Source organism: Thunnus albacares, chromosome 9 (assembly GCF_914725855.1).
Source record: "Thunnus albacares chromosome 9, fThuAlb1.1, whole genome shotgun sequence".
Taxonomy (NCBI): Eukaryota; Metazoa; Chordata; class Actinopteri; order Scombriformes; family Scombridae; genus Thunnus; species Thunnus albacares.
Window position 1 is genome coordinate 15,237,557 of NC_058114.1, and position 144,179 is coordinate 15,381,735.

A 144,179-nucleotide genomic window follows, 5' to 3' on the forward strand; every position below is an offset into this window, starting at 1 on the left:
CTGTATTCCCACCCACTGCTCTTCCATGTCACCCTGCCAAAACCTCTTGCCTACCTGTTGCCATCCCATGTACAATAGTCTAGATCCGCCACTGGTGCTTTAAGTATCAAGCTAAAATTCATTATAAACAAAGCATCTGTCAGTGTCTTTTTATTATTTCCTCCTTATTCATGCACTATGATCAACATTTTAATGGTGTAGGCCTACTACATTATACTGCTGGGTATTCAATCTAACAATGTACCATATTTTATACAATGATCAAATCTTAATCTGCAAAGTAACACACATTTTTTACTCTTAGATGCAGTGGAGCGTAAGTATGAACCTGCATAAAATTAAAATACTCCAGTACCTAAAAAATGCGAAACTACAGTCGCGTGCCACCACTGCTCACAGCTGGTAGCGCAGTGCATGGTACATGAGGGTGATGGTTGACGGCAACTGGTTCAAACCACGTGGTCCATAAACAGCTGCATGAGACTTAAAGAAGCTTTGTGCTGACTGACCACATAATGAATACAATCTAAATTCCGTACAGTTTTCATCCGTCTTTCATCATGTTTAGTTATATCATTACCATATGAAAATAATTGGATGGTCCCTTAATTTCAGCATGGAGCCGGTAAAAACGTCCTCAGTTGCAATAAATACATATTTCGTAGCAGCTTTGACAATAACATATTACCATGTGGTTATTCATGTCGTGTATTTATTCATGAGCAGAGTTAACAAATAAAGGTTTATTTGTAGGGTAATAAATTCCATGTCTCTCGTATGTGTAGGCGAGGCACGGGCACGATGCAAATGTTCTCACTTTTGATTGGAGGACACGGTCATGTGGGAGGGCCGGCGTGAACGCGCAAAGCAAGAGAGTAAGGAGCGCGTCTTCATCTTCTCTGTCTTTCCTTCCTGCCCAATGCCCCGCCGAGCAGGCTGAGCCACGTGCATGCGTTGACGATTTGCTTACTTGTTCCTAAACGTCCAGTTCCTTGTGTTTCATTGAAACACACGACAGCACCATGGTGAAGTTAGCAAAGGTAAGACTAAACGACGTCTATTTTACTATTTAAAATGTGTGCGGTATTTAAAATATGAGGTTGTGTTTACGCATGAGGCCTTTACGGAGAAGTTGCTGCGTTTTTAAGAGAAAGGAAACCGACATCGTGGGGAAATGTCTGCTCATGTCCCACAGCGAATGCATCGTGTTCATTAATTAGACACTTTCTGTCTAGGTGTGCTTGGTCGAAAAGGCCTGGGTGAATTGTACTCAAAACCAACGTTTCTCTTTGGTCGACATCAGCCATGTTTGTGCCTTGCTGTAGATTTTGTAGCCTGGCCTGCTAACGCTGTCCTGCTAGCGACTCAAGATGGCATTCATGCGCGTTCTCGATGTAAGCACGATACATAGAAGATTAATTAAAAGCAATGTCGCACAAGCTTGCCGACTAATGCCAACATAAGTAATTAGAATATTTGAATTTCAATGCTATATGCTTGAAAATGGTTAGTTGGCTAACTGATTAGCATTAGCACGTTGGTGAACAGTCCAAATGCAGCAGAGCTACAGTTGTTTTTTCCTTCCGAGGTGTTCGCATAAAAATCAATATTTCCTGTAATTCATTTTTGAAATGCTGTTAAGTTTTGTACGGTATCTCATTGCATTTCTTCCTCACAACCGTTTAATTGGTAGCCGTTCAACAAGCGTTTCATGGCTTGTCTGTAAACTGTAATATTAGCCACTATGCTAATAGCCCGACCTCCTGCCTCCTGAGCTCCACGTGGGTTTTGCGCCTCCTCCTTAGTGACACACGAGGCGAAAACCCCCAAACCCGAGAAAAGAGCATGTCGTCCAGATAGCTGTCGCCAAACGTGGCTCATGTCGTAACCCACGTTAAATATTTGGTTTAAAGATTTAATCACTAGTTTTGGGGAAGGTGGGGGTCCTGATGTTTGAACTTTGTAGTACCACATGGTGTTACTTAGACACCCCCCCAATGCGAATAAACACGATGAGACGTCTTAAGAGCACTCTACAGCTGTTATTTTGGATGATTGTATTCTGTAGTTGAACCCGTGCTCTGACCACTGCAAGCAGAGTTCATTTTTAAGGATTTTTTTTTTTACTTTTGTTGTATTTCTCTTCTTGTAGGCAGCAAATAAACAAGCAACTCAGAAGAAAAAAGCCCCTCCGCCCCCAAAAGAAGTGGAGGAGGAATCGAGTGAAGAGGACAGCAGTGATGAGGAGGAAGAGGTACAGTATATTTGAGTTTGTCAGTATTTTTTGGGGTAGTTTTAGACATATTAAGTAATTTAAAAAGCAGACTAATTAAGTCATTTCTTTAAATTTGCAGACTCCTCCACCTAAAGTGGTGAAGAAAGCCACACCAGCTAAAGCAGCGGTTGTTAAAAATGGCACTGCTGCCAAAAAAGCAGAAAGTGAAGACGATGACGACGATGATGATTCTGGTAAGTAATTGCATTTAATCAAATCTAAGTAAGTTGGATTCAAAGTTAGGGGGGAAAAACTGTCAAATGGTCTGAAGATTCAGTAACATCAGTAGGGATCGGTGTGTAAAGGTGCACAATTCATGGTTCGGTATGTACCTCGGTTTTGGGGTCACGGTTCGGTACAGCAGCAAAAAAGAGGAAGAAAATAATCCGTTGACAAACTGTAAACATCCAGCAATGGCTCATTGGCCATAACTATTACTGAAACACGTAAGTTGTGCTAGTGGAAACCATTACTGAAACAGTTTAGTTGTGCTGCAGTGGAAACGAAAAAATACACCTTCTGTTTCCTGCAAGGGGTCACGACACCTGCCGACAGCTGTTTTATGTAGATTTACAGTCACTCAGAACTTATTCTTACGACATGCTGTCCAACCACATCGGAAATCAAATGTTATTCAGAACAGCTTCACTCAAAGGCTGACTGTCACAGAGAGGGGAGGGGGACTGGGGAGATGCAATATTGTTTACAGAGATAACGGTGCAGAGACACATGGTTAACCAGGGTAACTTGGCTAAGCCAGCGAGCATACATCCACGAGTGTGCTACAACTAAGTGGTGCACTGCCAGAACGTTATGGGCGGAACTCAAGTGCAAGAATTATTGTTCCGCACGTCAGAGTAAGTGGATTATTAAACTATTTGGACAGTTATTTTATGGGTCAGGGAGCATACCGAACCAAAGAAAGTCACGTACCACACAACCTGTACTAAATAGTTTGGGACGAATACATGAACTGTTACACCCCTAGTGGAGGTTTTGTCATGTGACCCTTCAATGAGTTTCACATTGTGTAATTTAACCTCAGTACTATCATGTGCTGATGGGAAGTTCCGCCTTCTGACACTAGAGTCAACTGAAAGATAGCACTGCATTGAAAGTCGAATTCTGATAATGAAAACAATTTTCAGTTTTAAGAACTGGCATTTCATCAAACATGTAAAAGAATGCAATAAAAACAACAAAACGATGTTTCAGCATGAGAGAATATTTATTTGGGTGGTTTGCACAAATATGAAAATGATCCGCTTGCAGTGCTGTTCTTTATCACCTTATTATAAAATCGTCACAATGCAATTTTATAAACCCCCAGGAAAAAGTTAAATTTGGACAAGTCTAACATTAATATTGGTATTTTAAAATGTCCCTGTGACAGATGTGTAGTTTCGTCATCTAATCCTACACTCGGACAAAATTATCCTGTTAGTTTCACACAACAAAAAATACAGGATTTAAATTGAAAAGGAGACGGTACTATGTAAATTTGCAAATAGTATAGTTTTTACACTTGAAATTCTGAATGGATTTCTTTGCTAACCACATGAAAAGCTAGCAAGTGAATTTTTTTTATTTATTTTTTTTAAGTTGCTCTAAAAATACATGTTCACCCTCCCATATTGAAGCTGAGCAACCTCAAGCCCACATTAAACAAGGTTTGCAAAACCGGGTCGAATAACATAACATGTTGACTTATTTAGGTTCACCACAGATCTGTATTCCTTTTTGAATACTGTGGGTTTGAGTGGGGTATAATATGTTTTGTCCATCAACCTACAGAGGAGGAATCCGAAGAGGAGGCTCCCCCACCAAAGAAGACCCCAGCAAAAGCACCTGCTAAACCCGCAGCAGCCAAGGCAGCCCCTGCAAAGGCTGAAGAGTCTGACGACGACGACGATGACGATGATGATGGTAGGTTCCTTAGTGTTGATTTCACAAGAAAAAAGATCTCTTGTGAACAATTACTACACACCCTCTATTTCTTGGCATGCATGTGGTTGTTCAGTACCCATGTGTGTAATGTACGGAGGAAAAGTAAATGCAGTGCTATGTCTTCGGTACCGGTGTGTTTTTATCGTCTGCCGGTTCTATCCTCAATCGCTGTGACATCATTACCCTTAATGGCTTTTGGTAAAGTCAAAGGAAGTTTTTTGTTTTGCAGAGTTTCATTCATTTCAAATTGCCATGTATGCCCTGTACTTTTTGTTGAAATTCATAATTTTCATGTGTATATTGTCTCTAGATGAGTCTGAAGAAGAGGCCCCACCACCCAAGAAAGCAGCTAAACCTGCTGCCAAGGCCCCAGTGAAGGCCCAACCTGCAAAAGAGTCCTCTGATGATGACGACGATGATGATGGTAGGTCCCGCAGTATTGATTACAGAAGAAAAAAGATCTTTTGTGATGATTACTACACACCCTCTATTTCTTGGCATGCATGTGGTTGTTTAGTACCCATGTGTGTAATGTACGGAGGAAAAGTAAATGCAGTGCTATGTCTTCGGTACCGGTGTGTTTCTATCGTCTGCCGGTTCTATCCTCAATCGCTGTGACATCATTACCCTTAATGGCTTTTGGTGAAGTCAAATGGAGTTTTTTGTTTTTATAGATTTTTACAAATTGAAATATCCGTGTACACACTTTTTTTTTTCTTGAAATTCATGATTTTCATGTGTATATTGTCTCTAGATGAGTCTGAAGAAGAGGCCCCACCACCCAAGAAAGCGGCTAAACCTGCCGCTAAGCCTGCAGCAAAGGCCCAGCCAGCTAAAGAGGAGTCATCTGACGATGATGACGACGAAGATGGTGAGACAATTGTTTTTTTGTTTTTTGAGGAGGTGCATGTTTATCTTGGTGAGTTAGTCGGTGTGGAGTTGCTGACTTGGAAACCACAGACCTAACTATATGATGATCAACAAGGGACTTAATACTGATTATGTATGATGTCACCTTTTTAATGAATCTGATGCCAGTTAATGGCAGGTTTTAGTGGTTTGAATTTGGTCATGACTCTGACTTAATGCTCAATGTTTGTGGCTTTCAGACTCTGAGGAGGAAATGGACACCACTCCTGCTCCAGCAGCCGCCAAAGCAAAGAAAGCAGGCATGGTCAAGGCCAAGGAAGAGTCTGAGGATGAGGAGGATGACGATGATGATGAGGATGACGACGACGATGATGAGGAAGAGGGTGAGTTTTGGTGATGGGGAAAATTTGCCGTTTAGGTACTTTTCACAGAAACATGTCAACCTTCAGTGTTTTTTCAAGAAAGCCCCCCAAAACTACCTTTTTAGAAGTAATTAAGTTTAGCACATTCATTTAAATTTTGTGTTCGTAGTTTTGACGGAAGCCTTTAGTGCCACGTTGTTTGACATCTGCTTCCAGATTTTCTCCCTATCTTGGCTGAGTGGTTGGCTGTGAATTAAAAAGTATGCATCTTTTTTTCTTTTCTCAGCAGATGCCCCAGTCACCCCTGCAAAGAGGAAGGCAGAGGGCAAGAAGGACACACCGCCTGCCAAGAAAGCAAAGTCAGACGGTGAAGGTAAAAATAAATGCACAGACACATTAATCCATTCTCAACATTTTCTCGTGATGATCAACAAGGGACTTAATACTGATGTGTGATGTCACCTTTTATTATTCTGAACCTGTCTGGCATAATTGTTAATACCGTTTTACACAAAAATGGAACTGAAAAGTAAATGTACTCTCCTGTCTGTCAGGGTTCTGTCTATTTGTTGGAAACTTGAACTCCAGTAAGGACTTTGATGAAATCAAAACATCTCTGAGGAAATTCTTCTCCAAGAACAGCCTTGAGATTGTCGATGTCCGGTTAGGCGGATCAAAGTAAGTAATGAGTTTTAAAAATTTGATAAGTATACTAGTTTGTGATGCAGAGGTGTGTGTTTGAGGGAATGAGATGGAGGGTAATGTCATGGAAAAGTATAAGGAATAAACAATCCTTTTTCCTTCTCGTATCAATTTCAAATACCTAAACTCAGATTTTAGCTGATATGAGTGCCGATCCACTGCCAGTGCTACATCTCTACATTATTAAATGAGTGACGTACGAAGCAATATTTAATGTGTATTTGTCACTTCTGATTAATTAGATCAGTATGTGCATTGGTAACAACCCTGTCACCTGAAGTCATTTAAGTTAGATTCAGATCTATTTGATTTTTTTAAAAGATTAATCTGTTAGAATATTACTACTTGTAAGTTAATTGTCATTCAAAAAAACACAACAAATTGGCTCATCACAGATTCTTGTCATGAGCTGATGGTACATTTAATGCTCTTGTGTAGGGTTTTTTTTTTGGGGGGGGGGGGGGGGGGGGTGACATTTTTAAAACCTGTGAAATTGATCTGTATATGCAGCCCAAGTCATTATTTTTGAAATCTGGCTTTTTTTGTGGAAGCAGGAATGTCTAATGTCTCTTGAATGACTTGCTTCAACAGGAAATTTGGCTATGTGGACTTTGCATCTGAGGACGACATGCAGAAGGCACTGGAGCTCAACGGCAAGAAGGTCATGGGTCAGGAGGTGAAATTGGACAGGGCCCGAAGCAAGGACAGCTCCCAGGAGGGCAAGAAAGGTAAAAGATGTTTTCATCAGGGTTCCCGTGTTCATCTTTTAAAGTTAAAAGTACGACTGGTGCATTTCCAGGCCACCAGCTTTGGCAGTCCAAAAAAAATTCACAGAATACTGGAGAGAAGTTTGTTCCAATGCTCATTCTGACATTGACATTTGTCCTACAGAGAGGGATGCACGGACACTGTTTGTAAAAAACCTCCCCTTCTCTGCAACGACTGATGATCTGAGGGAAGTCTTCGAAGATGCTGTTGATGTAAGGTTACCACCAGGCCAGAACGGTTCAAACAGAGGGTAAGAACAAACCTGTACTTTATAGTGAATATACAAGGTACATAAGAAAAGCTCTGTTAATCCTACAAGCCAACCTAGAATCCAAGACAATTTAGGAAACTGAATTACCTTTAGGATTATAGTTGTAGGAAATGGGTTTTCATCTGTTCCCTTGTACACAAACCTGTCACCAATCTTGTATAGTTGGCCAGCATTAAAGCTAGCAATATTCTTGCACTATTGTAGTTTAACTTTCCCTTCTCCTTTGACAGCATTGCCTACATTGAGTTCAAATCAGAGGCAGAAGCAGAGAAGATGTTGGAGGAGGCACAGGGTGCCGATGTACAGGGGAGGTCCATCATGGTCGACTTCGTGGGAGAAAAGAGCCAGAAAGGGGCCAAAGTAGGAGGTAAAGTCCATCATGTATCTGTGAATTTCTCTGCACTACTTAGTGACAATGCAGCTTTTCATTATAAAGTTGGTTTATAAAACAGTGTAACAAACTGGACACCTATTTACAGCCATGGGGTTTCTGAATAATTTCTTAAAGAATTTAAAAGGGCATAAATGAAGCCTCACATGATGCTAGAATTTCTACATTTATATTTAAGATTGATCCTGGACAAGGTCAGCAACTGTCTGAGATCAAAGAAAATGTTTCTCAGTCTTCTTGGTCTCAACAGTCTCATTTCTTCCTTCACCTCCTGTAGGGGCAGCATCAGCCAGTAAAACACTGGTGGTGAACAATCTTGCCTTCAGTGCCACAGAAGAAGTCCTGCAATCCGCATTTGAAAAGGCTGTCTCCATTCGTATTCCACAGAAAGATGGCAGAGCTAAAGGGTAAGTATCTGAGGCATGGACCGGTATAGCATTCTCTACTTTAATGTGCAACATGGATTTCCCATGTTTGATAGATTTCTCACTATATGTCAACAGTCAGCCATTAAACTTAAACTGCTACACCTTCTCATGAGCTCCTCTTAATCTTACCCATGATTCTGCATGGATTCGCACGAGAAGCAGAGCAAATGCACAGTTAGAACAGGCTCACGCTACTTGCATGTGGGTGTTGCCTATGTCTGCTGTGAAACAAGATGAGATTCATTCATTTAAAATAGAATAGTCAGTGAATGACATTGCATTGGCATGTATTTGAAGAAAAAAGGCATATTGGAACACCTAATTCGGTAAACCACTAGGATTTTAAAAAAAACCTGTAGCTCCACCACTTTTGTGGTTGAGTGGACAATGTTATCAAGGGCTTTTTAATGTGCACATTCAGCCTTCCTTAAGTGTTTTTCCTTTTTTCCCAGTTTTGCTTTTGTAGAGTTCGAGAGCACAGAAGATGCCAAGGAAGCCCTGGATAACCTGAACAACACAGAAATTGAAGGCCGGTCCATCCGACTGGAGTACAGCCAGAACAGTGGTGGCAGAGATGGAGGCAGAGGAAACTCGGGTAGGTCTTGAAACTGGACAGTGATATCATTCCAAATTGACATAAGGATGCAGGTGAGCGGGTTGTGCTCAGTAGTTCAGCTTGGCCAGATGTGATGAAGACAACTCCTCCTGAAACTCTGTGTTGATTTCAAGGATAGTCAAGTCCTGATCTGGCCTTAAGCATTTATTTGTTCAGATAATGATCATTGTGGTGGATATAATCTACATGAGCCATAAACGTCATAGTTTAACCGCTTTTCTTTGCTACCAGGTCCAACAAAAACCCTCTTCGTCAAGGGTCTCTCAGAGGACACAACAGATCAAACCCTTAAGGACTCTTTTGAGGGCGCCGTAGCAGCCAGGATAGTCACAGACAGAGACACAGGGTCATCAAAAGGGTAAGTTTGGAGAGTTGTAAATATGTAAATATTCTTCTCGTGAGCACCGCTCTGTCCAGCAGTGACAGTGCACGGATTCGCATGAGAAGTAGAGCAAAGTCACAGTTAAACAGGCACCTACCTTCGTGGGAGTTGCCCATGTCTGATGTGAAACAATCATGTAAAATATGGTTCAGTGTACTGAAAAGGATTCTTTTTCTTAGGTTAAATAATATTTGAGTTATAGATATTAGTTAAACTATCACTTTAATGTATAAAATTTTATCTCTAGGACACAACAGTGTAAGAAGGCATTCATAGTTTCAGTAACTGAAATCAATTTAGAAAAAGTTTAGACTTTAATTGTAGTGAACTATGTCAAAGTGACCCCTTCCTTCCTTTCTCCTCAGCTTTGGCTTTGTGGACTTTGACAATGAGGATGACTGCAAGGCAGCCAAGGAGTCCATGGAGGACGGTGAGATAGATGGCAGCAAGGTGACCCTGGACTACGCCAAGCCCAAGGGTGAAGGCGGCTTCCGTGGAGGCCGAGGGGGTGGAGGCTTTGGCGGTTTCGGCGGCCGTGGGGGTGGCGGCAGAGGAGGTCGTGGTGGTTTCGGCGGCGGTTTTGGAGGCCGTGGCGGCGGCGGCAGAGGTGGAAGGGGAGGCCCACGTGGAGGTGGACGAGGACGTGGTGGCTTTGGAGGTAACGGATTTTAAAGTTGTTTGCTTGAAAGGGAAATATACATAGAAGTAGCTGAATGTTAACCTCAATCCTCAGCTTTAAGCAATAAGTTTTCTTAATGGTTCTCTTTTTAAAAAGGTCTAATGTGAGCACATATCAACACGTCAGATGTTAAGGAGCTAAAGTCAACTGTATTGTATATTCATGGTGTTGCGTTTTGTGCTTGGACTCAATCATGCTTTTTGCCTGAAATGTGGACTCGTTTAGGAGAGCTGAGCTTGGTGCTGCTGGCTGGTAAACTATGATTCCTTTGTTCTCATTTCAGGTGGAAGAGGTGGCGGTGGATTTGGAGTCAAACCCCAGGGGAAGAAAATCAAGTTTGATGACTAAATCTTAGTCTATTTTACTTTTTGAATGGACTCTGGTTTCATGAATTTTCAGAGCTTTTGGACATTCCAGAAAGCGTCATTGATATATATTTAACTGTTAATGGGCATTTTAGCCCTTTATTTAGACTCCTAAAACCTTTCCCACCCTTCTGTGCCAGAATGGTACTGTTGACCTCCTCAGCTCAAGTGCTACATGTGAGTACTGAATGTCCTGAATGCAAACCTGCACCTCTCACCCTCATTATCTTACTTGCTTTTCCGGAGGAGTAAAATGGAATGGGTCTGGCGAACAAGTTTGCTGTGAAAAACTCGCTCGTCTTTGTCAGAAACATTGTGTAAATTTAAACAGTTTGTATGATTTTCATTTTACCTTTTGTAAAAAAAATAATACACCTGTATCCATATATTTTTGTTTTTATTGTTTGTCATTTAGTTTGCTTTAGGTGCCAAGTTTTACTGTAATGTGCAAAGCATATTTTGATAGGTTTGAGTCAGTGCTCAGAGAAGAGTTTGGGTGTTTAATATGGCAAAGATGTTCCATTTTGTTTGGTGGGGCACAGTCAGTGTCTCTTTCACAGAGGATGAAAGACCTCTAATCTATGTAACATAAAAGATATTTGTAGTGCATTGACTAATTTTTCCCATCTGAGAATCTGAAGATTTTCATGTGATTGAATAAAACCTTGTAGGTGGTGATTTTTAAATGGCTGTCCTCATTGCACTCTAGTCAGTCTGAACCAGTGACTTAAGTGTTATAAACAGGGATCACAGACTTGAAATATTCTTGAATGTGGCATTATGTCGGTCATTGTTGAGTTGCAAATTCTTACTGCATAAAATCCAATCCAAAGCCATTGCCCTGCAATAAATTCTATCTTTTGTGAAGCTTATATCAAATTGTTTTTGTCAAGATTGTCAACAGCTCAATTTTACTTAGTTTAACTTATTTTAGGTTGTAACAGAAGGTTCTCACAAATCATGATGAAACATCTTGAAAGGTGTTCAAAATATCTGCCCAAACCGACATAACGGGCCAATTTGAAGGACATTATGAATAAACTCGAGTCTAAATGCATTATAAAAGACCCAAAAACCGATGCAAATAATTGGTCAACAAGGCAAAGTAAAGTGATGACTGAAAACAACCTGATGCAGCCTTTGTTATAAAAATGCTGCATCACCATTAGGGGAACTGAAAACATTTAATAGCTGATAGATGTCAGAAAAGGTCTTTCCACCAGGTGGCAGTCTGCAACAGATGCCAGAGATGTAATGACACCTCTAGACAGTAGCCAGAGCCTGTAGGCAAGTGACTTGTAATTGGACATTGGCAGGCATAAAGATTAACATAGAGGGCCTTGGCAGCGACAGTCTTGCATGTCATTCTGTGTACAAAGCAAAGTCTGACTCTGGCAATTCACCAAACACATTGAAAGATTGATGACATCACAAAAGGAGATTTGTTCATCTAACTTTCCACTCAAATCCTATAAATAGCAGGGAAGCTCTACATGAAGGAAATCACGTAAGCTGAGACTCTGCCGTCATGAAGTGTACCACTCCAAAATCAGCGAGGAACAATTTAATTTTATTGTCAATGCTTTTGGTGTTGAGTGGTTGAAAGTGCAAAAGTGAAGGTGCCTGAAGCTGTAGGGAATGTGTATTTGAACCTCCTGCATACACATTAAATGGGAATTCATAGCCTTAAAAAACTACCAATTTTACCAGGTTTTTAAATTGTTCCTCACTTTTTCCTCATACTCTTAATTAATTAAACTGGTTAGCATAATGGTTTTGTACACACCAATGCAAATTAAGTATCCAGGATTTGCTCCCAGTACTTCAGTGATGCCTGCAAGACTTGGCTGAAGATGAGAAGCTGAGAGAAGGCTATGAAAGTAGCAAGTCCTTGTTCCGAAATAGTACAGGTGCGAAAGAGGGTTGAAAGGCAAGTCTCGCCACGTGTTGGCCAAGTATGTTGAGGTGTACAAGGAATTAACTCATGTTGCTGTTGGCTGTCAGTATACTTGCACACAGTGCCAAGAATAAATGTACAAGAAGATGCACATAGACTACCAGCTGCAACAAGGTTAACAAAGGTAAACCAACATAAACACAGCAATTATTACAGGCAAGCAGGTAAAAAAAAATAAATTACAGTGTCTATATACAGATGAAGCTATTTGACACTTAGAAAACAAACTGTCAGTGTGTTCTGATGTCTCACTGTCAAGAAATGGCAGTGAGGACTCGGTGCCACTTGATTTACAGTGACCCTGAGCTGCTGGGCAGGTCTCTCTTGTCAGTGACACTAGCAGACAGGGGACAGTGGTACGCTGTCATCCGTGGCTCCCGTGGCTCTGGTAGCTGAACAGGATCTTTGTTCCTGAAGGTGCCTGGGCGGGAAGCACTGATGATGGGACCACTGAATACCTCCATTTAGAGATTTGTTGCCCCCCGCCTTGAACAGTGACAGAGGTCATGCTAGCTTTTCTCTGTGGCGTTATGTCAGCTGTCTCAAATGATCTGTGTTCTTTATCTTTTATTTGAGTTCACCTTTGGGTCCTTTTTTTCAGTACAGCTAGCTGTCTAGTAATATTTAAGAGAGAAGTCCTATGAAAAGTTTTCAGTGATAGAAGAAGCTATGGGTAAGAATATGATTCTGAGAGTGAGTGTGCTGAGATTTTATCCTTTGATTTTAGATTTTTCACTGATAATTGTCAAACCGTGCATGAAAGCATTAACTGCTTTAACACAGCTTGACACTGAGTCAATAGGGCATTGTTAAGAGCAGAGAGGACAGAGACTGATACTTTATCTCATTTGCGCAGTGGCTGATCTAAATAGGGTCCTCTTTAAATGGGAGTAAACTGCTCAGAGAGTCCTCTTCACAATGGATCTTTGTCAAGTACATGGTGTCCTATGGCACAGATGTACTATGAAGTTGCATCGCCTTGGCCTCTTTTCCAATGTGATATGGGGAGTCAGGGAATACACTGTCCATGTAGCTGAGAAGGAATAAGACTCTATCTTCTTCACATTTCCTTGATGTATGTCAGAAGATTATGAAATGACAAAAAGGAAGAAAACTTACTGTAACTGCTTATATCAGTAGCCCAGAAGATAAGAGATAAGCTCTTTATTGCTGCTGTTACAGTACAGATTGGATCATTGCCAGTGTCATAAAGTGGACAAGAACCTCAAACATGGATTGTAATGAGCATTTCGTTTGGAGTGCCTAGAATTTACTGTAGTTGAGTCATATGGACTCCAATGTTGACAGTAATGTTCATATTTGTATTTGCATGATGTTAACATACGATTCCTTTGTCAACTGAACAGTTTTGTTGTTTGAAGAGTCATGTCACTGTTACATGCCTTTAGGTGTGGACACTAAACCACAATTACATCATGACAATGCTGAATTTCTTCCTAAAGGGTCAGTCTCACAAAATAATATCCTTTTTTCACTTACCCCTTGTGCTATTTACTGGTACTTTGTGACAAGAGCAATTTTTTGTCACCCTCAGGCATGGCTCTTTGAGGAACAATTCGACATTTTGGGGACTGTGCTTATTCACTTTCTTGCCAATAATTAGATGAGAAGATTGATAGCGCTCAGTGAATAAAAGACTGAAACAGGTAGCCTGGTTCTATATAAAGGCAATAAAATCTGCCAAATAAAAAACCTTTAAACTTTTATCTCAATTTCTTTTTTTTACTTGCCAGGACAAGAAATAGTCACACCATCTGAGTTAATTATTGAGCTTTATGATGCTGGTAGGTAGATTTTGTTTCCTTCTGTTTCTAGTCTTTATCCTGCGCTATCTTAGCCGCCTCCTCTAGCTCCATAGTTAGTGTACAATTAATAGTCATTAATGCTTTAACTGCAGCAGAGAATGGCATATTTTTCATTCTCATCCACTGGTGTTTATGGTGATTATTTACTTCCTCAGTTCAGGCTTTTTTCAAAAGGACCATACACATGTTTTTGCATGCTTTCTTTTTAGAATCTGTTTTCCAATCTTCCAGGCAGCCGTTGGTTTCCATTTATTTCAGTATAAAGACTTGCAGAGACTTGCATAATCCATTAAAAATAAATCAATTTACTAGTGGAGGTAAGACACGTGGTGATCTAAGACACAGTAATGTAAACTAGAGTAGGCTATACAGAATTTGTAATAACTCTACTGTACTGTACTGTTACACTGTATGAGATATTCTGTGATGCCTGAGTTGATAGAAAGGCTAGTTGGCCGCCTGTAGGTTGAGGAATGTTCTTTTTAATTTTAGCCCAAGCAACAACATTCCCATCTTTAGCCATGCCAATGATGGTGTTCCAGAGGCCTTTGGAAAAAAAAAATAGAGGGATAGTGTGAAAGCTTGCAGCCCCTTCCAGCCAACCCCAATGACCATGCTGACATCAAAAGCTTCCTCCAATTAGTGTCAACAAATACACAGCTCCTGGTCTGCAGACAGGTTGGAAAGCTGGGTGTGTACCCACACTGAGTCAAATATCATCACTGAAGTGGGAAATTTACACTAGATGACAGTAAATTTTGGCTGGTGGTTGATAAGTCTGTTCTCCCTGCCACAAAGCTAGCAGGGTTTTTTTTTAACCTATGGACACCAAACTTACATTTTGGCTGAGAAAACTTCAGAATGAGTTCACCTGTCACCTAAAGGCAGAGAAAAAGTGTCTCAGGACATTCAATGAGACTACTTTAAAGAACAGGTTCACAACTTTTCAAGTCTTTCTTATAACAATAGTCAGGTGCCCAAATGAATGTTGAAATAAGCTCTGTCTGTTGGTTTTATATTGCTTTCTTCTATCGGGTTTGTCAGCCAGAGCTTGGAGGAAGTGACACTGACATGAATTACACACTTGACTATTAAAACTGTGACTTCCTGCTATAAAACTTATTGCATCCTAACGTACTTATACAGGAACTGCTTAAAGTACAGCATGTGACAAATATGTAACAGCCAGATATAGTGACCGCTATGACATTAACTAATTTTTGTGTTCAGTTGTGTTCAGTCAATTGATTTTATTTAGTTTAGTTTAGTTTAGAAATGTTAATTGTGTGCTGGTTCAACTGTATGGATGTTATCTTTATTAAGCTATGCTTCTGTGTTGGCGAGTGCACCCCTCATGAAACACAATATAGAGAAGATTCAGTTTCTGTGTGGCTAGATAGTCTTTGTCCTGACAGTGATTGTAAAGAACAACAGGAAGGTATTCCTTTTGTTTTGTGATGCCCTCTTTGTCTTTTTGGGCCAACTTAAAGCTCCGAACAATTTCTTCACTGTTGTCTGGTAATAAAAGTCTCAGCGGTTTTGCTAAGTGAAAAGACACACTATTTTACAGGGGAAACATAAACAGTGTGAAATGTCACACCAGTCAGAAGCATGTGCACTTGCTTTCTGGAAACTAATACAAAATATGCATTGAAAAAAAAAGGATTCCCATACCAAATAACAAAAGGTTATCAGAGAAAGTTGTTTCATATTTCTTTTGGCTCAATATGAATGTTCTTTAAAAGTTATAACGCAGCTGTCTTTTCTATTCAAACAGTGTATAATTTACACAAGTGACAGTTCTTTGATATCACAGGCAGACACTAGAGAAAACAGAACAGACACTTGGGTTAAGTTGCTGAACACTGATAATATGAACTCTTACATGTTGTTTGGAGTACACCGTTGTTACCTGCATGGTTGTTTGAGGATTTATGTTTTCTTTAGTTGCGTAACTGATACCCACATGTCAACACTGGACACTATTGTTGGGTGACCTGTTATGGATTTTCACATTGATGTTGGATGCTGATAAGTCCAAACACAAAAACAGCCAATCTAGGACAGATTTGAAAAGACAAGTGTTATGACCAAAGCTTATTTTAGACGTTTATTTACAAATGACATTTTATGTACATTTTAATGTTAACATACAGTATATTTACATTACCTAGACATAATCATCACCCACTATACCCACAATGTTCCGCTTAATAATAATTGAACATTCCGTTAATATGCTCATCTGATGCTTTAAATTAAATAAAAGAACCCCACATTTGCCCCCATTTTGTTAAATTAACATGTCATACACTCGTACCAGCAATAGTTTTAGTTCGTAATGTCATTGTAAACCTTCTACCAAATTCATGTCAAGTATATCAGCACATTCAAATCCATTGACAGCATACATATCACAAGTTTAGACTTTTTTTTTTTTTTTTTTTAAAGTTTCCAGTAGTATAGGAGTAGTAGACGTCCAGATCAAGTCAGTCACATTCCAAAAAAAATGAGTGCAAGGACCTCTACAATAAAAAAGTGATTAAAATCTTACTTTAGGAATATGTATATGCAGACAATGGTTTCCTGTAGGAAAGGTGATTTCTGATGACATTGAAAGTTTTGGACCGAATCACTGAGGTAGTGAGATTCTTTCTCTTGCTTGAAAACATTTTAATCCACTGCAGCTTGCTCTGCTGGTCCAAGTGGAAGTACTGTGAAAGACTTTGTACAAACCCAAAATGCTAGCATATCTAACAGCTGTGCAGTATGTGCGATGGCTTTCAGACCCAGGCCTCTAGGGGACCAATAATACTAACCCTTTTCTTCCTTTAGATAAAACTAAATCGTGCATTATTTCCCTTTGAACAATCCAAAAACACATTATGCTACAGCAGATAAAACATATTCATCATTTGTTTACCACTTGTCCTCATCATCAATATTACCCAAATATTTGATGTGTATTCACATTAAGGGGTGTGTTATAATTGGTGATTCCGTGTCAGCTCACTGCCACAAGATTCTCAGGTTCTTGGCTGATAAAAAAACAGAATAATAGGTGTTTACTGGGGGTGGGGTGGGAGGGGGTCTGATGGTGCAACAGTGTAAGAAGCCTGTTACTGAAGGGCAAGTCACTTTGGTTATTGTCTCTAAATCTGTGTGCCGACAGTGTGAGACCTTCAAAATGCCAATATAAATACACAATTCTAATTTCAACTTATAAAACTCTGTATAATTTACTTAACTTTTAAGGAAGCTCCTCCAAAAATCACATTACTGCACAGAAACAGTGAATGCAAATACCGTCCTGGTCCCTCTCCACAGAAAGGAGAGTTAACAGAGCTGTTAACATTTACTTTTGACTTTACTTTCATACTAGCATCCACCGAGGTTCAGCTCAGCTTGTCAGCGCTGTCCTTACTCAGTGCTTTTGTCAAGCTATAGGATCTCCACTTTCTGCGAGCAGACCAGGTCACTGTTGACCAGATTCCACATGTGCATGAGGTCCGAAGGGAGCAGCTTGTGCACGACAATCATGCTCTTAAAGAAACAAGGTTCTTTGTTCAACTTACTGTTCTTATTTCTCACCAGGCCAAACGTCTTAAAGGCATTGTGTTTTATAGGAGTGACCTGAAGCACCTCCAGACACATGCCCAAGAAGACATCATCAATGGGGTAGAGCTCCAGGGTGTCTGCGACCCAGTGAAGCCTCCTCGCCAGGGTGCCATCCATCAGAAAACCCCCTCCGCCTGCATATGGAGGGTAGTGTGTCTTACTATACAAAGCCTGGGGGATGTAGTATTTGTTCTCTTTCTTACGAATGGGCCTAGCCTTGAAAATCACATCCCCGACAAACAGGTTCTTTGCATGGTTGCTGCTTTCTAAGAACTCAACAATGTTCTCTACGCTGACAAAGACATCATCGTCCCCCTTGAAGACATAGCGCACTCTTGGGCAGTAAGTGTGGAACCACTTGAGGAAGTGGGTCTCCTTGAGCGTGAGGTTGAAGAAGCTATCCAAGAAGTCCCATTGGAGGATGTCCCTGTAGATGTAGTCCTCATACTCCACAAGCTTCTGATGATTTGCTCTCTCCGCCTCATTGGAAGGTTTACCAAGAAGGAAGAGGGTCTTTATCCTCTTGCCGTCCACCACCTGCTCTTTACCCCAGGTTTTTCGAATGACTTCCCTGCGGTCGTGCTGGGTGGCCACCGATTTAATTACCATGAGTAAATATATCTCACCTGAGCACTTATCTGGGTGGTTGAGGAGCATGGGGAAGTAACGACAGTGTCGATAAAGCATGAACTGCTTGAAATTGTTCTCCAGGCCCCTGAACCAATCCTGGCCAGAGAGATTGAGGTTGGCGCTGCAGTTGGAGCTGGCTACATCCCAGGTTCTGGGGCTGTTGTCCTCAGTGACGCTGGGTTTCTGTGTGGTGGCCCGAGATCGAGGCAGTGGTTGGTGTTTGCTAACCTTCCAGAAGCTTTTCATCCCCAGGTAGGATTCTGTCCTCTTTTGCAGGGCAGCACCAGACTCCACTTCCTCAGAGGCATCCATGCGAGCCTGCCTCTCGAGTTCAAACGAAGCCCCCATATTGATGCTCCCTCTCTGGACGACAGTAAGAGCCACCACTGCCAGGAAAAACATGACACTCACCCTCTTGTACACCTTCCAGCGATCTCTGTTGTTCATCCTAGGTGAAGACAAAGATCACAGTTGTCGGTCACAGATACGGCAAAATTATGAAACTCATATACCTTTTGATAGAGGAAAAGGTAAATATTGAATTATACAAATGTCATGATACATCATATGATACACTAAGAAGCCCTACATATTACTGAGTGTATTATACAATGAGTTTAAAAGTTAGCTGAGATTTTTTGTTTTTTGTCTTGTTTTTATTTTAAAATGTGGAAATTAATCTTTTAATAGTCTTATTTCTATTTTATTTAACTGTTATAGGTCTAATAGTAAGAATCACATACCAAATGATTGAAATTAGTTATTCATTGATACCATGGACATACATTAGGTCTAAAATAAAATTTAAAAAAAACAAAAAACGATGAAAATATAGATGAAAATGCACAAAAGTAATAAATGATCCTTTGAATCATGTTTACTATACCTAAAGAGGAATGTTTGTTGTTTTATGTGTAGCCGGTAAAGCAAAGAACAGCATATTGAGAGAATAAAATTTCAATATGATGACAATGAGCTTTCTCTGTAATTCATATTTGCATACACACCATAAAATATGATATATATACATATATATATATATATAAAAGGTAACTGTTTCCATCATAGCCTAGGTTTTACAGTAATCTAACCTATGCCCAACAATAAAAGACAAGCAGCAGGGTAATATAATTTTCAACACGCTAACAGTCAGACTGACTCACATAAGGTGTCACTTTTTATTGAACCATTGTCACCTCTGAAAGAACATGTGGAATGTACTTGGAGAGTGAAGTAAGTACTGCACGTCAAATTCTCACGTTTCCATCATGTCATGCCAGGGCTCGTTACACTCACACGACCCCAGAGACACTCCCATGTGGGCCCCCCTGGTTTCTACCTTTGACGGAGAGTTTTCCTTTAATAACTACAAACAGTGTGAATTCTATATAGCCAACTCTGGAACCAGGTCCATGCAATCAAAAAAAGGTCATTTTAACGAAATCCAGCCTTTAAATTAGAGCCATCTACACTTGTTGTCAATGACAATTCACTTCAGAGTTTTTTGGAGATACATCTTCAAACGAAGGCAGAATCGATCGGGACACTTCAGACAATCTCAAGAAAGTCTATATTGTCGAATTCTTTCCATATTTTAACCCCCTTCTATACTATTACAGATCCACGGTATCACCTTGAAAATTTGCCTGAAAATCAGAGCTTCATGCTTTAAAAGCTCATCCTTGTCCTTTTTTGTTGCTCTTGTTTTTCCCAAAAATTGTTCTTTGATTGGAGCGACATATTGTTCACCTAATTGCAAGAAGTATTCCGTAAAAGTAATAAGTTAAAATCTTGATGAATTAGTCTACTTCAAGGCAGTTTTAACATTTTGCGTTGTCCGACACCTTTGGAAGGATGGTTCTGTGTCTAATATGCAGAGAGGATAAAATAGATAACGAGCGTTAAAAAAAAAGTTAAATAGCTTACTATTAAAAGAAATGTTTAAAAAGGCACTTACATTTTCTCTAATGATTTATCCGATCTGTGAGGGTTTCTTCGAGGAAATAAACCAATAAAATGCTGATTGTTGAGCACAGAAAAGTCGAATGGCTTTGAGTTTATGTCGCTCTGGCTTTGGGGCAAAATGATAAGATAATCCTTTAGATCCGATACAGTCTTATTGCAAACTGAGTTGTGATAAGGGAGCAGAGAAGCTGCAGATGTGCGCTGTGTAATGAGCGCTGCTCAGGACTGCTCTCACCCCCTCGCCGAGATCCCCTTTTAAAGACTCGGCCCCCGTTACGTGGATCACGCACACGCGCGCGCGCGCGCACACGCACACTCACAGGACGCGGATGGATGAATGGAAGGAAGGCAAGAGTCCGTGAGTGTACACACAGGACTTTCACCACAAGCAAGATCCATCATAGTTGACAATAACCTCTAAGACAAAGAAAAATAGCCTCTTGGATTTCTTTTGTTACCTTCACCTGTGAGAGCGAAATGTACCAAACAAGTATTATTTGTTTTATTGGAGGTTCTGGATGTGATAAGGGGAACTGGCATGTAATGCAATCATGTCGTGCATATCATTTCTCACGTGTGAAACTGTGTTTCACTTCCCTGTAACGGCTCTGACACGAGGTTTAACCAACCACCAAAATGACTGTAAAATTTAGTTTTTCAGCATTTTCTACACCACTTTAAGTGATAAACTGCATTTTCTGCAAATTTGATCTCCCTACATTATTGTTTAAAAAGTGTGTCACAGACCCACACTTGCAGGAATAATATATAAATTTCAAGAAATATGAAATCCCTTTATTTTAATATATACATTTAGCCCAAAACAGTCAAATTTAAGAATTCTGATTATAAAAATATCATACTTTTAGAATGGAGAACTCCTTTTCAGGTTTAAAAACCTGAAAAAATCCTCAAACAATGCTGAGGACTATGTGTACTCAATAGTTGTTACAGCCCTGTGATTTATATTTTGAATCCAAACGTATCTTGAAGTTCCAAAGCTCCATAGTTGACACAGTCATGCGTTGATTTTTTTTCCTGCTTCTATCTGCATTTTCCTGTAACAAATAGTTATCCTGGTCTCCTCATATTTTTGAACTAAAATCATATCTTAAGTAGCAATATCAGAGAATGGAAATACTAAAGTAAGTAACGACACATTTACACAAGTATACTTTACTTGAGTAAATGTATCCTTACTTTCCACCACTGTGACAACTTACCTCGCTGCTCCAGGCGTGTTCACTTATCAGAATCAATGAATAATTTCCCACTAAAATGACGACATAGAAGGAACTTATTTTTATTGCACACAATGTGCCAGCACTGAAGAAATCAATTTTACAGAACCAAAATCCAATCCCCATTTATACTTAAGTAACATCTTTGAAAAGCCCATCATCTCTTCAACTCAACACACTAAGGTACCAGTGTACACTGAACAATGGCTATTTACATCTTATATTAATACTTATGCCATATATCTTATCACTGTATAACATTAACTGACACCAGTAGTTTCGTTTCTACTATTACTGCTATTTGCAGCTAGATGCTACTGTATGACACTTTCACAAGAAACAGATAATAAAAAACAAATTTATTTGCCTAATAACTATACACTGTTACAGCTCAATGCACGTAACTATTCAAACCATCTAATTATACCCTAAACACACCTCTGCCTAACACATCCCTGTTGCTATGTAGGTCAGCTTTTTTAGTGTCATAACCTTTGCACATTTACTGTGCACTTGGGTCTGAGGTACAACCATATACTTACATCCATCAGATGGTGAGAAACTGCAATTGAATGCGAATGCTGCTCCATGTCTCTTTCATGTGTAAATGGGTGTTTTCTAACACATTCGCGACAACAACTTTACAAGCTGGTGATACAGTGATGACTATGCAATTGTCAGCTGGTTTTGTTGGCTTTCAGCCCTCTAGTGGCCAGAAATTCATAAATGCAACTTTATGTGAAGCTAAATATATAAAGTGACCAAACCACTTCAAATCAAAATGTCTACCATGAGGTGACAATGGAAACTTGTAAATTGTGAATTTCTTCGGTTTATATAAACTGTTTGCTTGTGATATTGACCTTGAGGGAGCAGCCTCAATAACTACCTGCGCCATAATAATTTGCTAAACTCTTAGTGGTATTATTCTGTACTGTTTGGTATGTCACTGACGTCAGCAAGAGGTCCTGGTGTTAATGCAATGTCACAGAGCAAACTCCACTGGTTTTTATCAGCTTGCCAGCCTTTCACAGCCATTGTGTAGTGACATATCAACTTTTATAGGCCTACCAAAAGAAGGTCATCACTTCTGATGAGTGCATATCTGCAACAGGACTCACACATCTTGCCTACAGTTACTGGATATCAAAAAAAAAACTCAGGATTTTGGTTTCTGTCAGGTGTTATAATCTAAGAAATCACAAAGATACTGTATTTCATTCTCAGTCTTAAGGTCTCTCAGCCATGAAAACAAAATAAGGACTGGTGATGGCACCACAACTACACTTAACCCTTGCTGTGGCAAACTGTGCTCTTCCGCCTCTTTATGGTCTGGGGAAAGAACAACAAAATGTCTCTCTGTGCTTCAAAACAGGAATTTTTCAATCCGAACACAGCTGTGATCCAAAATCCCTACTTCCTCTCCTTCTCTCTCCATTTCCTGGATCCAACCAGCCATCCTTCTCCCTAGCCATGTGCATCCTGTTGCCTGCCGGCAGTGTTTTTTCCCGTTAAGATTTTTTTTCCTCTCTGTGGATTCAGACTCTGCAACTGCTGAAGTGGAGTGGTGATGGACACCTCAGCCCCTCATCGTTCCCGTGGCTGGCAAGGCGACATTTGTCACTGATGTTTAACGGAGTCATCGGCCATTAAGGAAAGCTGAGCTCTGTGAGCACAACGATTCATTATGTGTTATTGATGTGATGATATGACCTTGTACTGGCATTTTAAAAAACATTGATAATGTTTAACTTATAATGATTCTTCTACAAATTGCAAAACGATTCTTGAGCTTCCTGAAAACTATATTTTTGGTTTTCATATGAAAACAGCTACATTAAAGCTGCACTAATCTATATTTTTATATTAACAACGGATTCAATGACAATGGCTTGCACTGACAAACCCACAGATAATTTTCACCCTATTCTGCAGTTAGCTCACCTCTATGGACCATTTTAGCATCTCTCAGCTCATTGTTTTAGTTTTACAGCCCACAACTTTACTGGTTTGGTTCACCCTCACTGCTCTCATCAATCTTGTTCCCAGCTGCACCAGGCAGCTGTTTTCAGTGAAAAAGCTTTGATGTGCCCACTGTGTGCTTTCTGCCCAGCACCAAACGGCAGACAAAAGAAGTTGCTGACGAACATAGTGAAGCTTTCACTAAAGAGACAGATATTTCCCCTTAAGAGTTGGTGAAGATCAAAACAGCTAAAAGGAGAATGAATATTGACTTGGCTTATTGACTTACATTCATCAAGTGGCCAGAAACACAACTACAGATGAAAGTTAATGTTGCTCAGTGTCTTCTGAATGTATAGAAAACATGTTTGCTTAAAGGATAAGACTGGTGATTTTTTAAATATTTTTCTCATTGTAAACAAATCTCATGTGCAGAGGCTATCCAACAATTAATTGATCCTACTTACAAGTATTGTGTGTGTATCCAAAGTCTGATATATTGTATTCCTCTGTGCCGTAGACCTCTGTGGTTGTCCAAAAACTATTAAAAAGATATCAATGAGCCAAATTGTTGCACTGGGTGACATGTGGGCCACTACGGATGACTGTGGTTCCATTTACAGTGCTTCATCTACAGTGGTGTGGCTCACTGATGTGTTTTTAATACTTTTTGAATAACAATGGAGGTCTATGGCACAGAGGAATAAGATATATCAGGCTTTGGATACACACACAATACTTGTATGTAGGATGAGTTCATTGTTGGTTTGGCTCTGCACATTCGATTTCTTGACAATAAAAAGAAATATAGAAAATTGCCAGACATGTTCTTTTAACAACTTTATAGGGCAATAATGTCAATGTTGTATTTACAGCTTGTTATGCTGCCTCCAACAGGTTAAAAACATCTATAAATTCTATTTTAACTTACTTTAGTATGGTGTAATCTATGGCTTTAAATGACTTCTGTGGACCAGTAGGTATTGCAATAAAATGATAGTCCTTATCTCCACATACACAAGTAGGCATAGGCACTACGTAGGCACTTGTGTGACCACATGATCATGTTCTCATAAATGGACAAACTAAAACAATATTACAGTAGAGATCATTAGACTTCCTGATCCAGCTGAAACAAGAAAAAAGATGGTCTAAAATACAACGTTATATTTATTATTATATTATATTATATATTATGTTATATATATTATGTTTTATCCCTCATGCTAAAATGTGCATAGCACTTTCCTATATCCCTGAGTGGTTGAAAATATGCACTTTCAGGGAATACTGATAGGGTGCGTAAGGAAGAGGGCTCTTAATCACAGAAATCTCAAAATAAGTATTTTTTCCATGGATGGAACATAGGTCCAAGGTCACAATCGAGATACTGGGGTTAATACTTAAAGAAATCTTGTGTCCCTGTCTGATGAAACCTTTCAGTGATGAAATGATTTAATTTGACCCACCCTCATTTTACACAACTCCCTCCCACCACCACTCCATCAGCGATAACTTTCTACTCAACTGCTCCTTTTCACCTTTTGTTGTAGTTTACGCAAGAATGAGGAATTCAAGGTGAGCCGGGGACAGGGGGCTGGGCTGGTAAGAAAAATAGACTGTTAATAAGAAATGGAAAACCTTGCTGATACTTTTGGCCCAGAGGAAGTCCGTGCTAATCCTTTGTTGGGTTTAGCACACCTGGGAGACTTGGGAGAGGATTACCTTTGGTCTGTCCGACTCTTGTCAGCTATCTGCCTAGAATGAACAAGCCTCAGAAAATTCATGTGTCCCTCCTCTTTTAGATAAGTGAGGGGCCCTGGCTGCTAGCTCCTCAGTCACCATGAAAGAATTTACTGCTGAGGAAGAAAAAGTGGCTTGAGGGGATCTTTCTCTCCCTCCTCTTTTTACTTTTCACCTTCCCCTCCCTCTTTTCCACTCAGCCATCAACTGAGGATGTTCTTCTCTGAAAAGGCTGATAGAACAAAGGAGATGTGATCAGAATGTGTTATGAATGCCCCTGTCCGTTGTGGCTCAAGGTAAACACCTGCCTCCTTTCTAACCAGCCAGAGGCCCATATAGGTCTAGTTAGCACTCTAACAAGGTCACCAGCTACAAAGCATAATCTGAAATACTCATTCATGCTCTGATGACTTCTTCTGGCAAATATTTCTGGTAAGGTTTTGGTAGTGCTGACATACATTGCTGTTTGTTACAAATTCATCACTGATTTAGGCTTAAGTGTGCCTCAGGCAGAGAGTGACAAGTCACAAGAATTATGTTAATGATTTACACAACGCTGTTTTGGGAAACCTGGTGTGTTCATTGTGTGATCAGCATTTTGCACCATCAAAACAATCAGAGAAATTTACTCACTGTCTCAACTCAATGTCAACTTGCTCGCTTTTTCCGGAGCACAAACATGCGACTATTGGATGTTGACCTGAGGTAGTTTTGTCTATCAACTATCTAACTGTCTGAACTATCAAGCCTGACCTTTGGGTGCTCAGATAACATGTACATGTACATGAACATCTACCATTCCGCAACAACTGAGTAAATTCTATCTGAAGACCAGGTGATACGGTTGAAAGTTCCAGAACAAGCAAATAAGTGGACCTTGAATTGAGATTGTTTTGTCAACTGCTGTTTGTAATGTCAATAATCTACTATCAAGCCCAAAGTCCTAAAAGTGCTCAGAGTAATGGAAAGTTTGAACATCTACTGTTCCATTCTAGCAAATTCCATCTGCTGATGAAGACCAAGTGATACTGTCAAAATCCCCAGAACAAGCACATATGTGGACCTAGGTGGAACTGAGTCAACTGCTGTTGTTGATGTCAAGTATCAATTGTCAAGCTCAAATCCACAAATGTCGCTGTCATCAAGAGATAAGTCACCCATGGTGCATACAGACCCACAGGAAGGCAACTAGCCCGGCTTGCTGTTAAATCGATGCAGCTGTCATTTGCAACAGTGATTTGTCTTTTATCTCTTTCCTGTTCAAGAATCAACAGCCTTAGACCGACACCGTCCAACAAAACATGCTAACCCGCAGCTGGGATTTGCAATTGTGTACACACAGAGAAAGTGCATCCACGTTAAAGGTTAATGGATAGTTTTGTGAGGACATTCCTGAGAAGGTCAGAAATTTAAAAGGTGAATTCCAAATAAGCTCCAGTCTTTATTCTGTTTGATGAGTGGCCTCTTGGATCTTCAACATTATCGTGTTTTTGAACATATTCAAAGCTCTGTCAAGAACGCCGCCCTCTGTCAATATGAAAGTTAAACAGTGTTTTGTTTTCCTCGCTCTTTAGTTCGCTACACTTACCAAAACTACCAAACATGGCCTGAAAGGAAAGACACACAGCTTCAAGTATCTGTGACAAAGGGGCAGTTGTGGGGGTCACTTCAATCAGTCTGTTCAAAAGGATTGGTCAGGAGGAAACAGGAGGTTCGGGAGACAGAGACACTGAAATGCTCTCTCTAGTTGGTTGGCGTCACCTTTTATCAGTAGAGCACATTGGTGTCTACTGATAAACATATCTGAGAGGGATGCCAGTAATCCTGATAATGCTCCACAAAAACATGCCCCTAAGCAAGCCAAGCAACCTGTTTCCCTCTGTTTCCGATCTTTGTGCTAAGCTAAACTAACCAGCTGCTGGCTGTAGATTTATATTCCACAAGCAAATGTAAGAGTGGTATCAGTTGTCTCATCTGACTCTCTACAAGAGACAGAATGACCCAAAATGTGGAACACAAGCTGTTTCCCGGTTCAGCTTTGCCCCACTGTACTTACTATATGAATACAGATGCAAATCCACTTTTCTCTACTTTCAAATATAAAAAAGGTAACTTGGAATTTGTTTACAATCTGTCTGCTGGCGATGATGTGTGACACCTGCTCTGTGGACGCTGTCTTGTGCCAAGTTGCTTCCTTAGATCTCAACAACAAAACTGGTGAGTACACTGACAAATGACAAGGTGTAAGTGACAGGTGTGGCAGCGAAAACTACAGAGGATCCAGGTGATCAGAATTATCACAATAAAGACATGAAAATGTCGTCATTTTGTTGAGCAATAATCATATCTTGATTAAACCTTGTAAATCCTCCTTCCTCCATCTCTCTGTACAGTAATTACAGTATGTCTATGCTAGAATAATACCTGGTCCAAGATTAGATAAGAAGCACATAGTGGACCTCAAGATTATGCAATAAAATGACTTTAAAGGACAGGCTCACCAGTTTCCAAGTCTGTCTTAAAGCAACAGTCAGGTGCCCCTATGAACACTGAAAGAGGTTTTCCTGTAATCATCCCTTCTGTTCATACTGGCTATTAAAAGACCCCCTTCAAATGCATTTTCAATCTAAGTGATGGGGGCTGAAATCCAGTGTGTCCACGGAGTCATTTTGTGCAAAAATGCATTCAAAAATTCATCTGAAGCTTATATGAGGCTTCAGCAGTCTGTGTTAGTCATACCAAGTGGATATCTGCCACATGTACAGTCTTTTTAGCATAAAATTTCCCCTTTCTGTTTCCTCGGACAGTGTTTCTCCGTTGAGCTGCAATGGAAACAAAAGGAGGGACTTTTACACTAGAAAGACTACAATGCTGAAAGATACTGAATTGATAAAGCTTCAGATAAACTTTTAATTATATTTTTGCACAGGAGGAGGACTGTGGATTTTGTCCATTCCTTCCATTGTAAGTGCATAATGAAGGGGTCCTCTAATGGCCAGTATGAACAGGAGGAATGATGATGGCAAGAAAAATCTGTTTCAATGTTCATTTGGGCACCTGACTATTGTTTTAAGACAGACTTGAAAATTGTGAACCCATCCTTTAAGGCCCTCATCATGTCAACTTTTAACTAAATTAGAAAAAAAGAACACATATTAAACCTGGAGTTTTCATTACTTGGAGTTCTGGGGCTTCAGGGCAGCTGCTCGCTTTGCTTGAGTGATAATCCAGCCTTTGGGGTTTGTCTTGATACAACCTTTTAAAATTTAAATGGCAAGTCTGATAAATCCTACAGATGAAATGTCGCTTTCGGCACATGGTGAGTCATGGAGCAAGTCTGAATCCCTGTAGTGCAATAAAAGCCAAAGTTACTGATAAGTTTTCCATATCTGTAAGCCTTATCCCCTATTCCTTACTCACACTTTTGTTTTGATAGAAAGCAGCAGCTTCCTCCCTGTCGCTGCTACAGCTGGACAGTACCAGCGTGGCTCAAGCTCAGGGTTACACGGCCACCTGGCTGCAAGTGCGTCAGTCTGTCATGTGCGGCCTGTTTCCTCGCATTGTGCTGCTGCTCACTGGCAGCGTCTGCAATGTTAATAGCTGAACACGTCACCCCTGGGAAGACCAAATGTGAAAGTTAGTAAGAATTACAGAGCCAAAACTAGCTGTGTAATTCCTGTAGCCTTTATATATCAGGGGGAAGTTGACTGACCATGTGACTGTAATTGTTTTCAGCAATGTCTTGCTGAGGTGTTAAAGAGTACTGAGCATCTTGGTCAAAGGAACTTAAGTTGTAGTTACTCAAGAGATAAGGTTTTATGTTTGGTAGATTAAGGCGTGTGTAAAAAGTATAGTAAACTAAGGTGTAGGCCTTTTTTATTGAAGACATTTTGACTTGTCATATTTGAGCATGTAACTTGAACATGGATGTAGAATTGGTGATACTGTGAAGCAGTAACATAAATCCTGCATTTCGGCTGATTTCCATTTTCAAATTACACACTTTTCTCATTCCATCATTTCCATTTTAAGAGTTCCATCAGTGATGATCAGTATAATACACCCTGAACATGGTGAGGAAAAGTTGCTGCCAGCAATGTCATGTCATCTTAGTGCTTAAAAATTATTCTGCACAACTGTAAAAAAAAAAATCACATTATGCCGCATACATTACATTTGCATCTGTGTGCTGAGAATGAACTGCAGTTTGATTATATGCTATACACAAGTATTATATTCCGAAACTCTAAATAGATCAAATTCATTCAGTTCACCTGCTAGGGAAAGGCAAATTAAACCTGCTGTGAATGTCCACTTGCTGTCAAAGCAGCCATTCAATTGAGTAATATAGTACAGGATTAAATAGACTGTGATTATCATGTAGAAATGAGGAACAAGTAAAAATATAGGATATCTTAAATGTCTCAAGAGGACTTTGATAAAGACTTAAACCTGACTTTTTTAAGGGCGCAGCTGTCAGATGAGTTGGCCAGGGTGAATCTCAGTTCACAAGTTTTTTCTTTGCACATTGTAGCACATGGGTGAGGACACGGCATGATAACTACTCAGAGGCAGTAATTACTGCATGTAAGAGGAGGTGATTTATGATTCAGCACTGAGCTGCAGATCTTGGCAGCAGCCTACTGGGATGTAGCGAAGAAGCCTTCATCAAAATTTGTAAAAATAAATATTTTTACTTCAAAGGGAAAAGATATATTCTTAAAACCAGAACACAGGTGAAATTTCACACATTTATTTAAAATCACTTAAAAAATATCGAAATCAGTTACTATCAAAATACATTACAACAAAAATGTAGCAGCTAACAATTATACATCACAGCAACTGGACACTGTGCAAATGTACAATAGAAACAATGATGGATTTAAGACATTCATGCAAATTCAAGTTTTTTTTCTCAGATGTTGTATATATGGTGGTGTACATCAATAGAAATAAGCAGTTCTTAAAGTATTTAAAACCATGCACTAGCCTGACAAGTCATGTCAGGACCTGTGTCATTCTTGTAAACATCTCTGAAATTAAACAAGAGCAGCTACTCTGATACGAGCTAATGTTTTTATATTTGATGTAAAGCTGGTACAATCATTTATTCATGTGGACGGATATTTCCCACTGTGGTCAAAAATCGATATATACAGTACATAGTGAAATTCAGAGGATTATTGATTTATGAATCAAGATGAGAACTTTGCAAAGGAGCTTGTTACTTCTTTTCAAATCATATGTACAAAAAACATCCTCGGTGCGACTCATATTAAATTAATTAAAGTTTGTGATAATCATGAAAATAATTAAATATCTTACCTCATCATATCAGGTTTCCTAAACTCTAAAACGGGTAAAACCGTACTGTGCTTAAGTCTAAATAGGGTTCATTCCCTGAAGAAGTTTTCTATGGGACTGCTGATGTAATGAAAGGAATGTGCTTAAGTCAGAAAACTGATAAGTCAGTAGGCAGATGGAAAAAAAGGTGATCACCAACTCAGAGTTACACTTTCGAGTCAGAACACCAGCATCTTGTTACACAACAATTCTGTCATAGCTGCAGGATGTTGCCCATATTTAGTTGTACCCACTATAACCTTGATGAGAGAGTGGAGAAATTCAGGGCCAAATGAGGCTAAAAGGTGCACAGGGCTGGCTGGCTGGGGGCTGTGATTATTGTCTGACCTCATATTATGTTACAGAAGTCTGTGCTGAAGCCAAAGAGGGAAAAAAAATGCAGGGCCACAATCCTTCACATTGTACCAGCCCCTCTTCCTCCTCCTCCTGCTGCTGATCCTCAACCATCTTTGTTGCCCTGACCCTGATCACAACCTGGGGGGATGATGTTACAGGAAGCCCGATGCTCCGGGGGAGATAGAGCTATTCCATGGTGACAGCTCCCTCTTCACCTCCGCTTTGACTGGCTGCCTGAAGGAGGAGAGAGGAGGTGGGGGGAGGAGGGGAGGGAGGCATGTGGCGTGGGTGGGTGGGGCGATAATGGGGGTTAGTGGAGAAGAGACGGTAGAGGACAGCCAGATTTCAATTTATATATAAAATGAAAAAAGAAAAATGATACTAGCCACTGTTACATACCACATGTTGGGACAGTTGAACATATTGGAAAAGTGTGGATCTAACACCAGGGTGCTTCTTCAGTTTTACTCAACACAAATAAAGCTTAAATTTTATTATATCCTTTGTTCAGCTTGGTATAACTTCAAAGTACCTACTTCTAAAATAGTAAGGACTCTGGTTCTGTTTATTTTTCCCTTCCTATCTGAGAAAGAAAACAGATTTCCTCATCACATTTATCATTGAGTGATTGTCCTAAGAGACACTGCTGCACTTCCACCACCTTCTCCCGTTGCATGGCAACATAAGGGGGATCTGTCATCGTGTCAAGTCAGTGTTGTCGACATGACTTGGGTAGAATAATGCAGTTTTTCCATCCTCTCAACATGGCGGAGCAGCAGCAGCGGCAGCTCCCCTACTTGTTTTCGCCAGCTGAGTGGGTGGCCCAGTCAGCTACACAAACGCCTCCTCTATCTTTACTCAGCCAAAGGAGCGTCTCTGTCAGTCACAGCGGATGTGTTTACCAAAAGTAGGCCTAAAGCGGATCTTGCCTCAGCGTGTGGCTGGTGTTCTCTCCTCTGTAGCAGGACTCCACCAAGCAGCAAATGTTAGGGATAATTACACTTGACAGTTAGCAGAAGCTGCACTCAAGTGAAAATAAATTGGAGAGATAGTTAAAAAAAAAAGACAAAACTACAAGAAAAAGCTAGCAGGGACATACCAATAAAAGCTAGAAGCTCACAGTAAAACTGTGCTAATTTTGTTTGCTATGACGTTTGTGTCTGCCTATTTCCCTTTAAGCTGAGCTACGATTAAGTAAAGTCCTTATGAGTACATAGATGCCTGACATATGCCAGACCTCAAGAGTACAACACACACACACAGGAGGATGCAGTGGCTTTGACTTACTATTAGGCCCTATTACAGGCTTTATGGTATGGGCACCCGGCATAAAAGCCGGAGGTAATCGCTCATCAAATGCAATTAAGATGCATGAGAGCACGGAGTGATGTTATCACCCAGCTAAGAGCACCAGAACAACTGATCAAGCCATCAACCCTGCAGTGACTCAAGTTCTATGTTTAAGATCTTAAATTGACAGCAGATAAATATGGGACCATGGTAGGGTTGGACTGATTGACTATGTCATTGCTGATCAACAAAAACAATTTGTTTTTTCCATTTTTTATATAAATATAAATGTGTCAGTGATAAGTAATGGCCATTTTGTATCAAATGCAGATAATGCCATATGTCTCTTGAGCTGACTAAAAAATGAATATCCCTCTTTTACTTGTTTTAACAGCCATATAGGAATGCTTTAAAGGGTAACTAAAGGACACCTGTAAGTGAATGAAAAAAATAAAAGTGTGAATGAATATCGGAGTATGTCCCGGTTCATTAGGAGTTCTAACATTGGCGGGACACCGACAACACACAGTTATGGAAAAGCTTTGAATTAAAATGGCAGATTTTATTACAGACTTCCAGTTAAAATTGAAAACCTTGTGTGTAACTTTAGATATGAGCCAAAGGGAAATAGGAGAACGATTTGTCATCTTACAGTAAATTCCGCTTTTGTCTTGCTGCTATGTTATGTTAAGTCATCTTTTGTTTTCAGGACTAAACAGGTCAAATCTGGTGAAACCTGTTTGGTTAGTCAAGCCCAGTCTTACCAACACCTACTGACGGTGGACGAGTTAAAAATGCATGCTAGGAAACGAGATAAAGACTGACAGAAAGATACAAAAATGTTAAATTTACCTACTAGGCTGCTACTGCTACTATTGAATGTTTTTAAGCCAACTTGTCTCTTGAGCTGACTAAAAAATGAATATCCCTCTTTTACTTGTTTTAACAGCCATATAGGAACTGTCTATCTGTGTGCTTGTGAGAAACAGTAAACAAGCAGAAACAGTATGTCCCTGGTCTAACTTTATGGCTCTTTTGCTCTCAATAAAAATAAACCCAATCCAGTTATACTCCGCTGATTCATGGTGATCCTTTTTTGTAAGATTGCTAGAGGGAAAGTCAAAAAGACAAGGAGTGCTGTACAGATTGAAAAGGCAATGTTCAAGTCCAGCAGAAAAGTCTAAAATTTCAGCTTCAAATGCTTTAAAGGGTAACTATAAAGGACACCTGTAAGTGAATGAAAAAATAAAAGTGTGAATGAATATCGGAGTATGTCCTGGTTCATTAGGAGTTCTAACATTGGCGGGACACCGACAACACACAGTTATGGAAAAGCTTTGAATTAAAATGGCAGATTTTATTACAGACTTCCAGTTAAAACTGAAAACCTTGTGTGTAACTTTAGATATGAGCCAAAAGGAAATAGGAGAACGATTTGTCATCTTACAGTAAATTCCGTTTTTGTCTTGCTGCTATGTTATGGTAAGTCATCTTTTGTTTTCAGGACTAGACAGGTCAAATCTGGTAAAAATCTGTTTGGTTAGTCAAGCCCAGTCTTACCAACACCTACTGACGGTGGACAAGTTAAAAATGCATGCTAGGAAACGAGATAAAGACTGACAGAAAGATACAAAAATGTTAAATTTATCTACTAGGCTGCTACTGCTACTATTGAATGTTTTTAAGCCAACTTGATTTTTTTCAAAAGTGGTGGACCTCCAAATCATGACTGAATATCTGCCAAAATGGCAATAAGAATAGACCAGGTAATCAGCTGAAGCCAAAATTTGCCAACACTGTCTGGCGGCTGGTGTTGATTTTGCACCCATATAACATATGCTTACTTCCACTTTGTCGTGCCCCTCCTTCTGCGGAGCTGGCAGAGCCTGGCCGGCTGCTCTGCTGTGGCTCCGACTGGGAAAACTGGGGCGCCAGAGCCAGGCCTCGACCTCGGTGAGTGCTGCTCTGGCTGGCTGCTGCGTCAGGTGTCCGGGGAATCTTGGGCTGGCTTTCAAATGCAGGGATATAATCACCGCTGATGGCAGTCAATAGAAGGGGAGGAAGAAAAAGAAATAACCAATGAGCTTTGCTCTGTAACTGAAATCATTTGGTACATTAAAACACTAATATATACTATATACACAATACACAAAAGACACTGGCTTGAAAATCAACAGGACAAGAAAACACTTCAATTAAGAAAAGTAGATCTACATCTACATAATCTATATTAGGGCTACATATGCCCAGTCATCCTTTTGAGATACAAAAAATGCCGTTTATCGATTACTTGTTTCAAGGAAAGTTTTTAATAGAACTACTCTTCATTTCTCACTTGGTTATGGTTAGAAGGATCCTTCAGAGAAAGCTCATCTTTGTATCTGATGAGCTGCTCAGTAGCCTTGAGACACTACAACCATGAACAGATCTCATTTCACACATTTCACACACAGAAGAAATCATGGATGTCCCGTGTACAACTTCAACCTTGCACAAGACTCTTGCCCTTGACACTTGATAGCAACCATTTAACTTGTGTTAGCTGATTCGCCTCCATTTCTGGTGATAGTGTGGCAAGCTATTTCATTGATACTTCCGAGATACCCAGTAGGGACAGCTATCAGCAGGGTAGCAGGGTCATCCATATCATATAGATTTTAAAAGACTACTTCATATGTATTGCATTTGTATAATGTTGCCATTTTATGTTTTTTGTGATTTCTAGTTATTTTTGTAGCTTGCTGATAGTATGAAACACAATAAATATCATGAATAAGATGTTTAAAAGGAGCATCAGTGTGTCTTCACAATTTTAAGGTTTGGGCTACATATTTCTGAATAATCAAAACAGGTATTAGAGACATGCTTGTACAGTCTGCTGGCAAGTAAAGAAAAATATGTTCTTCAGCCTTTAACTACCTAATTATATTGAATGAGATGCACTTGAATGCTGTTTGTACTTCATTTTACTGTAACATTGTTTAAACCAAGCTTAAGTTTTTCCTTCAAACTTCAAAATTCAGAGAGTACCTGAACTTAGATTTGACCTGAGCAGGAGTTTGTTGCCACTATCTTTTCCACCCATACAATGTTCAGTGCAGTTTTACCTGTCTGTCATACTGTATAATATTACATAACATTAATAGGATAAAGACATTGAGGTAAAACTTTACACTGGGTCTATTCAAGTAGAGTCAAGTGCTTTTGTATTATGCACACTAATGTAATACTAGTATGTATTTCTACTTCATAGTGGGAAGACTTTCACTGGGTGATTACACAGTAATTTGTGACTAATTTACATGAGCAAATCAAATAGCATTGGAAAAAAGACATCGTATTATGTTACTGAAATCACAAAGAGGGCAATCTGTAGTCATGTCTCTGTGAGTCTGAGAAACCGAATGTGACTTTGTTAATGGCCTTATCAGGCAGGAGCCAAATGACCTACACCCTGTGAAGCAATCCTATATCATAATAGATGGCAGATTTCAGTCAAACTCATTCTTCTCACAGTAGTCACACTGGCTCCAACATCCCTCATATCATCAGGTATAATTTAATGTGTAAATGAGTTATACCACTAGTTCTTTAAACACAGTTAGAGGAATATAACAGGTTCTACAGGCTTTTATACTCACAAACCTGTGGAACAGCACATTGAAATTTACCTACACAGGTTTTGCCCCCTGTTTTCACTGATTTGACTGGAGGCAGACATTTGCCATATCATGACACCAACACAACACAGGGCCATGACTTTGGGTCACATAACAATGTACGTGCTCCAGCACTGTTATCAGTAGTAAGCGAGGCCACATTGACAGAACCTGGTTAACCTCAAACAGTACTACAAACTCTAATGTCCTCCATTTGATGGTGGGAATGGAGCCTAGTAATCATCCGGCTCAAACCATGCGCCATGTTAACAGCGTCCAGAAGAGACATAATCCTGGGAATGACAGGAATTGCCAATTAATCATTTGGTCATGTAGAGGCATATAACTGCTTTCTTGGCCATGGTATGTGTGAGCACATGTGAGTAGGGTATCCAATACCCAAGTTTCACATGGTAACTTTCAATGGCCGGGCAGAACGGACTGCTCTCTGCTTATTGATGCAGGTTACCAATGTCCTGTTGTTCGACATCACAAACACATCATTGTTTCTCAGTTGTAACCTGAAGGACAGGCAGCAATAAATCCATCACCATGCAAAGTGATATGGCAGCAATGATCCGGCAGTGGGGTCAGGGCACCAGGGTTTCTCTAATTGTTCAGTAGTCAGGTGGTGGTGTTTGTGACAATACCCAAGCCCAACCAATGAACAACCAATGAAGCTTCCTCATGTGCAAGGGCCCCAGTGGATCACTGGGAGAATGACAGCATACTGACCTGATAGGCGCATGATTGACAATCTTAATACCAGAAGTATGCTTAGAAAAAAGAGCTGTTATCTTAGAGATGGGCAAAACAGGATGAAAGTTACAAATGGAAATAATGGAACACACTTTTGGAGAGTATCTTCCTAAAGGTATGTGCAAATGAAAACCTGACCTGATTGAGAACGTCGACCTAGTTTTGTGGTAAACAAGTGGTAAACAAGTTATATTAAACAGCTGTTTAAAAGTACATACTTGTTCCCTATTTAATGTCCAGATTTTGTATCTAGGTGATTAATTCACATGTTTCATTTCTCCACTCTGGTTTTTAACTTTGATGTCTGAATAGAGAACAGCCTGTCTGATCCCCCAGGTATTACCTGGTGTAACTGAATGAGTTTGAAGCAGAGCCTTGTAAAAACAAGACTAGGTCAAAACCTAGTATATGGCTGGACCGTGAATGAAATGTTTGAAGATATAGGCTAGATCTGTTTGTTTAAATGTAATAGAAGATGGTAATGTCTTCAAGAATTTCATTTTATGAATGAAAAATTTGGCTAAAATAATGAGCAAATAAATTACATATTGTTCATTGCTGGAGAAATTAGGATTGTTGAATATTAATAACAAATCATGTTCTTTAAATAAAATTTCCTTACCAAAATATATTTTAAGGTCCAACTGAAAAACATTGTCACATGATGTACACACTGAATAAACGCATGTTCTAGCATTTCTACCATATAATTACAAAAAGAGCATTTATCTTCTCTATTAAGAATGCACGCAATAAGCAGCATGATAAGCATATAATGTGGTTGCATTAATTAAAGTACTATGCTCACTTTGGGAGACAGGAACACTATGTTTCTCCATAGACTGCATTTATATTGCACCTTTAGTCTTTCGACCCCTAAAAGCGCTTTACCCTTAAGATCCGACCCTCAAGATCCGCAGATTTTTCTGAATAAAGTTAAAAAGCACCCCAGGCTGACGACGGCCGGTCATCCCAGGAGTAGGGCTGATGGCTGTTAGCAGCTGAGATGAGCTGCTGGCATCTGGCCAGCAGCTCCTAACATCTCCAACAACACAGGAGCAAATTTCCAAATTGGCGTTATTTGGATAAACTGACCACATATTGGGAATCTAAATGAAAAAATTACTTAATAAATAACTCCACTTAATAACTTAATAAAGTGACATATTAACAGTCCTATGGCGAAATTTACAACAGTTTTTGGCCTGGCTCACAATCTCCACCATCGCCGCCATTTGGTGCAAAATGCATTCTGGGATACTTGGCTGTCCCAAGCTTTTATGGCTGTCAGCTGACCAAGCCAACCAATGGTGTGACTGCATCAGTCAGTCATTGATTGACTCAGTGATAGACAGACAATCGGGTTTGTAGCGCTGGCCCTGCTCTTGCAGTCCAGCCAAAAAGTGTGTTCATTAACCTAAAAAAATACTGTATGAATTGCTCATCTGATTTTTGCCAAATTGCTGTGTTGCTAGGATTCTATTCACCTGAATATCAATGACTGTGTCCTGAAATCTCTTCTCACTATAAAAGTCTTGCCTCCCAAACTGGGGTGAAATGAGGTTACTGAAGTCAGACGCAGCCAGGCTGTATTGTAGAGGTGTTTTACGTTCCTGGGGGATGGGGTGGGGGGATAAATGAAGCGGTTTCCTGGGGCTCATTACTCTTGGCGGGATTCAGGAGTCAAGTTCCTCTGGGATTTCAAGGAGAGGAGAAGCAAGGGAGGTCTGACTGAATGGGTCTCTTTGTGGGCACTGCTCGTTTAAACGCATGTCACAGTCTCACAGACCAGCTTGGCAGTGCTGAGTCACCAATCGGTGTTGGAGAACACTCTTGCCAAGTCTCTCCAAATACACTGACACACATCTCAGTTTTAGAGGAACCGCTGCCGACTTATAGCTGTATTATTGTATTTACATCATTCCCAAACAGCCTAACTCTGGTTCAGTCCCTTTTATAGTAGTTGCCACCAAACAACTGACTAAATCCTCTCCTCGGTTTCATTTGAACTGTTCATTTTCATAACTTATTGCTCATCTATCACAGAATTCAGTGTTTCTCAGAGAATGACAGCAAGCACTGTATAAGGATGGCTCAGTTTGATTTCATACAGGGTTCACTCACCAAACATCTATATACAGCACTTGCCCACTCAGTTAGAACAGATGCCTTCAGGATTTGTTGTATATATGGCCATTGTACTGTAACTTTTCATCCACCATCTTTAAGCAACTGAAACAGTGACTTGACTACAATTGCTTGCAGTCAAGACAGAGTTAGTCTCCTCCTCTGAAGTGACATGATGACCATCTTTCCACAGGTTATTCATGGGAGCTTACAAGTCCATGATGGCAGCTAAGACAACATTTGTTTCTCCCTTCATGGACAGTCCAAATTAAATCAATTAAATCAAATATAGTACCTAGATAAGTCCATCAAGAGACACTTGTTTCAACCATAAAATTGTAACAACATTCATGGAAATACACAGGTGTGTGTGTGTGTGTGTGTGAATTTACCTGGCAGAGTGTCCATTGTGTTCCTCCTGGGAACGTCCTTTTCTGGCTCGGCTCTCATACTGTCTGTCCAACTCTGACTCCTGAGACAACCGGCCACATTCTGAGTCTGAGTGTGTGTATGTTTGTGTGTGACAGAGAGGAAATAAAAAATAAAAAGTTAAAAACAGTAATTTTACACATTTTACGTCACTAACACACATGAGCACTTGATGCCATGCCACTAGTTTAATGGAAACGTCAGAATGGACAAGGATGTCACAGTGGATCTTGTGCAGTGTTGTGTGATTTTTGCAAAAAAAAAGTTGACACAAGGTAGGCGTTAGACATTTGGTGCCCATTTTACTTTACTGTTTATGCTTTCTGCATAAACTTCCAGGAGCTTCCTTGCCTCGTGGACACTGGGCATCACATCAAATAAATCAAAAATCAACCAAATAAAGAACAACAGGTGGAAGGGAAATTAAATTGTACCACAAATATGCAGCTGATTTTCACTACACACAGTATGTATTAAGACTGAGTGCAGAAATGTGATGGAAAGCCACAGCCTTTATTGTTTTAAAATTCTGATGCAATCAAACATTAAAAGTATTTAACGATTGTCAAATGTCATTTGGAAGACTAGTGCAGTGCCTGTTCAAAACGTGCCTGTTCAAAACAGGCCAATTATTTCTTGAGAACTGCATATATATGTATCAATTGACAAACATATCAATTAAAACTTAAAGGATTTAATAAATTAAATAGTTTTAATCCAGGCAGAAACTTCACCAGTGAGACTTAACAGAGGCTGAACTGTAGAAGCAGTTTACAGACTTCCATTTGTTGGTTCTACTGCCAATCAAAAGAGTCTGCGCTCCTATTGGCTAGTATTATTTTTACGCCTCTATTTTCTTCCTCCTGTGTTTGCTTGTTCTTTACTCTCGGGCAGTTTAATTGAGCAAGGCGCGTGCCTTTGTCCCGTTCAGCAAGTCAGAGCCCAGAAGTCCCATCCTGCTATGATGTGAAGGTCAGACTTGGACATGGGGCTGAGCGGCTCGCTGTTTGCTTGTTTATTCAGTTTCATTAATATTATATGTATCGCATGTCTAAACAACTTCACACTTGACATTGCACTTCACCCGCCAAGTGTGAAGTTGAGTCAGAGCCCAGAGACCCACTGTGATGTGAAGGTGTTTATATCAAACAGCCCCCACTGCACTCAGACATGGAGCTGAGCGGCTCGCTGTTTGCTTGTTTATTCAACGTTTATTAATATGTAATGTCTTGCATGTCCAAATTGCACCAAAAGAGCGTCTGTCTCCACAGTAAATCACTTGTTGACTGTTTGATGGTTGTTTATTTGTGCTTAGAATGTAAATGCCATGAAACAATTAGTATTTCACAGGCTTTCTCTCTCTCAGAGAAAGGTTTCAAGCCTGTCTCTCTGTTGCTCACTCATGCTCTCAGCCTTCGCCCTCTCTCACCCTTTCTATCTCTTTTTCTCTCTCCCAGAACAAAGCCTAACTTTTAAAATTATCAAAAGAAGAGAGATGTCCTCTCCTCCTCTCTCTCATGGCAGGGTTGTACAGCTCTGATCATGACATGCAGTCACAGAGCCCAGAAGCCCCGCCTCACTGCTGCAGAGCGAAGCCGCTCGCTGATGACTTGTTTATCGCAAGTTTATTCATATAAAACATGTTGCATGTCCAAATTTGATTCAACACTGCACTCCTTTGCGTCCCCAGCAATACACCCGCCAAGTGTGAAGAAGATCGGATGAATGGTTCTCGAGATATGCGAAGGACAAACATACATACAGACAGACAGAGATTTGTTGCTTTATACAGAGAGCTGTAAACACACAGATCTACCCACCGATGCCGTGACGTAATGAGTCAGCAGTGCTGGGGCGACTGCCAGAGCGTGTGGGAGGTCGGGAGTTGTATCGGGAAGTAGGCAGACTTCCTTCTTCACTCTTCTGTCTGCTCAGAGGGTATTCCCTGTCCCTGCTACCATCACCTCCCTGACTGCCAGGTCTGTAATCCCTAGACATGATACATGACACATCGACAAACACACACAATACTGCTAAATGTTTGTAAGAACTCGCCTGAGGCCTACCTGTCTACCTGGCTGGTAGTAAGTATCATTTTTTAACAAATAATGAAACAGCCTTCTTCTTATTTAGACATAAAGATTTTTATTGTCATTTGTTCTAGGAAGCAAGTTATAAAACTAGTGTATCACTTACTTGATAAGAGTTCCCCTCCCTTGTCTCAGAGGCCAGGTCATGTGTAGGACACAAATCACTCATAGTTGTCATATCCATTACTCTAAAATAATACTCTTTCTTTTGTCCCTACTGTCTAGCTCACAACCTCTATAGACAATGATCTGCCTTTCAGCACTGAGTGGTTCCAGTTCCAGTGGCGTCCTGCTGACTCACTCCTTCACATGAACAATCCCGTCAGGCTTTGGGATGATAAATGGCAAAATATATATTGGAACCCATTCTTTGTTTGACCTACTGCACCAGTTTTGGTGGCTGTAGGATGAACTTCATTATCCAAGTGTTTGAACAAACGGGGCAACACAATCATTGTCAAAATGACCTATTTGGTCTTTTTCTTATTTTTTCTTTGTCCAATCTAAAATCGCTCTATGAGCCATCTGAGTCTCTTTTTGTGCTGTTGTAAACTGATAAGCCTTGAGAGAATAGAGGCCAGACGCCAGATGTCAATATAGTATTCTCTGGTATATTACACAGCATTTGGAGGTGACTGACTAGTGTACAGTTTACAACTTACTGTAATTGCCCTTGAGCAAGAAACTGAACCTTATCCTGCGCGCTCACTTTAACACTCATTCAGCTTAAGAGTGTACTGTCTGACATTTTCTGTGTGTGTATTTAACTTACACTGCGTTGACATTACGATGAGAACCTGGGGTCACAGGCCGTTGTAGGGGCTCATCAACACTTGGTTGTGGCAGAGGGGTCGACTTCCTTTTCACTTTTGCCATGTTGGTCATAATCTATACAACCACACACACACACAAGATCAGTAGCATGCTGACAGTTAAAAAAAATGAATATAAATGTTATAATATTGTACAAATCTGTGTTCATTTGTGAACTTGTAGCCATCTCTGAACAGCAGAGAGACAGACTGTAGTGATGATGTCATGTAGAGATAAATCCCGGGAATGCGTCAGTAGACAGCGAATAAAAGAAAAGGCTCTGGGACAGCAGTATCTATTTTCACTCTAAGCTCTCTACATGTGTCCAATGCGTGTTGTTCGTCAGTATAACAGGACTGAAACCCACCTCAAGATCATGAATTCAAATGGGGATATGCATGTGATAAGTAATTACATTAAGTAACACAGAGTCACCAATTCTCCAAGTGTAAATGCAGCATGATGGTCTGGATCAGTCTTAAAGCTCTTCCAGATTAGGGGTGTTTTCTATCTGTGTTTCCGGATTAACCTTTTAGATACCAATTGGAATTTGATTGGAACTAATTTTGTTGTGCGGAATTTAAAATGTTGATCCCATTAACTGACTTTAATGTCAGGCCCTGTTTAAGTCCTTCTTTAACGTGTAGCCATCGAAAATGTATTAGCACAATGACATGAAATCCTGCAATTCACTAGGGGCTAGAGTACTGTGTGTGTTTTGTGCTTACTCCCAGATACTCAGTGGTGAGTAGACTCTCTCCAGACAGTTCCCTAGGCTGTGGCTGGAGGACTTCCTCTTTATCTAGGTCTGTCTCCATTAAATCCTCCTGTAACAAGACAAATGATTGTAAATTAGTTTAAAACATGTATATTTGGTGGTGGATATACGATGTGTTGTGTCTGCATTTTGTTATAGTATACAATCAAATAGTGAAATAACATAACATTATGACCCCTGCCATGTTTCTGTAACATTTATAAGAACTCCTCCAGTACTAACACTATTATCTAAAAGCCATTGGTGCCTGATTTGCTTGCCTGATTTACAGCAAATGAACTTGTTTCCATTAACATTGATGTGAGTCTACAAACTAGGTTAAACACTGATACAGTGCTTGGCACCAATCCACAGGTTACTAACAAGAGACCAGTGTAGTCTACACTTTTGAGACTCACTTTCAAAAGTGGGGAACATACAGTATATCTGTTCACTGTTATAGCCATGGTAAATGGATAGCAGGTACAAAAAACACCAAATCTGAGATCACAGGTGATGGAATAAGACCACATACACTCAAGTAATTCTTATGCGACCACAAGACGAATAGGGGTGCATGCTTACATATATACACACACACCTGCTTTGACTTACTACCATATACATTATCTTGATAACCCACTTTCCCACAGAACCCAATCTACCAGGCCCATCATACAAACGTGCATGCATGAAAACTCAGGTGGGAGACACCCAATATCTGTGTCACTCTGAGATTGCAATCTATAGGTTTGGGAAAGGTGTCAAATACTAAGTGTTCTTTTTTTGGTTGTGCTTTCTCTCACCCTCATTTTTCATCCATTTCTCATTTTTGTTCTTTTGATCTGTTTTCTGATAGTACAAATGATTTTTGTAAATATATTCACGTGTGTGTTGAGTAACATGTAAATGGGCATATAATATCTTGGTGGAAAGCTTTTCACTGTCTAACATGCTGAGAGGAAGCCTTACATCATTGTCGTCCTCTTCCTCTTCATCATCTGACTCTGGCCCCTCTTCCTCAGCTAGGTGGAACACAGCACAAATATTAAAACAGGTAATTGATAAATTAATTCCGAAGGTACATGTAGTGTAAATGATAAAATATTTAAACTATTGTTTTCAGTTTTGATTGAGGAAATTCATCAATAAATATTACTATTATTTAACACAAACACTTTCGAAAGCCACCAAGCTTCATATTTACATGTAGTTATTCAATCTCCTGCTACGTAAATCACTTCCCCAAATGAGCCCTATTTCACTTTAAGATTTTAGACAGTACTTTATTCTTAAATATACATGTAAAGTAGGTGTACACATTCAGAAAGTACAATACATCCATTGTTAAAGTGAATGTGAATTTACTGACCTGAGTTCAGCTGTTTAATGATGAATTCAATCTGTCTGTTGAGATCCGGGTTCTCCTCTTTGCTGTAGCAGCGAAGAATTTCCTCGACACTCTGCACACATGTGAGGGAAATGCATATTACATTGGGGTATGGACCTAAGTTTACAGCTGACTTATTTTCTACTTCAAAATCAGTGATTAAATATTAAAAAAGGAAACATACTCTGTAATTAAGTGTACACATTTTAAGAATGCAAGAATCAGGATTGTAATGGCTGTGTTGTGACTGAATAAAATTGGCATTGCTGGAGATATCAGGTGAAATATGATATTTGTTGGACAGATCCAGCTCCATCTGTATTCTCCCTCAGCTCCACATTTTATGGGTTGAGGGATAATTATATACCCATTTCCAACCTGTATTAAACACCGACTTAGATACGACCCACTGGTTTACCAGTATCTGAGTACAGTTACTGTGTCTTATGACTGTGAACAACTGTTGTTTCCCCTCCAGACACTGGCTACGTGGTGACATAAAGGAAGACAAATGCAGAACAAAACACAAACTGCGTCTGTTTCCTCCAAGCAGGTGAAGACATTCCTGCTATCTCACCATCTCTTTGGCTTCCTGTCTCACAGAGGGAATACACAGGATACTGTACAGGGCTCCATTCACATATGGTCGAATCTGAAAAAGCAAGTGTGACACAGACACGCACGCAGGCACACACAACCTCTATCTTTATGATCTCAGGCCAAATGGTAACAGATTGTATGAACATGTGGCAGCAAGGAAACATGGATACAAAAGACGAAAGAATATTTATACAATGGATTTGAATACTGGCATATTATTTCCATGACCTGCTTGCTAACATTACAATACTTACAGTATATTATAGTAAGTAAAAGAATAAAAGCAACAATGACGTGGCAAACAGCTTGACAAAAGAGCTTGTTGGCAACTTTCCATAAAAATCAATGAGGTCAGTGTTGTAATCTGTAATAGATTTCCTTGATAGTCATAGGTCATTTCTTTGAAGTTGGACAAACATTCTGGAAGACATCATAAATGTAACTTTATGGCAAACTTGGATAGGTTGTAGAGGTACTGAGAAATGCAATCAACAGATCAAAAAGGTAAAGCTAATGGTAATTAGCTAATAGATAAATGTAATTAGTATTATCTATGTTTACCACTTTTGTGATAGATAGTTTTACATGGAATCCGGGAGGGGCCGAGGAGAAAAAAAAACGGATTTGTGTCCTTGATTTATTAACTTGTGCTCTTGATTTTACTATTTTGCCTGTTCTCCTCTCGTAGTGGACACCAATTCAGTCAGTCGGAAGTTTGAAGAAAGCACCCGAGAAGACATTTCCTCTGTAACGTCAGTTACTGATCCAAGCTGGATCCAGAGCAGCCAGGATTAGCCATACATCCTCCTTTCTCACAAGAAGGCCATGTTCTTTGTACTTATTGTGCATCCGCCTATATCCATGAAGCGCTCCAGAACACTGAAGCTGAGTTTTTATGAACTGGATGATATATGGTGGATCATGACAGTGTTTACGGCAAAAAAGTCTTATTATAAAATGATTATAAACGATCTCAGAGATAACACAGTGTTGTGCTTACAAATTAAAACCTGAAGTATATCCATCATATCTTCGTCCAAGATCAAAATAAAACCTTATTAAATCCAAGCGATCCATAGTGAGGGTGTATGCAGGATGAGAGAATGGCATGAGGGTGAATTCTGTTAAACCATGAGTACAAATGACTAAATCGTGAGCACAAATTATTAAATTGAGAGCATGGATTACTAAATCCAGAGCAGGGATTATTAAATTAAGAGCACAAATTACTAAATTGAGAACATCAATTACTAAATAGAGATCACAAATTATAAAACTGAGAGCATGAATTGGTTATTTTTTTCTCCATGGTCCCTCCCAGGCTCCGCAATTTTATACTGAATACAGAAGCGTCTATTTATGTGTTATGTGTGTTGTATCCATGCTTTGCATCTTCTAAGAGTGTGTCTTTTATGTATAATGTGCATGTAACATCCGTCCGCAAATATAGATGTGTGCATCACCTCATGGTTCTCATGTCCGAGGAGGTCTGTTAGAACCTTTAGCACATGCTTGGCGTTCTCTGCACACTTCCTTTTTCCTGTAGACAGTCAACCATCCAACACACACACACACACACACACACACAAACAAACAAACAATACACACAAAAGTCTTTTATGCTTATTCTTACAATCTAACTTTTTTTTTGCTAGAGGAAATGAGTAAAAAAGCAGAGTGCACTGATAAGAATTGTGTTCAGAAAAGCTGTGAAAGCAAAAAGTTTGTATTGAATGCAGCTCCAAACAATAATCGCCTTTACTGTGTGGCTTTAATAAACTTATTTAAGTTAGAAAGAAAGCCTAAGCATATCTAAAAGAGATCAAACTGATTTACAGCAACATCATGGACTATTGATAAGTTCAGATTTTTCCTCTATATTTTTCTTGCCTTGCTTATACCTTTTGTTCGCAGACACAGGTTCATAAGCAGAGCTGCAGAATACTCCAGGGTGTAGTCACTCAGACAGTCCGAGTTGTGCAGCTCATCAACCAGCCAGCCAATAAGATCATCCGCTATCATGGCTGTCTGCTGGCTCCTCCTACCAAGACATGACGATGAATGAAGGATTCAAAGCAGCTTGAACACAGATATTTGTTTTGGTCTAAGCTGTAATATGTCTCATCATATTTTAAGAGAGACCTAATGTCTCTATGGATTTAGGTGTTCAAATCACTATCAAAGAGAACATTAGAGATTTTTAAATGCAAATTTCCATTCTCTGCACTTCAAAGTGAAAGCACCAAAGTATGATTTTAATAATCTGTTGCTTCTTCTAAGTAACACTATTACATTCCCTCTCTCTGTTACTGTAGGATGGGCCTGTATAAGAATGATTCTAGGCCACCTGCAAGTCGAAATAATGTCAACTGCCAACTTGAGATTATCACTTTTTCAATCAAAGATACCGCCATATTATGGGGAAACGGGAAAACCTGTTTTTTGATTGATTGCTCCAAATACGTATCGATTGAAAATATATTTAAAACCAGCTGAGTCAGACTTTAAAATACTTGTTGCATAAAACTCCCTCCCCAGGGGGTGATAATGAGGTGATGAATGGTTGTTCACTAACAACAGCAATAACAAAAGATCTCTCATGATCCCTTAACGCTTCCTACCTGGTGAAGGAAGCTCAACAGAGGCTTATTTTTTTTAAAAATTCAGGCCAAACTTCCCTCTCAGCTCCTTATAAACATTAACAGAAGCACCATAGAAAGTATCCTTGCCGAGAACCGGAAGGACTTGGTCCGGGTGGTAAAAACAAAACAGAAGATTGTGGGAACTATGCTCCCAAACTTGGACACAGTGTATGCTGGCTGTCTACATAAGAAGGCTAGCAACAGCAGTAAGGACCCAACCCTCCAGTCTGTTTGTCCCGTTGCCATCCGGGAAGAGATAGAAAGCCATCAATGTTTGAATAAACAGTACGAAGAACAGTTTTTTCCCCAGAACTGTAGCCTCCATCACCTCCCCACCTTCCCATAGCTGTTGTGGACTGAGGACTGTAATTATTACTGCCCACGCCCCACTCTCCAGTACTGTTAATGCATTCCAACACTTTATCACTTATGTCTACTCTGATTTGTTGCGCAATACCTTTATTATCTTGGACCACCTTTTTTTTTTTATCTCATTCCTTATTGCTATAGGTCAATGAGTTATCAAATACACTGACCTTGTATGATTACAATGACAATGAAGTGTCTCATGTCTTCACTATTCAAACTGGGTTATAAAAAAATTTAAAGTTCACCTGAGGCCGAGGGTGATTATGCTCTCAAGAAACTAGAAAAGGAAGGGTTTATAAATTCACTGGTCATCACAAAATTTACCTGAGGCTGAGTTTCTGCAGAGCTACTAGCACATTCTCTCTAGTCAGGGAGTCTTTTTCCTCCTTCCTGAGTGCCTCTGTCAGAAGTTTCAGGAGAATGGGGATTTGAGAGAGGTAAACCCGACCTGTAAGCATTAACACAACAACATGGAGACAAGATCAAAAGGCACTTAATGCACTTCCTGACAATTTTAAAGCCTTGCTGGGCAACATCATACTAAGTAGTGACTTCACCAATGAAAATCAATTGATTTGTAAATTAATTTGAGGTACATCTGAACACAGATAAGGACAGTACAGATTCAAAAGTGAAAAACAGAATTGTCTCCTAAACAAAAGTGAATGCTCTGATTCTCCAAATTCCTTAAGTTCCTCCACAATTTAAGGCTGCCAAAGAGTCATTCTGACAAGTTTCTATAATGTCTTTTAAATTATAGGGCTATCACAGGACGGCAATGTTAACAGAACATGCAGCCCATAAAAATGTCTCTTGTTGCTGAGAGCAAATAATTAATTACATTCTTAGAAAAACATTTTTACCACTTGTTACATCTTAGTAAGTCCTTTGTGTCAGCAGCACAAATTACGGTAAATTTCTCTTATCAAAATCATTCAAAAAGTAAATGCCTTCCATAGTTTCTGGCATGCTGTATGTACTGAAAATATGAAAATATGTAATGAGGATCATTAACGGTCTTTATTCTCCTGAATGGAAAGTTATGATAAAAGCCACTGAGGTCTTCCATGAATCTATACATCTCCAAATGCATCCAGTCAGACTATGACTCATCTTACAATGAAATAATGATGCTTCACCGAATTTAATGGCAGCTGAGCACTTACCCTCTGCGAGGGAAGCAAATGCATTGATGAGACGAGCCATGTATTGTCGGACAATCTCGTTCTTTGACCTCATTAAATGAAGCACAGTTTTCTATGGAGACACAACAAGTAGTGCAGTTTAAAACAATGTCTTAAAGTGCTTTAAAGTACAATCAGTAACATTTGTAGAAATCTAAACGCATTCATGTTTTTATATTACCTGATAAAAATGCAAATGTGAAATGATGGCCTACATGTTTGAAAAGACGAACATAAGCACAGAAACTTATCTAACAAATAAGCAAGAACATGCAATGGGCAAACATATCCTTCATGCTGTATTTTCATTATAGCCTGTGTCAGGGACTGTTTGTGTAATAACACTTCAGATCCAGGAACTGACTGGCCAGTCAACTCCCTAAAGGAAGGTTAATCTATGCCTGCTATCCATCCCATCTATCTAGCTATGCTGGACATTTTCAATCACACAACATTTCTGTCTGTGATTTGACTGAAAGAAATGGACACCCTGCCACTATATTGTGGCTCTACCTAAACCTAAACCTAACCTAGTGTCATTTGGAGGTGGCTTGGAGCACCATGGTAAGTACACAGACAAAGAATTCAGCTGTGAGGTGAGCATCATTTACTCCTCTGTAAAAGGATTTTCTCTAACATGGTGCCCATGGCTAAAGACTAGGTGAATGGGAAGTGATAATGACTGGAATTACATACTTAAATACATAATACTGAAGGAACACAGCAAACAACACTACATATGACTTCATTATAGCAAACATGTCCTATAAATTTGTGCCCATCCTGAGTTCATCATGATTTTAGAAGGTGCTGATGGCAAAGACATTGCTAGCAACCAAAATATTTTAAAATGCTGAGAAACTGATGCCAAAGCAATTTGATGTCTGATTTGTTCAGTGCTCACTTCACCACAAAAAAATAATTGGGAGGGTTTATATCTCTAGTTGATAAGACATATGTCCTGGCAAATGCGTCTTTTACAGTTTTATAAACCATTGGAAACAGCTTGTCCTTGCATCCAGAGGCAGCCAGCTCCAAAGTGTTCATTCCAAGCAAAAATAATAACAACCACTACATGTGGGTGTATTAATAAGGAAAAGTTTAAATCATTCTTCTTTCTTAAGTAATTCATATCAAATTTAAAAGAGATAGCGTATCATTTTTTTAAAAATCCCAGAAGAATATGAGTGACATCTGAGATGCTATGTCCAGTTTGTCTATGCTCTTCACCACCTTTACAGCATTAAGTCAATGGCAGGTGAGAAACACACCTGTGTGCACCCAGCAAAGGTGCCAGTTCACCAGCTCCAGCCTGCCTCAAATTAGAGCCTGGGGATTAATTAGGTGGTGTGGTCAATGGACAAGAAGTTATCTTCTAACTTTGGCTCAGGTGGCTAAATGAAATATTGGGCTTGGAGGTATGGAGTTAAAATCTAAATAACAAGAAGATCTTTCACTGGTACTGATGAATACAAAATCACTTTTCAAGTTAACAAGTTGACATTCATCGTGTTGGGTTGAATGGTAATGGAAAAACAAAATCACTGTCATTTCAGTTCACATCAGGAGACATTTTGGAGGGAATGCCTTAAGCTTTGTAGTATTAATTTAGACAAAAATGTGTACTAAAATTCACAATATTAAAAACATATCACAATACAATTACATTAAACGCTGTAGTGCTAAGGCCCCACCTGTTTTGTGCAGTATCGTTCCAGGAGATCATTGCTGATGTAGGCCTGAAGCACCGTGTCTCTCTGCTCACCAGGGAGTGAGCGAGTCAGTCTCTAAAGAACGTGAGAAACAGACCGACCAATTAGACCAACATGCAAAAATATAAATGGTACTCTTCTCTCCTACATGCTCACAAACTACTGTACTTATCAGGCACCCCAAAGTAAAACCTAAATGTTTTCATTCTTCTCCCCGCAATGTTCCAATGAAACTTCTACACAGACGACTAAAGATATACTGCGTTACTATGAAAGGCATGACTTTGTTAGCCATCTTAAAAATATCATAAAAACCCCTTGACACTAGTCTGTCTGTAATATGCTAATGACTGCTAGTATTACTACCAAGGTTATAGTCAAAATATCCTATCATGCTAATTTAGGAAGACTAAATTTTTAGCAGCCATGAAGGGAAACTGGATCATTACAGCAGCAAACGGTAACAAACAGCAAAGTCAAATAAAGTCAACATATAAGGATCAAAGTATGAAAAAAGTACAGATCACAGCCTTAGGAGATTGAGCAAAAAGAAGCAGAAGTAGATAAAAATGAATATGAATAAGTGTAGAAGTTATTATCATGAAAATATCAATTTATGAAAAATATAACACATGGTATAAGAGGAATAGAAGATTATGAATTTAAACAGTAATATGAATATTAACCCAGCGCAGCGCCTGAAGCAACAGGGACCGGTGTCGGTCTAAACCTTCAACCAAGTCTTTCTTCAGCTTCTCATAGTCCAGTGAGGGCAGCATTGGCACTTCCTTAGATCTCCTAGAGATCAGTAGAAAAGACATGTCAGTGATCTTTGACTATGGCACTACACAGCCCCAAGCTGCCACTGATCTACAACGACTATACATGACATATTAGACGGGGTTGTAGATAAGCAGTACATTTTTGGAGCAGATAACCTGTTCAAATGTGAGACTTACTGTGGTGCAATGGAGGCTCGTAGCATTGAGGAGGCCTAAGAGAGAGAGAGAGAGCGAAATCGAGAATAGAAGACAAGGAGGAGCAGAGTCTATATCAGATTTTGATTATTTCAGACCACATTTATCACACACTTACTGTATTAGGAAACATAACACATGCCTTTGTTACAACCTTTTATCACCCCCCTACTTACCCAATAGTGTTCTTCATCTAATACAGTTAAGTTAGGTGCTGTCTACATCAGTCATTAACAGTGTATGGACATGCATACATCGTGCTTGGGGTACATGCTGAATACCCAAACATACAGTATAGTTCTGTTCGGGAACATCACCCATGCAGTCAGTCACAAGTAGGCTAAGATAATTCAATAAGTAGAAAGTACCAGAGAGGGAGGGTTAGTGTGAAACAGCCATGCCTTCATTTCTTTCACCTCAGCTCGCTTTTACTGTTGCTCGTTATGTAGTCATCTCAAAAGGAGGCTTCTGAACAGTGTAGTATAGCATTGTGGTGTTGATGTGTGTGGAGGGTAGTGTTTTTCTTTTTACAACTGAAAGGGGATTTTGAGCTCTGAAATCCAATCTGAACCCCGGTGGTTAGGCCTATAGCCGGAGCAGTGTAAGGTCGGGGGAGTGATCCGTGTCGTCTGAAGTATCATGTGGTCTGGCCACATTTTGCTTTGGTGCGCAGCAGGTAACACGGAAGTGGAGAAGAAAATCGATACCAGAATTCCTTCCCGAATTCCTTTCTCTCTAAACATTTCAGTTCCCCTGAAGCATGCTGAAGGGCAAGGGGGACACGTTTCACTGAGAGATTTGACACTGGGGGAAACATGGACCCTGGAGGCTTTCCAGAGAGTGATACCCAACTAAGGATTAGTGCACATATATATATGTCACAGGCAACAATTATTCTCCATTGCTGTGTATCAAGAGAAAAAGCCAAAAACTTATGCTGAATGTGTAAATAGCTTGGTTCAATAACAATAGAAAGAGGATATAAGTACTACACCAAATCATTTCAAATTTTTTAATAAAATTTTGAGTTTAGTTTAAGTTTGCAAATAGTATATTATAGTTATGGTCATATCCCTTATATTTGAGTTAGTCTATTTAGTTTATGTATATAATTTAGCCTTTAACTGCATTTATTTCTTTACCTACCTCATTGTTTTTGTATTTTGATTTATGTCAAGTAGCTGCAGTAACACTTCAATTTCCCTTCGGGACTAATATAGTACTCTGTTTATCTATCTATCTTAATCTCAGATTTCAGCTGGCCACCTACACAATGCATAGGCTTGACCTGAATTCCCTGAATACACAGTTTACATAAGTGATGCTTGTACTCTCCTCACATCTTTAATCTGTCCTCTCACCTGTTGCTCTCTTATGACTATGAGGATAACCCAAGGTCAACTTTTGTTCTCTCTCTGGTCTCTGAACCAGGTTTAATTTCTCCCTGGGGCGCTAAACCCTAGCAGAGTAGCAAAAAAAAAAAAGAAAAAAAAATCAAATGACTCATGATGATTATGATTATCTCAATTTTAGAGTCTGATAACTATGGTCAACTATGGTGTTATCTTGCAATGTTAAGGAGAGCAGTTGTTCGTCTGTGTGAGGACAAATATGTTCGTGCCTCTGTACTGAGCTACAGCCAAGACAAATATTATATCCAGCCTAGCAGGATAGGTGACTATTGTTACGCCGCTCTTGGCAATCAAAACAGGAAATAAACATCAAAGTTGTTAAAAGCTGAATCTGCTATTGTATATTAGCAATTTCATTTTACGTGTTATATGTTTAACCTGAGTACCTGCTATTGATGGTGTTATGAACATTACAATTATATAAAACTTTCTTGTTACCTCTTTTCAAATGACTGTAATTCAACCCACCGTGTTTGACAACCCGAGCGTGAGAAGTGCTTTTACATTAAAGTGCCTTGTGTTTGGCCATTCTTGTCCTGTCACAGTGTCTGTCTAACTCTTTCAAAAACTGCACAAGAGGGGAAAAATGAGATTGACAGCGTTTACCTTAAAAAATAGAAGACAGATAGCCAATAAAGAGTGCTGAGGGGAGGAACAATGACTCAGTCTTAGGGAACAAGTGAATTTAATGATGAGGTCTGCCCTGAAAGAGACGCTCTTGTTTAGCTTAACAAGTAGCCTGACAAAAGGGGTCATTCTTACCTCAAATGAGGTCAAACATCATTTTAAACTAGGACAATCTAATAGGAACTGGAGGAAAATGGCAGGGAACATATACTGAACACAAAGGCAGGCCAAGAAAGTTAGGCTATCTGTTGTTAAGGAAGGGGAGGCACACATAAAGAAAAGGAGAGGAGGAGGAGGAGGAGACATGGCGAGACACAAGCAAGATGAGGAGTGGAGAGCGACTCGGGGACCTGTGAGATGACAAGGAAGTAAAGATGAAAACATATGAAACTTACATAGCCATCATCATAGGGACTCATAGAGCAATATCCCTTTGTGGACAAAAGCATCACACACGCAACAACACAAACACACAGAAAGAAGTTGATCAGTTCAAAACAGAAAGAAACAAGATTTCACAAGCCAGAGTTCAACACCAAAATGAAGGCCACTGACAGTAAGCATGTCTGTCATGGAATCAATGTGGAAAGTTTTGTTTCAGTTTAGAGCACTTCTTTTGTATCCAGGCTTGAATTACAGCTATATGGGGGGGGGGTACCACGTCACAAATATAAAACGATGGAAACAAGGATATGAACGTTTTTATCAGCCTATAGCTGCTTAAATGGAATATTTCTACTCTGCAAGCTCCTTTAGCATGCAATCAATCATATGGATCATTTGCATTCTGCCCATTATTCAAAGTTAAATTTAAAAAGTGATAAACTTTAGAATTTTGATTTTGAAATTTCCTGTGTTCATGTTGTGTATATTTACTTTTCTAACAAGCCTTCCACATTGATGTGTATTAATGCAATGCCGGCATCCCATCATCTGTTATCAGAAAACTGTGGGATTACTACATTAATAAGACCAATTGACCAATATCTGTGACATGAGGCCCTGAGGGCAGTTTTCTCTGCAAGTATTTATAGGACTGGCTCCCATCAGCAGTCCCCCGCTTGACATTTTTCATGCTTGTATCATCTTAATCATCTTGCCTCGAGGCCTTGTGTTGTGTTATTCTATCAGTGAGATGTAAAGGAGAGAGAGGGAGAAAAGAGAGGCACTCTCACTCACAGTGCCAGGCCTGGTGAAGTCAGTGCTCTGCACCACGCTCTGCCTCATCTGGCTGCTGAACAGGCGAACACACACAGACTGCAGGTACTCAGGGGAAATCTGCAAAAAAAACACAGCAGGCTTCTTGAGCTTTGTACTGTGTGTGAGTAAGGGGAGGGAGGGCTGTGTTGCCACAATAACTATGTCACTAGTGGCATAGTGCACATGAAAATGTGTGCATATTAAAAATAAGCAAAATATGGTATTTTATGTTACGTTTTTGCATATACAAATGTCAGTCAAATTAAAGCCTTTATGTCTGTCTACTGTTTGTGTGTGTGCACCACTCATTAGCGTCAGTGTGTGTGTGTGTGTGTGTGTGTGTCTCTCTCTCTCTGTGTCTGCCTTGTTCTTGTCTCTGTGTAGCCTGTAGCTGTAGTGTTAAAATGTGTTTGTTTGCTCTACAGTCAACCTGGCCTACCATTTTTCCGCTGACAGTGGCCTCCAATGAGTCAACCAGTTCAGCGGTGATTCCAATAAGGTTGTGGTAGTCGGCTTGCATCTTGTTGAACTTCCGCATGTAGCTGGTGATGCGGCGGTCCGACTCAACCAGTTGGAGCTGTAACTGCTGCATTGCCTCTGTGTCCGTCATGCAAACATGCACAGAAAAAGGTTGCACAAAACAAACACGAACGAATAAACTGCATTCATATCACCAGTAACGCTTATGTGGCTGTAACAGTCATAACATATCAAATGTTTCTTTTTGAGAATTGAAATAAAAAAATGAAAAGATGGATGTTTTTTTATTAACCTTTTACAAAGATTTTACACACTACGTCTGCAAGTCACTATGCAAGATATGAATTCTATCCTTAAATAAATATTAACCTTTATTAACCTCTATCTGAAACCAACTGCAGCACTAACAGAGCTCCAGCACAAATATTTGGCAAAGCTTCTCACTATCCCTTCTGTCCTTTCAAATCATTGTGGGCTGTCAATTACACACAAAAAAGTCAAACTTTTTCACCAGAAAAATAAGTAACGAATTAACATATGAATATGACATTACTGTATGCTATTTTGTGCTGTGGAGTAGTTCAACAACAATCTGAATTTGTTGTATAATTTAAACAGCACTATTTGATCTTCTGTCTTCTTTAATGTAATTAGATAGTCTGTAGCTGGTGTCTGTATCTTCCATATGACAGATATCATATGCCAGATGGACAGACACACTCCCAAAAGTAGATTACTTGACAGGGACATTTACCTTTAGTACTTCTTCCACCCTCCTTCTGCATGATGTCTGTTAAAGAATACACACTTGCACTCAATTGAGCACCAATCAAACATTTCTATTGTATTTGTTTCCTTATCCTATGCTCCCACCCAGAGTAACATTCAAATCAAAGGGTATATAAAGATGTAATGTCTTGCTTGAGTTTGACAGAGCACAAGACAAACACATGGTATATTTTACATCCTGTTTCAAGCAGGCATTATCGTCACAGACATTTGTTTAGGATTGACTTAATCTACCTCATCTCTTTCCTTGTATGACCAGATACCAGTGTTGATATAGAATTAATACGAGTTTGTTTTAAAGGGAGGGACATATTAGTTTCCAAAATTCCTGTGGACCAACCCCTTTGCATGGGCAAACACAGCTGTCATTCAGTGTGTTTACATACACTTGAGTAACTGTTACAATCATCTTTCTCCAACAAGATAATTATTTAAGCGTAAACATTTGTTTTCATGTGTGAGTATGTCTCGTCAGCTGCCAAACATTCTGCCTGTCAAACTGTTTGCACAGTGAAAAATTATAGAGGCTCGATAACCTCTCTCCTTTATGTTTTACCAATGTACACACAAGACAGATTTTCTTTGGTCAGCCCTAACCCTAACCCGCTGGATTTCCAGTAAAGGCAACAATTCTTGTTATCCTTCACTTGCCCTTCTGCTCTGAAGGGGTAAGGGTGAGTTAGTGTTACTTTAGGTCCTGCCATGCTCAAACCTAGCCATTTATAAATGCAAATCAGACAAGAGTTGTTTGCAGGATATGAAACAACCAGATCTGGGCAATAGTGTGACTGTTAATGAATTCTTTAGTCACCAAAAGAAAGGCTTCTTATTTGAGATTTAAATGTTGTTAGGACTCACTAGGGGACCACATGTTTCAAGACTCCAAGAAAGCTGAGCCCTGGGGGTTCACACCCAAAGTATGAAGCTCCACCTATGGATCCAGGTTATCAAAACTAGAGATTCCCCTCTTATCTTTCTCTTTTTCTCCTCCAGCTGTGGCTGGAGCAACTCCTTGCTCTTGTTCACCTCCAGCTGCTGAAGGAGCAGCTCTCAGCTCCTCTTTCTCCTCACAGCTCTCTGCTCTCTTGTGTGGCCTGCTCACAGCAGACAAACACAGAACTCTTTCTTTACGGCAGAAAACGCCAGAGCCTGCCTAAGACTCAGAAAAGTTTTCTAGTGCCAGCAGCTACCACACAAGTCTGCTGGCTGGTTTAACAAGTACAGGAGCCACAAAACAGAGTTAGCTTGCCACTAACTCTACACAAAGGACTGGACCTGGGCCCTCTGACCTGCACGACTGGCACACCAGACTTACACAGCAAATCCTGCATCCTTTCAGCTTTGGAGCCAAACTCTTCTCAGCCTGTCTCTTCCATGGATTCACCAGCTGAGAAGCAGAACACCACAAAGCATCTCTTTCTTCAGGGACTGGTACCAACTGGGCATAGCCTAGCAACATGGTGAAGCATAGCACGGCTAAGCAAGGATGTTTAACTTACTGTACATGTATTGATTTGGCTAAGGTTATTCACTGAACTATCGTTGTGATGTCCGTGTTGTTCATAGTCAGATTATTGCATAGCCACACCGCTAGGTTAGCTAGGTTAAGGTTAGCATGCGTAACACATGTTACACCCAGTGACTAGGCCTTGCAACTAACCTCTTCCTAACCTGGCACCTTGATCCTACATGAATTGGTCTTGAACAGAGAACCACACAGTTAAGAGGTTTAAAACCTAGTTTTGCAAACTTTGGTTCAAGCAGCACATGTGGTTCAAGACACCACATGGTCTGGCCTTTTATCTCAATAGTAAATTGTCGGCATGCCATGTACTCAGCCACCAGGTGACTACAGCCATCTTGCCATCGTGTTCCTTCCACCCACCCATATACACACACACACACACACACACACACACACACACACACACACACACACACACACACACACAGACGTATATAGGTACACTTAGCTAGATTAGTGTTGTGTGTTTTGCTCTTTTACCTTTTTGTTAAATAAATGCTTTTGGATTTACCTGTTGTCTGTTTTAATGTTGCACAAGAATGAGTTTTGCCAACCTCTGCTCTGCAAAGAACTCCAAAATTCTTCAACCTTAACTAGTTTTTGATATGGTAATTTTGTTTATAGTTATTAAGTTAACTGTTAATCAAAGTTCCAAATTGATAGATTAGTATACTTTGAGACTGAATTGGCTATCTTTTTCCCTGACTCCAGGGTGGTGCCCCGTTATTATTAATTTTATTAATTTTAATAATTAACAATTATCTTTGATAATCATAAATTATTGCTGATAGCCAAACTGGTAGTCAACAATGTGCACCTCTGCCAGATGAGGTAGCCTAATGGAAAACTACTCTGGATTTGGCCTTACTATTTTATAGCCAATTTCTAGAGACCTTTGTCTTCTCGTCTGCACCCGACTTTTGCTTAAAGTCCTGAAGTTCTGTAAGCCACCACAGTAAGCGTTGTCAGATGCTGTATTAGAGAGCTGACCACTGGCAATTTTGTAGACTTAACACTACCAATAACCCAGTTCAATGGCAATGTAAGAAACTTAACTGAGCACTTGGTAGATATTATATAGAGTTGTTTTTTTCCAACTGTACAATTATATAGTTACGGTGGTTGGCAGTTGGGTCTAATTTGAAATTCAGAACATTTTAGATTTGCATAACTGATATTCATACACGCCATAGAACAACAAAGGCAGACAGCAAAAAAATATTAAGTCACCCATCTGTACACTGAAGGTTTATACAAAAAATACACAGACCTTTTAAGACGTATTTCATTTGTTGTTGCTTGATTAAACACCTTTGTTAACTGAAAGTCCCAATTTGTCCTGTTCAAAAGCAGGCCAGTGTCAGCAGCTGAGACAGAAATATGAACTAGTTAACCTTTCACAAAGTTCTCTGCAATGACATGTGAGTCTGCCACAATAAAGGATACATATAAATTCAGCAGCCTTGGGCTGTTGGACGGCTTCAGTGTCACAGACAGAAACTGCTCAAGCTTATCCTTCAACTGTGGAATCCAGGAATCCTTAATAAACATAACGTAGGTTAGAAGAAAATATGGTTATGTTCATTCAGGAGGTGGCACTGGGTCATAATGTTACATATGTAATAACTAGTTGGCAATTACCAACTAGGTAATGTTCTATTAGCTGAGCACCTGGAAAAGATCTTTGAAGGAGGGGTGGACAGTGGGGTTGGGAACAAAAGGCAAGGCATAGTAAGGCAGAAACTCTGTGGTCTGGCTCAGTGCTGCTCCCTGAGTCTCCAGGTACTGTTTGAAGTGGGAAATCCTCTCCTCAAACTCTGCCTGGTCCTGGAAACAGATTAAGGGATCTACTGTTAATTGGTTTATTTAAAGTCCTTTGGCAAAATTTCAAAAGACTCATTACATCATTTAAAGCACTTCTTCTGTTGCATACACACATTCTCTTCAATATATTTTCTCTTGAGCTGCTACCACCACAGAAAACAGGAAGAAGAAACCATTTTATATAACATCTCTATAAATGCATGAATTTAAACTTTAATGACCTGCTCAGTGAAAATTGCACCACGGAGGTTATAAATTATATAATTAGTGTTTGAGTAGTACAACAATAATATCATAGATTGTCCACTGTGTTAAGAGAGCATGCTTGACCTGTAGCACAGCCTACTGGACAGTTTGAAAAACAACACATAATTATAATCAACTACAGGGTTGCACAGCATAATGGGATTTTGTTTGAATGCTATTGTTAAATGAATATTTAAACAAAACAAACAAACAAACAAACAAACAAACAAAAACTTGGATCCACATACGTGTCTACCAGGATGCCCTTTCAGTGGGTAGATGGTGAAGTGGATGTGAAGGTGGAACTCCAGGCTCTGGGCCTCAGCGTCAGTGTCTTTTATTTCAGAGGGAATATTCTCTGTCCACAGTTCAAAGAACACCTTGTTGTCTCCATCATCAAAAGCGCTAAGGAGGTCTTTCTGTGTGGATAGACAGAATAAAAGAGAAGTGAGTAATTAGGAAAAAACAAGAATTATGCAAAGATGTCATTTACCACCACCAACAAGAACAATTTTAAGACTTTTAAAAAGACCAGCCAATGCTTACAGATAGGATCAATAAAAAAGAAACTACAAGAATGGCTTTAGAAAAATATGTTTTAAAACACATGAGTTTGCAAAGTCTTAACTCTATCTTCTTCAAAATCTGAGCTGCTTAGGGACTATACCATATAGAAAACTGTTGAGTTACATAATATAAAGATGTATTATTATTATTATTATTATTATTATAATTATTATTATTAACTGCATGTTAATAATAAGCCATGTCTCGGAGTAAGTCCTTCCCACTTTTCTCCAACCTTGTCAAATCCTGCTCTTCACAACTAGCATCCTACAAAAATAATCAGCCAACCTGGTGGAACAACTGCTTATAAGAATGTTATCACTTACCTGAATGGCACAAGTCTTTGAGTCTCTTAGAGTACTTCCTTGAGGCTTTGAGACGAGCTTGCCTTTGCTTTTGCACTCCTTGTCGAAACTGCGAACAGTCTCTTCAAATTCCTCAAACTTAAGGTACTACCAAAGACCCAAAACAAACACAAATGCTGTCAGTTACAGCTTAATCAGTGCAGAACAAAGCTGCATTTCAAGTATCATTTTGTTGATGTCCTTTATCATTATAAAACCATTGAAATTAAACAAGCTGGACAAACCCTTCTTTTATGTGAATCCAATATCATGGTTTTATATATGGTTTGGCATATTGGAGAGGACATGGGCAGCTTGTTTAATATGATGGACTTGTTATGATGCTCACACTGGTCTGGATACTGAACAATGCATTCTCAAAATGTTTACCTCCTTGATCATTCCAAGAAGATTGGCTTCAGTAGCCAAGATGTCCCCCATCTTGGCTGACTCCCTGGAACTCATGTGAGTGCCCAAGACTTTCTAAAACACCTAAAAACAGCAAAGACTTCTGCTCCCATTAAATAACTTTAGTAATCCCGGCATGTATTCTGCAGAGCCTGCAAAGACATGACACACAGTAACTTACATGTTAATTCTACAAGTGAACATTAACAGGAGAAACCCAAAGAATATTACAGAACGCCTTTGTTTTTCTCAGGTGCAGCATTTTTTTGAGTACTTGTGTTTTAGAGACCAAAATTCAGGTAATACTGCGATACAAATGTTTTGATATAACGTAATAGTAATGTTCTTAACTAAAAAACACAGACATCTCACTTTTTACTGGCATTTAAAGCTGTACTAGTGCCCACAGAATTGTGGACACACGTTAATTTTTGAGATATGTTTAGTCAGTTTTTTCTGCTTTTTTAATTTTAAAATACATAACGTTAGTCTTCAACAGTAAAGTTTAACATCGACGTTACCGAAAATGTGGCAAACTAATAGCTAGGCAAGCTAGTTAGTTAGCATTATCTGACGTTTAGAGAGGACATCAACATCATTCTCACCTTATTCGCACATCGTGCAGTTGGTGAATATACGATTATAACGCTTTAAATGTGTTTATCCGCAACTGAAACGTATACAATCCATATTCAGCAGGGCTTGTGGGATTCACCTACAATGATATTAGCCACCTAGCCATTAGCTAGCAACGGTACACAGATGGGACGCTAAAACACCTAGCAACCAATGCCTGGGGAATGCAGGCTGGAAAGTAGAAACAAATGTCGTAAATAACGATACGCTTTGTGAAAGCATCCCGTTTGTTAACTATTTATTTCTTGTCTCCATACAAATTAGTAAGAGACTGTTTAAGATATATATATATATAAAATGTGGAAAATGTGCTTTATTTACTTTAGTTTTGAACACTACAGTGACGACAGCTAGATAGTTATACGATAAGGTTAATTTTTTTCATAATTTTTTTTGTATTCGTGTTTTTCAGTCATATTTAATAATAATATTTCGCCCACCTATTTCAAAATCAACAAACGAAGCAGCAACGAGGATTTTTACCCAACCGGAAGTAGTTTACGTGTCAAAGGTCGAGCACATTGTTCCTGCGCGGTTCAGTCTGTTTCATATAGTAATGAATGAAGTTTTTACTTAAATAGGAACTGTTGTTACACACGTTGGCACAGAGAGAAACAGAGTGACTGCGACGTTAGTTTCTGCGCAATATAATATAATATAACGTAACCACTTCATCTTATTTGAGGTAAGCATCGGGAATTTGGTGCACAACATGCTAAAGCTAACAGCTAGCCTCAATAGGAGACACTTGAAGTTTATTTATGACAAGAACTTAAAACTGTTTGGCGAGTTCAGACTTCTGCCTGTCGTTGCAGTAACGTTGATGAAAAGTTTTCTCGTAACACATGGATGTTAGATTTGAAATACGTTTGCTATAGTTGCTCTCTATGTTGCAAATGGGCTCGATTGAATGAGATTTAGCTGCTCATCAGTGGGAGATAGTGTTTTGAAGTAGCATTTAGTTCATCATAGGAAGCATAATAAACTTATCTACACACTGGCAATATTTTAACATTCAAATAAGGATCCTAACAGATGTGTCACATATAGTTTCATTATTATCTGACATTTCTTAGACCAATAGATGAATTGATTAATCGACAAAATGAACGGCAGACTAATCAATAATGAAGATAGGAGTTAGTTTCAGTCCTTGTCTTTTCTCATTCTACCTGGCATCAGAAAAGCATCATAACATTGCTTGTAACATCATATTTTTCCCATCAAAAGATTAAATATGAGCACCTGTTGATAAAATCAGAGCTTCCCAAGTATGTCAGTTGTCTTTATTTAAACTTTTTTTATTTTTTAAAAAGACTGCCTAATTGATGCCCTTTTTCTCTTGTCATTTCCATGTTCCTAAGCTGAGTGAAAGATGGCTGGAATTCTGTTTGAAGATATCTTTGATGTAAAAGACATCGATCCAGATGGCAAGAAGTTTGACAGAGGTGTGTGAAATGTCTTTATCAAGCAAGGTCAAACTAGGTGGGGAATCAAAACTAGCCTCCAGCCAAATGCTTGTATATTGTCATAGTGATTTTGTCTACTACTGTAGTGGCCAGCTCTGCAGGTAATCAGCCATCAGGCTCCTTACTATTCTATAAACCATCTAAGTATTGGAGTTATGAAAATTATCATGTGACTTTGGAGTCCATTAGCTAATTCATTAATGGAATTAGTCAATAAATTAGACAATAAATTCAAATGATCTACATATTTGTTTGTTACTAATTTTAATTATTTTGTTTTGAATTATGTGCAAGGGATTTTACTGTATCTGCTTAAAATGGTAGCATTTATCAGCTTATTTCTGTTATAATCATGTATCATCTTCCATTTAATAGTGCAAATAACTTAATCCAAACTCTGCTTTTACTGCTTATTCACCACAGTGTCTCGTCTACATTGTGAAAGTGAGTCTTTCAAGATGGACCTCATCTTAGATGTGAACATTCAGATCTATCCTGTGGATCTCGGTAAGGAAGCAATCTTTTTGTCCTTGTGTTTATTTATTTCAAGATAAAGGTTGGAAGTCATTTAATGATTGTTTTTGGCTAACAGTCATGATTTCCAGCTTGCACACAGTATGGCCAGAACAAATCAGTTATTTTTCTATATGTAATCGGAGTAAATTTGCATTACTTGACAAGTGTTCACAAAACTGTTTGGGTACACTCACTTGCACCCTCACTGTTTGACTTCTGTTTACAAATTGGTTCATGTAAGTGAGCAGCGTGAAGCTAAATGTAATACAAAAAATATTCTGACTTCTATATGTGCAACTTTTACATAAAGGCACAAAGCAACACACCTCAACAAATCATCACTAACTCAAAGTGTGTCTTCAAGGCACAATATAAACCCAGTGTGTACTCATGTGCCCATCTTATTTAGGCGACAAGTTCAGACTGGTCATTGCCAGCACGTTATATGAAGATGGAACACCAGATGACGGGGAGTACAATCCTCAGGATGACAGGCCGTCCAGGTACAACGTTTGCTCTTCTGCTTATTGAGTCATGTACTTTTACTATCAAATGCTTCTAGTCCACATTTTTATTAACAGAATATCCCAGTGCCATTATTCTATACATTATTAGAGGGACTTTCCCTTGTGGTATGGAGTATTTTATTGTTGGTTTGGATTTGTGCTCTCATTACACTTTGTTCCATTTTTTTCAGAGCGGACCAATTTGACTATGTGATGTACGGGAAGGTTTACAAGATTGAGGGTGATGAGACTTCAACAGAAGCAGCCACACGCCTGTAAGTGATGTTACTTTTTTTATTTAGGCCGTATTCAGACCAAATCAAGCGGTGCGGCATTCAGCTGCAGGGTCGAGCGGAGGTGTGGGGGGGTTGTGGGCGTGTTTATTTGTGCTCTAGAACATAACCGCTGTGAAACAATCAGAAAATAACATTTTATTGATCTGATTCACTGGCTTTCTCGCTACCAGTGCTCCCTCTCTTCATTAACTTTCTAGCTCGCTCGACCACAGCTGCGCTCTCTCTCTCGCTCTCTTTTTCTCTCGTCTTTTTTAAAATGAGTGGAGAAGCTGATAGCAAAGTCTAACTTTACTGTCAACGTTATCATGTGAAGAGAAATGTCCTCCCCTCATCCTAGTAATGTCTTTGTGCTCCCTCATGGCAGAGTTTACAACGCACTCTGTCACTTTTAGTCACTCAGCCTCAGCTTATATATATGTATGTTAAAATGCGTTAATAAATTTGCCAAATAAACCATTTGCATAATAACAAGTAGCATTGCAATAGTTATTAATACATTATTAGTGCAGTAGTTGTCACAGTAATATACTGAAATTGCCAAAGAAACATAAATTCATTTAAAGTTTGTACAATGTTTTTACATTTTCAGCATTTTAATAGTATCAATGTAAAAATGTTCACATTTGCAGCCTCCATTTTCATATAATAAATCCAATAATGTAATTGTTATTATGTTACCCGAATAAAACACTATAGGTAGTTTGTAAGTGAATTATTGTTAGTGCTCTATTATTATATGTTGTATATTACAATAACAGAAAGTCATTCATTTTTCCAACAAAAGTCTCTGTGTGAAGTTTCTCTCTTTTTAGCTTTAATCCAGTTGTATGAATGTTTTCCCCCTTCTTTCAGCTCTGCCTATGTGTCTTATGGTGGCCTCCTCATGAGGCTGCAGGGAGATGCCAACAACCTTCACGGCTTTGAGGTGGACTCCAGGGTTTACCTCCTCATGAAGAAACTGGCCTTCTAAAACCCAACTCTGCTCGCCCAATTACCTCGGTTCTTCCACTGCCACAGTCAACCTTAAGGTCTTACTGAACTGCATACTGAAAACATCAATATTCTCACGTCTGGAGTACATGACCATTTCTAAGAACTACTCACAGACAGAATACATGGAGGTTGTAGAAAACATATTTTAATTTTTATTTTCATAGCACAAATTGTTTCCTCCAAGGAGATGGACAATAGACTGAAGACTGTGACACTTAAGAACCGTTGCAACCTCCATCTACTGGCAAACTGTAAATAAAGATTTTTTTATACATTATTCTCTTATCTTGGATCATCCTTTTTTTTATCTTGACATGTTTTTTTTTCTTTTAGGTTGTCTTCCAACCATACAGCTCAACTGTTTAGCTGCTCTTTCAAGTATATTGAATTAGGTTTTATTTGTTCTGTAATCAACACTGGGGCTCCATTTGTAACACTGTTTTAATTTTAAGGACAGAAGACAAGCTGTAGGTCACTGGGCAGGTGTCTAAAACATTACATGGCCTTTGGAAAAAGCTATATACATTATACATATTAAATTTATATTTATTAATGACGTACTGATATGTTTTTTGCAGATATCCAACAACGCTACGCATTAAAAAATATTTATATATACTTCCTGCTTTGTACTCAGATGGATTTAGAAATGCTACAATTCTCAGGCCACAGCATTGGGAAATAAGATGTCAAGGCAGGATCAGTGCCATATTTCCTCGGTGTGCCCTTTGTGTCTTTGCCGTACAAAAGATGACAGGTAACAAGATAAGAGAGAATAAACGTTAAAAGAACAATTAACATGAATGACATGGCATAACATGAATTAACACTGTTAGCGTGAAGACTAGACATAGAAACAGTCTCTGAATCAGTCTCAGCTTAAGGTCCATTTACTAGTCTTTCCACAGGTTTCACTATATCTCAAGGTCTAACTAGAGCAGGAGGAGGAGGAGGAGCTAAAGGAGGAACAAGCTCTACTCATTTCCTTTATGTTTAATCTCTTGAAATGTATCTCGTGGATGGAGTTTGCTCAGTTGTTGCAGTGAGCACTGGGAAAAAGTATTTAAGAATCGGTCCAGCCAAATCAAGAAAAATATTTTTCCATATTTACTTTTGGTGTATCTCACCATACAGATATTTGTAGTAGATGATTTATTTTTGAGATACACTACTCTGAGATTTTTGCTATGACTCTTATACAGTAGAGATGAATGAAGTGTCATGCTCACAGCATTGTGAGAAATTACATTTAAAACAATGGAACAGTCGGCAACATCTCTTTCCAGAAACAGGGTTCCGGTTAACGGACTAATTACACTTAATTACACTTGGACTCTGAGAGAAGGGTTCTCCATCACCTTAAATCAAAAGTTCCAAAAGAGCTTGCAATTAAAAGCAGCTTTGAAGCCAATTTTCTGAGGCATTTATCTTTATGTGTGTAGTTCTCAGAGTTTTGTTAGTGCCATGAACAACATCAAAGTAACTGCTATACCTCATTCGGCCTTTAGCTTTTTCTTTTAATCATCTAAACCTGTTTTTCACTGTTTGTATGAACAGTCCAAATTAAACTGCCTGAGTATTTAATAAAACATTTAAAGTTGAAATGTTGACTGTGTGCTCTGGCAAGTATTTTAGAAAATTAAAATATTTTGCTCCCAGACGAGAGTTTATTACCCAGCATGCCACAGGCAACTGCTCTACATTTGCTTTGATGGCAGCAAACTAAAATGTGGACTCTGAGACAAAATTGAATTAAGGGTAAGGCTGAAAGAGGCAGCTTTTGTGTGGAATACAAGCTTCTCAATGTCAGTGGTAATGGATGTCACAGGATGGAGAGTAATACTGCCAATGACTCACACAGGCTCCTGATATATACATGGAAAGACCCTTAACCCTTAAACACATTTGAATGTTGGGATGTTGTAAAATGAGCTTTTTTTGGGGGGGGGGGGGGGGGGGGGGGGTTAAAGCTAAAAAGAGAGAAACTTCACACAATTCTAATTGTAACAATGTGGGTTTAGCGTGGACTACAGAGGTGACAAAGTGCGATCTGCACTCAAACTGAGGCCATATGACATGCTGCTAGTAGCCTGCTGGAGTAGGATTGTTTAATCTTGCATATTAGGCTTTTGAGTATTTGAGTAACAACCTTGTGCAGTTTAAAATAAGATTGTCAAAGGTCTTTTTGTTGAGATTTACATGTCCAATTACTACAGTTTAGGTTTACTTTCCAACACTACAGACCATTTTCCAAATAGTTTTTTATATTTTGCAGTTCAATCTCTGCCTTATAGTCATTTTTTTTGGTCAAAATTACATTATTTTTATAAGTGCATGCATCTGAACACAGAAACTGTGTGCATTCTGTCTGGATGGTGTCAGGATTCAGTGTTTGGGATTGGCCCAGAGTACACCAAAGTGCATGTTGCCCACCGGAAGTGATGTATGTCGGATTAAAGTGCGCAGGAGCATCCCGGGTCTGTTTGGTTGCGCAATCTTGCAGGTCGAGTCTGGTTACCTGCGAGTTTGCTACGCTTTACAGATCCACACTGTTGCCGTGCACCTTCACTGTTGACATACGCGGAACAATTCGCATTTCTACAGCATTTTAAGTATTTCTCACGCTGGTTGCAGACAGGCTTGGTAACATGTCTCTGCATTCAGCTCTAATTGGAAGCACTGCACTCGGGATTATGTCCACTGTGGTGTTTTGCAGAGAGACTAGAATGGAAACGTATCTTGAAGAATAATGAAGGTGACCAATCGAAGTATAGAAAGAACATTATAGCAGCAACACACGATGGATACTCGACGGAAAAAGAAGTTAACATTTTTCACCATTGGACTCATCTTTCTTCTAAGCGGTATAGAATATGGTGAGATCTGTTTGGTGGCTTTATTCATGTTGTGTCGCAGCACTGACACTGACAATCTGTGTTAGAATGGGACTCATTTTCATTAATGTAATTATGTTATATATTGTGTTGCAGCTAATCACTAATTGAGAAATTGCATATAGGGACAATGCTTATCAAATATTATTGTCACAACAGTTTTGGGGACATATTGTACTGGAACTTGGTGGTTTGTCAAGTTAATCAATGTTGGAGCTTCTTATTATCTTGCATTTCACAGTTTTACACAGTCCTTACATGAGCTTGTCTTGGACAGAATTGGCCAGAACTGTAAGCAGGATGTACTGTATATAATGATGTGAGGAGTGAGCCTTTAGCCTCATGCTTCTGAGGTACTCATTTAACTGTTCAAATGTATTTTTAGTTAATTTCATCTGCCTACATGCTTTAACTACATTATGTATTTGTTTTTTGACTAAAAAGTTAGCCCTGTGAAATTTGTGTATAACTGTAGAATAGAAACTCTTCCTTGGGTTGTTAAAACCCCAGAATACTCCAAAACAATATTGAGGATAGGAGCTTGTTCTCACCTGAACGAGGCTGTTGAGCAGTTAATATTAACTGAAACTTGGGTCATGTCAGGAAGTTGTTGAGGCCTTTCACACTAATGCAGCTTGATCCATGATTGCATCAATACCTTTAAGACACATTCACTGATGACATCTGTGTGTTGACTCAATTGTGTGGTAAGTTCAGTCTGTATTTTCATGAAAAGAATTTCTGTGGTTTTCCAGGCCTTAAATATATCAACACCTCTTTTACACCGTCAATAAGACTCAACTAAAGACTATGGTATTAGATTACATTACAGTGTGCAAGGGGATTCTGTTTTCTGTGACAAAGAAGCAAGATTCGATTTTACAACAAATAGTTTTGTCACTCCCACATACAGATGTCTTTGTCAGGGTCAAGAAACTATGGAATTTCGCAACAGACAAGACATATTTACTCTGGAATTTTCTGAGAGCACGCGTCATTGTGTCTTCTGACCCAGGAATTAGATTTGAATTGTATTGGGTCAGCACTATCCTTTGTCTATGTGAGGCATTGGTGGGGGAAACTACCACTGCAGCCAAAGTTGCAGGTCTCTCAGCATTACCAGCTTGAACACAAAGAAGGTTTGAAGTTATAAGTAAGGACTACAACATCCAGTTGTCGTCTTACATTGGTTGTAGATCTTCATTTGAAGCAAGTCTAACTTATTTAATCAAATCTTTCCAAAGACTATTAGAGACTTGTGGTTGTCAGGAAGCTCTAATGGTAGGTAAAATATGCATTTTCAGTTCACTCTGAGTTTATTTCTATCAAGGTAAATCTATGTATGTATGTGTGTAGCTCTGCCCAAACACAACATCTGATAAATGTCTCTGTAGGGCTCAGGGGAGTCACAGGGTTGCAATAAAGATTGCTCAGAAGCCATGGGGATGCAGCCTTGGTGATTCTGCTTACGCACAGGCAGCCCAGCAGAGCTACAGTATGGTTGATTTATTTCCAAAAGGTTACTGCTTACTTCCACAAAGGGCCAATGACACAGATGACTGAGCATAACGGGGTTAAATAGTGTACGTACCACAGATTTACAGTTGACAAGGTTTACATCATATGTGACATAATGTATTCCAGTTATAGCCCAAGACCCACAATGTTTTTTGAATCCAGCTTTATAGTATTAACATTAATATCTAATACTATTTATACACGTATAGCTTATACATATGAACGTTACCTGTTCCCCAGCAGATAAGGTGACAATAACTGCTATTAGCTAGACATGAAGTTACTAGCTATAATATTTAATGTATTTGATTAAAGTGTGTTGTTTTGTTTTGGGGCGTTTTTTTGCCTTGAATTTATTTTGGAAATTTGAAAATTAACTTCCAGAGTCAGATAGAAACTAATTCCCCTCGCTTCTTTCTCCCCAGCTGTGATATTGCCAACAATATGGAGGTACTTGCAGACTTTAAATGCAGCACCTTACTTCTTGGGTTTGGCTCTATCAGCATTCAGCCTGAGTGGTCTCCTCACGGGACCGCTGTTTGGTCACTGGTCTGACAGAACACGAACCACCAAGAAGATCATCTTGTTTGCCAACGTTTTTGAGATAGTTGGTGAGTCCACACTCCTCTTGCACTCATATATTTTTTATAGCCACTACTGTTGCCTAGGATTCAAGTTTAACCACTTGAACCCCAATCATATCATGTACTCAGCCTCTCATTTCAAAAGCACAAACTCCATATGTTGTTCTATTTGAGGTTCATTAATGTATGGGACCTCTACTTTATTTTCCCCCTTCTTTTAATTTTTTTCAGGTAATTTCATGTACTTCATGGGCTACTCCAAGTGGCTCTTACTGTCAAGCAGACTGGTGGCAGGTGAGTTTGTACAAAGTGACACTACGACTGATGATCGGTTGCCTGTAGAATACACCTGTTATACCGAACAGTATAGTCTGACAAGATCATTTTGTAAAATCACTCCAATCCAATAACTCTGCTCTGGTTGTCACTTGTTGTCTGCTGTTAAGTATTTAAACATAAAATGATGGATAATTATATTAGAATATATAAGTAACCCATTTCACATTATCAATAGCTAGAAAACACTGGGATACATTATTACCTTAAAGACCATATGTAACTCAATAGCATCCACAAATCCCCACATTTCAGCTCAGTGGCGATGTTTCCAAACTCATTTTGACCTGTTTTGATAACTTTAACTCTGGTCTCATGTATTTTAAGAAATATGATCATATGAAATAACCGATGATGATCTTCTCGAACCAGGACCCTGAGCTCTAAGTTTCACCCTCAATGTTTCATTGCTGTACTTTATTCATGAAATATGTGTTTTCCTCAGGCATCGGCACAGGCGCTGGCTCATCCATCTTTGGCTTCCTGACCAGAAGCACAGCCCCAGAAGATCGCGCCACTGTATTTGCCGCTGTCATGGCATGTCGACAGGCTGGCCTTCTGATTGGTCAGTCTGCTCCTCTGCTGTTTGATGACCATGATGATAAGAGGCTGCTAATCATTTGACTTTAATTATTATGAATCTTGGGATGGATTTGTTTTCTTTACACTTAAAATACCACTAGCTTACTTGGGATTTCCAGATTTGAGTGGACTGACAAAATAAATTGAGCAGATTAACATTGATGACCACATGTTTTATTTTTGCCTTTGGTGCAGGTCCAGCATTTAACATCTTCCTGAGGCTGTGTGATTTCCACCTTGGTCCTTTTGTGGTCAATAAATATACTGCACCAGGGGTAGGGAACAAAATATTTGTATAACAAGAAGATGTGTAAACTTTGTGACACATTTTTACACTCCTCTTCTTCCCCCACAGTTGTTCATGTGTCTGCTGTGGATTCTCCTTCAACTGGCTGTGGTCTTCATGTACTGGGACCTACCACCTCTGGAGAGAGGGAAGGCCAAGGAGAGTTCAACAAGCAAGAGCAAGGAGATGGAGAACAAGCAAGGACTTATGGAAGATGAGGAAGAGGGTGATGATGAGGGAAAGCCACTAATGGCGTCCCAGGAGCTGGCGGGTTCCTATGGCTCAGTGGTGACACCCAACCCAACCAGGAACCACACCTCTGCTGCCCCCCATGCGATACTGAATGATGTCTCGATGCCTTCTTCTCCCGTGCCACCAGAGTCCCACGAGCCCCCCAGCCACTTTAAGAATTTCAGCGTAACCCGAGGTAGGTGGTTGGGAGTAGTTGTGAAGCTTGTGGTTTTGATATCATATTTTGGGGTTAGTAAAAAGCTTGAAAATTTAAATCTAAGGTCTTAATAGTAATTGAAACAATTCACATTCATTTGTTAGAGGCTGGATTTCTTATTATCTAATGTGCATGTCCTTACTAACATTAATAATATATTAATCATATCTACTGAACATAACTGGACTTGATTCTCTTGTCTACTTCTTGCCCATTTTCCATTTTTCTGGCCCAGTTTCACGGTTTTTATCTGCTAAATACACCCGTTTTGTTAGCTTTGATTCTTCATTTCCCCTATTAAATTGGACATTGCCACTCAAGGCAGCACTGAGAGGAATACGCCTCAAATGTGGTTTTCTGAAATGTGCTTAATTTGTCTTTCTGTCATTTCTCTCTTTCGTTTGTCCCTGTGCTCTGACCTTGCTGTTGGTCTCCTACTCTTCCTTCTCTGTCCGCTCGCCTCTGACTTGCACTTTGTGTCTGTAGAGTTCCTGAGAGAAGAGGTGGTTGTGCTGCTGGCTGCTCAATTCATCACCCTCTTCAATCAGACAGCACTGGAGGTGCAGTAAATAGCACACAGACAGAAACACACATAAATATTGTGCAATTTTTTTTAAAGCTTATTTTTTTGGCACTTTCTGAATTTATTTGACAGTTGAAAGTGCAGAGGTATGACACAGGACTAGAGAGAGGGCTATGACATGCAACAAAGGTCTATTGACGTTGCAGTCATAACCAGTAGGCTATGGGGGAATCCAAATGTGATTTAATAAGACTTTCTTTAATAAGGTTCTCTTTGTATTTCTTTAGTATGGTTTCACTTTTTTAAAGAATCTATTGGCATACTTTTTTTTAATAATAATAATCTTTTTTTTGTATTTTTTTTTCTAAATATTGACTCATAGAAAGTCCTGAAACACATGAAACCACACTAGGAATGGAATTATCACACACCATTGGCAAACATTATTACACAATCACGCAAATGTGTGACTAAGATAAAAACGACCTGTTAAGTATAAATGCATTGTTCCAACATCTACTGTACACCATTCCCTCCTCAGACCATGGTGACTCCACTGACTCAGAAGTACTTCAACTATGGGGAGCTGGAAAACAGCGTTATGTATTGTCTCTGCGGTGTGGAGGTGATCGCTGGCTTCGTGTTTGTGCGCTGGCTGAGTCAGCGTGTTGCTGAGCGGGTGGTTCTGGCCATCGGCCTCATCATCTGCAACATCTCCTGTATCTGGTGCCTCATCTTCCTGGCTAACCCACTGGGTCAGTCTACACAGCACTTAAGAAAGTCCCCGCTTTTGTTATTGCACAAGCACACCCGTATCTTGACCTGTATGTATATATCATAAATATTAACTCTGTTGTGTTTTTCTGTTTTCTCCTCTGCTACACCTTTTCTGTAGGTGGTTTTCCATGGCAGCTGACAGAGTTCATCATTGGGGTGTTTTTGCAGGTTTTGGGGTTGCCATTTGTAGCTGTGGCCCAGGTTTCCCTCTTCTCCAAAGTCACTGCAGAGAGAACACAAGGTGAGAAACAGCACCATCTAGTGTCCAGTGTTAGTCACATGTACCTAACATGTCTTGTGTGTTGAGCTCTTATGTTTCTTCATGTCTTTCCGGTTTTACAGGTTTCAGTCAGGGAGTACGTCGCTCAGTTGGCGGTCTAGCTACCATCCTGGGCCCTCTGTGGGCTGGTGGCCTTACTGGGAACATGTATATCATGATGGGAGTAATGATGGCACTCCTGGCATTGCTAACAGTAAGCAAAAGGAAAAAACATGAGGAAGAGAAAAAGAAACAGGATCTGTGTCTATTTTCACCTTGTGTGACCATTTCCACAAATGTAAATTCAATGTATAGAGATTGTTTGCTTCTGACTCCATATTTGTGATGCATTGTATGAAAGTAATGTCAGTAATGTCACTGGCAGAGAGAATAATGATTAATTGCCACATCCTTTTTAATGCAACCTTCGTGCCATGTGCTAATATAAATAAAAATAGTAAGCATGTGCCAATGTGCACACTGACTGTGACTGATTAAAATTGGACTTCAAAATTTATGTAAATCATGTTTCTGTTCCAAAAATTTCAGTGAGAGTTTTTTAGCAGTGAGAATCTAATCAGAACTAATGAGAAACAAACAAGCCACACAAAAGGGTTTAAAGCTATGATCAGGAAATGCAAGTTGACATCTATAGCCAGCAGCTCCTCTTGCATTAGCGAACAAACAAGCAAAACAAAATGCTTGTAATGAAGCGTGGCAAACCACAGCCCAACAACTAAATGTTTCCACTATCATTGAGAAAGAGGAAAACAAAAACTTGTGTGTGCCTACTGAGAGAAGGACTCAGCATGCGCACTTCCAAATAGAGGTGAAGTGGCTCCAACTTGCAGTTCTTTGTTCCAAATTGTGTCCACTATGCTCATTTCTTTTTCTCATTATTCTCAATACGAAGGACATGCTGCAGTACATTGTTGACAGTTCTGAAGCAGGTTTTATTGTAGCATCAAACTTTAAAAGTTAAGACTTTGAGCCAGATCACTGCACTTCTGCATCTTTGGTTTTTAGGAGCTTTCAGGATTTACTCAGCAACTAAGTGAAGAAAAGTTTATGAGATTAAAGCTGCTGGAATGTATTTAAGAGAAAAAAGAGGTTGCCAAAGATCGACAATAGCATGTGATCTCATTCATTTAAAATGCATTTTATGGGTTTTTTTAAAATTAAGATTTCTTCTTGGATTGATATTGCCTTTCACGGACACATCACATCTTTTCTTCAGTTATCTTCAACCTTGAATCTAATCATAGAAAAAGAAAATAATTAACAAACAGAATTTAAAAGGAATGTACACGAGAATTACATTTTCTTTTAACATTGGTATAATATTGTTTAATACAGATGATGCTGGCTTTCTCATATGACCGGCTGGTTGAACCTGCTGCAGAGGAGGAAGAAGAAAGCCCAGAGAACTCCGGTTAATCCAGCTGGAGAAGTGGATATGAAAGGTAGCTATAAAAAAATAAACATAATGGACACAGACCTGAACTAGTAACATTCAAAATTTGAATTTTGTTTCACTCAATGATAAATTATATATTCATGTGTATTATTACGTTGTTTTTAATTTGAGTGTGGAAATGTTTTTTTGGCAGGTAATATTTAGTGTAATAGCTTTTGGAAGGTAGGCCAGAAAGTAAATATACTTATATTAGCAATATTTCTACTCATCCAATATTTTTTCTTCTCTTTTGCCAGAGTAAAGTGGGAGGTTCCTGTCCTGCGCCTCACAGACCCTCCACAGTCCCACTCCGTGCTTTGGGACCAACGTGCAGGGTGATAATACACACCAACAGCACACACCTCACGAGTGCTTCCCTAAAGCTTGGACTCGTCAGTTTTGTACACAGAGGCTGATGAAAGTACTGATTTGGTGTATTTGTATATTTCCCATGGAAATATGGAATCGTGCTGACACTGCATGTGTCCAAGCGTTGGATGAAAATTGTTTCCATCCATTTGTGTTTTGCACTAAGTACCAGCGAGGTGCATCACACATTCTGCGTGTGTTTCAGCACATGCAATATAACACTTATTGTTAAATTAACATGCCAAATGGTTTATTAAATGGTTTATTAAAGGTTTAGCTGACTTATGTCCTTGTGCTGTAGGACAATTGGCCTTGAAGAAATATGATTTCAGTCATATTCACATTTATATTCACATCCATTTTATTTACATCTGATATAACAAAGGTTCTCCCTGAACACAGCTAAACAATTGCAATAACTTTATTTTCATTGCAAATTGCATAAATTAATTTAAATGCTGAACTATATATTTTGTGAATTAATTCAGGGTGGCTGCTACCATTCAATCAGTGTGTTGAGTGTCTAAAAGAACTGCTAACTCTAAGAATTGAATTAATCTGGGTTTTAAGTGAGAGTTTTTCATCCTGTGGTGATAAAAATGCTGTTTCAAAGGTTTCACAGGGCTTATCCCAACCATACAAGCAATGCAATTCTCAGGGAAATGCTCAGTACCTGTAGTTTTTCATGTGAAAATGGTCCTAGGTTAGATGGTTAGATATTAAATTTCACAATATCACCTGAAAGTATAACTTAAAAAACTTTTTGATGAAAGTGGCTATTTAAACTTTTAAACTTCTGGGCGTAGAGGAGATTAAATAATAAAATGTGTCTTGCTTTGCTTTGCTTTGAAAAGAGCAGAGCGATTAAAAAAGAAAAAAAAAAATTCTGTTTGATGCTGGTGTAGTACATATTTTCAACACTGGTGGGCACTCTTAGTCTTTCTTCTGAAGTATATCATTGCCATTACTGAGCCTAATGTTTAGTATGTAATCTCAGTCATCCAGAAAACTCCATAAGGTCAAGTGCAGTGTTACAAAAATATTTAAAAAATCTGCTTTATTGGAAACTTTAGTGCTTTCAAAGTCTTGTAGGTGTTTTAGGTTCACAGTATGATAGAACATGCACATCAATCAGTCTCAGAACAGTTATTTCGAAAGGCTTTAACTTATGTCTTATATCTCTTGAAGAATCTGTTCAGGTTTTATTCTCACAAATCAAAATTATGTTGTGAACTGAGACTATTTATTTCCTATTTATTATGCATTTATTTATTAGATATTTTGTGGGCACCTAACATGTACATTAACTTTTTTTGTATTCCTTGTCTCTATACGGAAAAGATAAATCTTCCACTATGCTTCATTGACTTGTGTTTCATTATTCTCTCAGGAAACAGTGAGTGTGTGTTTGTGAACAGTTATTATGAGAGCTGAGCAATAACGTTGCTGTTACAATACTTATCACAAGTTTAATTTTCATGTATTTCTTTAATTGTAATTTTTTTTTAGCAGGTTACATGTTATCAACTCAAAGGCCAATACATTGAAACATTGTCACAAGGTTTTTGATACATTATCAGATTAAACCTAATGTAAATGACAGTATCACAGAGTGGTATGTGTGGAGGATAAATATGTTCCTATGGCACTTTTAATTAAAAAGAACATAAAAAAATAAAAATAAATCAATACATGTAAAACAATTTTATTATGTTTAAAAAATTGGATCATTAATATTTATGGTGTTTACTGTAATAAAAAAGCACAATTTTGAAAAGCATTTTTTTTAAATAGTGATTAAATATAAATTATATATATAATATAAATTATTACAAATAGTGATAAAAACATAAGAGACTTGTTTCAGTCCTTTTCAAAAACATTTCAGTTATGTGATTTATCTAATACAATACACATTCATCTAATATTTTTATTTTTTAAGTTCATCTACCTTATTTTTATCATATCATTTAAAAAATATTTTTAGTATATTTATTTATTTTTTGCGAGCACGGAATTAAACATTACATTAGTGCACTGTATCAGGGTTAATGGAGCTAATACATATCTGTGGTCTTCATTTACAAAAATGTTTATTTTCCCTGTTGATTTTTTCAGAAGATACTCATTATTTGTAATAATCTATCATTAGGAAAATATTACCGATAATATAATAGTCAGTATTAAATTATAATTTCACATGGTATGAAAAAAAGAGAAATAGAAACAACCACAGTCAGATTAACACGGTCAGTTCTTACAAAGCATTTACCCGCACTTAAAGCATATGTTGCTCAAAAGTTTCAAAGTCTCAAAATTTCCCCCAAACACGCCCTTAAATGTAGCACAATATTTGATGCACAATCGAGTAAAATAATTTTACCAGTGTAGATACATTGAAGTTATTTGATGTGGTTATAAAATAAATAAAATATATAAATTTAGAACTGTAAATAAAATCAAAATATATAAAATTGTCTAAAAAGTTAAGGTTCATTTTAGAAACTTTTTAAAAATAGCTTATTGGACATTACTTGAATCAACAACGTCCATCCTGGGTTCACTTCCCACTTCGTCACGTTTCAAGTGATTTAGGTCCAAAACTCTAAAATACTGTAAAAATATAAACATTTGTGGTTCAAAAGAGAAAATTAAAAAATAATTCTGATGAAAGAGTATACATAAATACTAAATCTATGAAAAGTTAAATGCATAAAAAATGTGAACAGGCAGTGTTAAAAAATATTTTTGACATTTATCCTTTGTTTTTCAGATTCCCCCCCCCCCCCCCCCCTTTATTATGATACAGTAACACAGAATCTGAATTATTCTGAATTAAATGTTAATTAGTCACATTTTTGCAATGCTATTTCAATAGCATGGCATACTGCATTTCCTTCTAAAAAAAAAAATAAAAATAAAACAAAACATTTTATTCAATATTTTGTTGCAGGTAAATTGATAATGAATCATATATAGAAAAAAATATTGTCAGCTAATAAGGAATTTAATTAAATAAATAGACAAGAGGCCTTCTGATTTTGCAGATATATTTTAGACTAAAGCATATTTTTACAAGTTACACAGAAACCAGCCCATTTCTGACATTGCAGTTCATAACATGTGTGTTGACCATTAAAGTGGATGAGGCCCCGCTTGGGGTCGCTGTCACTTTGCTGAGAAAACCAAGAATGAGGGCGAAGTTGAGGTGTTTTCTGCTCATGACGACACGTCGTCTGCCTGATGACATGGTGGCGAGGGGGTGTGGCTTCGTACGTGAACTCTAGTTGAACCCATTTTGCTGTTGGGTGGTGCAGGCTCGAAAATGTTATGACACAGGGCCAGTAACAGAGATATTTTGGGATTTTACTTTCCTTTTTTCTTAACTGGTCCCCCCACCCCCACTCCCAACACACACACACTCAAATCCCAAACACACTTGGCCTGCAGCAGCAGTCTGACCGAACAGTGACCCTGCGTATCAGGGTCAGAAGTGTAGAACACGTCGTGTGTCATATCAACAGTAGTTGTCGGGATAAGTTTGGTAAGCTTGCCGCTCCTCGTTCCTAGCCAATCACAGGGTTTGGTTACGAGGCATGTACGGCCAAATTCGACGATGATAATGGACATGTGAACTTTTGGTGAACTGTGTTTTTCCTCGACTAGATATGGCAACGAGGGCAGGTCGAGTTCAGTAGGACGTAAAGCGTTTTTTTGTTTTTTTTTTCAATCTCATTCCCCAGGCTTGATTACTGATTGACCCTCACAAACTAGGTTGGGATAGTGTAGAGATGAATTTGTACGATGCACTGCGACACTGGGACTTATGGGACATTGCAGCTTAGCCTATAACATACATATTTTACACATGGGAGTATAGACAAAGCCACACTGCAGCATCGGCAACCGCTTTTTCCGCACATCTCCTTTTTCTTGCCCTTTCACGTGCACTTTACAAGACCCTTTCCCTGTTCATCGGACAACTTGGCAGCTCAAGAATAATACCCTCAACTTCATCATTATAAGACTTTCATGAAGCTAGTTGAGATGGGTAATAAGTGGATAGAAGTGCTCTCAAGCCTGAACTTGTGAGCTTTTGAGCTACCAATGTATGAAATATTTAGTTGTGCACTGGTGTCACAGATTCTTAATGTTTTTTTGCAAAAACTGCTCTAGCTACAGTCAAATCAAAATGGTGGCACCGACAGAAACCTGTGAAAGTCTGTGAGTGTCCCTGCATGGATAGCACTTGAATCCTTTGTTAATAATACATGTGTCACTCCGAGGAGGTGCGACATCTCAAAAGCAAGTCGGTAACGGAGAAAAGAGAGAAGCAGAGTGCTTGAGTTGTGGTGTGGTATAACGCGAAAAAAGGGATGCACCGTGACATAAAGTGTACCATAAGAAAGGGTAAGACCCAGACAATCTTACGCCAAAGTTCAACTTCAGCCTAGTTTCTTTAGTTTAAAAGGTCATCTGGAGAGCGTAGTTTTGTTTGGTTGCTAAAAAAAATTGAACTCCTACAGAAAATTGAGCTCCATTTCTGTCACCTAAGGCTGTGTGACATGCAGAGGATTTTTTTCTTCTTCTTTCCTTTCAGTAAGGCACGGTTGTGTAATGCTTCTTCTGACTGAATGAATAATTACGTCTGCGTAGCCAATAGCCGGGGCACCCAGGGCTGTGTTGTGCAAGCTAGCCAGCTGCTATTGCACGCAGAGATTTCTGTTTTGCCTAAATGGGTCATGCTTCAGTCATCCTCAGCACTGGAAGTTTTCTTCTAACAACCACCTTCCCCCTCTCTTTGATCTTAAAACATCACACTCTCACTCTGGATTTGTAATTCTGAGAGTCTTTTTGACCCACTGACATCCCGCTAGTTCTGACCTGTTTGGTCAATCAGAGATCAGAGTGGCACATAAGGGATTAAGGACACTTGTGTCACATTTGACACCTTTTCAAACTCTTTAATTTGGTCAGTTTTCAAACTCTATGAAAAGAATACTGATTTCTGCTTGTCAGTATGGCACTGTTCTCCCTTCTCCTGTTCTCCTCTCCGTCTGATGCGTCTCAGTGAAGTCTCAAGTCCTCATTTCTGCACATGAACATTTTTGTTGGGTATCTTTTGCAGAGAGATCTGCTCTGTTGTTACATAATGAGAGTTTTTATTGATGTAAACTTTGGTGGATAAAGCCAAAAAGCTGTTTTTCTGGCAAAGCACCTAATTTCAGTGATCAGTTGATCAGCATCGTCATATATTACGCCTGGAGTTCCTTTTTTTGTTATTCAAGTTCAGCTAACTAGCCGACAGTTATCATATATTCAACTTTAACTCCATTACTTTGTCTCAACAGCAGCTCTGCTTTCAGCAATTATCATTATTTTTTTGTCTTGGTCCTGTGTCACAGTTTTAATTGAGTTCTGACCACCACCATACACCCACAATGTACATCCACCCTCATCCGTCCCCTCTGCTCCCAGAACAGAGATTACTAGCCCATCTGTATCACCAGAGCCAGGCCACGCTAAGCCGATGGGAGCCCTGCTCAGCAAGGCACAGCCGCGATTGTTAACCCTGATTAACTTGATGTGGCGTTCAGTAGAGGGAACAGTGTGAAAATCAAGCCAGTGCCGTGACCCAGTGCCCTGCCGCTGAACCGAAGGGGAAATGGGCAAACTTGGGGAGGGAGGATGAGAACGGGAGCCAGAAAAAAAAGAGAGAGAGAGAGAGGAGTGAACACATCAGAATAAAAGAGAGATGCAGTGATGGTAGAGAGATTAAGACAGCTTGAGGCCTCAACCAAAGATTGCGCAGCAGGAACAGTAAACATCCTTCAGAGTGCAGTGAAAACAGGGTGTCAGTGGCAATATGGATTCCAGCAGTAAAACATAAACTGCTATGACTTTAAGTGCCCCGGTTATGGGCTTGTGAAGAGCCATTGTGTGCAACAGAGAACATTAAAGATTCAGTTTTAATTATTATGGTGATTATCATTACACGGAAAAGACATTGTAGATGTTTGCTGCGTAGTATGAACTGGAGCATAGTTTAAAGATGTTAACATACGGAAATGCATACACAGTAGTACTCACTTTACCTCATGAATTAAGATTTCATTCATGCGTTGTCCCCAAGGCGCAGCAGAGCTATGCTTGTTACTGCTTTTGCTTTGACTTTTAACATGGTAGGAAATTCAGATGCAGTTTTTTCCTTGTAAAATGTCATCATGACCATCCCTCATTTAGTCTAGCATATTTGTTTATGGAGCATTAAATAATTGAATACGATGAAATCCCTTGTCAGATAACATTTGAACTTTAATTAGCATGGACTTGATATAACATATTGAATGAAATTATCACTGTACCATGGATAATGCTCCGCAATGCGCTTCTCAGTCTGATGGGTTTGTACGATTCTTCACAGATGAGCCTCACTGATTTCCATATGTTTTTCAAATAAAGAAACATTTGCAAATCTAGTTTTGTACCTAGAAATGCCTCACTGCCAATGTCTCAGCTTGAAAGGTCAAGTGAAACCATTATGTCAACAGTAATGCCAGCTTTTATATGTTGGCTGTGACATTTTGTTGGACCCAGCTGGCAGGAAACCATCAAGCATGTTGCGTGGCAGGATTTCATGTTCAGCGTTTGAATTCCAGCTTAATGTAAAAAAAAAAATACTAAAAATAGAATGTTGGCCAGTGCGTCTTTACATAATGATGTGTAATTTACAAGCAGCTCTGTTACACTCATGTGCAAGAATGTTTCAGTGCTGATTATTTTAACATACACGGTTGAGAGACCACAATAATTTCTTACTCCTAAATCAAATATAGGTGTAAAGAAGAGATTTATGAAATATGTACATTTCATAAATGTACACATTTCATAAATCTGAATGAATAAATAAATAGATATTCATAGTGGATACAAATGTGGTGCTGAACGTCGTGTGTGCCGCCGCGTCCATGAGTCAGATGAAGTCAGGCAACATTTTCTCCCTGATTAACCCATTGGTTCTCTGTGCGGCTATGTTTGTCAGAAGTGTGAACAAATGTGACGTGAAAAAATTTAACCACAGACTGCAGTGTGTCTTTCTCCATCTCTACATGTTGTTGTATATAAAATATTTGAAGACAGGTAGGACAAATGGTTCAAACTCAAACAAATTGTTGAGTTAACTGAGGAAGGTAAATTATTTATGGAAAATGATTGGAGGTGACATGACTACCAGTCTCATAAAATAACACCAATGCATTTAGGCAATATGTTAATGAATAAGATACACATTACTGTATCTTAAAATTAAAGGCCCAATTTTAAGAAATACAGTTAAGAGTTTTCAATTAAACCCAAATGAAATTGAAGTTTTATTTTTCACCCTCAATTTGTTTGGCATAGACTATAATGACATTGACAGAGTACGAGTTTCCAATTTGAAACTGTATTGGATTTAATCATGTGACACTTGCATTGATTTTGAAATATATTTAATTATCAAAAAATTTGTGAGAAATGTTTACATCTGTATGTACTAGAATATTTAACATCTATAGATTATGCATGCCAAAAAATAAACAACAATACACTATTATTATTATATTATTTACTTATACTTAAATGGATTTTATAGTATTATTTGTAAAACTAGAGGTGTAAAGAATTATATTGCAGCTGTCTATGTGGCAGGGAGGGGATGTTGTTATGGATTAAAAGAATAATGCCTCACAATGACACCCCCAAACAAATGGAGAGATAATAACATGTTGACCCTTGTAACGACCCCATCAAGCCCCTCCCTCTCTCAGCTCCTGGCTCTTTCTCCTTTGACCTAATAATTAAGCTGCTTTTAGTATTATAAGTTGAGAAGCAGCTTTGCCAACCTGCAGTGACAAATCTCTCTCAACTGAACCACCGCTTTGTGGAGGCCGCCACTATCTTCCTTGTAATGCATGGATGCTTTCTAGCTCCCTCATTTAACTCCAAAATCTTTTATCATTCCACTGAGAAAGTAATCCTACATTTGGAATCTGGGAATCCAGAAAATATTTTAAACAGCTCAGCGCTGAGCATATTTCACATACTGACCTTTTTGATTTGGTGTCATATTTGTGAGGAATTTAATGAGAAAAAACTGCAGCGCTGGCCACATGTATTGGTGACTAGTTGCGCTGTATCAGGGGCTTGCATCAATTGAAAATCATTAAAATACAGAGAGAAGTATGGAGGCCATGGCAACATATAGATGATCTAGTAGTTAGATGGTATGTGTTGTTAGAAAGTATTTACAATTTTGGACTTCACAACATCCAGTGTGTAAAAACCCATGTGTGCTTAAAAAACATTATTTTTGCCAATTTACTTAAGATTACATCTTTTATACTACAAATAACCATTTTGCAGAGCTTGCTGTAGTGTTTCATTTTCATTTTTTTTTTATGTATTTGTTTTTCCTTCTGGCCATCCATTGGATTTAATTTATTGCCATATTGCATGAAAACCAGTTTTACTTGCTTGACTTGTGTAATCCATCACAGTAAAAAAAAAACAGTCTACTGTGATTCTTTATTCACAGTTCCTTTTTTCATTGCATGCTAATGCAGTTCAAGTGCAGATTGATTTGAAAAGTCTGTACTGTTACCCTAAAACAATAATGTAACTTCTGAAACTCTAGACGGTTTTCAAAATGGTCCACAATAATATAAAATATTCATAATTTGTAGTTAAGGAGATAAAACTCAAAAAATCATTATGGTCCCTTGAGCTATAACCTGAATGAGTGCTTGTCATGATAAATTGACTGGAATAGCTATTGGCCGAAATATAAAATTTTAAAACTACTTGTTCTACATATTATTTAGGTAGAATATCTTGTGATGGATACATTTGGACAGATTTATCCAAATCCAATCCAAGTGTTAATTTCATCTACTTTGTTAACTAGTTCAGCTTAGTCAGGTGAGGACACTGCTGGCACTGTTGTCCTCTTCAAACTGGCATTGTGTTTAATAAGGAGTGCGAAAGTTATCTGAACCAGCTACACGTAACAACCCCCACCTTGGTGTTTGATGCCACAAGTTGGCATCTTTTAGGCAGCAATTGCTCACCCTTCGGAAAGCCTTGTATAGCACAATAAACCAACAAAGACATTGCATTATCAGTTGTATGAAGCAATCTCTTAGTTTTTTATGAACATAATAAATAAAATGAAGATACAGAAAAGATCACAGACTCTCCAACATGCTGCGCTGAAGTTAAAGGCCGGGCATATTCCTTTTGACCTGTAGGTGTCACACCCTGGTAATCACACCTTGAACTCAACAACAAACAGTCAAGGGCATCCTTCTCTTGATTCAACTAGTCCTGCGAGAACATTTCCAAATATATTGTTGCAATTTTTGGACAGGGGGTTTCTCAGCCTGTTCTGGGTTAGACAAGGCAGATGGTGAGAGAAACAGACAGGAGGGTGAGGGAGGAGGGAGAGAATGTGTGAGGAAGGAGGCAGCAAGGAGGCTGGAGGAGTCTTGCAGAAAGGAGGGTCCCGGGACATGCTAGCATTACAAAGCAGTGACCCAGGATTAAGCATGGTGGACAGTAGCAGTTTGATTTGATCGGGCAGTGCTGTGTTGTTAAATCGCTCATTAAATCCAATTAGGGGGAGGTAGTTGGAGACAGAGTGGAGGGTTGCGTAGGGGGGCGATAGAGCTTTAGTCCTGCAACTCCTGAGGAAGATTGCGTGCCAAGCGAGCATGACAAACTCCCAACCCTGAACTCCTGACCTAGCCATGGGACTCCCCAGTTCTTCACCCCTCTCCTCCACTTGTTCTTTCTCAGCTATACCCACTCACAGTTTTCACCTGCGACCTCTCTGTCTTGCACTGCTACAGTGAGGTGTGAGGGTGCTGGGCATTCTGTGACGCAGCTGACATGTCAAAGAGCAATCAGTCTGACTAGCTGTACATGCAAATACACTGTCAAGCCAATTAATGTCTGATCAAATTAAATAAAACTACAGCTTAAGTGTTGCTCTCATGTGGCGCCGTGGCATTTCAGTCACACCAGAGCAGTGCCAAAACAAATGGCACACAATTACACAGCATAACACCACCCTGCTGTGGCCTCTCAATAACCTCTTTCTAAACTTTCACAAAAAATAAATCACCACGGACAAATGCCCTAACCCTCCTGGATTTAATAATCCATCCACAGTTTCTCCCTCTCTCAATTTCACTTTCTTCACAACTTAATCTTTTTTCTCCAGTTTTCATGGTTTATTATGTTTTTGTCTCAGAAATGGAGTGCAATGGTTTGAGGCACAAACAAACAAGGACGGATTACGAGAGACTTTGACAACTTAGTCATTCTTCTCATGAAGTCTCATTTGGTTTAGTGATCTGAGTTGCCTCTTGTTTACTTCCCAAACTGTCACAACATTGTTGCTCTAATGGACATTATTTTGTAACCCCTGTTCCTGTCCCTTATCTGTGGTTCATGCGTCACGTCTCTGTGTTGCCTGTCCTTTCTAAACCAAATCCCCTGTCCTTATGTGAAAGGGTTTTTACCCTCTTCAACCTTAACTTAGAAAATGTTTCTTTTTTTCTGATTTGACTTGCCTGATTATGTTAATTAACAATGGTGAAAATGTTTAAATTGTCTCAGAAAACTCTTGCATACTTGTGGTGTAGTACAGCTGTACACTGGTGAGTAAAAGGACATCAAAGTGACACCTGTGACATATCCAGGGAAATTTATCTTATGCATTTGCCGGCGGATGTAATCAACATACAGAGGGAGCAATCTGGTTAAATAACAATGTACTGTCAATGTCTGGAAATATATAGATACCATCAGCCATACGTAGACAGGTCATAAGTCGAAGCAACTCCTACACCCCCAGATCATTTTGAAGATATGTTCTCATGTTTAAATAATTAAATTGTTCAATTACAAATTTGATATATGTATGCATCTTCTTTTATCATTTTATCATTCTTTTATTATCTTCTTTTTAAAAACAATTATGTCCCAAAGTTACTCTTTATGATGATGTGAAAGCTAATTTTATTACTTCCTACTAAATTGAAAAATTATAAATGGCTGAATTTATCAACTGTGTATTTCTTATATTTTCTTGGCCTAAAAATTTGTCAAATTTTAGGACAATGCTTCTAAAAACATGTTTTATCCACTCTGAGGACATGGCCTGCATGTCCTAAATGGTAGCTGGCGGTACAACCCTCTTGCACAAAAAAGTTACATTAAGTTAAAAAGTTATTATAGTTCATCATTATATACTTGCAGTGAAGCATGCAATTGTCTTGGCATTCATATTTTTTTAAAAATTCAGATAGCTAATTTATGAATCACTAAACCAATAAAATACATTACATGTATAGTTACTGGAGTTATTGTTAAATAAATATAGTGCAGCTTTAACTGTCAAATGCCTAATATTTACTAAGAAAAAAAAAGCTTTCTAGCACATTCACAATTATGTTTAGTTGTATAACTGCCAGATTGATTTAGTTAGTTAGTTACAGACTCAATGAAACTTGTGAGAGCTTTCAGTAAGTCAGACAACAGGCTGATGTTGAAAATTTAAAAAAAAAATTGGAACTCTTCTCCCTGATTAACTTACTGATCAGCTCTGTGTCTTTGCTTGCTGTTTGTCAAAATTGTTAATAAAGTTGACCTGTCAACTATGGACTGTAGAGTCTCTCTCTCTGTTTCTCCCCCATACATTTGAGCTGGGTTGATGTTGTCATGGTCACAGTCATGATAGAGATAATTGAGGGGGACAAATGTTTAACATGAAAAGATTGGGGGTGACATGTCTCCCTCTCCCCATAAAATGAGACCTATGTGTGTAACTACCAAACTACTAACTACTAAAGTCTACTTCATGTTGGCAAGGATTATATATCTTGTGTATATATCTTGTGTTTTTGTAGCTTGTTCTAAAAATAAAAGCCATGCATCATGCCAAATAATCAGAAGTTTTGATTCCAAAAATAAATACATACAAAAATATATTTTTTTGCAATTGAAAAGGGCCAGGAATGGGGCCTTGAGGAACACCTCTAATTCTACTGTCCTGAGCTATATGTGGTATTCTCAGAAGAGCCATAGGTCCATGTAGCCTATAATATCCCTGGTACACTCAGGCTCCTGGGAAAGTCTGTCACCATCTGAGACCAATACCTCTAAATATTTAATGGTGAATTTTGTCCGATTTTATTTTTTTTGTTTTTGGCAGTTAAATGGAGTGGAACCAGGATAAAACACAAATTGAGGCTGAGATGAGATGAACCGCGGTGTGGTCAGGTGACTAATTACTGGTCATTAAGTGTCTGGGTTCACAACCAGTTCACAACCAGAGCAAGTCTGTTCTATTTTGTAGGAAAATTAAGAGGAAAACGCACATCAAATGTCATAAAACTCACTAAGCTTACTATTATCTTTGTCTCGGAAATCAAATTCAAGCTGTAGGTTAATTATAAATCACTATAAATTAACAGATTCTTCCTTATAACTGTGATGTTTATTAACTTTTTCACTGTAATTCAACAGGTATTTATGCTTAAAAATGTATACATTTTATTTATTAATATGACATTTTCCCCCACTGAAATACAGCACTGAATGTGGTAGGTAAACTAATTTACATATCATTAGCACAACATTAGTCTGACATAGTAAGTCTTAAATGTACATTAACTTGGAATGCAGACCACTTTGAGTCTGGTTTTCATCCAACAAAGCCTTTATTTGCTTTCCTATCTTTACGGTTAATTCTATCATCTGCATTCCAATCTTGGCGTACTCTTATAATGTCCATTTTACATCCGTTGCCAAGTCTGTTTATCACAGACTATAAAACATTCACCCATCTATCTTCTTGTCCTTACTATGTGTAGACATTTACTGGTTTCTTCTGGGTCTGTATGCAGATTTTGGGGGGCTCTTATATCTTTAAAATCCTTGGTTGAAATGTTTTTTTATGGCCTCAAGAGCTGCTTTGGTTATCTGTCCCTAAGGCCAGACTGAATTACTGCTGGCAGAAAGACTTTTAAGTTCTCTTGTCCTCCTCTTATAGGAGCCACAACAAAATGATTTAAAACTCAAAGTCCTGGTCTCTATTGATGGATTTAAACTGACCATAAAATAACTAAATGGCAGACTATATTTTGAGATGAATCTAGATTTGGCCTACGAGCCTGCTGACTTAATGGCAATATTTGTTTTTCTGGCACCTATATAGAACAATTTATTTTCTTATGACTTGAATTAACTGTATATTTATTTTATGTTTTTTTTTATTTCACAAGTTTTATTTTTGCCATATTAAAATATTATAATTTTGTCATTGTCTGCAGTTATTAAGCTTGTTATGCACTATTGTGCAACTTTTCTGTGTGTCATCATGCTGCTTACTGTCATCTGATTGTGATTTTCTAATCAAGTGAAGGAGAAATAAAATTAAAATAAAACAGTAATGTAGGAGCATCATACTCTCTCATCAAATCCTTATTAATACTGTGACTTTAGAATCCACATATAATAACATACTATAACACACTATTAAATGTGCTTGAGTATTTTATTAAATATACTATATTGAAATATGAATATTATTCATAACTAGTAATATTTGTGAGTACTGTGTATGCTTATTGATTTTTTACAATTTACTGCACAACAAAAAAAAATAATTAAAAAAGTGAATCAATACATAAAATAATGCTCAAATAAATTAAATAGATAAGATTTATTTAAAATTAATTTAATGAAAAATATTATGTGAAAATGTGTATGGCTATATGCTAGGAGATGTTTAATATTCATGAGTATTTTGTACTGTATTACACACATATCAGTTTCCAAAACAGAACAGCATCTTGTTGATGCCTTACCAACCCAGTCATAATCAGTATCCCAATAGCAGCAGTGAATGTATTATATGTAATTACCTGCCTTGCTTTACATATGCTAATTTGTTGTGAAGGCATACTGTATGTCTTTATTGTAATAGTATTTGTTGCTCAAATAGCTTATAGCTAAAAAAACCCTAAATTTTCTCCTACCAATCAGACTGTAATTCTGTAACACGTGTCAGACATTATGAAGCACATGACCACTTAACTGTTAAGTTTTGAAAACTAAGTCCTGCAGCCAGAAAGTCAAGTGTTCCCACCCTGAGACCAATAGCCCTGAACAGGACAGTCTGTCTCCACTATGATCTTACTGGGTGGCTGGAACGTATTTAGGCAGCTCTTCACAGATTTCTCTCCCTATGCGCTCTCGTTTTTGTTTGAAATACATGAAAAGCTGTTCTTTAGCGTTTACAGGGTGTTTTCTTGTCCAAGAGTTCAAATTTACCTTAGCCGAGAAGGAGAAGAGAATTTATACCACCAATGCTGCCTGCCTTCACTAAGTGCTATAAACACAGGGAGGCAAGACCTCAAGTGCCACACACCGACTGAACTTTTTACCCTGCCCTTTTGCCGACAGCCGTTAGGCCATCCTCTGTAAAGGGCCACCAGCATTTAAAACAGAGACAAAGGCAGCCTGCAGAGGTCTGGGATCAGTGGGCAGCAGGGTCAAGGTGAAAGTGGTGACTTACAGTATGTGCACAAGGAATAGAGGCTTTGCTTGCTCTGCCTTTAATGGATGACTTGGTGCCCTAGTTACATTGGGATATCCGTCTTTGTGCGCCTGCTGAGGAAGTCCTCCAGGCCTTCAGAGTCACAATAAAAGTCAACAGAGCCTTTGTAACCTTTTCTTGACCTCTGTTATTCTCTGCTCCGTTTACTGGGCTCTTGATCTTCAGCCCTGCTGTCTCTGACTTTTTCCAACCCAGAAAACAGACAGACATAACATTTGACAAACTCCTCTTTGTGTGTAACATCACAAACGACCCAGGGAGTGGCTCAGCGGGGTTTCACGGCATATTCACTGTACTGTCTTGCCTTCTTTTTCTGAATATGTATCATCATGGCTGAGGGGGACAGTTATTCCAAATCTCTTTGTCAATCCCTCAAGAAAAGTAGAAAGATTTTTCCTAACAGGCTCTTATGCCCAGAATAGATGACAACTTTGACACTGATGTATCATGTCTCACTAGTTCAGACATTGGCCTGCCTAGGCTTGATGCAGCACAGGCAGTGAGCCAACAGAGGTACATGAGGAACGTGGGGGCAAAGGGGGGGGCGCCTATTTAAAAACAATCCTATCTGTGGATCCACTGTGGGCTAAACAAAGGATTGGACCTCATTAAGATAAGAGTGTCCACGAAAGCAGACCAGTTGTTATGTGAACGTGCTGTCATAGGGGCCGCAGAGAGGCAATGGCCCATTTTTTTTCTCTCTCCTTAAATAGCTGTTTGCCTTTCCAGTGCATCATATGTGTTTGCTAGTACCGAGCATGCTCATCAGCGTCTCCCCTCCATTCCCCTTCATCACGTCCATGTTGCTGCCGGTCATGTGTATATGTCATGAGTGGGAAAACAATGACAAACATTGACAAATAGCCTCGGCTGTTTTCCTGTGCCACAGAGCAGAAGTAATACTGAGAAGCTGGATAAAGCAAAGTACTTCAAAAAAACACTTGTTCTTGCAAATTCAAAAATAAAATCTTAATTTTTTGTTTTCTGCGTCAGTTCAGGCATGATAACAAGATTAGACCAAATATTCCAACTAATTTGTAAACATCAGCATATTCTTATTCGCTTGTTATTTGACTATTTTTACTATCAGTATTAGAATATCTAGCTTTAATAATCATCCTCTAATTTGTCTCCAGTACTTTCTCCTTTTACCATCAAAATACAAATAATTTTATCAAATGTTATCAGATGTAAATAAAGATTACAAAAACACAATCAGCTCCCATCCAGAAATGAACCGGGCATGATAATATAAATAATATATGTAGCATTAAACATACATATATTATAAATTAGTATTATTTTAATAAATTATTTTGAAGAGGTTTTTCTGTGACTAAGAATATATATAAAACTTATATATAAAACTTATACTATATATAAAACTTTGAGAAGGTTTATGTACATTTAAATCTTGGTTATTGATTATTTTCTTTGTATGCTACAACCTCATGGTCTGTGTTAATAAAGCTGTATTTTACTGTTTAATTTTTATTTGATACTACGTCATTTTTTCTCAAAAATTAATGAACATTTGAATGAGGTACAATTTTTGGTTTTTACTCCATGCACAACAAAATGCTTAGACGTGAGGAAAATATGTCAAGGCCTTTTGTAATGGCCCTATTTTTCCATGTTACGATTATTAAACTTACTTCTACAGTTTTTACAATTTAGGATTTCAAATAGTAATAAATAAAGAACAAGTGCTGCCTCAAAACAAAGTTTCTTTCTTATAGTTTATAGCCGACTCTACAGTATATTCAGTAACAGAAACAACATAAAGACCAATGAGAAACTTCAAAATTTCTAAATCTTCAAAATTTGCATCAGATAAAACTGAGGCTGTGGCTTAAATCACGCTATGGCTTACAGTATACACTGTACGTTCTTCTATTAAACCTGATCATTTTTAAGACTTCTGTCACTTAGAGCCATAACTCAAAAATCTGATGTCTAGATTTACTAATTAAAGCTGCCTAAAGGAATTTAGAGGGGAAAGGCACTCTTCAATACATGATAAAAATGATGCACAACTTTCAGTATGTGCTTTCTAAAAATGTAAAAAGATAGGTTGAGGTACATTTTTTAAGAGCAGGTATTATACTTACAGCTAAACCTTGACACAATTAGTCTTTGAAGAGTTAACAGTCAACTTTTCCTCCTGAATTGTAAACTCTGAGTGACTAAAAAAAAAATCATTGTTTTAGTTATTATTATTATTATTGGTCTTTACTGTCCCAAAGGGATATCCACTAATAGGGGTCATATGTTCTTTTAGGAACAAATGATCACATTTTATTCTAATTTTGAACAAACATCATTTTTATTTGCTTATATGATAAGCAAATAAAAATGATTATGTGCTTTTTGGGAACATTTAAAAATACATGGAATGACCAGAAAGGTTAAAAGATAGATTTTGGAGCCATTTCTTTAGAAAACTACATATTGAGTGCTCTCTTTTATTTCTCTGAGCTGCACATGTATTTGATGCAGCGGACTAACCTGCAGTTGCAGTTGAGCCAGCCTGAAAACGCTGTCTTGGGACATAAACAGATAACAGTGCTTCAAACTAACAAACAACGTCCGACAAATCATGTAGTGTATCAGACATGTGTCTAAGCTTTATTATTAGAGAATGAAAAAGAAGCTTAGCTGTTAACTCAGACACTATGAACTCTGAATGACACAGGGTTCACACAGAGGTTATGGGTTCAAATTAGCTAAAAGATCTGCAGGGCCAACTGAGGCTATTTGTTATGTCACAGATATGCTCCACTAGGGGGCAGTGTATCATCTTGATTTTGGGTGATGCTGCTGTTAAGGGCAGAGTAATGAATGAATAGGGAGAGCAGTGAGAGAGATATGACCCTCTGATGAACTGTAAGTCTGCTGGGAGCTCAGCAGGGCATTGCTGACTGGTTAAAAAAAAAAAATGCCAGCCCTCCACCTGCAAGAGGAGAACAGTGACAATGATGCGTCTGTATGCCTGTGAGTTTTTGTCCATGTGTTCGTATTTGTGTTTGTCTGTTAGCTCTTACATGGGCATTTGGTGAGTTTTTGGGTGTAGTTAATCATGCTAACATGTGGCCAGCATTGGATAAAACACACATCCCACATTTCAGGTTTGTCCACTTTCTGTTATATCCCTACTCACTCCTACAGATGAAGCTGGGCAGAATTTTTCCTCACAGATGAAATTAAGACTATTTAAGCCTTTTGCTGCCAGATCACTTCTCTAAACAATCCCTTGGCCCCTCTTTTCTCACTCTACTTTCTGGACTTTTTCTACCCCCCCCCTTTTTTGGCTCACCTTCTTTCTTTTCTCCATGTCTTTATTTCGTTTCCTAACAAAAGCCAGGACCGGGAGGCACATGATTAGGCCGCCACTAATTGGTATCAGATTCACAGGTTTGGATCAGCACTGTGCTGGCGCTGGAGCCAAAGTATTGCTCACATCTGCATGGAGAGTGGGTCTCTGAGAACCCGAGTGTGTCGAGCCGTTTGGCCCACCATCAGTTTCCCCTCAGAGTCGAAGGCCTGCCATCACGCACAGTGCTCCGGGGCCAGACGAGCTCCAAGCACACACATGTATGACAGCTTTCATGTGAAAGCCAAACTCTGATCAGAGGACCTCGGTATTGACACCTTTCATGGTTTGTTAGCACCTTGACAGTGAAGAACATGACAGCTGAGATGTCTGCAATGTGACAGAAAGAACCGTCCGGGTCCACATAGAGAGAAGGCTGAAGTTAATGGAGGCAGGATGGACATGGGGATTTGAGAGCAGGGTCTGCCTGCAATATTTTCGTTTCATGACCCCCAGAAACTCATACGCACAGACTAAGGTGAAAAATATAAACATAAAATGCAGACACACACTTGCACTTGTCACTGCAAATACACTCTGTCAGTGAACAGTATGTTTTCTGTGGGTTTTTGTTAAATGAAGAGGGAATTTTATGATTGGCCACGCCACAGAATTTGTTTTGTTGAGGCACCCTGGTTTGTTTCGACTTTATCGCAGTGACATGAGTTGGCAGACTGCTGGGGGGCAGAGGGTGGGGGTTAGGTGGTCTGCAATGCTATGCAGAGATGATGGTAACGAGAAACAGAATGAAAAAATGAAACCAAGAACAGAACAAAATAAGTGTGGGGCACCTGCATACTTACATATCATGTCCTCCTTCCCCAAGGGACATCCCTGACCCAGGAAACAAGGACCTAGCAAGTTGTCAGTGGTTAAAGGATGGTTTGTGGCCATTAAGCTAGTGAAGTGATAGCATGCCCACCACAGTACACAGTCTTCACCAGCAGCAAACACTTGGGAGAATGCCATTGGATATGAGACAGCAGCCAAGCAGCCACAAGAGGATTCCTGCCAATAGTCCAACAGTGCTCCAACGTCAAACACTTGGCAGGTTCAGCACCACCCGTCTTTCGGTTAACCCCTTATTTAACCCGACAAGTTCCCTAAGAACACGTGTTTGTTTACAACAAGGGCCTTTGGGAGGTGATTGCAAAGGGAGGGCTGGAAACACAACTGCCCTCTCCTACCTGTGACGTTTACAGTACCACTAAATCTTGTAAACATCTAATCACTGAGCAATAGCAGGAGATCCTGTGTCTTTATGCAAGTTTCTCTATGTCCATAATGCATTTACCATACAGGATATAAGGCTGATTAATAAAATCAATACTAATGATTGACCAGACAATGTAATTTGTGGTTTAATAAAAGCCACAAGAATAACCTGATTTTGACTGTTATGGTCAAAAGTATTTTTCTCAATCTAAAAATACAAATTAGTTATTTTAGGAAATTTCTGAAATATTACTCAGAGCTCCATCAAATCTCCCATATAATTAACTTGCACATGACTCTGTATTGTTAAACTACAAGTCTTTCGTGTTGATGATTCAAAATAGTCTAAAACTATAATTAATAATAGTCTATAACTATTACTAATAATAGTCTAAAACAATTATCTTAAGGGAAAAAGAAGCTGTCAGAGCTGTGTGCAGGTCATGAAAAGTTCTACCACTGTTGCAATTCATACTGGTTGATAACGGTCATAAATAACTTAATATTCATTCATGAGAGCGGATTACATTACTTATTCATTCTGCAGATCTTTTACGTTGGTTGGATGAATAGAACTGACAACTTTCCAGTTAGGAAGCCACTATCTCTAAACTCATCTCAGACTTCTCTCGTTACACTTCCTGCTGGTGATCTCCTGGTGGCTTCCCACCAATCTGAAGTCTTCTTACTGTTTCTCTACCTCTTCATTGCTCCTTCCCTATGCCACTGTCTACATCACCCTCCTGCTGCTCCTCTACCAGCGTCTTGACACATTTTTCAACCAGCTTCCTGTTGCTCCTCTGCCATCTACTTACTGCTGCTCCATCAGCAGGTAACAGCAACCACCACCTCGAGGAGTCTAAGCTGAGAGTGTGAAGTTGGGATGGGAGAAGACTTGGAATTAACTTTCAGGTGAGTTGAAGAGGTGGAGAACAATGAATCACGTTCCTGATTTGAATTATTTCATTCAGTTTAGTTCAGTTCAAAGATTTGTCATTGACTGTATGTTCATTTTTCTCAAAGCCACGTGATCGCGTCACCATTAATAAAGGTAACGTTTGGCGCTGCTTGTGACTGTCTTCAGTCCTGTAGTCGTGCACCCAATTATCTACCTACCTAGAGTTATCACATCATGACAGTTTATGCGGCTTTTGCAGTCTTTCAGGAAGCTCCAAAGCAAAATGCAACTGATTTGGTCAGTGACAATAATGATTCAGCCTGATGACTCTGTGTTTAAGATTCAGTCATACATGTACTGAATATCTCTAGTGAGTTGCGGATACAGGTTCTGAAGGGTTTAGATGGACTTGCATGGTTACAGTGTGTTAATAAATGTTGGTACCAGATCAAAAAACTCAAACTGAAGGCAGAAATCAGACAGGTCAAGTCAAGTAAAAGCCAGACAAAGAGTCTGTGAAATCAAAATGTTGCTTTATTAAATTCAATGGAGCAATGACTGTTTAGTTCTTATGTCTGATTTTTACTTTCAGAAATACTCTTTTATCACTGCACACATTTTTAATAGAAAAAATGGTGACTCTTGGTTTAACCAGCCTTGTGAGAATATGAGGTGCTGTGCTACAGACATTTTGTTCTCTTGACCAGTTGATATTGAGTCACTGAACATGCCTAAAGACTGCATAAGAAAAGCAACTTAATTTGTTTTTCATATTTCATCTCCATCCTCATATTTGGCAAGCTAACAGTCTAACATAGCGCCATCATGTACAGATATGAGGCATATGGTTACTTCCAACAGGGACTCACCCCAGACTGGTATTTGCCAGCTATTTGCGGGCAGCCTTTCATTCTGACCCACCATCAGATAACAGAACAATACAAATCAGCAACTTTGATTGAAAGGGACAATTTCCCTGTTGCCTTTCACGTGACACCACTAGGCTGGAGAGAGGGGAAAAAGTGACTTTCAAAACGTATCATTTCCATTTGTTTTGACTGACATTCATCTCGCTTACTTTCTAATTAAACCCCAGTGAGGTCAGAAAGATTGTTATGCCACTTTTTAAAAAGCTTTTTGTGGAAATACAATCCTGTGACCATTTCACTAAGCCGGAGTCACCTTATCCTTGCTCTGTGCCCCATGGCAGCCCTCTCACACTCTGAACTCCATCCAAACACAACAAGCAGGGACTGTACACAGCACGAAGAAAAACAGTTATAATGTGATCCCTCGTTTTTTTCTTGTCCCTTCTCTTTCATTGTCAGTCTCCCCCTCTGCCCTTCTGGCACATCCAATCAAATTAAAACTGGAGGGAGGGGAAGGGAATTGCCGTTGTGGGGCCCTGTGTCCCTAGATTCATAGAAGAGAGAGACCAGAGACGGGAGTTTATAGCTACCCCTTCACCCCCTTTACTTCATGTAATCCCAGCAAGAAACCAAAGAGAGGAAGAAAGGGCAGCATCTGCCGCCAAAAGACGTTACAATAACAGAAAGAAAACCAACCATCCTGAAACACCAAAACCCCTCCATAATCTAGGATATGGTGGGAGGCTTTGGAACAAGTGACAAAACTGGTGTGTGTATGCATCTGTGTGCGTGGACAGCCCACCAGTTCCACTCATGGGTAACAGATGGTGCCTTATCATTGGCCAGGATCGGCCGCGCAGCACACATTCCTAGACATGCCGGTAATGCCTTTTGTGATGTTCAGTTAATACTAACTTCACGTAGAATTACACACCAAATTACCGTTGGAGCGTGCTCATTACTCTACGTGTTATCAGTGTCAAACTCGTCAGACAGAGCACGCTGGGGGACATTCGTTGAGATAATTGTTGTCTAATGATTGGACAAGCTATTACACCTTTCTGTGTGCTTTCTTTTTAATTATACACCAACACATACATGCCAGCGTATGTTACCACCAGCCTGACCCATTTGCACCCGCTTACGAGTTGCCCATCATACAAACACGCTTCCTCACCTGGCCACCCTAAAAGCTGGCCTTTTAGCAGCCTCCCTCCTGCTTCACCCTTTTAATAATGCCCTTTTATTCTTCAACACATTATTAAACACTGTCACTCAGGCTAAATACCAGGAATAGTTGGATAAGAGCCCAAACAAGGATGGGGCGGCAGAAAGGGGGGAGGGGGTACATGGAGTACTCTAAGTGATAGATCTGTTTGAGTCCATAAATGCCGGTGTTGTGAATAGCGAGAGAAAGGTAAAAGGTGGGAGGCTGAAGGAAGGCTGGAGGGAGGCCAAGTGCATTATGGTTGGGGTGAGGAGTTCACTCTGGAGTGCAGCGGGGGGGTGATGTTCACTCTGGCTGCATGCCGTGATGGCTGGTCAGTGAGGATGATGATTGACACCTGGTCTAACTGACTGGGTGATTGACAAATGCAGTGGGCATGTTAAAGTCTGTGGGTGGAATGATGGTGGTGGTGATGGTGTTCTGGCATTTGTGTTGAGTGCAACAGTGTGTACCAGAACAGATGTCTATGTGTGCTGTTCGGGGTATGAACATGTGTTTGAGTCCATGTATTTGTCTGGGTGCGTTCATGAATATATGCCTCCATGTGGTTCAGATTCTCTTATACACATCTGGAATTATTTTAACAATAGAGTACTTTCAGGTAATATAACACATCCTGTGCTAGACGTAATACTGATAATGAATGTTGGATGACCATCTTAACAGAATGGAGCAGGGTTAATTTCTATTGGCTTTATTAAAGGAATAATTTGACATTTGGGAAAATATGCTTATTCATTTTCTTGCCAAGAGTGAGTTACATGAGAAGATTGATACCACTCTTGCATGTGTGTGCTAAATAGAAAGCTAGAGCCAGGAGAGGGTTAGCTTAGCTTAACATAGAGATTGGCAGCAAGAAGAATTAACTAGCCTCACTCTGTCCAAAGGTAAAAATCTTACCTACCAGCACCAGTAAACTTCACTTGTTAACATGTTATCTTGTTTGCTTAATCAAATCGATGTCAGCTTGCTAGCTTGCTACCTTGAGGGGGCATTCATATCAAAAATAGTAATGCTTTCAAAAATCACAAGGGGCTTTATTGGTGTGGGTGTGTTGCTACAGTGTGATCTAGAAAATCCAGTTTGAGTAATATATCCAGGAGTTTCAAGGCTTATCATGCCAAAACACTGCACTGCAGTTTATAATACCATCAGGAAGGATTTTGCAACTCTGTAAAGTCATCACAGCGACAATCAATTTATCCTCTCTCTCGACAATTATGTAGTAAACTGTATCATTCGGGCTACAGAGTATCCACCACAAATGTCTATTCGCATGTATTTGATTAGTCAACCCAGTTCATTGGATGGATGATGCTGTGAGGGTGATGTGGTAAAAGTTTAGCCAGGTTCGACTTTTTATGGGGCGGAATGGTTCAGGAGGTAGAGCGGTCATCTAGTAATCGGAAGGTTCCAGTTCAATCCCTGGCGTCTCCTTAGAGAGTGTTGAAGTGTCCTTGAGCAAGACACTGAACACCTAACTGCTCCCAATGAGCAGGTTGGCACCTTGCATGGCAGCCTCTGCCATCAGTGTATGAATGTGTGTGAATTGGTGAATGTTGGCATGTGTTGTAAAGCACTTTGAGTGGTTGGTAGACTAGTGCTATATAAATGGAGTCTGTTTATCATTTTGGTGTTGCATCATGGACCCTACTGTGCCAATGCAGTAAACTCACCTAAACTAATGAGGAGAGTTTTTTTTTGCTATTGTCAGTCTGAACACTTCTCACATTAGATGTGACAATTCTAAATTGTTGCTTTGCAAAATTTATCAGCCAGCTCTCATATATCTGTAATACCAAAGCTAACTGTTGGTTTAAGGTAACTGAGCTATAACTGAACAGTTTGATCATATTTGGAAATATCACTTTATGAATTTAGGTACTGCTAAAACTAGGCAGTCACAGTTTATAAGAGATTTGTAATGGCCCTGTAAAGCCTCTATATAGTAATGTTACACTAGTAATACACTAGTAGCTGACACATTGACTGATGGCAGTACCAAAGTGGCCTTGTTTTGATATCTAATAGCCCTAGTACCCCCAAGTGAGAGACAAAGCACATGATAAGGCTTAACCGGGGCTATGACAGGCTTAGCCTACTGGTTACTGTGAGGAGTGACAGGCTGATGAGAAAATGAGTTTCCAAAGCATTGTGAGAATGGCCACATATTGCTGATGTCACCAGAGCGGAGCTTGGCACAAAGACACACACAGACACACACACACACACACACACACACACATACACAAACACACACACAAACACACACAAGGATCACCTGCCTGGAGACAGGGTAGATTATGGGGAATTAGGGGGTACTGTGTGACTTGGCACCGAAACTGGGGGTCCTGTTGTTGTCGGCGCAGGATCTGATCTTCTGCCAAAACACACTGACACACACTTACAATAGAGAGCACACAGATGACTGAGAACACACCAATATGAACACACGCAGAAGGTAGAGACAGACACACTTGTGCCCATATGCCTGCGTTGACACAGGCATATTGTACACACTGTATGATGCGCTTCCATGAGCACATGTCCACTCAAACACACACAATTTAGTTCAACCTGTAACACATTAAGCCACCACACATAGCACATATACATTCTCTCATACACACACACATACACACACACACACACACACACACACACACACACACACACACACAAGCTCCCAGCACTGAAAGTGTGCCCCCCATCCAACAGTAGCAACTGTAACAATGACAAGGCTTAGCGGTGCAACAGTAGCCCCCTGTAGATTGACATACGAGACCGCTGTTTATACAGTGCAACCATTCACAGCCTCAGAGCTTGATAACTCACTTTTAGCCAACACTAACCTGCAGCTGTGCACTGTTATAATTAACAGTGAGGTCTTTACATGAAATGTCAGGCTTTATTCAGGCTTTTAGTGACAGGCATATCCAGCTAATGTAAACTGGGATGTGGTAGGGTGGATGGTGCGCATAATTTGATATAAATTGGTTTGAATATGGCATGTAACAGCCATGCCTAAAGATCAATCTTACACTTTAACTCACCATAGTTGGTAAGGTATTTTTAAAAAATAAAAGAATCTAAAACAGCGAATTAAGTTACTGTATGTTACAGCAAAATAAAATACTAGTAATTTAAAATAGGATACACCGCTTTGATATAATAATATTAACTCAAAGTTCACTTACTGTTTTTTTCAAGAGCTTTCAAACACATCTCTCGGTTTGCAGATGAAGTTTGCTTTATTGTCATGGAGATACCTCAGTTGCCATCACATGACCTACAGTATGTGTTGCGAAGAGCGTGAAAGCATTAACCTTGACCTGCAGGTGAAGGAGGGGCCTGTTATTGGAAGATTGATAAAAGGATTATCACTGTCCAAACCTTACAGGAAATCTGTCAACCAGATAAATTCATCTCCTGTGCTCTTTAAAACTATAGTGTTTATCCTTACCTGGACACCAGTGCAATCCATTATCAGTCCCACAATATTTTACACTTTTGGTGGGAGATCGGAACCCTTTTTGCATTTTTTGTTTTTTTGCATTGGATGTGTCTGTGAAAGCTCCAGAAAGTGGACAAACTACTTTTCCTGTGGTCAAAAATGAATTTGCATACACCAACCCTAACTTTAACTCGACAAACAGAATACTGGCATTTTGTTAATTGTTATTATATTAGAGATATTGAATTATGAATTTGACGTTATCACTTTTTTCCCTAACCATTCTAAATGAAGCATTAACATTTAACTCTGTGTAAAAACAGTAAATTTATGTGAGTTGGATTGCCTCTCTCTTGCAACACACATACCATTCAGTTTTAAAACACGCATGGCATTGGCAAGGGGGAACTTGCACTGCTGCTCAATGTCAAACACACACATACCAAACACGTGCACATTTAACCCACATGCATGTTGAATTCATGCTCGCACATACAGTTCAAATACACAAACAAAAAATGGCACAAAAAACAGACACTAAATCAGGTAGTGTTTAGAACAACACACACACTGTGACACACACATTTGTGGAATATGTATATGCAGGCAGCAACACACACGCATACACACACACTCACTTACAGTACACCGAGTCATGCATATCTCTCACACCCCCCTACCAGTTGTCAGTCACTGCCTTTGAGCACAAGGCCTGAGGGACTAGATTAAATCCTTCTGGAGACAGGATGACGGGCACAGAGGCCTGCACAGAACACACACACACACACACACACACACATGCGTGTGCACAAAGTGAATGACAGCATGTCCTGTGCTAACTATCTCTACATGATGAAACTCAGTGTTCTTTGCTGAGATCAAAGATTTGAGATTTTCAGGGAGACACAACTTTTTCTCAGAAAATGAATTATCTGTCATTCCATTATTTCAGCTCATAATATACCAGAACATTGTGCATCTCTGCGAACAGAAATAATAGTATAATAGCACAGCCTGATTAATTCCTTGAGCCGTAACACGCATCAAACAAAGTGGAAACTTTGTTAAAACTGGTTTAAACTTTTAGTCGACTGTTGCTGAAACCAGGCCGGAAATTAAAAGCCCACCAGTAAATATTTTGTGGTGATTGCCTGCAAATAATGAGAGACAAAATAATGTGTGCTCGTAAATGTTTCATTGCCGGGGGTAATATAACCAAATGCCTGATTTAGTCTTTATCTGTGTAATATAACAAATCACAAATTAGTGGTTCAGTGTTGTGCTGTGCCATGCTTGACAGACCCCTGCTATTCCCCAGTTAATGATATATCGGCAATAGCTGAAGCAATTTCTGCTTATTTTTTTCAACCCCTTAAATTGCATTAAACCTACATGTGGTGAAAACAATTTGAAAGATTGAAAGCTATGGGCCAATGTGGTGGAGGTACTGTCAGGTGATTTGGGTGGCTGAATACTTGAAATCACCCAGTTGCTGTGTTGTGATTCGCACAGTGTTCCTCCACTGGTTGCTGACAAAGTGTTGGCAGCTGTAGATGAGTTACAGGCATATTTTAGAGGATACTTTGTTTTTGCTTGTCGCATCACAAAGCGGCAGCAGCTAGGCAACCACGAGTGAAAGCTGGAGTCTCCAGGCTTGAGAATGAAAGTTATGCAGAGGCAAAACAGATGGTGATGAGATGAAGTTTTTTGGCATGGTGCTTTGCAGTTTTTTGATGCGCTCTTTTGTTGTTCTTGAGCGCCGACGTCAACTGTCTTCCTGGCTCTGCTGCGAGTGGCTGTAGCAGCTGTAATAATACTGCAGTGACAGGATTATGAAGGGTTTATGACCTAGTTCCTGCAGTGAAATGGGGCGCGTTACTGTAGGCTATGCGAGTCAAACCTGACTATATGATTGCAATGTGTGTCTATAAATTAACTATTTGCTCACTTAATGTGTGCATGTGATATTGGTTCTTATTCTTTGTTTCACTAAAACAGCTGAAGGGGCTTTTTCCACCCCCACATACTTTTTGCATTATGGGTAAGACGATACACAATCTGCTCAAAACCGGATGAAGCTGCATGGTTGCCGTGGGAGCAAGAAAGTATTTTATTGACAGATGACATAACGGTATGGCTTCCCCATCCCTTTTCTCAGATGAAAACTATGCTGTGGATTGATGACAGCAACATCCAAAAAATCCTCCATTTTCTCACCCAACAAACATTAATGGAACTACTCCCAGAAGAAGGATCTTTCTGTCAAAGATACTTATGTGCCAATATATTTATGGCACTTATGGCAGTATATTTCTTGGCGAAGGAGGGTGGGAGGGGGGGGAGTTGGACAGTTCGAACATTCAAACTTGCATTTTCCTTAGGTGCTGAGGATATAATAGTCACCCAGTTTCTGAAGAGATCTCCGGCACTCCTGTGTCCTTGGGTTTGGAATCCGTATGTGTGACTCTGCACCATCCACCTACAGTGTTTTTGATGAACAGGCCATGCGGGTGCAGTCCAAACTCAAGGGCACAGCCCATCTATCTGCCATCTGTCAGCGACTTGTCATCTGGCTTTAGTAATTACACAAGTGTAAATACGGCCAGGAGACAGTAGTTTGATGGCTGAATGAGATCTATGTGGAGTGTATCCCCGTGTAGTCCTTTGACTTTTTCTTTAGCACCATCATCAGGTCAAATAATTGAAATACTTGGGTTTAACCTTTATTTATCCAGGGCAGATTGACTAAATAAAAAGATTTGTTACATCACAGGTGATGTCTGTACAAGAAAAAGCGGTGCATATAGGGTTTAAGTGTCTTGCTGCAGGATGCTGCAGTAGTAGTTTTTCAGGTCAAAGAGGAGTGTTTCTCTTTCACATTCCTCTCCCAAATTTTCCTCAGGATTTGATCTGGCATCATTTTAAGTGAAAAGCTTGATTCTTTGAATTGCCATTGCTGCCAAATCCAGACTACCGGCACCTCCTTTAAAGAAAATATGACTTATTTCGAGAGGCATTTACTGCCTTCACAAGGCAACCAATAGTGAAACAACCAATGAATAAAGATGAAGAGGGGATGGTTTTATGCATGAACATCTTTGACCGGATAACCTATGGGAAACAATTTGTAGAAGCAATAAAAGAGGGTCTATAAACCAGTTTAGGGAGATCAAGGAAACTGACAGTTGACTCTGAAGCTCAGCAGGGACGGTAAAACACCTTAAATCTTCCACCCCAAAGGCTCCATTTTAGACCCCAGATAGATTCTTTATCTTTATGTGTCGGTAGTAGTAAAAGATTAAAGTTGTCTGTATGCAGTGTGGGTCGACTCCTGGTGGTCTGTCTTCACAGACCTCACAGACACTGAGGAACACTGACTGCTTCTTAGTAGAAAAAGCCCTCACAGTAGGAGCTTTATTCATATTATTGATTCTTCTGCACCAGTGTGGCTCTTTGACAGGACAAAATGAATTGATACAGTCTGTGAAGGTGTATCTTTCAGGTAAAATGCAAAATGTCTTCAATCAAAAATCTAGTGATTCAGATGAATTTTTCCTCAAGCCCTGACATAGAAATTCACCTTAAGATGATTGACATGTAAATATAACCATTAGTCTTTACTGTTTTCTACTGGAATTTATCTAGCATATGTGTATCAGTTTTCCAAGGTGAGGTAGTCATTGCTGACACCTGTCGTGATGAATGCAGTTTGGACTTGGGTAGATTCTTCATCGGTTGTTGGTGGTGAAGTAAAAGAAAATAATGGAGCCAGTAAGCAATGAGGGATGAAACTAAGTTGTGTGGATTCACTGACACGGCGCAGACATTTGAGCAATGGCTGAGCGAGCATGTTTGCCACAGCTGGTGCCTATGGGAAAACTTAAGACATGAGGATCTATACTTCTGATGTTGACTGACAGGTGAACAGCCCACCTTCCTACCCCTTAGGCTCTAGCCTTTATAGTGCAGATAGAGCCGACTGACTGTCACGTAGTGTTGATTTCGTCTCTGTATTACAGTGGCAGGTAGTTTTTGTCAACTTATACGTAGTTAAACTACTTTAGTTAAGGCCAGTGAAAGGGTGAGGCATTTCATGTGGGTTGAAAATGTTATATTTATTGTAAGAGTTTTAAAACATTGCCTTGCCTACTGACGTGGCAGATTCCCAAGAGCCTGGCCCTGTATGTTGCATGTTTGACATGAGAATGTTCCTGTTATGCCTCCTGGGTGCATTCTTTTTCCCAGCCTGAGGGAAACAGGTTTGACTGACTGCAGGACTGGACTCTATGTCCTCCACACAGTGTAATGACCTATGAGGTTGGTGGTGACAGAAGCTGTTCCAGCTGGTAGGCCTCTTATGGCTTTGGCCAGGCCACTCTTCTCTTCATGTAAGCAGTTCAGGATTAATTGTAAGGGTGTATGGCAAAGAAAATTATTACAAAACAACAGAACAAGCAGTTAACGCATTCAGGATCGTCTCAGTGTGGTGCAACTCAACATCACCACACTTGTTCTTTTGACATCTCTCAGGTTAGACCCATCCTCCTATGTGTGACATCAGCTCTGACCCTCCAACCTCTTACTACACATACTGTAATCTACCAAACTACCAAAGACTGATCATAACAGAGGGAATTCATTATTTTTAATTCACGTCTTTGCTTCAGTTTGTGTTACAAATCTGCACCTAATTGCATCGTTCCAAATTGAATTTCACCTTCTCTAAGGGAGTTTTCAAACCTATGGTTTGTTTGCTCTGGTCCCAATGTAAACGCAGGCTGAAGGTCCTATCTACCAAATGCCAAACATGCAATGTACTTTGCTGTGCTAGGAAAGGTTGGACCTCAGTTCATTCTCTGGCTGGTTGCTAGCAATTGTTGATTTTTCTGAGTACAATTGCTGTGTTCAGACCTGCCCAAATGAAGGTCTGAAAATGAACCAGAGTCTGATTCAACAGGACCAAAAAGTGCAGGTCTGGAAACAATGTTAGATTTACTTTGCATTCAATCTCAGTATTCCTGTAGCCTACACTGACTTGTGTCCTCCGATAACATGCATTGTTGCACAGACACTTATTTTGTGATACTCTCAAACTTATCCAATAAACCAATGCTGACTCATTAGTCACTCAATTGATTTTTGCCCCTGCAGATTCTCCTTCTTGCTTTCTCTTTCCTCCTCTCTGCTGTCCTTGAGGTCACCCTCTGTGTCCCTCTACTCTCTCACTATGTTTTACACCTCTCTTGCCCTTCTCCTCCTCTGCACTCTTGAATTCTCAAAATTTACCTTTGCTTGCCTCTTTCCTCTCCTCTCTCCATCAGCACTCTCTCTCTCCCCCTCCTGTGTTTGTTTACCAGCAAGTGCTGATTGCTGACCTAGCAGCCCTGCTGTCTCTCCACCACTTGCATTTTAGCTGTGAGAGGCTAAGGACGGCAGGCAGGGAAAACTCTGACGTTTTAACCTTAATCTGATGGAGGTTTTCCTTAGACAGCTTTTTACTGCTATTGTGCATTGCTTATCTGGCCAATTGTTCGAGGCCTGGCGTGATAGAAGGCTGACGGGTCAAACTCATAAGCCCTGTCTGAATTGCAAATAGAAACCTATGATCAGCAGAGTGTAATGAATTTAAAAAGGCTTATTTATAACTTTTTTCACCCCGGGATAGGCCTTTTATGATTTCCCAGCTCTAGGATGTTCTCTGCATTTATGCTTTTGATTTAGTAAACACTAGTGAAACACTAAATTAAGACTAAACTTCATGGCAAACACACACACAAAAAAACACAATAGTTTGAACATTAAAGCCAGACACCTAAGGGCGGTGAAACTGTCATATACGAATGTTTGCAACCAGCTACACAATAACGGCCGCTGCTCTCATTTCTGTGCAGTCTCTGTTGTGTGTCCAAACACAAAATGAATAAAAACTCATCACTAGAAAACAGAGGGGCCTACAGTGATTTTCTCTGAACAAAACAAGTCAGTTAAGAAGTGGACTGCTGTAAGAAGAGAGGGTGTAGCTTGGGGCCAAGAAGAGTGCCATAACGGCAAACAAAAGAGCAACAATAACAACAACCACAGCCCCTGAGAGCCGTCTTCTATCCCACTTGAATTATTCATGAGCCCAATACAGTGAAAATAAATATTTATATAGGCTATATTGAAAGATTTAACAATGAAATGACATGCTGGTAGTTCAAAAAAAGCCTCCTGTGCCTATCAAATATTCACAGAACTTTTAGGAGTTCAGTGTTTGGTGGAGAGGGCCTTGAGTGGAACAGAATGCAGATTTGGAGGCAGGGTTATTCCTTAGTGTATGTTACAGCAGCTTGATTCCATGAACAGATGCACAGATGGCGTGTATTTCAAATACATGTATTCAAAGTATGAATTTAAATACTTCAGTGTGGTTCATATTTACAGATGCCAAAAATGTATTGCAGTGTATTTTGTTTCTTCTATGTACTTTTAAATAAATAAATAAATAAATAAATAACTAAATTAAAAATAAATAAATGTCTTTTTCAAGAAAAATGTTAAGAGAGTATCCACATTTATCTGCAGGATATGCATGCAATGCATTCATTCCCATCTCTAACTGCTGCTATCTCTGGTCCATACTTATTTAAATAAACACTGCAAATCAAGGCTGTCAGCTGTGCGCTTGAGAAAATTTATCTTTCTAATTGAATGAACATGTTGACTTGACTGTAGTCATTAAAAGCTCCCCAACACTATATCTCTGTTTAGGCTTTTATAGACTTTTATAGACTTCAATATCCCGCTGCTGTGTGCGCAGAAAACGTTTTGGCCGGATGGCCGTGGCTTGGGGTAATGAATTCTATTAAATCATTCCCTCTCCTTTATTAGGATGGCATTAAAAGAGGCCAAAACTGGAGCAAAGTACACAGAAAGGAAGAAAAACAAACCACTCAACACAGAATAGATCAGTCCCTTTTTTATTTTTTGGGGGGAACCAGAAACAGGCTGCTCTTTTATTGGCTGTCAGATCCCACCCCACTGCAGCAGGCAAACAGAGAGATGAAAAGAGGGGAAGGGAGAGGGGGACATCTCTGTATTGAGTGGTTAGAGAGGCTCATCCAGACATCCTGGGTGAAGCATGAGAAATGAGAGAGAGACAGAGAGAGAGAGACAAGAAGAGGGAGAGACAGAAAGAGGGAGGGGTGGACAGAGTGTGTTAAGTGCGGGTGTCCTCAAATGTGTATGCATTTGAAAGGGAGGGTTTTTGTTGCTTAAGTGTGCACATGTATGGGGAGGTTCTTTATGTTTGAGTGTGTGTGTGTGTGTGTGTGTGTGAGGCAATCGTCAGTGTGTGTGTTTACAGATGAATCTCGGGAGGCAGCGGTTGGAACGCTGAGCAGACCTGCTATCGTCTGTTTTCACCCGCAGGCTGCCAGGAAAGTTTAAGTGATAGCCCGTCTCTGTAGAGCATTTCCTAGATTAGATATGAAATATTAAAATGCGTCACTTTTAATGTTTCTGGACATGTGTATGTGCTGCACAATACTGTTTTGTTGCGTTTTTGGCTGTATTGGCAGGTTTTGTGCATGTACGGATTGCGATTTAGACTTTCACATGTGATTCACACATTTTTCAGGAGGCGAGTAAGTGGGTGGTCAGTGCCATAAACTTGTCGTGCTTTTATTATGTTGAAGATCTTATATTGTTTGACAAGAAAATGCTGTGCTTCCATGTTTTCTGGTTTCACTAGAGGCCATATCAAAGGAAATTCCCTTTCAAACTGGATGAGATACATTTTTTCTCACAACTGTAACTGTGTATATTTAACTTGTGCTTCCCTCTCTCTCCACTTCTTCACTTTGTTTTCTCAAGAACTGCTGTGTATTTCTGAGTCAGCCATCAGCCCAAACATGACACTTCCCCATATGTTGCTGCCAGTACAGATGCTCATTGATTTTTAACTGAACATTTAAGCTGTTTGAAACATGGAAATACACTGGCTGTATAGCAGTTGATACATTTGTGTCACTATGATGTGTTATGTGAGGACAGGTGATTTTTCAGTCTTTTCCCACAGGAAATATGAATACATCAGCCAACACTGATTTGCTCTAATGTTTGCAGCATGTAATGACCAGTATACAGTGAAGACACCAAGTCGAATAGGGCTGGGTATCAAACCTCAATACTTTTTTAGAATTTGAAATGTGTCTGTAACACCATTTTTATCAGAAACTGTCATGTAACAAAAGTCGGCACCAAATGCTTGATCAGATTCTTAATCTTGTTTACTTATTCTTTGATCTGACAGCTTCTGATTTAAATCAGAATTATGTCAATTTTAGATTGTATTTCAGGCTTTGTATGTTTGTGAAGATGACATCAAATATTATCAAACTTTTTTCTGTTAAATGAAAAAATGGTTTTGTAGAAAAATATATTTAAATTCCTCCAAAATAAGGCATCAAAAAAGTATTGTTTTGATATTGGTACTGAAACTTACATATCTTATTGGCAATAATATCTAAGTGTCTGTGGTCCCTAATAGACCCAAAGTCCATAGGGGGATTACAAACTGAGAAGGGAAGGCAACATTGCTACAGTTCCCCAGATCCCCGTTGGCCCCCCTAAAGCCCAGAATCACTAGGTGGCAACTGGTTTATGGTAATTAGAAGTTTTTGGTTTTACATGAGAAAACAATTATCAACTGGTATTATAAGAGCGTTAAGGTGAGTCCTGCTTTGTCATCTGATCTTATATCCCTATGTCAAAATCTAGTTTAAGACCTTTATTACTTTAGTTGATAGTGTGCTTACATGAAGCATAAACTGTATTACTGTAATTTGTGTTTAATCAAACTACCACACAATAAACCTGGGAACCATGTAATATTCCAGCATAGGAATACTGCACATATGGTACAAAGAGAGGGAGGAACAGAGAGTTGGCAGGGACTCAGCAGCTCATTTTTGCACTGGGCCCCCTATCAAGTTAATCCAGCCCCTGCCTAGCTTGGAGATATCACTGCCTGCGAAAAATTATGCGCTTTTCTTGTAATTGCATGGATGCTGCAGTCAGCTGCTAATACAGTATTTAGGGTAAAACTTATGGATGCAGGCATAATGATAAACTCTCAAAGGTGCACAGGTTTCTAATGCATTAGTGTATGTGACTATGTTATGTATGTGTGATGCTTTAGGGATCCTTCTTGAGTCGGCTATCCCCTCATCAGCTTTCTGCCTCCCACATTAAGTCCACAACCTTCCCCTCTTGTTGTTTTAAAATGCCTGCCAGAGGAGACTGCAGGTGGGACATCTCACTACTGACTCAAAGTGTGGCCTAAGGCCCTAAAACACTCAAGGGGATGAAATGCCTTTCCTGATTTTCTTTGCTCTTTGTTTCAAATAAAAGTTGGATGAGACTGAGTTCCAGTTCAGCCTCAAATCACTTCATTGATATCTTTTTGCAATACTTAGATTCCATCCATGTATTAGCTGTAAAATGTGTCTTCTATCTTTGTTATTTTGTGCCTTGATCCTGGCTCTTTGTATTACTTTAAGTTATATGGCAATCCTGTGTGTACTGTGCTCTACAGAGGGCCTAGTGAACTCATTCCCTTCAGTTACAAAGATTGAGTAATCAGGCTTACAAAGTGGCCGTGAAGAATGAGACAACAAAGACTGTCCCTGTTCAATTCAATTATCTTTCACCCCTGTCTTGTCTCAGTGTGTCCCCTAAAACGGTTGTGATATCCTCCATCTCTCTTGCTCTCTGCACCAAACCCACAATCTCACTCACGTTCACAGCCTCTCTTTCATTCTTGCTCTTTCTCTCCCCTACACACAATAGGTCTCCTCAGCTCGGGTCCTGTTTGATGTTGGACCCCGAACAGCTGAGCCCCCTCTCCCTTTCTGTCACTCTCTTTATTCCCTTTAAAAATTCACCTGCTTTATTTATTTATTTCAGAGGTTCACTCATCACCAACCCGTCTAAGCTTGTCCCCTCTGTGCCCTTTTTCTTGATAATGGGAGCCTGCTCTGGTCCATCACCACCTCCCACTCAGCCATGGCTGAGTCCTGTGTGATTGACACGGACTGCTCTAACTTCCCAAACGCTCCACAGCCCCTCCCCTTGGCCCCCATCCGCATCCTCCGTGCCTCCTTCTCTTCCCGCAATCCTCTGACACCATCTTTTACAGACTATGGCCCCCTTCCTTCCTTTAACAGTTGACCATCATCTGCAGGAGATTGATAAGATTGATCAACAGTGACTCTTTCTCAGCCACTGGAATTTCAGAACAATCTTTGAAATTGCAGTTGCAGTTACGGGACAGGCTCTCTAACCACAAGGCAAAAAACTTCTACAATAGTTCAACTTGCCTTTGAAGTCCTGTCACCAAACATCTCTGTGTTCTTATCAACTCGACATGATAACCTTCCATATCTACTTCTTCTCCTTTGGGATACAGATCTCTCAGATGTGTTGTACTCAAGCAAACAGTCCTCTATTGAACAAGCAGTTTAATGTTGCACCAAGATTAGAAAGAAGCTGAATTGTTTGGAGAAAAGTAAAATGATCTCAAGCAAGATATCTTTGATGTAATTCAATTTTTTTTCTTCTTTTTTGCCCTTATTGGATTGCAGGCAGTGAAGAGGCAGACAGGAAACAAGGGTAGAGAGAGATGAGTATGACATGCAACAAAGGTCCCCGGCTGGAATCAAACCAGGGACATTGCAGTTATGTGGCACAGTAGCCATTCAGCTACAGGGGTACTCCAAGGGAACTGTATTTTTTATTAAATCTTACTCAAGCAGGAGTAAACTATGCATTTGTTGGGAACTATTTTCAGCTGTGAATTACTACTTGCCACATAAGGTAATTACAGGATCATGGCACATTGAATTTGCCTTAATTTGCCAAGATTATTTTGAGTCAGTTACATTAAAGAAATAACCATGTTAATCTGTGATGTTAAAATGTATGTAACACGAGCACAAGAAGAGAAGAGAGAGAATTTACTCATTAATGTAAGTTACACAGCATCTAGCTACATTAGCTAATGTTAGCCACCATAGGCTACTGGTCATACCAGACTGAGGCTGGTATGAAATAAACAAGGCTTAATTTATTGCTTATGAACTATGTATTCTTCTTCTATGAGCAGTAGAGTGCTAGTTGATCCCTTGGTTGGGTTTGCTACACTGTGAGTGTATTGGAACTGTTTTCCACTGAGAATTTAATTTCTTTCCATCTAGTGGCTTTTCTGGTATTGCATGTGGTTTTGTAATTGAACTTCCTGTGTAGGATGCATGTGGGAGGAGTTTGGGGAGGCCATGGAAAAAGACTTTTGGTTGGCCTAAAATAAGTTCTGGCAAACTGTCAGGTGAGTCAGGAGAGGAAGCAAGGCTTAGCCCATGTTGTTTTCAGCAGGAGTGGAGAACTGCTGACCTTGACTGGAGACATTGTTGGCTGGTGGAAGGAACACTTCAGGATCTCTTCAACACGACTGACATGCCCTTTGTGGAGGAAGAAGAGTTGGATGACTTGGGAGAAGCTTCACTCCTATCCCTGGCAGAGGTCTCTAAGGTAGTCAAAAAGCTCCTAAGTGGCAAGGCGCTGGATGTGGATGAGATTTGCCTCAAGATGCTGAAGGCTCTGGACATTGTTGGGCTGTCATGGCTGGAGTATGAGGCTGTTGCTGCAAGCCATCCAGTCCTTATATAGCCGCAGTGAGAACTGTGTCCACATTCTCAACAGTGAGTCAGACTTTTTCTCCGTGGATGTTGGGTTGTCCTTTGTCACTGATTCTGTTTGTGATTTTCATGGACAGAATCTTGGCGAATCAGGCGCAGCTGGGGGAAGAGAGTGTCTGATTTGGGGATCTCAGGCTTGCTTCTCTGCTTTTTGCAGATGATGTGGTTCTGTTGGCTTCAACACAATGTCCAGCAGGCACTAGGACCTCCTAATCTGAGGCCATGGTGCTCTGCCAGAAATAAGTGGACAGCTCTCTCTGGGTTGGGAGTGATTTGCTTCCCTAAGTGTTCAGGTATCTCGGTGCAGCATCAGCAGTAATGTGGGCATTGTACCAGACCATTGTGATGAAGAAACAGCTGAGCCTGAAGGCAATGCTCTCAATTTACCAATCAGTCTACGTTCCAACCCTCACCTATGGTCACAAGCTTTAGGTAGTGACTGAAAGAATGAGATTGCAGATAGAAGTGGCTGAAATGTGTTTCCTCCAAAGGGTGTCTGGGCTCAGCCTTAGAGATAGGATGAGGAGCTCGGACATCCAGGGGGAGCTTGGAGTAGCATCAAAAGGAGCCTGCTGAGGTGGGTTGGGCACCTGGTCAAGATGCCTCCTGAACACCTCCCTTTGGACATTTTCCAGGCATGTCCAACTGGTAGGAGACCCCGGGGCAGACCCAGAACATGCTGGATGGACTACATATCTCTTCTGGCCTGGGAACGCCTTGGGATCCTCCTGTCTGGGTTTCCTTACTCAGTCTGATGCATTTGCGACCTGGTCCTGCAAAAGCAGTGGACAATGGATGGATGAGTGGATGGATGGACTTCCTGTGTAGCATAGAAGAAGAGTGTTAGACAGGAAGTTCCTTCTCTTCGGCAGAGTGAAAGCAGAGTGGTCCTGTGTGAAGTGTGAAGATAATCTTAAGTCATCCTTTTGTTTGCAGACCTTTGAGTGGCATTATCAGTAAATATATTGTTAATCTTCTCCATCTTAATGTTTTTGATTAATCATTTTCTGTTATTTGTTCTAGTTTGTTAATATGGTGTTACTGTGTGACTACTCACGCTGTTGACTTGAATTGTCCATAGCATACTTACCTCAGGTGTCTACCTGTGTATTTGTCTAATCATTTATGCCTTTTGTCTTCACCTGCCTTCCTACCAGTAGTGTACTGTCATGATTTTACTTACCTTTATTTTTACCGTACCTTTTTTCAGTTTCACATTTCATATTAAATCTGCCTAAAACAACTACTGCCTGTTCCTTGGAGAGATGGTATGAAGAGGAGTTTAGCTGGATGTGAAAATTCAGTATAGGCTCACTAGGAGGACACTGGAGAATAACAGTACAGTGAGTGATGTGTTTACGGTGAGGGCTTTGGCCCAAAGCACTACAGCACACAGATATTAATTCCACTGACGTCTTTATCTGCTTTGGGACTTACCGCGTGTTCCGTGTGTGAATGGAAGCACATGGGTGTGTCTTGCATGTGTCTCAGTCTGTGAGTGTGCGTGCATGTGTGTTCACAAGCACTTTACTGCAGTCCATGTTGCCATCTATCTTTCACTATGTATTCTACAATACACACTACTTGTCTCCATCAAATATCCATCTCATGCCGATTGTCCACCTGTGCTCTGCTTATATAATGTGCATTTGTATGCGGCCTGAGATCATTCCAGTAATGACCAGCCATTCCACGTAGATCAGCAGTGACAAGCATAATCTATCTGTATGGCAGCAGCTCCCACAGTGCACTGCACCCCATTTGCAGTCCATAGGCTCCTCCATAGCAGAGGCTGCAACATCAACATAGCAGAGCCAAGATGTTTTTATTTAATGTTTCTACCATGATAGGCTTGTAATGACAGCACTATGCAGTTTGGAAACATTTTGACCTCTGATAAAAAAAAAAAAAAAACTAGCCAGGGCAGATGTGGAAATTCATGTTGAAATATTAAATTTGAGATGAAGTGCCGAAGGTAAATAAAAGCAGAGGATTGGTTGATATCATTCCATCACCGAGGAAGTGAATGCCTGCAGTCATCACTAAAGGAGAATCCCATTTTCCAAATGTCCCGACAGATTGCTGATTGAGTTGTTTGGCCATAGAAGATGGCACCACTTACAATATAAAATGTTTGAGTGCTTTTCTCCCCCTCTCCATTCCCTCAGCAGCATTTCATATGCTGTCTGCTTTTGCTGCCTTATAGAAGTCCGTGTCCCTTGGCTAAATGTTTCATTTAGTTTCGGATGACAGCGCCCATGCAGCACCTCCTGGTTTTGAACAGTTTGCAGTGTGTATCGTCTTACCCGTAATGCAAAGAATATGTGGCGTTGAAAACAGCCTTTCAATTGTTTTGTCTGGGGAAGAAGGAAAACAAGAAAAGCTGAAAGAATAAAAGAATACACACACATGCGCACACTGCCAAACCTGCCACCGCCCAGCTACACACCACTCCCAACAAAACTATCTGGTGACATTTGGGAATGATAATGTTTATTATTCTTGTTGAAGCGTCAGATCGGATGAGACAGCTGTTCCCCTCCTGAATATTTTTTGATATAGAAAAGTCACAAAGGTCACAGATTGCTCTCAGACATGGTTGTCATCTTTGAGCTGTGATCATTATTCAGCATCTTCACTTCCTCTGAGTGACTCTCTCCTAACGCCCATGGACACATACATACCCTCACAAACACATTTTACTCTGAAGGCAGAAATAAGCTCACAGGTTGAGTTAAACCTCAGTCGACAGAGAACCACAGAGCTATAGATTTTCAGCCTAGCTGACTTCCTTAGCAGATATATCTATAATAAAGCTCTTTTAACTGTTGTATCAGCAGCATGTGAATGCCCACGTTTCCACTCTGCTGTATAGTGAAAAAAAGGTTAAGTTGCTCACCAGAAAAATGCTCACTGGACAGTAATGTTTGGTAAAATGAAATTAAAGCTGTAACTAATGGCTTTATTGATTTGTGATTAGACATTAAAGTGGTTAGTACACAATTTTTTAAAGCTCACAGATAAGATATTGATAAAATTTCTCCCTCAGTATAACTAGATTTGTTGTTTTAATCAGTTTTGCCAAAAAACCCTGTACTTCATGTTGTTGTTGTATTTGTATACCATTTTCTGTGCTGCTCTCTTGCATAAAGAAACATGAAACACATTGTGGGTTCAGGGAAACATATAGACACAAAATGATCACACAAACTACCCATTATTATTCACTTTGACCTATTTGAATTAATTTAGTAGCTTTAACTAAGCACAGCATGATAAGTGCACACTGCACACAATAACCCAGGACTGTATAGTTGTTTGAATATTGCACTCACAATGTTCCAAATATAAAATTTCTCATCTAATTGTCTTTTCTTGCACATAATATGTGGTACAGATCCATTTCTGTCACATGGGTTGCAGATGTGCCTCTCTGTGTGTATAAAGGGGTTTTGATGAAAGTAGAAATTGGTATGTGACGTAATTTCACAATATAGAAATAGGGAAGATGTTCCTTCATAATTTTTTGTCTTAAAAAATACATGCATCTAAAAATAGCGCTAGGCAAACAAAATAGCAGTGTGTGGATCATTCAGTGGGAGCTCTCCTACAACCATAACACACAGATAGACAGCATGTGAAAAATAACTGTTGGGAGCAGGAGATATTACAGCCACAGCATGAAAAGACAAATGCATGTGTCTCACTAACTTGCTTTCTCAAGTTTACACTGTACATACAGTAGATTTATTGATACAGCACGATTTGCATTGCAGTTTCTACATTATGACATGATAAAAATATAATTTGCCTGGAATTTATATTACAGATTGTTATAAAATGTATGCTGTGTCTAATCATCTGATTTTCAAAGCAGTTCTCCCCCACCTACCATCACCACCTTCATAAAGGCACTGCATAGGACTTTCTGATGCCCTAGGAACTAATCTGGTATCTGTTTAATTTGCCTAATCTTCAGATTCAGTGGATGCAGACAGAATTGCACACAAGGGTTTAGTTGCTAGTTTAGTTGACGAGTTTAGTTCCTGTGGCTCCTTTGCTTCTTGAACTGCTTGGTCAAAATGGGGTCTAAGTTATAGTGTATTGTGGCTAATGACTGACCTCAGCTGCATGTAAATGTGGTGAGAAAATGTTAGCAAGCAGCGACTGTAGCCAAGTCAAATTGTCTCCCTGATTAACTTAACTTGTGGCTATGTTCACTGTTTGTCAAAAGTAAGAACGAACGTGACATTTGAACCACAGAAAGCAGACTGTCTCTCTCAGATTCATTTCTACATTACATATACATTTTAGTGGGGTGAGTTGACATTTGATTGACTTAATTGAGGGGGACAAATAATTTACAGTATATGAAATTATTGGGGATGACGTCTCCCTTTCTCCCCTTGAAATTATGTTTCTTCTCTGCCACTCAAGTTTTTTTTTACTTAGCTAACTTGTGTTATTTCTGGCTATATAAGCCACATTCTTATTTCTGTTGCCAGCTAGAGCCTTGCATCTGAAAATGTTTAAACTAAAACTCAATCTGCTGGACATATGCACACACACATTCCACATTAACTGCCACGTACATACATGCGCACACAAACTTGCTGTGCTTGCACATTTGGTCTCACACACAGACATGCACACACACACACACACACACACACAACAACAGCCCGATTCAAATCAGCAGATGACGCAGATTGCTTAACGGAAAGCTGTCACTTGTGAGGAACATCACAGTCCAAGCAGGCAGGCAGACAGACAGAGAGACAGGCAGACAGATGACAGCACATGTTTGTTTCCCAGGCTTCGACAAGCCATATAGCTGTCACTGCCAAGTCGGAACAAACAATTTAAGACCCAAAAATGAACTGTCAGTAAACAACAGTGATGGATGTAGTTTTAGGAGATGGATTGCATGTGTGTCTGTTTGCAGGTGGGGATGCTACAGAAAACAATATCTATCATTAAAGAGTGAAAGACAAACAAATAAAACACTGTTAATCATAACTTCACATTTAACAGACAGTGAAGAAGTTGGAAGTCTTTCAGTGTTCATATTACACTCACTGTAATTAATAGTGATGTTTCCTCACATATTGATTTGAGACATACAGCACATTATTGTCCATGTCAACAGTGTTAGGAGTGTATTTAATTGGTAGTAGTGGTGATTGTCATTAATAATAGAGGAAAATATCAGCAGACGAATGGCATCAAGATCTAACTTCCAGTGATTTCAATATGAATATTTTTTTAGAAAAAAATGTTACTGAAGATACTGAAGGGATGAAGATGAGAAGCAAAAGATATAATCTCATGAAGAGCTCACTTTCTGTAGTATACATTGGAGATAGGTGTTGTTGAAAAGATTTCACACCTGTGATTTTATTTAACACCAGAATTTCATTTGAGCAGCTAATCAAATGGGTGTCAATTAGGGGGCAGGGGAGACTCTCTTGAACCCTACTTTATGATTTAAGCTGATAAGACAAGTATAGTTTTACATAGAAATCTTGGCTGCTCTAATAAGCCTCACTGAATAATATAATGGAATATTTTATTTTAGCTTTTATTTCAGCAATGTCAGAAAATTGATATTAATGTTAAAGCTAAACGCTTTGCTCTCCAGCCACAGTATTCTGTTGCTCAGGAGCTCCAATGCTGCTGTAACAATAAATGTTCTTCTTCAAACTACAGCAGGTGACACATTTCTTAAGGTGGTTCACATTTACAGTATATATACTGTATGCAATGAATGTGATGTCCTTGATTCAAAGCAAAAAAAAAGTGAGAAGGCAGGTAAGCGTGTATGTCTTTTAATTAAGTATAAAGAAATAATTCATCCAACAAAACATTGCAAATATTGTGCTATCCTACCTACCTCCTACTCAAATCAATGCTATCAACCAGAGGTCTAGAATTACTAATCCATACCTAAATATTTTCACGCCTTGACTACCGCAATACATTTTTCTCCTGTCTCAGCCATGCAGTCCTATCCCGCCTGCAACTTGTGCAAAACACTGCAGCCAGGCTTCTAATCAAAACCAACTGTAGATCCCACATCACACCAATCCTCACATCCCTTCATTGTTTCACTGTAAAGTATATAGCATGATTTTGCCCCTTCATACATTTCCAAACTTTTGCATCCTTACTCCACCTCTAGGCCACTCAGATCTTCTAACCTAGGTCTCTTATTTATACCTCGCTCTTTGCCGTTGGGGGCCCCGTCCTTCTGGAACAGTCTCCCCCTCCTCTGTTAGATCAGCTGAGTCTGTAAACGGCTTTAAAAAACTTCTCAAAACCAATCTCTGCTGACTTGCCTCCCTGTAAAGGGGCTGTAATTTATTTTTCTGTATGTAACTGTACATGTATGTTGTTTATTTTTCTGTATCTGTATCATGTGCAGCACTTTGTAACTTTGTTTCAGAAAGGTGCTATATAAATAAAATCTTACTTTTATCAAACATTTCAGTTGCATGCATTTACTTTCTGGTGTTTTGCTGCAGTGAAAGTGTTTTTACCGTCTTGTGCTTTATATTATATTGTTCTTTCACTCTTTTCTGATTGCCTCTCAGAAAACTGAAGCATTTGGCACTGATTGAAAACCTGACGTCTATGAATAGTGGAACTCTCTTAGTTGGAAAATACACAATTTCACAACCAGTTGAAAGCACACAGTGCTACACACAAAATGCTTTATATCAGAATGTTTAATAGTAGACCATTCAATTCCAAATCTGCTCTTACAGATTGACAATTGAAGATGTTAAATGATGAACCGTGGGCAGTCATTTATTTCTTTTATTCCAAATGAAAGTATGAGCATTGAAACACAACTTTTCCATTTAAAGTCAACTGACCTCAAACATGATTACACATGCTTCCACTTCACTAAAATGCAGACCAAACCTATTTCATAGCTTGGAACTGAGGAAGTATGATTCACACTGCTCTCATCTATAAAAGGTCATGATATTGAAAGAAATCCAAAAAGAAAGACAAGCCCATGCGCAGTGCTTTGATTTTACATAAGTGTCCTCAGCTGAATGTCCCACTGTTCCTTCTCACGGTGAAAAACTCTGTTACAATTAGTGAGTAAGTGATTTATCCATTCTTCTTTTTGCTTTGAGCTCTTTTCTGAAGAGTTCCTATAATTGTTGCCGTGTTGGTGAGGGCGTTATGCCCAAACTGGGAATAAAGCCTGAACTCAACAGTTTACTTTTTCAGAAAAACATTATTCAGGATACCTGCAAGTTTCATCAGCTTAGATTGAATGCCAATCGGAATGAAAAATAAGACAAATTTTGTTAGCTGTTTTCTAACCTTAAGAAGTATACTTTGTTTGATTGAGGGTCCTGGCAAAATGAAAGTATGCCTGCTGCTTCAAACTAGACCACATCATTGTCCAGTGCCAAACTGCCGGTTTGAGTTATGTGAGCACTGCCTCCTGTTTCACTCAATTTGTAGAAAATCATGCAGAGTTACGGTGCATTAATTTTTGTGATTGTCAGAATGAATCTGATATTAAAATAGGCTCACAAATTACACTGAAAGACTTTATTGCTAGGACTGTGTATTAATGTTTCCCCTCTTTTTGAATTCAGATTTTGGTTAAATTGATTTTCCTACACACTCTCTCTCTCCTTCTCTCTCTCTCTCTCTCTCTCTCACGGACTCTCCTTTCCTTCCACACACCTACACCACATAAAAAAGCCTAATCTCCCTAAAGTCTTACCATATGCCCCTGTTTACTTTCCAAATCCATCTTTCCTCTTGATATGGTTGGCATAGATTGAATCTAGGGTTTTATTTGCTCAATTTAGCAATCTGCATGTGACATTTTATGAATGAACACAGACACTTTGTTTCAGTTCGGTACAGCAGACCTAATATAATGTGGAAAAAAACAATAATACATGCCTTTTGTTGGACAATTTGTAGCTATGGCTCTGTGTAGTAGTATATAAACTTTGGCATTGATATGCTATGCTGTATCCATTGTGTTACGCAGGTACCATAGAAGTGTGTGTGTGTGTGTCTGTGTATACCGCAGTCAAAGCCAGATTGTGTCAGCTCCCTTGATCTGAATTTAATCAGGAGAAAAAACACCCCCCCTCCCTGCTCATTCCACCGTCCAGCCGAGATCCAAGGACTTGCAATGAACCTTGCGTCGAGAGCCTCGCCTTAATTACTCCATTGTTTCTGCACGGCCCAGCATGCAACTTTCTCAGCAGACCTTCATGGGAGTTTGTTCAAACTGTCACCTGGGGCAAACTTTACTTACTGGCACTCCCCTTCCCTACCCTATATTTCCATTTCTCCTTCATTCTCCCAGCTGACAGATATACATTCAGACAGACACATGTATGGCGGTATCAAGAGTTTCAATCTGCTTTTTCAGCATCGAGGAGAAGCAAAGGGAGGGGATAGAGGAGGGAATCAATTGTGCGATTTGGCTGTTTTAGGTTGCGTTCACACGCAGCAGGCCTCCCAATCCAACCTGCTGCTCTCTTTCTTTTATTTTTTTATTCCTATTTATTCAAATTATATTCCATGCCGATATGAACACAAACAGATGCTGATAAGACACACACACACACACACCGAGAGCCAATAAGAAAAAAAAACATCACATCTGTATCTAGACGTTTGGATGATATGTATCTTTAAATTTTGACTGAACTGAGCCGTCTCCCCAGATACTAATCAAGTTGGCTGTTTGCTTTCTTTCCACCTCATTGTCCTTTATGCTAACGCTGCTCAGCCCCTGCTGCCATTGTGCAAAAATTCTGACAGTTGTCTCATTTTTAGGAAATAAGATTTACAGTGTTTTTTGTCATGGCTGTACTGACAAATCGCAGTGCGACCATTTCAAACCCAGACACATGTCAAGAGATTCTGTATCTCATTTTATATCACTTATTCATGTGGTTCAAAAGTGAATTGAAAAATGTGACTCTGCACTTTATCCTGTTCATACTGATAAGGAAACATCAGACTCTAATCACTTTTGAGTGAAAAATTGGGACAGTCAGAGCTTCATTCTGTGAATGCAGCTTGAGATGAAGAGTAGTACTCAACTGGGCTTTCCAAAATCAGGAGGAAGGCCCAAAAGACTAAGAGCCACTCACACTCTGTTCTATTGCTCTCCAGCTGTCAAGCAAAGGCATCAACCTCTCAATTTTCACAGGGAAGAAACGGGCTGAACATCTTGAATATGTGTCACAGGCATCGTTGGACAAAGGCAGCTCAAGAGTGGAGCACTTAAGATTCAGGCAAAAGGCAGAAAGGGTGCTTTTGTCTCAATAAACCACTAATTACACTAGAGACTGAAGGATTTCCGCTGCTGTTTGATCTTGGTAAATTGATATAATTTTCCTGTGGAAAAAAACATGAATGCGCTCAGATGTACTGTAGAATGAGGCAGTTATTGATGACATTTGAGATTAGGCATGCTTAATTACACTCACGAATGCTTTAATGACATGTCCAGCACCGCTCTGTTGACTGTACCATTTAGTCAAACCGCAGCGCACAGATCACGGGTAAAGATTACCACTTCATATGTGTCAAATGTTCGTCAGGACTGGTTTCCTGACTGTGGTATCCATTACATTACAGGCTGATGAAGCTGGAGGAATGCTGATCTTCAGCAAGCTCTCACCTGATAAATGCCAATAGGGGGAGCTGCAGCATTTCTAATTGCATAACAAAGAGGGACAGAAATGGAGAAAATTGGATTGGATGACCCTATAGGAAAGTTTGTATATCTGTATGCTTAAAATGGGGCTTTTATTGTAAATTATTTGTTTGTAAAAGAGCAATATGTGATCACTGCCTTAGCTTTTTTATATTAATCTAATTATTCTCTGCATCACATTATAATAAGTATATTTGGATGGAGAGTACAGACTTATTTAAAATCAGATTAATTTATCATCTTTATGGAGAGGGTATATGGTCTCCAAAACTTAAGTCTATCAAAAAGATATTTAAAAACTTTCCACATCATTCAGCTTCAAACATTTAATCTCTGCATGCCGGAAGGATATATGGGCTGAAACTGGACTGCATAAAATTGGGTTTGATTAAATTAAATGAAATGTAGCTCATTCATTTATTACATCTTGATCACATTAATGGCTATGGACAGTTAAATTCTTAATCTCCCATCTATTACATTATTAATGGGACGCATGGATCATCAAATCAATTAGTGATGATAACGATAACATTCCAAAATGATCGCTTTTGATCAATTACAGGGTGGACTGTCCAGATTAATGTAATAAATGAATGGTCAAAGAAGCTGATGGCTCTTTCCGAGAGTCAAATCTTACCTAAAGGTAACTGTGAGGAACAAAATGGGATGCTGTAACACATGTTTAGGTTGATGCCGTGATTAGAGAGACTGTCCGATAACACAAAGGTCACAAGTTAAATACCAGAAAGAGTGAACATGTGCCTGTCATCAACCATGTGACTTGTTAAAGAGTACTTGAACAAGAACAAGACACTGAATCCCCCTGTTTACCCACTGTAAATAACTTATGTAAGATAACTATAACTTATATAAGATCTAAATGGTGACAGTGAACGTGAGCCAGGCGATTAACTTATTCAATCTAAATAGTAAATAAAATAGTTGTTGAATTTTGTGGTCTTTCCTCAAAACGTTTCTTTGTGCCTTTGCTAAGCATCCTTATTATTTATTATTTTTCTATTTTCATTATTATGCTTTTATCAGTTAATTCCTATACACTTTTACAAATGTATAATTCCTATACAATTCCTACACATTTTTACTGACTAAATATTACACTGTCTTATTACTGTGTTATTTGCATGCACTAATCTGTATGTAATGTGTTATATAAAGTTTGTTTGATTCATTGAAGTATCCTCTTTTTAATAATTCTCCTTATAACAATGTTTGTCACTTACAGTATGTGCTATTTCAGAATTAAAAACTACATGATGAATATACAACCCTGCTCTACCACTCATAATAAACATACTCTATTTCTTTCTTTCAAAAGTGAAAACAATAAGGAGTCAAACATTGAGTTTGAGTGAGAAAGTTTGTTCAACATTTCAAAAGTTTAAAGAGACTGAATCCAGGATTCCACATTTTGTGTTTGGTCCACATGTACTGAATAACTTACATCTGTCGATATTGTCGTGTAAGTGTTGTGCCTGAGCCGTGGGCGAGAACACCTTTCTCACTTCCTGGCTGTGTAGTAAAGAAGTTGGTGAGGAGTGCCACGAAGGAAGAGATAATAGAGACAACCGAGTAAACCAGAGCTGAAGGGCATGACTGGGATTTGTTTGAAACTAGAACATCTTGTTATCAGAAGCCAAGTTATTTTAAACCAAAAGGCATATCTTGAGAGAACTTCTTGAACTACGCGGAAAGTTTTTTTTGTCTTTTTTTCTTTTGTGGTGGGGAAGGTCTTGTGTTATATTGACCAACAACACAGGCTCATGTGTTGCTTTTGAGATTCACTAAATGATCTAATTTGTCTGGACACTTTGATGTGCATTTTGATGAACATACAAACTGGAATTAATTGTAAGATCAGTTTTTCTCCTTTTGTCTTTTTTTAAAGGAGTTATTTTGGAAATGACTTTGTCTCTTGAATATAGCATTACTTGTTGCTGAAGACCCTGAGTGCCTCAGGGGACATTATTTTGACATTATTCTATACAAATCAAGAGGTTGAGTTTGTCTCTCTGCTTTCTTCCGATGTTTTCAATCTCAGATTAATCACACATCTTATAAAGATTCTAGTCTGCATCGCCCCCTTTTTGGATTATTACATTACCATGCAAATGCATTAAATTACAGTATTTTTTCAGCTACTCTACAATTATGTCTGGAGTGGTAATTAACTTTTTTTTAAAAAATGTTATGCGATACAAGTTGGTCCTAGCAGCTTTACTCCTCAAAATTGTATTTTGACTGGTCTCAAAATTAGGAAGATGAAAACCACTTTAGTGATGATTGAAGAGAAGTAGTGAAGTGTAGATCATCTGTCAGTCAAACGGTACAGGCAGTAATGTGACATAATACAAATCCAAAAGTCTGACCTTGTATAGGTCGAATGTAGTGTTTTGTTCACTGCTGATAGTGTAGAAGTCCAGATATGTTCATATTTAATTTCTTTAAAAGATGTTTTAATGTAGAAATAATTAGAAAAATAGCTAAAGACAAGTCATGTTTATTTCTACTGCCCTTCACCACAAAAACATATCATTTTTAATCACTCCCCAACAATATGATTTAATAGTGTTTAAACAGCAAAATACAAGACACAAATCACAAAGCAGCACAAAGGACACATAACACCTAACTATTATTCTGCTGCTATCCAACACCAATCTCAGATAGTCATGTTAAATCAAGGGGAAAAAAAGTCTAATCAGGAAAAGTAAACTAAAATGAAAAACACTTTAGGCTAGGCTTGTTCGGGATCCCCCATAGCTGAGCTCGTAATATGTCCCACAACATTAAACTTCAAGTCACAGTATCAAATATAATGATTTGTTGCGATTGACTTTTTTTTTTCAATACAAACACACGCATGTTTCCACCTACATTTCATGTTGGTATGTGGCAGTGGGGGTCCTCCTGATGCTTCCCATCACCACAACCATTTTCCGCCTCAATCTCTCTCTCGGTCCCACAGCTCTATTCCCCCGGTGCCACAATCTTTCACCTCGCCACTAGACCTGTATCATAAATCTTTCCCACTCCCCCCACATCACCACCTCCTCTGCCCGTTTTACCTCCCCTACCCCTTACTGCCAGCAAAAGCCCTATTAACCCCTTGCTAGGCTCTATATTGTTGTTGAATAATTGAAGGTGCCTCCCACCACAGTGAAAAGGCAACTAAATAATGAATAAGATAGGGCGTCTTTTAAAGGTGGAAGAGCCTTGTGAATTATTCAGTAGGCAAATCTGTAGTAAAAGACACCTGTTGCATGGAAAAAGATCTCCCAGACCAGAGCTTCGGTTTATTAATGCGCCAGGTCTCTGCATGCACACTACAGTAGGGACTATCCTTTCATTTTTTCTGCTTGGACAACAGAAAGCTCTTGGTGTTTGAAAGGTGAAATGAAAATTTATCAGATCATACATCGCCATCTTTCCAACTTTGTATTATCTTTAACAAATGCAAGCTGATTCCCATAGGAATATAGTGTATTTACAGTATATACAGTACCAGTCAAAAGTTTGGACATTCCCACTCCCTTGAATGAGAATGTGTGTCCAAACTTTTGACGGGTACTGTATATATACTCTGAATATAATCTCAGAATATCATTACATGCTTGGTTCAGGGTTCACAACAGAATTAATTTTGGTACCAATATAGATAATCCAATAGTACCACGTGTCAAATAAAAATAGATAAACAACACTTGATATAGAATAGCTTAAATGGTTTTATATATTTTTCATCTATTGACTGGAATTCACTTCAAAATGTGGTACACTGTTTGATTCAATGATCATCTTTACAGCTGATTGAATTTTGTTCTTATATTGCTATTATCAACACTGTCAATAGCAAAATTACAGAGCTGTATGTTCTAGGGCTTTTATTTCAACCAGTGCTACTGAAATCTCTTACATGGCTCCTCAGAAAGTCTCTACAACTTAGAAAAGTACACCATACAGTACATTTGCAATAACTTTTCTTTCAAATATAATTATTCAAATTTCACAAATCAGTGTTGCCATCAGTGTTGAATTCAAATCACCAGGGGATTTGAAAAGCCAACCACTTTGACATCGGTGACTCCAAACATTCTTCTTCTTTAAAAATAGTAGCCCAAACAACATGCCATTGTTAAATATATGCCCTGAATGCAATTTCAGCATGTAAAACACATTCTATAAACATTGAACAACTGCTGAACATTCATTAATTTATTGTCTGTGCATTGTATTAAAATTGCCATTATTATAATGCTGCTAATGTAAAAGGTTATTAGTTTAATAACATAAGCAAATATGTGTACTATATTGCAAAAACAATGAAGACACTTTTCAAATGGACAGTGTTCCTATCTATAAGAGTTGACATAGGTGATAACAGTTGCAGTGGAGAGGACAGATGAGAAAATAAATGTTTGGAACAGCTTTGTCGTTGTATCCCCTGTGGTGCAGCAGAGAGCAGATCTCTGTCTGGGGTCACAGCCACTGCTGAGAGCACACCTGGCAGCACAGATACAGTCATTTCTCCACTAGAGAATGGAGGTGAGTGTATGTGTGTGTGTCAGTGTTGGAAGAAGGTGAGAGAAAAGGCGAAAGAGTAGAGAAGGGTGTGTTTGTGTGTCCGTGCATGTGTGTGCTTCTGTTTGTTGAATATTCAAATGTAAGACAAGCTGATGCTCAGAAATAGCTTGTAAAAAAAAAGAAAAAAAAAAGTGGGGTGACAATAAAGGAGAAACAAAGGAAACAGTGACAAGTCACTTTGCTTTAACCATATCATTGCTGTGGATGTGTGCATTTTGAGAGAATCATGTTACTTTAATTTGATATTTGCTGTTTAAACAGGTTGTGGCTGAAGATAATTTTCTGATTTTGTTGAGACCGTAACACCCCTATTATTGCCGTTATCATTTTGGGAAATATGGTTATTGGCTTTATTTCAAAGAGGTAGATGATACGATCAATACCACTCTCATGTCTAGAACCAGAACTACTTTTGTTGTATTTCATTTGTGTAATCCATACACACACTGAATTGCTTTTTGTTTCTGTGGTAATTATTAAGTGTAATTGTTTCCTGACAAAAAAAACCCAAAAAACAAAAACAAAACAAAACAAACATAAAAAACCCCAACTGTTTATCTATCTGCTCAATACTTTTGTGTAGCTTCAATGTTGCTTGCCTGGAGACCTCACAGTGATGCCAAAACTCCATGAAGTCACTGCTCCTATCTGTTGTTCACCAGCATATATTTATACCATGTAACTTCCCCTAAAACCACAAACTATCATTTTTACGTTTCGGCTTGTGTATGGAAAAACAAGCTACAACATGTTATGTGAGCTAGCTGTGAGCAGGCTAGCTGTTACCCCCTGCTTTACCCCAGGCTTTATGTCCAGATAAGCTAATCCCCTCCTGGCTTTAGCTCCATTCTTAGCATACAGGCATAACAATTGTATCAGTCATTTAAGATAACGATCTAGACAAGAAAGCAAGTAAGAGTAGTTCCCAAAATGCTGAACTATTCTCTGCATTCCTCCTTTCATAGTCATGCAAAAGGTACTTTAGTTTTTGCAGCCAAAAATGAGTATGCTATACTCTTTGGCTGCTGCCAGTATTTCTGCATTTTGTTTTTCTTCCCTTTTCTCCTCCATCCTCTTCAGGCAGGTCTAAATCAGGAAGCACTTAACCATAGTTGTCAGACTCATGGTTGACATCAACGTGGGGCAAGTGCGAGAGGACCTGGTTCAGCACCTTGTGGCACTCCTCTGCCACCAGTTCCAGTGCCAGGTCAGGCGTCACAGATGTCACAGGACATTTTAATGGAAAAAGGTAAATCTTTTATAAAGAGACATTCCTGTAGCTCTGAAAGGTCCCCTGTTCTGCTCTGCTAATGTCAATGCCCATTGTGACAGTGCAAAACAGTGGCAGAGTTAAAGAGAGAGTGCACAAAAACAAACACCTTGACATTTAATCCCATTTAGTAAACTCCTAATTCAGTGACTAATGTTTTGCCAACACCAAAACAGAAACCTCTATCACACTTTGTATTATCCATATCCACATAACATCTCATTCAAATGTCACTGGCTTTCATTAACATTCTTCAGAATTCACAATATTGCAGAGGGTAACATAAAAAAAGTGATTACACTCTCACTGATTCTGTCTGCTATGCCAACAGGTATTTTACTCACATATGATGGAGAATCTTGTCAGGGTTTTTCTAAGCAGTGCCAAGTGTGAGCCTGTCAGTTAAGCTGAGGTTGGCGGGGCATGCTGATTATCTGTGTGACCTGCATTGTTACAGCCACAGCCTTGTACTATTTTGCAGCCCGTTCCGAGTCTTCACACTTGTTCTCATTTATAATGAATACCGACGGTGCTGCAATATTAATAAGCCTCCGAGCCTTGGGCGCTGGGTTTATTTAAGGATTCAGATTAAGAGGACAATGGAAGTGACAGGATCTCTCTGCGAGTGCTTGTGGATGTAATCATTTCATTCACATTTATTTTTTATAATGTAAGCAAAATGTCACGGCTGTGATCCCCTAATTGCTGTGGTCCTGTTGATTGTCTTTGGGTAAGATACCAACCACCTATCTGATCATTCACTCACAGCCACTCATCCCCATTTACAAATCTAAATAAATATTTAAGACCTGGATGAGGAAACATTTTGGACCTTAGAATTGTGGAGAAAAAATGAAAAATGTTTGATGAGAAATTCCTTGATGAAAGCTAACGGTAATGACCACTGAAAACGTCATGACAATACGAACATTACTTTTCTTGTTTCCATGGTAACGTTTAAAGTGCTTTTCATCAATACTTCCCAACCGAACAAAGGGCATTTTATAACATGTAGGGACACAATTTACACATTTCCCCCCAAAATGCTACTCCCCACTGCTGTCTAAGCAGCTTTTGTGATTGACTGATTGCAAAGTTGGAGCAGCACACAAGACCACTGGTTGTTCTCAAGAATGTCAGTCAACTTATAACTTGAAAGGACTGATCAGAAACACTTTCTGGCTTCACAGCTTGTAATTTCCCAGCCACATGTGGTGCATTGCTGATAAATAATATTAGATAAGGGGCTCTGAGAGCACCAAGACAGTTTAGAGTGTGGAAAAGTGCATTAAATTGAAGTTGATGCAACTAATGTGTGGAAGTGAGGCAGCCCTATGACCTAATGTCATTTGAATTAAAGTACGACTTGAGAAAAATACCGAAGACAAAAGGTACAGTGTAGAAAAACTGGTAAATAATAACTAGAAAACAAGCACAGATGATTAGTAGATAAGATACTCCTTAATAAATATAAAATGTGGCCGAAAAGAATACATTCAAGCATTTATCAAGAATTTTGTGCTACTATAATTAGCATGTGTTCTTAGTCAAACATTTCACAGACAGCAACATCAACAACTGACAGCAAACACAGCAGGTTGGCCACAAGAGAATTGGTAGCACAGAAAGATTTATTTTCAAGTTAATGTACTCTACAATTGATAACTGAACAAGTGTTGTGTGAGGTGTTCTTAGGCTGTGTACCCCACCTGTACTCCACACAGATACACCTTGAAAACTGCTTTAAGAATTAAAAGTAATTATTTAAACAGGAGCCATTTCTGTGATAAATATTCTATAGCACTATTAATCATTCGTGCTACTGTAGCTAACATTATCTATAGCTAGCTTTCAGTACTTAGCTATAGTCTGTCTTTATGCCATTGAGGGTTCAAACAGTTTGAATTAAATCTAACATTTGCAAAGACATTTCTGTCTGAAAGACACCACCTTGGACTATTATTTGCCTGTTACAAGGTTACAGTATTTGCCACAATAGACATATACTTGTGCCTTTTGTTTGTGCTGGATCTGCCTTGACTAAAGAGGCTATACTTGAGAAATTGCTGGCGGTTTGCTGCTCAGCCGTGTGGTCAAAGGCTCTTGAAGAGTCATTACCACTCAACCCATTTATTGCAAGGGACACACTTACAAACCTTCTACTTCTGTCTGTTTATTAGACAAATAATAATATGTTAGACAAATAATTTAATCACATTGTGCAGTAAATGAAAATCAAACAAAGAACTCATATCAGGTTTTACTGTATGTTGTTCTTGCATCTATGTCTATGGTTCTTCTCGATAAGCCAACACTTTCTGTGGATTGTGTACAATCAGAACACAGAACACGACACCTTTGATGATAACTTTTACACTAGAAGTCAATAATTCAGTCTGTCTGAATCCAAGAGGGAAGGCAGATACTCCACTTCAAGAATTCCAGAGCAAGATTTTGGACTCACTTTGATAGAGCAGACCTTTAGATGTTGCACAGATCCAAACAGGCAGTGAACAAAGATAAACTCAAATTCATATTGTGCCAATGCTGTTGGCTAAATGTAATAATTTAGCAGTGAATAGTCAGTATCAGACCCCCTTAACAGCACTTTCAAGCTCTGTTATCAGGATTCAAAATAATATGCATAAAAACTGTACATCAGCATTTTTCTATACCTTTCAAATGAATCACAGCTGGCAAAACTCAAGATGGTGTGTGTTGGGACGGGCAGTAGTGCGTTTGGTTATTAGCAAAAATTTATAATTATCATAGATAATTATGAATTATGAAATCAAGATATTGTTAACCTTAATCAATAATTCGGGTACCACCTGTTGGATCTGTGAGGGACACAGTTGATTATTTGCAATAATTATCAATTATCAAAGATAATTAACTAATTATAACAATTAATAGAATTATTAATATGAATTAACAAATACGGGGCACCACCCGGAAACCGGGACCAATAACCAAACAAGGCAGTCTCATAAAAGGAGTTCACCTAGAATTTTAATATCCGAGAGATATCAACATTCAAGGGTGAACAAAGAAGGTTGAATTTGAGCTCTGACTCCTTTAATCAGCCACTTTTCACAATATGTTAAACACATTAATGACAAAAGAACTTCTCTTTAAATATATAACAGTATTTATTAAACTTAGCAAAATTAACAAAGTTAACAAATGCTTCACTCAATAAACAACTATTCAAAAATCTAATTGTACCAAACTAAACACAAACAGCTTTGTACAGGGTTGAGCACATGCAAGGGAATGCATGTGTGTGTGTGCGAGTAGGTGTGTGTGTGTGTGTGTGTGTGTGTGTGTGTGAGTGGGTGTGTGTGCCAAGATGGCGACTTGGCCTGACGTGATGACGTTGTCGGTCTGCGACGCAGATGTGACTATGGGAGGAATTCACACAGCGGTAGTCCTGAGCGGGACAAACACAAAACAGTCTAGCGTGGTGAACACAACTAAACAGGCAGCAAACTTAAAATACTCCTAAGAGTAAGCAGGAAAAATGGAATCGGCGGTCCGTCAACTCACACAACAAGAAACAATAGCAATAAAGCTAAAAAGCTAAATGCTAAAAAACAGCAACTGATGCTGAAAAGAGCACACAACTAACACTGCCTCTGCCCAGACTTATGCCTCCTACTTGGTCGCTTCAGAAAGCGAGTAGGGTGTGTGTGTAGTCTGTCTTTCTGTCCGGCTTTGTCCTTGGCTCAGATGCAGACGGTGGGCGTTCTCGCACGGTCGGCGAAAATCATGGCAGCTAGCTCTCAGTGGCGTGGCAGAGAGAACAGCAGAGTCGACTCGGTGAAGAAGAGCGGGCAGAGAAGTTCCACGTCTTCCTGAAGAAACTCTGTTTCTTCCTTCTCGAGGGAATTTGAGGACGTTGGTTGCAGCAGCGGTCTCTCTTGGATCCAGGAATGCGTTCGGGTGAACATGGGCGAAGTCTCGTCTTGTCCAGCGCGGGGAGTCTTTGATGAAGGGAAAACACGTGCGTGGGGTACCCCCTTTAGTCAAGCTGACTCACAGAGGAACAGAAGTTACCCCTAGCTCAGTGACATGGGAGAGGCGTGTGCTTCAGGGCACGTTCAGTTTTTAAAGGGGTGGTGATGTCATGGCTGCGTCATCAGGACAATCCGCTGTGCAGGAGCGTCTCCGCCAATGAAGGACTGTATGTTGACTGTTCCCTGCTGAGGTGTGGAAATCGCAAAGCATCCTTGGAAATGGAGTTTGCAATGGACTCCCATTGTCTGTAAGCAGCATTTTGGTGCTATTCCTTTGTCTCAGGGGAAACAAAGGAAAAAAGAATCTCGTGGTCAGGCCTCACAGGTTACATGTAGGCCTTCTCTGTGTGACCTTGTGGTTTGAGGCCCAACAGTGTGTCAACTTTGATACATGCAACAAACTACCAGATTCATTATTCAGAGGGAGCATGTATGGAAGACAGTTGCAATTCATTTTCAGTCTGAGCTTTTTTTCCCTCTTACCTCAAATCTTGACTTAATTTAAACTAGCCAAGGTTAGCAGCTGTGCCAGGGAGACATATTGGTTCCAGAGATTAGCCTGCGAACAGAGCTGATGTCATATTTTTTTTCATTCAGGAGCTCTTTTTGTTGGACAGAGGCTACAACGGACGAACAGAAATGTTAAAAAACACTTAAACGTGGGTATTACAGAAATCAACCCCATGTGTTACTGGTTTACAAAGGCAAAAATATATGCAGAACTGGAATTTGTTCTTCTATTAGGCTTTCTATTTATGACCCACTGGATGTAGCAGATAGAAACAAACAAATTAGCAACATATTATCGTCAGATGACTTTCTCTAAATGAATTATTCTAAATGTTTACTTTGGCCTAATGAAGACCTTCATAATTGTTTTAGGAAATTATATTTGATGCTAGTGAGCAACATTATAGAATCAAAACTACATCCATATATTGCGTTTCACAAAAAGCTTCATTTTCTATATTACCATAGACAATCATTGCCACTGTTAGCACAAAGGAACATTCTGTTGTTTTACAACACTGGGTGTTGTTGTTGTAGTTTGGCCCAGTATGATACAGTAAGCGTTACGCTAAGTATAGTTTAGGATAACACTATAGTCACCAATAACAGTGTAGTCACCACCAGTGCTCTAGCACTTGGGTGGAAAAAAAGCTTTACAATGAGTTCAATATGGGGATGGAGTAGTCCAGCAGGTATTTGGAGGTCAAAACTAAGGTAAGCATTATGTTATTACCCCTGTAATTCATTACAACTATTTCTTACATTGTAAAACAACTTCTGGTTCAACCTGCACATGCATGCACTCTGTTTTGTCAACAGTGAAACATGGGACATGACCTAGGAAGGACAACCTACAAGTCAAACAAAATTAGAATTTAGAATCCTAGTAAAGCAATAAAAATGTTGATTGTTTGTTGTTAGAACTGCTTTAAGGCTTGCATTTCCTTGGCCCCATAGGTCTTCATCATAAAGCTATTTCCAGAGGAGTTCTCTCTCAGTTCTCAGTAGACTCTGCACAGGCCTAAAACCGAGACCCTAACCTATACCGACCCCACTGACTGTGCCTGGCAGCCTACTGCAGAATTTGAGACCTGAACCTGACCCGAGACACAAGGCTATATTTTTGTTATTTCTTCTACAAAGACAGAAAGTTATGTGCTTGCTTTGGAAAGATTTTCTTACACATAAAAATAACTAATCTGATAACAGCAATGTACCAACACAAAATATAGCAAGGCGGACCACCAACACAAAGCATATAGCATTATAACTTCTACAAGCTGATGAGCCATGAGTTTTGCGGAACACATTGCAGTCAACTACCAGCATGTAACACTAAAGAATCTCAGAGAATTTTCTTATGAAGATATATTTGAACATAATCCAACCCAAGCCCCACCCAAAGCTTTAGGCAAAAAAACATCATGAACCGAACCCAACATGACCTTTTGTTGGTACCCGTCGGGTTCAGGTCAGGTTATTGAACTCTAGTTCTCACGTTCACACATTCTAAAATGATGGTGGTGAATACAATGTTATGCGATATATATTACCCAGAAGTTAGACAGCATGTCTAAGAATGTAAAATAATAAAATGTTCCTTTCAAGTCTTGATATGATGGTGTCAAACAGGTCCAGGTCTGCCAAACAGAAATTGCTATAAAAAAAGTATTTTGTCTGTTAAAGCTCCAATCCTGTTATTCACTTGCCAAGAAAACTATAGACTTGTAGTGCTATTGCTAAAAGGTAACATGCACTGTGTGGGGACTTGAGGGTCACACCATTCATCAAAGAGTGGTGATAAATACCAAAGGAATGTTAATGATCTTAACTCTGTTCATTTAAAAAATCTGAAACATCAAGAAAGGTCTATTGTGATTAGTAGAAACGCTTAGATTATCTTGAAAAAAAGAGACAATTTCCCAGTGTTAAAAGGAAGCCAATTTAATGTTTACAAATTCATCTGGAGATCTAAAGCAAACTATCCACTGATTCCCCTGAGCTCCTTCAAAGTGGATCTTTAATCCACCATCTCTTTTCCAGCAGATCGATGGCGGTTGAAGAGTTCATTATCCAAGACAAATCCATATGCTTCTCTGCCACATCTTCAGTCCCTCTTCTCATCCCTTCTATGCTCTGCCTTTTAATTGGCCTTCAGTCATCAGTCATCACTGCTGCACTTGTTCTTTTACCCACTCTGTCGTTCCAGTCTAATGACACAAAGGCTAATTTTACACCCACCAGTCGTTCCGTTTAATTACTGACTGTCCAGACTCCTTTGGCTCAATCAATAACAACCATACCGTGATGGAGAGAAGCTTTGGGGAAAAATGTCCATGGGGCACTTGATTTGGAAGAGGAAAGAAGATTCCTCATGTCATTGGACAAGGAGAGTTAGCAGAAGCAAATAGCAGGTAGCTAATTGGTCACTGGGGATGATTTGTGCAATGTCATTGACACACTGTATCATCCACATCACACATTCTGAAGCTCACTCTGCTTGAAGGTTTCACTCGGTGAAGTTGATAAATGTTGACAGTGTAGAATTACTTTAAATAATTTAAAGTCTCGCAGTGCAGTGAGATAATTTCACTTATTTCAGCTTACATCTAGAAATTACATAAATGAAGAGCTATATCGTGATGCTAATGGGTTACGGACTTTTTGTTCATAATGTTACTTTTTCAAATACTTTTTTTACACATCAAAGAGTGCTGGAAATAAAATAATCTTAAAGTCGCTCTCACAACTGTAGTTCAGTTCAGTTCCTAACCAAGGGAAAAAAGATCCAGTCAGTTTCATGTTTACACTATTAGAAAGAAACCAAGAGGTGTAAACATGAAATCATATGGACTGACAAATAACTCATTTATTGGACAGTTTTGGTGGTCATCCTGCTTCATCATCTTGGATCTGCAGGGGAAAGTCTAATCCGCAGACATTAAGTCAGGCAGCATGTTACTGTGCTTTATGTGTGTACTTATTTTGTTTGGTGGTCACTAAAAAAGAATGGATTATGCGCATTAATAGTCAATACTGGGAGTGGACATCATATGTCATTAATAATGACAAACATATAGCAAAGCAGGGTGTTATACTGTGATATTATCAGCCTGTCTTCACAAAAAAACCAACAGTATATTTCTAAAATTCAGGCTGGCAAAAACAGCTAGTGGCTAGGGATGTGCAGAGCTAGGGATGTGCAGAGAGCCCAGTATTGGTACTTGTATCTGTATTTGTTGAGGAATCAAAATTATTTGTATTTGTATTTGTATTTGAATAAAAGTGGAAAGAGGCTTAAAAATCCTGTTTTTGTTTTTATTACGCCTTTAATTTTAGAAAATTAAAGTGTTACAATAAGTGTTCATGTATAAACTACCTTACAAAGGAGGTCCCCTCTTGAACTTGAGTCTTAAAGACGACTGTGCTGACTACAGTTTTTACAACTTTAGTTTTTACAACCTAACTTTGAGGAAAGGAGAAGGGGAACAACAGATTATGAAGTGTCCCTTGGGAGCACTATGCGTGTGTCAATAGCTCAGCTTTATCTCTGGGGAACACCTCCAACTCCTGGAGTGATGTCCAAATTAGGAAATGTGCGTCATGCAGCAGGTGGATGTGACTCCCCTTGTTGAGACCTGCTGATAGACGGAACAGCAGAGCAGATGAGAGAGACTGAGATAGTGATGTAACCGACCTGCATGCTGGTATTTGACTTTTTTTTTCTTCCCGAAAACAAATAATTTTTAAAATATCTGTACAAAACAAATATTAATAAAAAAACTACTATTTGTGCTTTGCTGAATAACGTATTTGTATTCTGGCACACTCCTACTAGCGGCCATAGTAATTATGACTCGGGGAAGTGATGCAGTTCAGATGATGTCATAATAAGGTACCTTGATAAGATGATTTTTGCCTTGTTAGGAGAAGGCAGGTTGGGCGAATGCCTAGATGGATAGTGGACTTTGCTGCAGGACATTCTTTTAAAAGCTGTAACTGTGGTTGAACTTTAACCCACACCACATTTCAAGTGATAATTTTAACCCAAACCATGATCTTTCCCTAACCCTGACCAAGTGGTTTTTGTGCCTAAAGCTAACCAGACCTTAACCAAAGTGTTGTCACATCATTAAAGAAATAATTTTTTTAATAGTAATTTGTAATGGTTTTGGAAAGCCGTAGTGCATTACTATGGGTAGACATAGTATAAATGTAAACATAGGTCACTTTTGCCGACCTGAATTTTAGACCTATGCTGTTGTTTTTTTATGAGGATGTGTTGAACATTATGGGGGCACAGTTACTGTGGGCTTGCTAGGTTTCACTTACTTTTTGATGAAGAAATGCTGAAATGTACAGAGTAGGACACAAGCACAACACAAAGCTGTTTAACTTTCTGATGTATGAGGTAAAATCCCCGTAGCCATGTGCTGATGTGCATATGTGCATATTGATTAGTCTGATTTGCTTTCACACCACAAACAAACTACACCAGAGTCCATTTTCAAACAGACTGAGACCCACCTTTCAGGCAGTCCTGATGTGGTTGATAAGTCTGCAACCAATGTTCGAAAGACAACTTTCACACCAGCCTAAATGAACAAAAGAAACTGGGCAAACACAACAGAGTTAAATTACTCTATATGCACATACACTGTAAAGTTTGACTTACAGATCAGAAATCTCCTTTCTGATCCTGTGATTCTCCTCCAAATATTGTGAAAATACAATATAAGCATCAGGGAAATGCAGAGAGACCTGTATTCAGGGCCCGAGCACTGACCAGTGCGAAGCCCTCTTGTATCCAAAGGAATTATTATTATTATTATTATTTATTATTTTTTTTATTATTATTATTATTTCAACTCTTTGATCGCAAATAACTCGAATGCGCATATTCCAAAACGTGGCGTGGCATGGACGGCAGTTCTGGTGTAAATCTCAGATTTTAATGGTCTCGCAAAAAGGCGGCGAAAAATGGCTCGACAGCGCCACCTAGAAAATTAAGAAAAGAGAGTCCCACGATATAGATTGTCGTACAATGAAAACAATGAACAACGAAATTTGGTGTGCATATATATCATGACCAGACGCACCAAAAACTCTCTTGGAGCCATACCCTAAATCCAACAGGAAGTCGGCCATTTTGGATCAAAGTTGTGATTTTGACGCCAATTTTGCCATTTTTAGCCAACATATAGCAGGTGGATGTGACTCCCCTCGTTGAGACCTGCTGATACACGTGACAACTGAGTGGCAGAGAGAGAGACCAAGAGAGACCAACCGACCTGCACGCTGGTATTTGACATGTTTTTTTTCTTCCCGAATAAAATAAATAATTAACAAATAATAACAAATGATTTTTAAAATATTTGTACAAAATAAATGTTAGTAAAAAACCCACTATTTGTGTTTGCCAAATAACGTATTTGGATTTGGGCACATCCCTAATAAGCGCATTCTACCTTACACAGCACGAGACAATACAGGAAACTTGTTCAAAATACAACCCAGCAAACTGTGAGTGAGAGGTGGCTGGCATGACTAAAAACTATATAGTAAAAGATGGATGGATGGAAGTCTGGCTAACACTACCTGAGTGGTACAGTGAACTGTATCCATCAGTCTAGGAAGTCTCAACTTATTACACACTAAGTGAGTTGTGATTGCTCTATTTCATATAGGCTTCACCCTCTAAGGCTATTGCTAGTGGGTTCATCCCTCACGCGCCCATGCAGCACTGAGAAAATTTAGTCCATGCCCACCTGAAGGATGGGCCCTACCCATGGTCTCACTTTTAGTATAAATAACATTGAGACTGGAAAATCAGCTCCTATTTTTCTTCAGCTACTGATGTAAACACTAAACGGCAACATTATCTTAAGAAGAATGTCTTCAAGGATGGCGAGCGGTATCTGGGTATTTCTGGTTTGCCAAACCAGTTACATCATGCAAAGCCGCTGTGAGAGTTGCCTGGGACCGGAGCATGCCGGTCTGGCTCTCACACCACAGTTGTCGTGCCCATACTGTGCTCTCCTTCCTCACGCCAAGGAGCAGTGAAGAGCAGACACTTTTACTGCTGTGGTGAGGATATGTGGCCAGTACGGGACTCTTACGCTGGACTACCGTGACAGGCTGGAGTTGATGAGCTGTGTTGCGCTGTGTTGAGTGTTCCACTGGTCCAGAAGGCCAGATGAGATCCCATGTGGCCTTGTTTTCTTGCCATCAGGAAGTACCAGGAAGGGGTGGTGTTGGAGCCAAGAAGCCTTAAAGCACCTGTCTCCACCTGCATACCCATCACCAAGGTGGTGTCATGGCTTCCCTCCTGTTCCCTCTCTGGAGCCCAGTCTCACAGCTTATTTTGGTGTAGGACAGGCCAACACAGTGGCTAGTGGCTAGCTAGTTGCCCACCTGTCAGACCAGGCTCATCAATACGCCTTCCAGGGGTTGGTGGTGGCCAACAACATCTCCCTGCTGGCTTTCTTGATGACAAAGCTGGCTGCTCAGTCAACAGTGCTGCCTTGGGAACAGGTGTTCAGCAGATCAGTATGGCTGCAAGTGCTATCCCCACTCTGTGTGCCTCCATTGCTGTCTCCCAGGCACGCATTGCGGTACGATACACCAGAACCTCTGGTTTCATCAGTCTCCCATCCCTGAGGCATTGATGAGGGACTTCCTTGAGGTGCCCATCAGCCTGGATGGGCTGTTTGGGCTGCGTTTCCATTCTATGTTGGACGACATGAAGTCAGTGTCAGAGGAGGCAGAAAACATGGCATGTCGCATGGGGTCACTCTGCGGTGCACCCCATGCACTCCTCTGGTCAATGGCGGTACCGCTGTGACCGACGCCAACAGCAGAAGCGGGATATTGGAAATTGTCCTGTTATCCCAGGTACACTGCCTCACTCTCCAATTGGAGCTGCAGGAACTCCTGATGAGGAATGCAAACTCCAGGGTTCCCCTAGGAAAGGAAAATCAGGGGTTTTACTCCAGTTATTTTCTGGTTCCAAAAAAGATGGCGGGAATGAGAACCATTCTTGGTTTATCTCTGTTTAACAAATCAATAATGGACAGACCCTTTCACATGCTGATGATCAATCGAGTACTGGAATGTTTTCACCAGGGTGACTGGTCACTTCCATAAACCTGAAGGACATGTACTTTCATGTCTTTATCATCTCAAAACACAGGAAGTTCCTGTGTTTTTCATTCCGGGGGATTCAGTACCAGTGCCTGCCATTCAGTGACTCCCTGGCCCATGCACTTTTTCCAGATGTGTGGAGACGGCTTTGGAGCTGTTATGTAAGATGGGGATGAGAGTATTATTTTATCTGGATGATCTACTCTTGCTGGCTCACTCCAGGGAGGAACCAGACGACAAAACTGTCGCACCTAAGCTATCGCATCTGTGTCGCATCTGTCAAGCCTGGTAATAAGCTCTCCTCTCCCCTCCCAGCTTGTCACTTATCTGGGGGTGGAATTACACTCAGCCAGCATGAGAGCTCGGCTCTTGCAGCAGAGAGTAGAGGCACTGACGGCTCTTTTCCGCCGTGTCATGCCTCACAATGTTGTGACAGCTCTCTCTGTCATGCAACTACTGGGCATGATGTTAGTGGATCATGTGGTGATTCCCCTTGGCCTTCTCCACATGGGATGGCTGCAGAGGTGGTTCATTCACCTGCACAGCAACCCCGTGCATCAATGCCATCCTGTTAGTGGGAATGTATCTTGACAGAGTTGCATCACACATCTCAGTGTTCACAGACGCATCTCTCTCAGGGTGAGGAGGGAGGTGTCTGTGGCAGGTGATAGGGGGACAGTGGCCAGCTCACATGTTGTGCATAAACGCACTGGACCATGTGCTGATCTGCACAGGCAACAAAGTGATGGCAGCTTACATAAATTGCCAGAACGTAGCCAGGCAGCTGCTGCACTGGGCACACACACACTTACTGTCCACTAGAGCAGTGTAAATTGAATTGAACAGAGTGGCGGACATTATGTGGAGAGGGGACCCTCATCAAGGGGCCTGGAGCCTACATCCCAATCTGGCCTCAGAGATTTGGTTCAGGTTCAGCAAAGCAGAGGTGGATCTGTCTGCTGTATGCAGAAATGCACAGTGTGCTCTCTGGTTTGCCTTGACCACACGGGACAGTCCTTTGCTGGGAATGGATGCATTGGCACATCAGCTGTGGCCCAGGATGCTCTTATACACCTTCCCTCCACTCCTGCTCATCCCTCGGTTCCTGGACCAAGTGCAGGAAAAGCAGCTGCCAGCGATCCTGATAGCCCCGAAGTGCACAGGTGTGTCATGGTTTCCATGCCTGCAGCGACTGATATCAGGCTGGCCATGGAAACTCCTGTGGTGTGGGAATGCTCTCTCCCAGACAGAGGAAGCAATCAGGAATTACCCAATGATAGAGAAGTGTTTGTGAGTCTGGCCACTGAACGGAAATATGTTGTACGTACTATCCAGGGAGTGAGAGCCGTGTCTAACAGAGCATCTTACACAGTTAAATGGACAGCTTTCTAGTGTTGGTGTGTAGAGAAGAGCTTGGACCCCACTGCATGTTCCCTGTCTCACATTCCTCATTCCTGCAACTACTAGTGGACAGAAATTTGGCCTTTAGCATAGTTGAACTTATGCTGCTGCTATCTCATGCTGTCACAAGGGTTTCAGTGACAGATCTGTGTTTAGCCGCCTTCTGCTGGGACGCACCAGCAGAGGCACCGGCCAACGTCATGCTCCCTGGCTCCTCAGTGGGATTTAGCGCTAGTTATATGTGCACTAGTTAAAGCCCCCTTTGAACCTTTGGACCTGGTTCCACTTAAGTTCCTGTTGGCCAAAACGGCTCTGCTTTTGGCTCTGATGTATGCAAAAAGAGTTAGTGATTTATATGCTCTTTCTGTGGTTCCATCATGTCTCAGGATCCAGGGAGATGGCAGGTCAGTTATCTTGTGTCCAAACCCAACTTTCACACCTAAAAGCATCATTACCTCTTTCAGATCGAGAGTGATAACACTGGAGGGTTTCTTCCCCCCTCCTTACAAGTCTGAGGAGGAAGCCTTGTCTCATTTCCTCTGCCCAGTGCATGCGCTGGCCTGTTACGTTGCGTGCATGTCTGCCTTGCACCATTCCCAGCATTTGTTTGTGCACTACAGAGAGCAATCTCAAGGGCTTCCTCTGTCTACATAGTATCTATCACACTGGCTGTGTGAGGCTGTTTCACAGGCATATCTCTCCTTTGGGATGGATCCCCCAGAGGGCATCAGGGCACACTCCACAAGACGAATTTCATCTCCCATGGCTTTGCATGGAGGAATGACAGTGGAAGACATTTGCAATGCGGCTTCTTGGTCTTCCCCCTTTTCTTTCATTTGTTTTTATCTGCAGGATGTCTCCCGCTTTTCTATGACTCACTCTCTACTGAGTGTTCTGTCAGAGTGATAGATATCAGGGGATTCGGTTGTGCGCTCTCTCTCCTGCTTGTTAGCGCATGAAGAGCTGTCTTTTTCCCCCTGCTCTTCTCCAAGCTGGACTGTAACAGTTTGTAACCTTCATCTCCACTTTCTCACAGCGTTAGGCTTTATTTGTTCCCAGCCCTCATCCCCTCATTCTGTGCATCTGGGGCTCTTTGGGGTTCTGTGATGCGCCATTACGCATGGTGCAATGGTTGGGCATGGAGTGCTCTTTGTTTTGTTCTAGGTGTGTGTTTATGCTTGTGGTACCAGATGGACCCAGTGTGGCATGGACCATGCTGCTTTGCCCTTATCTCACTAGCGATAGCCTTTAAGGGGCGAAGCCTATATAAAATAGAACATTAGTTACATACTGTAACTCCAGATTCTAAGAGTATAGGTGCAACCATTTAAGTTCTTTGCCCCATTAGCTCTTTGAATACCTGATGAAAAATCTGTTTTGGAAGCCAATTGTCAAGTCTCAATATTTATACTCAAGGTGAAGCCATGAGTGGGGCCCATTCCACACGTGGGCATGGAATAAGTTTTCCCAGCGCTGTTCAGGCACACAAGGGATGAACCCACTAACAATAGCGTTAGAGGGCTGTGCTTATACTCATAGATTCTGGAGTTACAGTACGTAACTAATGATTTCACTGGTATTTAAATGTAAAAGCTCCTCTTTGCCAGTTAATCTCAGTTGTAAACAGAATAGATGAATGACATTTGACACTGGATTCACGAGTCAGCTCTTAAATAGCCATCATGATTCATAAGATTCAAACTAGGGTTACCCAGCAAGCAAGGGCACAGTGTTATATGTGTAATATGAGAATGGCAGATGCACAGAAAAGGCATTAATGCCAGTTCAAATGGATCCAGAATTTAAAATTTTCAACAATTTCTGTGAGCCCTGTGGAAGACGACCTGCAGCCCCATGAATGTGCATCCTTCTGTGTATGCAAGTTTACACACACACATCAAGCGTGAGTGTCTACGTGCGTGTCTACGTGCGTGAACTGATCGGAGATGACCAATCAGTGAAGTCAGTTGAAGATACGCGGTTACTGGGGACCAATAGAAGATGGCGGGCCAGGCAGGGCTGGGAACTGATGGTGGAACTGAGTGGCTGTGGCAGCGCTAATGGTAAGTGAGAGGTAATTAGAGAGAAAAAGACTTGTGCACAGCTCTCCATCCGGCGAACAGAGCAGGGAGCCGGCCTCCCCACCGCCTCATTTATCATCATCTGCTTAGCAGGCGGCTCAGAGTCAGGACAAACAGAACAAACCCCCTCCATCTTTCTCTTTCTCTTAGTCTCTCTCTTGTCCCTTCTTATCCTCTTCTGTCATTTTCATCCTTTGCTACTTATCCTATGTATGACACTTTGATCGCTCTCTCATTCACTGAATCTTATCTACTTTTTTGTCCAGTCTGTATTCTTGTTCATCTCTTCTTGTGCTCTGTTGTTCTTTCTTTGTTGTTGCCACCTGTCTATATGCACTTACTTCATCCTTTTCTTGCTGTCTATAAGTTGTCTCTCACTTTTGTTTTGCATTCTATTGTTCTCGCTCTATTTATTGCTTTACTTTCATATCAACTTATTATGTTCCATCCTCTTTTTGTCTTTTTGTCCTGTTCTATTTATTCAATATGCTTTGCCTCCATTGGTTTGCTGCTCTCTACTCTCTATTTCTGCATTTCAGTTTTCCTCTTCTGTTTTCCATCTTTTTTGCCACCACCTTCCAGTGATCCTGGACGTTTTTCATTTTTCCTCTTTCTACTCCAATGTC

At 39.5% G+C, this 144,179-nt stretch overlaps 5 protein-coding genes, 1 long non-coding RNA gene and 5 other non-coding genes across 20 annotated transcripts; 9 read left to right on the plus strand and 2 right to left on the minus strand.

Annotated features, from left to right (window-relative positions):
* Nucleotides 1-901: 901 nt before the first annotated feature.
* ncl (nucleolin) lies at nucleotides 902-10,742 on the plus strand. Of its 3 annotated transcripts, none has more exons than XM_044361120.1 (17): nucleotides 902-1,040; nucleotides 2,153-2,254; nucleotides 2,355-2,469; nucleotides 4,070-4,201; nucleotides 4,533-4,646; nucleotides 4,977-5,093; nucleotides 5,332-5,475; nucleotides 5,741-5,827; nucleotides 6,009-6,132; nucleotides 6,748-6,884; nucleotides 7,048-7,174; nucleotides 7,426-7,562; nucleotides 7,864-7,993; nucleotides 8,467-8,609; nucleotides 8,862-8,988; nucleotides 9,378-9,670; nucleotides 9,975-10,742. In XM_044361120.1, the coding sequence occupies exons 1-17, from the start codon at nucleotides 1,023-1,025 to the stop codon at nucleotides 10,037-10,039; spliced, it is 2,112 nt and encodes a 703-aa protein (XP_044217055.1). In that variant the 5' UTR covers nucleotides 902-1,022; the 3' UTR covers nucleotides 10,040-10,742. The 3 variants fall into 3 exon arrangements, with proteins under 3 accessions (XP_044217055.1, XP_044217056.1, XP_044217058.1); XM_044361121.1 differs by having other exon boundaries at nucleotides 5,744-5,827; XM_044361123.1 differs by lacking the exon at nucleotides 4,533-4,646.
* LOC122989719 lies at nucleotides 4,263-4,401 on the plus strand. The gene has a single exon (XR_006405143.1). It is a non-coding gene; the product is annotated as a small nucleolar RNA SNORA57 (small nucleolar RNA).
* Nucleotides 4,707-4,845, plus strand: LOC122989720. The gene has a single exon (XR_006405144.1). It is a non-coding gene; the product is annotated as a small nucleolar RNA SNORA57 (small nucleolar RNA).
* On the plus strand, nucleotides 5,875-5,931 carry LOC122989717. Its single transcript, XR_006405141.1, has one exon. It is a non-coding gene; the product is annotated as a small nucleolar RNA SNORD82 (small nucleolar RNA).
* On the plus strand, nucleotides 8,115-8,248 carry LOC122989715. Its single transcript, XR_006405139.1, has one exon. It is a non-coding gene; the product is annotated as a small nucleolar RNA SNORA75 (small nucleolar RNA).
* LOC122989731 lies at nucleotides 9,020-9,146 on the plus strand. Its single transcript, XR_006405154.1, has one exon. It is a non-coding gene; the product is annotated as a small nucleolar RNA SNORA75 (small nucleolar RNA).
* Nucleotides 10,067-20,267, minus strand: b3gnt7 (UDP-GlcNAc:betaGal beta-1,3-N-acetylglucosaminyltransferase 7). Its single transcript, XM_044361124.1, has 2 exons — nucleotides 20,045-20,267; nucleotides 10,067-18,535 (listed from the first exon to the last, which is right to left on the minus strand). Coding segments are annotated over exons 1-2 (1,257 nt in total). The 5' UTR covers nucleotides 20,047-20,267; the 3' UTR covers nucleotides 10,067-17,280.
* A 9,468-nt stretch (nucleotides 20,268-29,735) lies between these two features.
* Nucleotides 29,736-62,068, minus strand: LOC122988540 (lisH domain-containing protein ARMC9). 5 transcript variants are annotated; one of them, XM_044360904.1, is made up of 26 exons: nucleotides 61,998-62,068; nucleotides 60,904-61,073; nucleotides 60,496-60,621; nucleotides 59,851-60,021; nucleotides 59,204-59,359; nucleotides 58,979-59,071; nucleotides 55,973-55,997; nucleotides 55,178-55,335; nucleotides 54,718-54,816; nucleotides 53,934-53,969; nucleotides 51,482-51,516; nucleotides 51,209-51,320; nucleotides 50,505-50,597; nucleotides 48,793-48,883; nucleotides 47,951-48,074; nucleotides 46,517-46,656; nucleotides 46,079-46,155; nucleotides 44,593-44,667; nucleotides 43,998-44,088; nucleotides 43,598-43,650; nucleotides 42,597-42,695; nucleotides 41,828-41,943; nucleotides 40,786-40,955; nucleotides 38,929-39,034; nucleotides 33,836-34,026; nucleotides 29,736-30,935 (listed from the first exon to the last, which is right to left on the minus strand). In XM_044360904.1, the coding sequence occupies exons 2-26, from the start codon at nucleotides 60,976-60,978 to the stop codon at nucleotides 30,913-30,915; spliced, it is 2,535 nt and encodes an 844-aa protein (XP_044216839.1). In that variant the 5' UTR covers nucleotides 60,979-61,073; nucleotides 61,998-62,068; the 3' UTR covers nucleotides 29,736-30,912. The 5 variants fall into 5 exon arrangements, with proteins under 5 accessions (XP_044216839.1, XP_044216838.1, XP_044216840.1 ...); XM_044360903.1 differs by lacking the exon at nucleotides 61,998-62,068 and adding an exon at nucleotides 61,527-61,913; XM_044360905.1 differs by lacking the exons at nucleotides 53,934-53,969; nucleotides 61,998-62,068 and adding an exon at nucleotides 61,527-61,911.
* On the plus strand, nucleotides 62,040-65,614 carry polr2h (RNA polymerase II, I and III subunit H). 2 transcript variants are annotated; one of them, XM_044360912.1, is made up of 7 exons: nucleotides 62,073-62,242; nucleotides 62,788-62,828; nucleotides 62,922-63,005; nucleotides 63,450-63,533; nucleotides 63,952-64,045; nucleotides 64,240-64,323; nucleotides 65,197-65,614. In XM_044360912.1, the coding sequence occupies exons 3-7, from the start codon at nucleotides 62,933-62,935 to the stop codon at nucleotides 65,312-65,314; spliced, it is 453 nt and encodes a 150-aa protein (XP_044216847.1). In that variant the 5' UTR covers nucleotides 62,073-62,242; nucleotides 62,788-62,828; nucleotides 62,922-62,932; the 3' UTR covers nucleotides 65,315-65,614. The 2 variants fall into 2 exon arrangements, with proteins under 2 accessions (XP_044216846.1, XP_044216847.1); XM_044360911.1 differs by lacking the exon at nucleotides 62,788-62,828 and having other exon boundaries at nucleotides 62,040-62,242.
* A 374-nt stretch (nucleotides 65,615-65,988) lies between these two features.
* On the plus strand, nucleotides 65,989-76,732 carry mfsd8l1 (major facilitator superfamily domain containing 8-like 1). Of its 2 annotated transcripts, none has more exons than XM_044360910.1 (12): nucleotides 65,989-66,094; nucleotides 70,175-70,360; nucleotides 70,565-70,627; nucleotides 71,115-71,234; nucleotides 71,447-71,526; nucleotides 71,607-71,964; nucleotides 72,472-72,545; nucleotides 73,050-73,263; nucleotides 73,404-73,526; nucleotides 73,628-73,758; nucleotides 74,901-75,007; nucleotides 75,258-76,732. In XM_044360910.1, the coding sequence occupies exons 1-11, from the start codon at nucleotides 66,088-66,090 to the stop codon at nucleotides 74,979-74,981; spliced, it is 1,437 nt and encodes a 478-aa protein (XP_044216845.1). In that variant the 5' UTR covers nucleotides 65,989-66,087; the 3' UTR covers nucleotides 74,982-75,007; nucleotides 75,258-76,732. The 2 variants fall into 2 exon arrangements, with proteins under 2 accessions (XP_044216845.1, XP_044216844.1); XM_044360909.1 differs by lacking the exon at nucleotides 65,989-66,094 and adding an exon at nucleotides 67,792-68,213.
* Nucleotides 76,733-92,882: 16,150 nt separating this feature from the next.
* LOC122989370 lies at nucleotides 92,883-114,007 on the plus strand. 2 transcript variants are annotated; one of them, XR_006405037.1, is made up of 3 exons: nucleotides 92,883-93,028; nucleotides 95,452-95,534; nucleotides 113,442-114,007. It is a non-coding gene; the product is annotated as an uncharacterized LOC122989370 (long non-coding RNA). The 2 variants fall into 2 exon arrangements; XR_006405036.1 differs by having other exon boundaries at nucleotides 95,455-95,534.
* Nucleotides 114,008-144,179: the final 30,172 nt, after the last annotated feature.

Bases quoted from the DNA above. Each gene is read 5' to 3' on its own strand.
- ncl (XM_044361120.1), top strand. The intron at 8,989-9,377 runs GTAAGTTTGGAG...CTTTCTCCTCAG, and splicing joins GACACAGGGTCATCAAAAGG to CTTTGGCTTTGTGGACTTTG. The intron at 9,671-9,974 runs GTAACGGATTTT...TTCTCATTTCAG, and splicing joins AGGACGTGGTGGCTTTGGAG to GTGGAAGAGGTGGCGGTGGA.
- LOC122988540 (XM_044360904.1), bottom strand. From the start codon at position 60,978: ATGAGTTCCAGGGAGTCAGCCAAGATGGGGGACATCTTGGCTACTGAA. The intron at 53,970-54,717 runs GTGAGTGAGAGT...TTGTCCACAAAG, and splicing joins ACTTCACCAGGCCTGGCACT to GGATATTGCTCTATGAGTCC. The intron at 51,517-53,933 runs GTAAGTTTCATA...TCTCTCTCTTAG, and splicing joins GTCCCTATGATGATGGCTAT to GCCTCCTCAATGCTACGAGC.
- polr2h (XM_044360911.1), top strand. From the start codon at position 62,933: ATGGCTGGAATTCTGTTTGAAGATATCTTTGATGTAAAAGACATCGAT. The intron at 63,534-63,951 runs GTAAGGAAGCAA...CATCTTATTTAG, and splicing joins GATCTATCCTGTGGATCTCG to GCGACAAGTTCAGACTGGTC. The intron at 64,324-65,196 runs GTAAGTGATGTT...CCCTTCTTTCAG, and splicing joins ACAGAAGCAGCCACACGCCT to CTCTGCCTATGTGTCTTATG.
- mfsd8l1 (XM_044360909.1), top strand. From the start codon at position 68,138: ATGGATACTCGACGGAAAAAGAAGTTAACATTTTTCACCATTGGACTC. The intron at 71,235-71,446 runs GTCAGTCTGCTC...CCTTTGGTGCAG, and splicing joins ACAGGCTGGCCTTCTGATTG to GTCCAGCATTTAACATCTTC. The intron at 72,546-73,049 runs GTGCAGTAAATA...TTCCCTCCTCAG, and splicing joins TCAATCAGACAGCACTGGAG to ACCATGGTGACTCCACTGAC.